Below are 107,917 nucleotides of genomic sequence, written 5' to 3' on the forward strand. Positions count from 1 at the left end.
CCGTTACAATACCACAATGAATATCTTTCCGTTGGTCTTGTAAGTTAATTCCTCTTCCTTTTTTTCATGTCTGATGGAAAAGTTCTTTTCCGTACCTCTTTGAACTATTTTATCAAACTTTATTGTTTACACTACGATTACTGAGCATAATGAATATGATGTTTACCTTACAAGTAGAAAGTTCATAGTTTTTTCGTAATCTTAGAATAGACATATTTGTCAAGATCTGAATTTTCAAATCAATGCTCATTTAACATTTTTCTTCTGTTTCAGCTATAAGGTAAATCAACCAAACTCCAGAAGGAAGAATTCTTTGGGTTTCATTTTCATGGTCAGCTCAATATTTCCTGAATATCATAGGAAATGTTAACTTTAAAAAAAGTTATCTTTACTAATAATATTCAGCAGATCCGTTTGTCTGTCCGTATGTCGCCGACTCTAGCGCCCTCTGTACTGAACCGTTTTTAATGAAACTTACACTGATCGTTTGGAAATTTTCCCCGGATGATGCCCGTCTATTTTTTTAGTTAAAATAGTTCTAAATTAGGTCACTATGTGAGAAAAGGTGGTTTTCAAGCCTTTCAGTGGCTGTCATTTCCAAAATAGGGAAATAGGAGTTCACGGGAAAAATAGTTATAGAACTTTTCCATTCTTCAAATGAATTCATTTCTTCACATTTTCGTATGGTTTTGGAAAGTTGTTCTACGAATCTTGGGTCAGATCTATTCTGCAAACTGTTTTTGAACAACCAGATGTGGACGAGACGAGTCAGATGTTGAAGTGTAGGTTAGATAATATTCAACTGATTTGTTAGCAAGGAATCTAACTTGCCGAAGGTGATTTTCATCCTTTCGAAATTCCGAGAAAATTCTAGAAACTTCTTGACACAGATGAAGTCTGTGAGGATCAGAAGTAAATAATTTCTGATTGGTTAGTAATATTAGAAGATGATAGTGGATTGGCTCTTGCATCTTGAACAGAGTTGACCGGAATTCCGACTTCCGCTTTCCGCCACTTTCTTCATTCCGTTCAACTCTGATCGTGAAGGACGAAATTCTAATTGATCTGTCTATCCGAGTTGAGCGGAATGCGGTTTTTGAAATGGCGGAAGGCAGAAGGCGGAAAGCGGAGTAAACATTTTTTGGGCGGAAAACGGCAAACAGAAGGCGGAATTTTTAAAAAATCGGCGGAAAGCGGAAAGCGAAAGGCGGAAGAAACTATTTTGGCGGAAGGCGGAAAGCGAAGTAAACATTTTTTGGGCGGAAAGCGGCAAGCGGAAGGCGGAATTTTAAAAAATTGGCGGAAAGCGGAAAGCGGAAGGCGGAAGAAACATTTTTGCCGGAAGGCGAAAGGCGAAAGCGGAATGAAAATTTTTTTATAAATTTTTCAAGCTGATATCCTCTAGGCGCAAGGCGGAAAAGCTCTTGAAATAGCGGAAGGCGGAAGGCGGAAGGCGGAAAGCGGAATAAAAACATTTCGACGGAAAGCGGAAAGCGGAATGAAAAAAGTGGCGGAAGGCGGAATTCCGCTCAACTCTGCTGTCTATGTTTCCTTAAGAATATTTGTGAAGAAAAAATCGCTTCATATTCCACAGGAAAGATAAGTCATTGGGAAAGTTTGTCGAAATCTTATCAGTAAAGCAGAGGTGCTTTAATTGGTTTCTATCATAACGGGCTGCTTAGCCTACAAAAACTAATAACAAGTGAAAAATTTATACGATCCAGGAGTAGGAAAAATTATAAAACCTCGATAGTCTGAACCATTTGAGAAGCGCCGCAGGCGCTGAAACACCCAGAAGGGTGGAGTAGAAAAGGAGGTTTAGCAGCCGTTAGGCTGCGTTAACCGACTGGTTTACTGCTGTTTCAAAGAGCAAAAAAAGAGCTAGAAAAATATAAGTTCTCTGAAACTGCTATTCATGAGCCATCTCCAAAAAAAGATCAAACTGAGCTGTTTCTGCAAGAGAATGTGTTCGGTTTCAAGTTTGGAATAAATTAAATTTTTTATTGTATAATTATAATGTCGCTTTTATTCCATTTCCCAATTTTCGAAAAGTAATATTTTCACCGGTTATACATATCAGTACCATCTTTCCTTCTCACGTTTATTTCTGCAGTATTTTATATTGAAAAATTAGAACTTCTATTGGCCTTCTAACTGCCTTCTAACTAAGTAAATAGTTGAACTTGTGAAACAACAAAATTTCTTCTCTGATTTATTTCTGGTTCTGATGCCCTGAATCCAAAACTTTATCAGATGACTAGCTTTTACAGTAGACACTTTTCTCTATCCAATGATCAAATTCTGTTTCATTGACACTATTTGTGCTGAATATGCAATCCTTTGTTTTTGATGTCATAAAATCCGCAACGAATCTTTTTTGTTATCTTCAAAAGGACTCTTGAGTTCTATACAGTATATCGATACACTGATAATCGATTCAGTTTTTTAGCCGTTTCCTTCACACTTCCTTTTCTCAAGTTTTGATAACACATCTGTTTCAATACGTTTTCCACATTTCGCTCTGAAAAAGATGAAAAAATTTCGCTCTGAAAAAGATGGAAACTGCCTTTCCTGATTCAACCCACTGAACTTTTTTTGAAAAATAAAAACTCAATGTTTCAAACTTGATAATTTTTGTTCTTCCCAGCTTTCCGATTTTCCATAATTTGTAAACTCCAATAATTGATTCCTATCTGATATTTTCCCCTTCCACCCAAAAAATTGTTGATAGGCCCAGTTGATCACAGCTTGATTATTTCTTCATTGTAGCCAAGGAAACTGGATTGGGATTCATCATAAAATGTACGAAATCTCTTTCTTGCAACAACGTCGTCATCAACTTCTTCCCCCATTTCCTTTTTTCATATCATTCAATTTCTTTTTCAAATACTTTCTTTCTAGTTTTATCTTGTGAATGTATCTACATAGACGTTCCCTTTTCTTGTTCTTTTGAAGAGAAAAGTTGAATAAGAAAGTGACGAAACAGATCTTATCGAGAACTTTACGATTTTTTCTTCTTCTTATTCAATTTTCACTTTGAGGGAAAATCTTTTGGTTTATAACATATTTTGATGACGTTGATATGGGTCCAACCTGACAGAATCTTTCCACTCTTTTTTGAATGCATCATATTGAGGGTTGAATTATACATAAATGTTATTCAGTAAATGGAATCACCAGCCCTGCAACAGTTTAAATCCAAAAGATTAAACAAAAGAAAACAAGTTGAAACAGAAAAAGAGATCAGATGCTACAAGGTCTTCTCATATTCTTCTATTAGTCATCTCAAAAACTTTTTAATGTTGAAATCTAATAAAGTTCCATTGAGAAGACCAAAAGTTCACAGCTAATGAACTGTTTGCGAAACTGTGATTAGATTTTGGGTTGTAATAGAATTACAGTTTCATAATGTTTTCAAGGTTATCGTTTTCCTACTTCATTTAATTCTTGTCTTTAAGGAGTTAAAACCATTTATAATATTGCTTTTGAGTTTCGAGAAAACATGGATGCTTCTAATCGGCCCCTCTTCTTATCTGTGAATAATGAAATGCTATTTTTAAACTGGAAACTGAAACTGCAAATTTTATAAACACAGTATCACACCCACATATCACACCCAGTTATAAGAGAACATAAGGATTTATGAAACGTTATTCAATGTGTATTTTTCATTTCAAAAACAAAATCAGAAACCATGTTTCACACAATAAATAATATATCAATACTAGAAGCCACATTACTCTATTATTGTCAATAGAAGTTTAATGAAATTTTACTAATATTTTCCCTCATTTCTTTTCGTTTCCACCTCCTGAAAAAACTTTTTTGAATAGCCCAATAAAACACTATCCTTGTTCTTCTTTTACGTTTTTAATTCAAAAAATATGTTTCAAGTATATCATTTTTGCCAGAACCTATAAAACCATCACTTCATTTTCCTTAGTTAGTCAATTCCTTATCAAGCTCCTATATGTATCTTTTGTCGATTCCTTCACTATCGCTCATCTCTGTAAATACTCAATACTTCAGCCTTCTTCTACAAATTAGGATGTCTTCTCCGACGTCAACCGTCGAGAAGGGTATCCGTAGGAGGTTACCACCGCCTCTCAATCGGATGGGACTATTCGAACCATATATTAAAGATGGAAAGAAGATTACGGAAATTGTGAGGTGAGTTGTAGAGGAATACAGTAAATACTGCTTCATAGTGTCCTGAAGTTAGTAATAACGATGGTCAAGGTAATCAAAACATACTGTGGGTCAAAAATTAACATTTCTAAAACACCATGAAACTTTGTTTAGAAAATTTACTTGAATTACATCTGGATAAATAGAAAACAAACTAATTTCAAGATAATTACTGTGTCATCATCTTCCACTCTCATAAATAAAATCCAATTCAGATTGAACCCAGTCGAAGTCTTCCTCGCCGGCTTCATCCCACCAATGTTTGGATCTGTTTCTGCAATTGCTATCGCCTTGATTTTCCATAATGATGAAATCAGTAATTATAATTGGCAGTGTGGGGTGAGCCTTTTTCTTAAATTTTAAATCGTTAGAAAAAGAACTGAAAACATGTTTGAAGTGAGAGAATATGTGGAGTTGTTGAAACTGAAAAATACTGTTCAAGTCACCCGGCAACAGAACTAGAGACGCATAGAAACCAAAAAAAAAAGAAAAAACGTGCATTGAAAAAAATTACGGAAAAGTTTCTCAGCATAAGCAGATCAATTTTTATGTTTGTAGTAATGACGTCATCTGAACTATGGTGTCAAACGTCGAATTAAAAATATAATTTCATCTGAACCAGACAAAAGGCAATTTGATACATAACATCTTACATGTGATTCCCAAATACTTATCTAGATAAAACTATTTCACTGAAGATCAGGCAATAATAATAGTTAAGAGAAAAATTAAAAAATTGGGATGAATTTTTATTGAAGCAATTACTTTCTAATTTTTTACGCTGAAACATGTTATACAGCTCCAATAATTCCATGTTATACATACTTTAAGAGACCAGATATGAAGTCTGAAGAATTGAAAAACACAATTTCAACAACTTATTTCAATTCACTGAAACATGAAAATCTTCCTTACCAAGTCCAATAAATTTGCAGCGTGCCCGTCTCCCATCCCTCTCCAGAATCATCAATCTCCCAGTGGAACGTACCTTCTGGCAACTGTTTCTTCTCTTCCATGTGCCTATTCGAGTGGTCGAACTTATTACTGGATGTTAGTTTTTTTTTCTTTTTAAAGAATTTTTCAGTTTCAATCAAAAATTAAAAGTGTTACTAAAATTTTTTGAACATTCCCAATTCTTCTTTTAAGCCCAATTTAAATTTCAGTCTCCCGATACAAACGAATGAGAAATGTGAACTACAAACGTGTCTGGTTGTATGAGCTGAGTCGATACTTGTATTTCGTAGTTGGTCTTCTGGAATTGATATTCTTATCTGGACTATCGATTATTGGAGAAAGAGAGAATATCCGTGAGTTTCACCAGAACTGCTTTTAAATTCCAATAAAATGAGATTTCAGAAGTGCACGTCATCTTCTTCTACGTCTTCGGAATATGTGGAATCGTTCATATGATCGCCAATATATTCTGTCATGCTCACTCGTTGTACTATCTGAATCCATATGTGAGTTTTGTTAGCTTACTTTATTTGGTTAAAATTGACGCAATAAAAAGGGAACTTAATAGATTTACGTTCTGAAACAGTAACTGAATTATTTGAAAAAGTGCATGCAGTTCCTGATGGATTGATAATATTACACCATTAAAAATAAACTAATAGGTTATACTTGATATTGTAAAACTTGTACTTTCACACTTATTGTAATGAGGAATGAAAGATATTCTTTTCCAGTTGGTTTATTGATTTTGACAATAATTTTTTTCCAGTTTTATAAACTATTCTTGTTCAAATCCCTTTTTTAAAATTTAATAATGAATATCCAATAATTTCAGGGTCGTCTATCCTACTATCTGAAGATTCTATTCACTTCACTCTACGTCCTCTCCACTCCAATTCTTGTCGCTTCATTCCTTCTCTACTGGAGGAAATGCATCACTTGGGGTGAGTGAAATTTTATGAAAAATACTGTATCAATGAAAACGTAAAACCGTCTCTGATTGTGAGAGGACACTGATAAGATCTCTTAATCTCAAAATACACAAAATTTCTGTTCTAACACGTTTTCATATTTTATAAACCATCTCGGGAAACTGTTTCTTTACTGTTTAATTTCAGCATACGATGTGTTCGCCCTGTGTGAGTACAGTGGAGTGTTCCTGAATATTTGTTTCCATGGATGTGCATTCTTTGATATTCGATACAAAGTCACTTTCAGGTCAGTTGAATCGTTGATAATATCACATTATCACTAATCAAGGCCAGTAAAGTATAATGAAAAATAAATTAAGACTTTGAAACTGAGAACTTTCGAAACATGAAACTCTGGCAAGTGCGCTCTACCGAGTCTCAAAAATGTATCTGATAAACAAAACAAATCAACGTGGAGCACGTTCAGCACTATGCCGAAAAAAGTTATTTCTGAACTTCGCATTTCGAAACAGTTTTAAAAAAAACTTTTGAAGGTCCACATGTTTATATGCTCTGGTTTGCTGGAGCTGAACTTCTATTTTAGAAAATTTAAATTCAGAAAAACCAAAATAGAGTTGATGAGAGTGGGATTTGAACCCACGCCCCCGGAGGGACTGGTGCCTAAAACCAGCGCCTTAGACCACTCGGCCATCTCACCGCATCCAACTTTCGACGATGATTTCACTTCGTTCCTAATCTTACTCTTATTCAAGTTCATATAAATCTGCTATTCCAGTGTCCGAAAAATCGAAGACGCCATTCAAAACGAGCCAACGAAACAGCAGCAAGTCGAGGCGATCCCGGAGAAACACTAATGATATCAAAACAAAAAAAAACCAATGCAGATGATTTTTATGTGAAGAAAATAAGTGCGAGTGCAATTCAATTCCAGTCTTTCCGATTCAATCAATATTTGTACATTATTGTGAGTAGCCATTGATTACTATTTATTTATTTATTTTAATGTTTCATCTTTGAATTTTTAAAAATTGAATAAAAATCTCAAATGTTTTTTTTTTCAATTTTTCTACTAACCGACATATTCGCGTTTACACCGTCTAGAAAGTTTCTAGGTTGTGGGGAACTGCGCTCTATTGATAACGAAAAAAGATTAATGGAGCGCGTTAATCACTTTTTATAAATGTTTCAACTAATTCCTAAAGCGAAACCCACATTGCCATGTTTTAATAACTCATTCAGTTTTGATAGCCAATGGAATTCTCAATAGGGCGCACTTGCATCATGAAGAATTTTGAAAAAAGTGACATTCACGCTAAAATTTTGAACTTTGAACGCTTCCACTTTTTTCAAAAAAAGTTTCGACCGACCCACGTGACCTCCCCTTTTTAAACTCAAATTTCCACACTTCCCTGTTCAAAAAATCTCCTTGAATCGATTATTTGTGACTTCCCAAAATGTCGGTGGTCTTTGCGTTCATTTTTCTTCTCGTCAACACCGTCGTCCTATCGACGATTCTGTTTCAATGCGCGACGGCGAAGAGATCAAATCAGCACAAGAACAAGTCGAAAAAGGTGAGTGGACATCTGGATGAACAGACACACCAACAGACGTTTTCAGTCCACTCGATCCCGTAAATCGAGTCGCAGTGGAAAGTCGAGCAGATCGAGGAAAAGTAGTCGAAGTGGAAGATCCACGGCGTCGTCAAAGTCTGGAAAATCGTCTAGATCTGGAAGATCCTCCAAGTCCGGAAAGTCTTCGAAATCCAAATCTGTCAAGTCGTACAAGTTGAAACCGAATCCAAAGGGACAGAGCAATGTAAGTGGGAGAGAAGAGAGAGAGAGTGCAGAGAAGTTAGATTGTCTCGTTTCTCTGTGCACTCTTTCTTTTTTCTTTTGAGTTTCATCTCGACATTCATCTTTGTTCAATATTTTTATAACGTTTCAATAGTTTCTGAAACATTAGACAATTTGAATTAAGTGTTACCATTCTGCTAATTTTCATTTCCAGAAAAAAGTGCAAGCGGCCATTCTAGCTGACCAAAAAGCAGCCAAAGATGCCATCAACCCATCTCTGAAAGAAGTTCACGACTTGTCGACTTCTGAAAAACAGATGAATCAATTGGTTACCAAAAAAGAAGGAAACTCCAAAGTGTCTTACACCAATATCCGTGTCATCCCCCATGAAATCAGCTTCCCACAAATCGGAGGACTCAAACATGTTCGGATCAAGAACTCGTCTGGAAAACGGATAGTTTATATGGTGAAATGTTCGGATAACATGATGTATAGTATCAATCCAGTCTATGGAATTATCGAGAATGACAAGGATGCTCAAATCAATATTTTGAGAGAAAATGGAGAGGCCAAGTACGATAAATTGGTTATTATTACTGCTGTGGTAAGTTTTCTTACGTTTTAGAGACATTCGGTTCTAACGATTGAGAAATAGGGAAGGCTCAAAACTTTTATGGAAGTTTTGAAACACGTTAGTATTATTTTCAGAGTGTTGTACTAGTTATCTATATCATATAGTTTTATGCATACTAGACGAAGTACAGTACCGTTCAAAAGGTTGTAAACTTTGGCCTTTTCAGTTGAAATTGTTCAACTTTGAGAGTGTGTTGTGGTATCACTGATTATCCCACTAACTAGGGAAGGTCACCGTGTCAGGGTGGAGATATGGGTCGTGACCTATATCATTGGAAAGCTGAGAAAACGCTGATTCCAAATAGAAGGCTTGTCGTTAAGGTAATGACTTATTAGGGCTCGAAACTTTGACCTCGTTTTTCTCGAATAACAGGCCTCGAGGGCAAAAACTGAATATATATTTGGAATCAGCGTTTTCTCAGCTTTCCAATGATATAAGTCACGACCCATATCTCCACACTGACTCGGTGACCTTCCCTAGTAAGTAATTTTTTATGGATGCTACAGATCAAGAGTAGAGCTCCATTTTTGTAATTGAAAACTTTTAGTACTGAAACTTCCTAGAGAATTACGTATCGACAAAGTAATTTCTCCCTCAAATTGGTCAATTTCAGTGCAAAATAGTGCGATTTTTGAGCTGTGCAAATGAAGATCTACTTTTGATCTGTATGATCCATTTAAAATCGATTTGATCGGACAATCAGTATTACCATGACACACTTTCAAAGTTGGACAATTTCAACTGAAAACGGCAAAAGTTTACAACCTTTTGATCAATACTGTAAATCATGTTGAATTCTTATTTATACCAAAATGCAACCACATGTACCTTCTGAAACATTAACCTCTAAAACTTGCAGCACACGGACAAGAACAAGACTGCCGAGCAGACATTCGCCAGTCTCAATGACAACAACTCTCATAACTACAATATCAATGTGGTTCCTCTTCTAATTCAGTAGAAATCTACTCGTCTGTCTAACTGACTGATAATGAATATTTTTGTGAAGTGTTCTGTAGTCTCTGAAGAAAGTGTCGTAATTGTCAAAATTTGTAAGATTTATTGAGAATGATAATAATCAGGGAAAGACATAATATGAGAGGAACTGAAAATAATATTAACATCTGAAATCCATGTTATTCATTGAGTCTCTCCATTGCATAAACTTGTTGAATGAGACTCTTTGCCCTCTCAATCAGTGGTTCCTTCTCTGTTTTATTCTTCACACTCATCACTTTTCCACACAATGAAACCATGGCGAACGGGACGAATAGCTCGTAACAACGTTGGATTATATCAACTGTGAATGGGCAGTCGCCATCGTAGTATCTGGAAAAGATTAGACATGAGTATGGGGGGAGGTTATATCAATGATCTCAAATTGCAAAAGAGAAAACTATCAGATTAATAGAACACTCTTGAATCATGTTTGGTTGGATCAAAGTTAATCATTGCTAGAAAAAAAGGAAGAAAAGGATAAGGAATTTGGCGGAGAAAGTTCAATTGTTTTTTACTAATCTGAATATCTACTAAAGACCGAAAGAATTGACCATCAATTGTGAAAGATGTGAAACAGTTTCTTTTGATTCAATGAACTAAACTAACGTGGCTTGAAGATATCCAAACGTCGGTTTCTCCAAAATATTTCTGTTTCAGAGCGATTTCAGACTAATTGTTTTTAAATTAAAGTATTTGTAATTTCCTCTAACTATCACTTTTTCTACGAAAACTAAAGTTTTACTGTTTCTTTTAGTGGATGCTCTATCCCCAATCAAAATAAATTCTAAGTCTCTGCCTCGCCCGATCAGAAGTTTCAGGTTGAGAGAATAAACGCATAAATTAAATATACGAATTCTGTTTCGTTTTTATTATTTAAATATTCTACTTTTTTTTAAAATTTAGTACTTGGACTATGTAGACGGCACATACTCACAAAACTGTAAAACTTTCACTGTTTCAAAACTATAATTTACAGTTTTAACTCTGATTGAAAACATTGACAAACCTTCGTCAAAAATTAGTATTTTTCCTTTCCGTCAGTGTTCATTATGTTACAAGAATTGAAAAACAACTACTATCATTGAATACTCAATGTTTCACTATTATCATAAGTTAGTCATTTTCATAGTTCCAGATTCCTGCCCTGATATCGGATTTATTTGTTTCTATACTAACCTTGCCAAATGAAAGTGATATCCTTCTAGTAGTGAAGCTGTATTATCCACTCGTTCCTTTGCATTCAAATTCCAACAAATGATTTTGGCAACATCTTCTGCGAAACAGCCAGAGTGTCCTTCTGAAATTCATCTACTGTTTCCAAATAGTGATAAGCGAACAGGGTGTTATTCTTTAACTTGATTTTTGAAGAAGGCTTCAGTGAAGTTGACGAACTCCGATGAGATCAAAATATTAGAAATGTTATTAGCTGGGCACAGTTCTCACAACTGCGCTCCACCGAAATCCTCTTGTCTCTTTTTCTCTCAGTCTCTCAATTTCGCCCAACAATTTTCTTCCTTTTCGGTAGAGCGCGGTTGTAAGACACGTGCCGTGCTAGTAACTTTAGAAAAATTATCACTGTTTCCACACACTTTTAAAATGCTCAACATTCAATCTCTGTGATTATATGAACAATTCAAACTATAGTTCTCATTTAAAAAATCAGGCCGGTTCAAAGGTTAGAAACGACCTTAACAATTCACACAAAATAATATCTGACCTGTCCAATCAATCAACGATAAAATCCGTTGCTCTTTTCCCTCCATTTTCGTGAAAACGTTACTCGCATACGGTTCTCCGTGTACTAATACTTTTGGAATCTCCAACAATTCCGTTGTTTCAGTGGCAGTTGAGTGGAGGTATTCATCAGAGAAGTACTTGCCGATGTGCTAAGAAACGGAATGAGATAAGAAGAATAAGTACACAATAAACTAATTCGGCGAAACAGTCGAAACTCACCACAAATCTCGAATGATCAACATCTGATCTTTCGAAGAAAGTCATGGTTTCATCGAAATTTCCGATTGTATGAGCATAATAAGAAGGCGGTAGATCAGCGACAAGAGTACTCCATGAGGTGTGTTTCAGAGAAACTGAATGGAGATAGGCGATTTGTTTGAGGAGATCACGGACCACTTCGAGCTGCAAATTTTAGAATCTACAGTGCTCCACATAATGATACGATCAGCACTCAAAAGTTCGAGAACATCAAATTTTTCGAAATTTTCAAAAATCGTGAAATGTACAAATACCATATCCAGTAAGTCCATAAAAGTAAGGGGTATCAAAATTTTGAGAAGTTGGAGCCATACGAGAAAAATCGAATTTTGTGAAAATCGCTGTTTTTCAATTCCACATAATGATACGATCAGCTGACAGAAGTTGACTGAAACCGTCCAAAATTATGTAAAAAAAATCTTTCAGTCGATTTTCAGATCAAACAAGCATTCTAAAACTCAAATTCTGTGAAAATTTCAAGCACGTCCATTTTTTAATGAGCAGGTGTCAAACTCGGATTTGTGATGCATTAAATGACAGAATTGACAGTTTTGAGCTCATGAAAATGATTTTTTTCCTAAAACACTTAGAAATTTAGATAGACAGTGAATTTTTACACATCTGACATCAAGTTTCTACTTCTCTCGCGTTTTTAAAGAAAGTGAGAACTGATTTCAGGATGACAAGTTAACACCAGTGAGGGGAAGAAGGTGACGTTTGGGTTCGTGTGGGCTTTTAACTTGAATTTTATGTTTGACCTCTCTATGAAACTGACCAAGAATGAAACTTTAATCATTTATTTACAAGTAATTCAATTCGGGAAGACTAGAGATTTCACCCAAACGATTAGGACAAATTTGAAATTTATCCGGGCACTACGAGATTTTGTTTCGAGTGATTATTGAAATTTCAAAAGAAAACTAGGCGTTTCTAAAAGTTTTTTGACTGTTAAAAGTTTGTTTAAAAAATGGAAAGTTGTCCTCTAACTGTCCTGCCTCATAAACAGTCAATCATCCAGGGATTCTTCGGACGTTATTTTAATTAAGTGTGTGAATGAATGAATGTTCAATTACCTGTTCCCCAAACATTCCACTCCCCTTTTATCCCTAAATAAATAATTAAAGTTTCATTATTGGTCAGTTTCATAGAGAGGTCAAACATAAAATTTAAGTTAAAAGCCCACACGAACCCAAACGTCACCTTCTTCCCCTCACTGGTGTTAACTTGTCATCCTGAAATCAGTTCTCACTTTCTTTAAAAACGCAAGAGAAGTAGAAACTTGATGTCAGATGTGTAAAAATTCACTGTCTATCTAAATTTCTAAGTGTTTTAGGAAAAAAATCATTTTCATGAGCTCAAAACTGTCAATTCTGTCATTTAATGCATCACAAATCCGAGTTTGACACCTGCTCATTAAAAAATGGACGTGCTTGAAATTTTCACAGAATTTGAGTTTTAGAATGCTTGTTTGATCTGAAAATCGACTGAAAGATTTTTTTTACATAAGTTTGGACGGTTTCAGTCAACTACTGTCAGCTGATCGTATCATTATGTGGAATTGAAAAACAGCGATTTTCACAAAATTCGATTTTTCTCGTATGGCTCCAACTTCTCAAAATTTTGATACCCCTTACTTTTATGGACTTACTGGATATGGTATTTGTACATTTCACGATTTTTGAAAATTTCGAAAAATTTGATGTTCTCGAACTTTTGAGTGCTGATCGTATCATTATGTGGAGCAGTGTATATGCTAAGTGCACTGAAGACTGCTTCAATAGTAAAATTATAAATGCACTCTGTGAAACATAAATTTCAGTAAGAAATAGGAAGAAGTTATTGAAATCCTTAAAAAATGATAAAGTCATATCTGAAAGTAGCTCAATACAAAAAACCTGTTTCAGAAGGTTGCCAAAAACTTTAAAACGTTTCTTACTGACAATTACCAGGTTTTATTTATCGCTACATAGAAAACAAGTGAGAGAAAAGCTTCGGATATGGGCTCTAATGAGCATTTACCGTACACTCCTATCCTCCTGAAAAGCTGAAGTTTCAATGAATAGAGCTTCTGATGATTTGATTAACTGGGATACGTAGCGTTCATTGAGACGCAATTTTTTACTGCTTCATGTTATGATTTTACAGAGATAACCAATTGGAAATTTTATTCCTTGTTTTTGAGAATTGAGTTCATATTCAATATTTCGATAGCTCCTCAAAGCTAGGTATCACTTAATATTCCGTCTATGACTTCTGGCCTGATACAATTCATGTTGAGATGTCAACACATCCTTCAAGAACTCATAGCTCCTACTCCAACTATTTTTGCCGTCTCCCACCTCAAAAGCACAACAAAATCTTTCTCTTCCAGCCTATTCTCATTCAAAAGTGATCACTGTTTCTTTACTTTCTTATCTTCCTTATTGTTTATTTCTAAATTGATTGGAATGAGCGAATTTCTCTTTTATTTCTTATTTCTATCATGAATGGCCCAGTTATACTTGAATTCAATAAACAATTAAGGTACATTCCTATCCTTCTGAAAATCAGAAATTTCAATGAATAGAGCTTCTAATAATTTGATTAATTGGAATACGTAGCGTTGCATGGGACACAATTTTCTACTGCTTTTTGTCATCATCTTACCGAAATTACCAACTGGAAATTTGATTCAATTTGATTTTGTCGATGAAAACGCTATTTATTATTCAATATTTCGATAGCTTCGTAAAGTTAGGTGACAATTAATATTCTGTCTATGACTTCTGGTCTGATACAATTCATGTTGAGATGTCAACACATCCTTTCCAGAATTCATTGCTTCTACTCCAACTATTTTTGCCGTCTCCCACCTCAAAGCACAACAAAATCTTTCTCTTCCAGCCTATTCCCATTCAAAAGTAATTATTGTTTCTTTACTTTCTTATCTTCCTTATTGATTATTTCTAAATTGATTTGAAAATAGATAAGACGCACTCTCCGAGTCGATCGAGCATTGATCAACTGACCATAGTCACACGAAAAAAGTCGACCACCTCCGATTTTGTCCATCCTTTTGATCAAAGATAGTATCAAGTGTCCTCAGGAAATTGGGGTACGTTTTGGCCGGGTCCGTCACCTGGGTCAAAAAGTACCCCAATTTGCTGTGAACACTTGATACTATCTTTGATCAAAAGGATGGACAATCGGAGGTGGTCGACTTTTTTCGTGTGACTATGGGTGATCGAACGAGTCAGAGAGTGCGTCATAATTGCTCCCCTTCATACTTGTCAAATCACGGGCCGGGCCGGGCCGGGCCGGGCCCTCTGAAAATTTCAGGGCCCGGGCCGGCCCGCGGGCCCGCAGCAAGCTTTTTTTTCAATATTTTGACGGGCCGGGCCGGGCCGGGCCGGGCCGGGCCAGCCCGGGCCGGGCCGGGCCGGGCCGGAAGATTTTTTAGCGGGCCCGGCCCGGCCCGGCCCGGCCCGTGACAAGTATGCTCCCCTTGAGTTGTCACGCATCTGTATCTCTTGTCTACATTAACTTATTTCTGCCATGAATTACCCAGTTAGTCCTGAATTCAACAAACAATTAACGTATTCATATCCTTCTGAAAATCTAAATAGCTGAAATATCAATAAGTAGCGTTGTCTCACCCAACTTTCTACTGCTTCATATCATCATTTAACCAAAATGACCAACTGGAAATTTGATTCATTGGACAATTGATTCATGGAAAAACTATTTTTTCTTCAATATTTCGATAGGTTCTCAAAGTTAGGTGTCAGTTAATATTCTGTCTATCACTTCTTAGAATTCATGATGAGATGCCAACAGAACCTTTGGAAAAGCTCTTCTACTCAAACTATTTTTGCCGTCTCCCACCTCAAAACACAACAAAAACCTTCTCTTCCAGCCTATTCTCATTCAAAAGTTCATCCCCCACCCATCAACTTCCTCATCCACATTTTCCTTCCTACTCACCGTCAACCCCTTCACTGGATCCTGTTCTTGCCCCTTCTCGGAAACATCTTCCATCACAACGACTCCACTTCCTTCTTTCGAATGCTTCTTGATGTGAATGATGTTCGGTGCCACGAGTTTCGGAAACTTTTGAGTCCATTCGTACACGTTGCATTCTCTGGAAATTCGATGGATTTGAATCAGAGATGATACATTTTGGAAAAATTGGGAAAATTTTCAACAAATGGGATGGATGGAACAGAATTTTTTAAACAATTGGTTTTGGAGGAGTGGTTGTAACCAGACTTGCAAGATTCCGGGCCGGGCCGAGAAAGCTCCGGCCCGGCCCGGCCCGGTGGGCCCGGATTTGAATTTTTGAACTTTTTTCACTACAATTTTTTGTCCAAAAATTTATTTTCTGAAAATTTTTCATATTTTTCCTGAAGTATATTTTTCAAAAACCTTCGAAACCTACAAAAAATTGTTTTTAAGAAATATTTTTCAAAAAAATCTGGAAATTTTCGAAAAAAAAAATTTGAATTTTTTTCAGTACTGAACTTCCGGGCCGACCGGGCCGGGCCGACCGGGCCGGGCCGGACCGGGCCGGGCCGGGCCGGGCCCTGGTAATTTTCATTCCGGCCCGGCCCGGCCCGGCCCGGCCCGTTGCAAGTCTGGTTGTAACAGCGTATTTGAGATACACAAATTAAAAATTTTATGTTGAGTAGCGTTTACCGGTGCCCATTATCAGTTTCAATGATATCATTAAAAAAGCAACAGATGAAACGGCACATTTCAAAGTTAGGATGTGTGCATTCCAATCCAAGGATGTAGGAAATTGGAAAAAATGCGAGTTTTGAAAATTCTAACTTTTCACATGATCAAGGTACAGAAATTCGTAAATTCAATTTATGCCGTTTCTCAAATCTATCATCAGTTAAATATTGATATAAAACATCGGTATGCAGAAGCCACTGAAATACAAATGAATAGAAAATGTAGGCAGACAACATTTACAAATCAATACAATAAGTATATATAACCTAAATTATCTATTGAGTTAGAAACGGAAGAATAGTATAAAATCGGAAAGATACCGTTTCCAATATACGACTTGTTTGATTCTCACAATTGTCAGTGGTTGGATTGTACTGCGTATTCGACAACCGTTCATTACTTTATTGCAAAAAAATTCTGAGTTGTCTCACAAAGTACAGAATTCATTCGATTAGCACACTGTTTCACTACATTTATTTATTTTCACACATTCTTTCAATGTACTGCGATCGTATATTGATGAGGCTCACCACTGAAACAGTCTCTCAAGTTCGGGACCCACTGTTTCACAAAGTTTTCTAATCGACACTATCTCAAAGGTTGACGATTATTCTTTCTTTTTCTCATTACCATGCTCACCTCTTAAACATGATATAATGATATTTTCCCTCTTCATCATCTCTTTGATCTTTGGCAACTGGAGTCTTCAATACAACACTTCTCGGTAGATCATCATCATCCCATCCAAATGTTACTCTCACCACTGATGACGTGGCGTAGTCCACTGAAAGAAATGATAGCTGTTTCAATGAAAACATTCAAATAATCTGCTTAACTATTTTTGTTTGAACTGTAGTTCTGGAATTAATATGAGTTATATCTGAGTAAGTGAAGGAAGGGTACATAACATAGTTGTCCGGAATCCCTGGTTTTTTTGAATTCCGGTTCCGGATTCCGAGTTCCGGAAATCGGTAATTTTTCATTCCGTACAACTATGGTATAAGTGAGTCAAAAACTAGCAGTTATCAGAATAAAAATTGGGAGTGTACATCTTTTATCATAAAACTCCAAAACAGAGAAAGCAAGACTTACGATCCCAACTAGGTCGATTCAATCTCTCGATGATCCATTGCGGATCTTCTGGAATTGGTTTCTTAAACTTGTCAGCTATCCGCTCGAGAAGCCATTGGAGTGTCACATCAGTAGCATACAGATAGTCCACATTCTCTTCTTGAGCATCCGATCGGTCACTGGAATGAACAAATGATTACTGTAACTGAATATTGTTTTATTGCTGGTATAAATATTGAGTCGTTCGTATGTTGTTCTTAACTTACCTCAACGCATCGGAACTAACATCATCTCCGAATTCGTTTGGGATCTGTAGACTGATTATGGAGGGTCTATAGCTTGTTGGAATCTTGGGATCAGATGGAACATCAGATGATGGGGATGGTTCGACGATTTCAGCTGGGGCGACTTCAGCAGCGGAGGAGGATCCGCAGCCCATGGTTGTAGGAGCTGGAAAAGATTAGGTGGGTTGAGAAGAAAAAATACTGTTACACCTTTGGGGTGTAAGTCAACATTTATGAACGTTTTTTTATTGTTACGCGAGTGATTTCAGAATAGGGAAAGTCACGGAGTCAGCCTGGGGATATGGAACGTGGCCATATCGTTGGAAAGCTGATAGTGAGAGAATGCTGATTGTTGGAAGTCGGTTATAAGCATACTTGCAACGGGCCGGGCCGGGCCGTGACGAAAATTTCCACGGCCCGGCTGAAAAATTTGAACTGAAATTTTGAAAGAAATTTTGATTTTTTTCCCAAAAATGTCGAATTTTTGACTTTACTTCGGAATTCAAGCAAAAGCTAATTATGCATCAAAAAATTGAAATTTTTAATTTCAAATTTCAAAAAATTCAAAAATTTGGTAAAAATAGGTACCTTTTTTTGAAGCCGGGCCTTCGGGCCTTGCTGGACCGGGCCGTAAATTTGCAAGTATGGTTATAAGTATCAGGACGGTTCTGACTGGAGGAAGCTCTAAAAAGCGGCTCTGGCTCAAAGGACTTTAACAATGTCCGTATTCTATCAGCATCACTCACTGACTAAACTGAATAGAAACATTATGGAAAGTGATGGCAAAGATAATTTCAATATATAAAATTCCGAAATATTGAAACTTCTTGAATTTGTTTCAACCTTGTAAACATCTTGAAACGGAAAACTTTTTCAATAAATGTCCGATACTGTTACACCTTCAGGATGTACATAAGTCAAAATTTATGAAAATTTGTGATCCGTTGTCTCAAATAAGAACTGACTCATATCGAACTTTCTGAGCTTTGTTTGGTCGGACATGAAAAACAAGCCGGTTCTAAGTATCAGGATGGTTCAGACGGGACGAAGATCGGAATGAAGGATTTTAGCAATGCCGATATTCTCTCAGCATCACTTACTAACTCATATGAATAGAAACATTATGGAAAGTGTTGGTAGGGATAATTTTTACATTCGAATTATGCCAGGTTTTTAAGAATTAGAATGATAAAGTACATATGTACATAGATAGAGACAAATATCAAAACTTCTTAAAATTGTTTCAACATTGTAAACATCTTGAAACGGAAAAATGTTTCAATAAATGCCCGATACAAAATCCTTTCATAAATCGAAATGTTTCGTGATCTCTATTTCTCCCAAGACTGAAGGACATCTACCTAATTGTTTCTCAGAAGACCACATCAACAAATGAAAACAATAACTTCCCCCTCTACACCCATCTATTTTCAGGTGACTCTCTTCTTTCCGCACGATTTCCGCGAAAATAAAAAAAGCAAAACTAGAGAAAAAACGACAAAAGAAGTCTTCTGGAAGCCATTAGAAACTGGTGTGCACAATAGGTTGAAGGGCACGTGAAAAGGCGAAAAAAGAAAGAAATGGAGAAAAACGAAAAGTCGAGTTCTCCACCTTTTCTTCAATTCTCAACTCTCCGAACTCCTGACAAAACAAAAAAAGGCATTGGAATGACGACAACTCCCCCCCCCCCTTTTACGTTTTTCTATAGAATAAAGAAAAAAGAAAAAAGGGGCGTGGCCTAGAGTGGTTGACCTGGAAAAAAGTGAGTTTTTGATTTATGTAAAAAGGGAGAAATCACGGGACAAGGTCACTTGAAAGGGGCGATCCAGTGGTCTGGAAAATTAGCAGGTGGCCACTTTTATAGGTTTTTGACGTTTCCGTTTTCAATAATAGCAGGGAGAGTGACTCGATGCACTTGAGTTGAAATTTACTACTTGTTTACCACAGGAATAAAATTTATTAAAAATAAGTCCGTCCCTGCTCGCTGAAAGTGTACTGAGTTCATTGCCACCACGAGGAAATCTTTATCGAGGGCGACGACAATGAGGAAGTGGTTCCCGAGACTCCCCAAGAGCTTCTCGACATCTTGATCCAGGAGATGTTACCAATGTTTTCGATCTACGTTGATAATTTTCCGTGTGCAACATCTACCTCGGTAAGGAATACGATCCGAATGACCTATCAGCATTTCAAAAGCAGAACTAGAGTTCTATTTTGTAGCAGTTATACATATTTTGTCTGTTCTGTATTGTCATAGTTTTATCTTGTCACAGTTCTATTCAACGAGTTCTAAAGTGAAATACCCGCGTCACAGAAGCGCAACCACAAAATGAAGGTAAACGTCCGTTAGTCAAAGAGGAGGACAGTCTCAAAAAAAGCTGAAAGCATGTATGAGAAGCACAAACGGTACCTTCCCAGCACTGGAGTCGTAGTCCATGAATATGGCGCCTGCGACAAAACAACTATTTTCGTTCATGAAATTACAGGAAACGTTGTCTGTAAGTTGGACAGTTGTTTTAATTACGATAAAATTGGTTATTTGCAGTCAAGGAGGCACCACTGTGGTGCAGTGTCAAAAATGGGTAACTGGGGAGAGCGAATCTGTGGTGTATACAGTTGATCCTTAGAAGAGGTAGAGTGCCTGAACACTGAGTTCTCACAACTGTGGTGTGGTGCACTACACTACAGTAGTGCATTACACCACAGCAGTGGATTCCACCACAGCAGTGGATTCCACCACAGCAGTGGATTTTGCTGTAGAGCACGATATTTCGGCACGAAAATGATGTCATTCGGAAACAGCTGAAACGAGTGCTACAGTAGTATTTTGTGGGAAACTTAAATAAATAAAACATTTCCCCTAATCTTCAAGCAGCTTTTTACAATTTTCAATGTTTTTTTCAGACTTGCAACGGGCCGGGCCGGAATTAAAATTTCTCCGGCCCGGCCCGGCCCGGAAGTTCAGTAAATGTCAAAGGCGCAATGCCCACTATGTCTGGAGCCGTATGTGGACAACAGAAACCTGGCTATTCTCCGACTTGCCTGCTCCCACCGAATGCACAAGAAGTGCCTCAAGGATTTCGTCCAAAGCGATGGGCCCACCAAGGACATCTGCCCAGAATGCAGGCAGCCGTATGCGATCATTCCGGATCCGGATGGACCATCAATCTCCCGACCAACTACAGGAAACGACGACGCGCCGGGTTAGTTGCTTCCATCGGTTCAAGAATCTCGGCGCCGGAGGACCTAATTTATTGTAATATCCCTTTTTATCATTTTCATTTCTCCCCCGCCCAGGCGTGTCTCGTGGGCAGACTTGTCACGGCACGGGCCGGCCCGATTTTTGACAAGTCTGCTCATGGGCGAAGATCTGGTAGGAGCTCGGGGAAAAATGAAAATGATAAAAAGGGATATTAAAATAAATTAGGTACTTATATTCTTCTCAATTTTCCAGCTCATCCTTTCTTTGATCATCTTTTTTTAAATTTTACTTATCCTTATTGTCAAAATAAAATTTGTTAAACTCAGTCGTATACTTAAGCCCAATGATGAAGACTTGAGTGATGGAGAGCGGGGAAGATTCGTTGAGAAGGTGCATTCTCAAAAAGAACAATTGATTGTGAATTATTTACACAGTATGACAACATATAATGATCATGCACACTATGCTTAAAAAAAAGAATGCGTTATACAAAATAAGATCAAATGATATCGAGAAAGAGATAAAACTGGGACGGAGTGAGATTCAAACGGGGCTATAAAATTTAGATTCAGAAAAAATACTTTCAAAATTATTACTCAAAAAAACAGGAATGAATCGATGAGATTGCAGTAAAGTTGGGTTTGAGAGATTCGATGAATGGTGAGATGTGATTATTGTTGCTTGAAGTGTTGCTCTTCGTCGGTTCACTTTGATTTTCTCGGTATTTTGTACGGCTTGACGAGGCCAAATGGAGCAGGTGGAGAGCTAATCGAAGCAGACGTGGACGCTCCCTGGTTTGGTACGTCATCGGCTGAAAAATCGAATTTAATTGGTTTTCTTCTCATCGTTTTGTCGTTTTCATAGCTGCTTTCACATCAGGCGATATTCTTAAATTTGGTTAAAAAACTTGAAAATTTCTACAAAATTTCTCATTCAAAATGTGTGAAATTGCGTCATTGAATGCATAGAAAAGAAACGGGTCATTGTTTGCTGATAAAAACTGAAAATTTCCAGTCGGGACTGTTTTAAAGGCGGAAATGTTTACTTTTACAAGACAATTGAATGAAAAAGTCCGAATATTCGTAACGTGAAGTCAAAAACATCACACTTGTCGAAAATCGGGCCGGCCTGGTTTCAAAAATGGGTATTCATTTTTAAACAATTTGAAATTTGTTAAATATTCAGAGTAAAAGTGTTGAAATTATCTTAAATATCCACCTTTTGAGTTTTATGTTTTTAGTCGAAAACTACACTTCTTTCAAAAATGTTCAAATTCAAATTTTGGTTCAAACACAGCCGGGCCGGGCCGAAAATAATTTCGATTTCTGCCCGAAGCGGCCCGTGACAAGTCTGCGGAAACAGTTATCTTTGGATTTTCCTAAATCACTAGTCAGATGATGAAATAGTGGAAAGAGAATACAGCTGACCGTTTTTTAAAAGAATTTTTTGTTGTTTTTTCTCTAAAATTCAGATATTTCTGCGCTTTTCTCTTTGAATTTCCAGCAATCCTCAAACCTGAAAAATACAATTACCTGGGCGCTTTCTGTCGTCCTTTTTCTCATCATTTTTCTTCTTCTCCACTTCAATCTTTTCCTCTTTTTCTTTTTTCTTCGCTTCTTTCTCTTTGAGCATACGATCGTTCTCATCCCACTGATTTCTATCCATAATTTGAGCGCAAGCCTTTCCAGAATATCGAGAACTCAACAAGAAGTTCATGATTTCTTCATCTGTCATATGAACTTCGACCTTTGGATTGATAAGGTTTTCAAGATTTCGATTCAATTTAAGATCTTCTTCAGTCAATCCCTCCTTCAGAGAATCCATTACAGATGCCATTGGATCATCGATTTCTTTGCTGCTGAGATTCTTCAGAAATCCCAGATTCTGCGCAATTATCGGATCACCTCCTGAACGATAAAAATGCATGTTATTAATGAGAAAATTATCGAAGAATACTTACGGAGCACCAAACCTCGGATGATTTCATCGGTGTCGATTTTCTCTGTTTGACGCTTCGAAGCTCTTCTCGGAGTTGGCATTTTGAGTGAGCTCTGAAAAAGTTTTTCATTATTTTTAAGTTTTCAATTTGAAGAAATGGAGGAAAAGCTTGAGAATTGAACTTGAATAAGTGAATTTGTAAAATAAAAAATTGGCGGCGGTACGCAACTTTCCATCGTCGGTGTTCACACCAGATACACCGTACCCCACGCGCAAAACTTTTGTGGAAATTTTGAGCATTTTCAGATTTATTTCGTCATTCAAACATGTTATTAAAGCTAATTTTCCATACTTTTATCGAACAAATATTTAAGATTGCTTTGAAAAATAATAGTACTGTTTCCGGTTAGCTGGAAATTTGAGAAATCAATTTAAAGTTAATCGTTCTTCAATTGTCTTAAAAGTACTGTTTCTCAGCATTCAAAAAATAGATTTTGGTTAGGAAAACTGTTGAAAATCGTCCAAAAATTTTGAATTCGCGAAGTAACTTCATTCGTTTCAACAAAACTTTCGTCCGTTTAAAATATTTCTTTTTCCTTTTTTCTAGTAATGTCTAGAAAACTTATTTCATCACTATGTGACTTGAATCATGAATAAATATATTCAATAGACAGCTGCGTTCTTAGAATTTGTCCATCCAAAAATTCTCCGAGACAGCTGTCGATTCCAAAACTAATTTTCAAATCTGTTCGATTCGATAGTCGGCACATTCTGCACAGGGGTGCGTGGCGCAAGGTTCACAACGAAAATATTCGAAATTTTTTCGCGTCGCGTCGCGTGCGCGGTGCAGTATATCATATTGAAAGAAACGACATTTTAACGTTAAAATTGAATTTGGCACCGTGCCAACAATTTTTTCTTCTGAAATTATGCTTGACTCATATAGTGAGAAGAGTTGAAAAGGGAAAAAGGAGAAAGTTGGTAATTTGTAACTAACAGATTACTTTCAAAGTCTCTAAAAGCTCCCCTAAAGACGACGTTTCTCTTTTTTGCATATGCACAAAGAGGACAATGCTCGGAGTAATGAGAAGCAAAAAGAGAAGAATAGGGAGAAAAAGGGAGATATTGAAAAACAAAATGGACATCGACGAGGGTCGAGAGAACAGAAATGAAAAATGGGTTGTCAGCCGGCAGAAGAACTGGAGAGAAATAGACGTGGAGAGGGTGACAAAAAAGTGAGAATAGCTGGCTTTGATAGGGAAACGTGGCAGGATAGAAGCAGAGTTTTCAAGGCAGATGGTGCAGGTATTGGGCACGAAGAATAGATTTGGAAAAGGAGAGAGAGAAGAGGCAGAAAAGAAATAGAGAAAGAGTGAAAGAGTCGATGTATGAATTGGGTAATTGAAAGAAATTGATGTTATTCAATTGGTGTCGGATGGAGCCTTGAATCAGTTTTGGTACAAGAAAATATCAAGATTCAGAAACAGTTGAAAAGTTCAAAGTAGATATAAGCAAAGACATACATTCGATTTCAAACTCTATACGACATGAGCAAAGTACATTTTGTGGACTTCAATAATATGTATTGTAGGGTAGAATTAAGGGAGAGAGACGGATGGTTCAAAGGCCACGAAATGAGACGTGCTGTGTATTCAGTTTCAAAAATAAAATGTTTCGATAGCAGTTCTTAGTCAAGATTAGCCACTGGCTCACTATTATGTGATTTTTAAAATATTTAATAATGAAAAAATGGAGTGAAGGATCAAGAGACATCCACAAAACAGCCATTCACGATAAAACTGGTTTCAGATCTTCTCGAAATCATTTTTTTTATAATTTGAGTGTTTGTTGGATCATTCACTTCGCAAATGAACTGTGTTGAATAGAGAACCGAGAGAAAAATCCGCTGTCCATCAGTAAAACAAATGAAAGTGCACTGACTAGCATACAGTTCACTTCAAATTAGGTTTGAAACAGGAAAAAATACGAAATTGGTGGGACTGATTCCAGATATCGATTTGGGTTTTCATAGAAAATTTACGGCCAGGTGCTTTACAATAGTATAGTGACACAATATGAATAGTTTTAAGTTTTACAGATTCATACTTACAGATACTTCAACAAAATGAAAATAGAAGTATTACTAATAGTAAGAAAGTTTGTTCCTATGAATCACATCTATGAAACATTACTTTTTTGCGATGTTCATCCAAAACTTTTAAACGAATTTTTTGTTTGATTTTTACATCTAACAGGATTTTCTTACAGGACAGTTCATTTTCCTTCTGTAGTAAAGATATAGTTTACAAGAATGGATAAATAAGATTAGATAATGTTTCGTGATTGCTTTACGCTTATACTTATTACCACTCATAGTAATGCTGAAACAAAGAAACAGTGCAAAAAACGTCTAAGCTTCAAAAACAAATAGACAAATCATTCACGATGAAACAGGTTCCAGGTTTTTTTCAGACTCAAATAGGATGTTCACTTAACACATGTATCCTAAAAAATACAAGATCGAAACGATCATCTCAAAATCGGGAAAGCTGAAAGTCATATCGTTTAGGTAATAGAATCTGGAGCTACTGTTATTGGAGAAAATACGGTCAGCTGATTTTACATTAACTGTGAAACATGACACAATTACACAATATATATATAGTACATCATTCTGGAAACATAATTGTTTTTCCTGTTCTGGACAACCTATATTCTATTTTCCTCGGAATCCATCAAACCCAAATGATCTCCAATTAACTTGATAACGTTGATCTTCTGAAGCATTCAGCCAAACATCCGTACATTTAAAAAAACTCATTTATCCACTTCATTTCTCTCTCTCTCTCTTTATTCCTTTAATTATCCCCCCGATTCCCGAGAAGAGAATCTTGTTCGTCTCCCTCCTCCTGATCAATTACGCAATTCTAATGTCCACTCGGTGAAATCCGTTATCCATTCCACTCCATCTTTCGACTTCGTATTCCTTTTCGAGAGAAGAACACGATGTACCTTTTTCTCTTCTTATTCTCTTTTCCATTCCTCGCGAATTATGTAAAATCTGATGACAATATCTTGATGCCATTCGAAAGATTTCAATATGATTTGGAGAGATTCTTGCCAGTTGTGGAGCAGGAGGTGGAGTTCGCTGAGTTGTCGAGTTTGACTGATGATGTAGGTGATAATATGGGGAGTGAGAAACACATTGATTGATGTTTTCAGCAAGCTTACGAGCAGATCAAAACTTTCTTCCCGACGCTGCAATTGAGGATTCAACAGTTGAGAAATGTAAGGGAAATTGGATTTGGAAAAAAACTAATCGATTTGGGAGAGGAGTCGAATAGTTGAGAAGAAACTGATACAGGACAATAATTGAGGAATTATAGCACTGTCGGCTTATAACTGACTCCTTGTGAGACTCGATCTGCTGACTTCAGTATAGACTACGCCATACTATTTAGGCGAGATCTCGCTATAACCGAGGCAAGCAGTATTAGCACGGCACGCTTCTTACAACCGCGCTCTATCGAAACCAAAGAAAACTGTGTGCGAAATCGAGAGACACAGAGAAAAGTACATTTTTCAAGGGCATTTCGGTGGAGCACGGTTGGAAGAACTGTGATCAATTAATAATATGAAAAGTTAAGCGTTCCAACGATACACATATTACTATTGACATGTTCAAAACTTTTCATGAGAACTTTCGGAATCAGTGGACGTTAGAAAGAAGAAAATGGTAGTTAAATCAGCTGCTGTGCATTTGTTAAAAATGAGGAAAATGTCGCACCAATCAACAATTTTCCATAAGTATTATTTTCACAATTACTCGAAACATGAAAAAAATCATTTAACAAATGTTTTTGTCATTGTTGAAATTGAAACGGTCCGAGTAAGAAATTCATGCACCTGCATTTATAGGTTAAATTTTAAAGCCCGGAATGTTTTCACTATTGGATTTCCTGTATTGCACACAAATCTTACCAGAAATAATTAAGTGATCTGTTCCACTTCATTTTTATGAGGATTGATCACTTCATTTAAATTTTCACCCGATCTAACATTACTCAGGTATTTTTGGGCAAGGGTGGGGCAACGAAACTTTCAATTGGGCCATGTGGCCCGTGAATAGGGCACAGTGCCTACAAAAAGGGCCACATGGCCCAGTGGGCCACAGGTTGGGCGCAGGTTGGGCCACAGGTTGAGAGTTAGGAAATACTTGGTGGATGTGGGCACAGGTTGGGCGCTTGGTGAGGATGAATGGGCGCAGCCTGGGCACGGAGTGGGCACAAGTTGAGAAATCACGCTCTACTGCGCACTCTGATTTTTCGCCACGATTTTTCTTATTTATTTCGTTTCTTTTTCAAGTTTATCGTCCTTTTATATAATTCTACTTATTTCGCACAGAAAATGAAACAAATCTAAACTCGACTTAACAGGTAAGACAGTATTTTTTATTTGTTTTTGTTTACTTTTGGTGAAATTTCAGCTGAACAAAAAATGATTTCAACAACACAAGAATCATCACCAACTACGCTCTCCAGCTGCTCATTTTCTTCTATCTTTAATTTTTTGCATTTACTCTGAATTTTTTGTTGTAATTTGTATATTTGTAGTTTTCACGAAAAATTATTTCTTTTTCCTGTATCCCTATGTTCCATATTCTAGTTTGACCAATTTCAGCTTATATTATCCTATTACTTTCCATAATTATTGAAATAATTGTTTTGTGTTTGAATTTGACAAATAAATAGTAGAAAAGTACAAAAATGTGTAATCTTGTTAATTATTGTGATTAATGGGAAAGAAAAAAGGGAGCTGAATGCTGCGCGTTGAACCGAATTTCGGCACTTTGCCCACGAAATGGGCCATGTGGCCCAGAATATGGGCATGATGGCCCGCGTAGGGCGGGCCATACTGCCCGTTTGGTGGGCCACATGGCCCATTTCGTGGGCAAAGTGGCCCAAAAATACCTGAGTAATCAGAAACAGTATTTTTTTTATTTGCAGACCGGAATAATTGCCGACACGAACCGAATCAAGCACAAAGAGGGTGCAACTCAAATGTGTGGTCAGGGACATAACTTCGCCTATCTTTTAGTAGATCACAAGTTAAGAAATATCAATATAGTGCTCAACAGAAAGAGAATCTCTGCAGAGGTATGTCCTTTTTCTCCTCTTTTTCACCTACTATTCTTTCTTTTCAGAACAACTTGAAAATGCTAAGAGAAATCCGAGATGCTTTGATCAAGTGGGGACAATCATCGAAGTTCCCATGCCAGAGAGCTCATGCTTACAAGAAGGGATAGAAACTAGCTCTTTGAAACAGTTGGATAATAATTATTTTGTATACTTTTCTCAAGACGGTAAATAAAATTGGGTGATTGGGGAAAAACCGAATTCATGAATAAAATGAAACATAAATCTTAACGTTGTGACATTTGGATACATAAAAACGGAGACGATATACGAGAACTATTTTTTGATAGTTCATGCCTTTAGTCCCTAACAGCAGGAAGAAAAAGGGAAAAACACTCTTGAGATTTTTAAATTACTCAGCAACCAGATACTTTTCCCTGCCGGAAAGAAATTTTCGATGTGGAAATATTCTTTAAAAAACATAAAATGCTTATGAGGTGATAGAGGAAGATTGAACGGCAATTCAAACAATGGTTAGCTTGAAATGTTTTCACTGTTACAGTATTTTCTTAGAATTTGTTTCTTTATAACTCAAGTGATGCGCTGCACAACTTCATTTCCGCACTGAGCACCTAAGAATTGGGTTCGTCTTAATTATGACGTGGTCCGTTACAAAATCCGCAAAATGACCACAGCTTAAACTAAGAATTCCATTTGCAGTTTTAAAAAAGTTATTTTTTAAACTTAAGGTGTTACAAAATGCACAAACTGTTGTTCTACACTTACAATTCATTTTTTTGAAGACCATGAAACATGCTTTCTTTCAAACTCACATTCCAAAAAGTTTCAGTTTCATCTTTGCCATTTGCCTTTAGCTATTCTTCATTTCGTTAGTATCTGTTGTTCGTAGCCCAGGTGTCCCACATTTTGATGCATAAAAACGGACACGATAATCGGGAACTATGCTTCTAACAGCAGGAAGAAAAGGGAAAACCACACTTGAGATCGTTTAATAACTCAGAAACAAGCTAATTTTCCATGAAACCATGGTAGTCGAAGTATTCTTGACTAAACATAAAATTCTAATGAGGTGAACATTGAACGGCAATTCGAACAATGAAACCCAATTGGTGGCTTGAAATATTTTCACTGTTACAGTATGTTTTCAACATTTGTTACTTTATAACTCAAGTGATGAAAGGCATAACTTCATTTCAGTACTGAGCAACAAATAGTTTTGTTCGTCTAAATTATGACGTGGTCAAAGCGGGTAAAAATGATCTTTATTTAAACTATGTATGCCATTGGTAGCTTAAAAAATTTATTGTGAATGTTAATTGACTGTTGTTCTACTCTTACAATTCATTTTTTGAAGAACATGAAACAGGATTTTTCTAAAACTGAAATTTCAAAAAAGTTCAGTTTCATCTTCGCCATTTGCTTCTAGCTATTCTTCTTTTCGTTAGTATTTCTTGTGAAGTGAAATAGCATGGCCTAGCCTAGTGAACGTCCACCTTGAGGTCACACGTTTTGAAGAGCATGGAACAGGCTTTCTTTCAAACTCAAATTTCAAAAAAGTTCAGTTTCATCTTTGTCTTTTCCCTCTAGCTATTCTTCATTTCGTTACTATTTCTTTCTTCATAAACCCAGGTGTTATCCCATAAACACTCTCGACTGATTACTTTTCTCCTTCTCTTCCTTTGTTTCACACTCCTCTTTCTCTTCTTCCTCCCCCTCATCTCGACCTGCTCATTACTAATTTTCCGTTTTCGATTGAGCAGCCGAGTACGGCAGCAGAAACGAGAGAGCACGGGGAGCCAAAGAGACGCAGAGTGCTCGTTTCCATGACAATGTCTCTCGTTTTCTCGTGATTCTTCTCTCACTCGTCCGCCCGTTTCATATTGCTTCTCCTCTTTTTCCAATATCTCATTTATTTCTTTTGATGACTATACCAATTGTTGTTGAGGAGTTTGGTTTAGAATGGCACATCATATTCTTAAAATTTTTCTGTTTCTCACTATCAATTTGAAAATTAAAAATTATTTTGAGAAAAATTTTTCAGAAATCCTAAAAAAAACATTCCAGAACTTCGAATTTCAGACTACATCAAAATTGGATTGTCCACTGCAATTGTCCATTTTAACAAAAACTACGAAACTGCAAATTTTTCTTTTTCTGATACTTACGATAACATTCTACTCCGGTTTCACTACCTAATCACCAATTCCCTATTCCAGCAAACATCTTCAAAAATGGCCACAATGGGTGAGGACGATGCTCCAGAACTGCCGAAGAAGTCGCCGGTTCCCGGACAAATAGACGATTCGGATGGGGAGGATGATATCGAGGATAAGGTTATCAAGGTTAGTAGTCGTATGGAAAGAAAACGGAGTGAGCTGAAATTTTCCTGTTTCCAAGTGCCCTTATGATACGTATCTATAGTTTTTGAATTATTGAATTCTGCCGAATCTTTGGTATCCTTACTGCTCCGAACATTCTCAATAAACAAAAAGTTTTGTTTCCAATGTTTTCTTGTTGATTAAAATTGAAATCACTCATCCGTCTTTTCCAAATTCTCCACTCTTCTAAACCACCGAAAAAACACCTGCACTATTAACGGATCAATTTACGCTTCGCTAATGACATGTTTCCCAAAAACCGCAGATGAAAACTGAAAACCTTGCAGAATACGTCGCGTGGATTTACGGCTTCTTCATGAGCTTTCAGTGACGGAGTACTGATAGAAGTCTTTTACGTTGAAATTGACGAGACGAAAGTGCGACTGTGATAACTTTATAGACTTATCGGATGCTTGAAACTTTAAATTTTTTGATTTTGACGAGTCGGACTGAGAAAAGTAACTTGAGCTGCCAAGTGGATAAGAAATGTTTTATCCTAAATTTTTAGTATGAAGCTGGAAATGAAATCAATGAAGTTCTAAAATCTTCATCACAAAAATTCTACTGTTACAGTATACTTCCAAGAACATTTGGGTAACCAAGTAACCTTACTATGCCTACGTTTAAGGGTTGTGAATAAATAATAAATCATAATAATAATTATACAAAATAATGCTCTTTTTCTTGAAATCAATTTCTGATTTAATTAAATGGAAGAAAAGTAGAGAAACAGGATGGCATTTAGATCATTGCAGTAATAAAGGGAATTAAAGATTCTGATTACTGGTTTCTGAGATATATCTAAAAATGCTGTTTCATTCAGGTATCATCTTTGAATAGCTGAGACTCAAGTAATGTATTTTTAAAACACGGTTCATTTGCACCTCAAATTTTTCATTGTACGAAAACTACAAAAACCACGTGTAATCTATTATCGGAGGCTTGCAACTTCTATTTTTTAATTTTTTTTATAATGAGACTTTTGATGCGTTTAAGAAAAGTAACTTGAGCTGCCAAATGAATTAGAAACGTTGTATCCCAATCATTAGTAAGAACCTAATCTCTAAAATCTTCATCACAAAAATTCTACTGTTACAGTATACTCTCAAGAACATTTGGGTAACCAAGTAACCCTACTATGCCTACGTTACAAGGTTGTGAATAAATAATAATTCATAACATTGCTCTCTTTATTTTTTGAAATATTTTAGAAAAGTAGAAACCGTTTCTAAGAAACGCAATCAAGTTATGAGAAGCAGTAGGGTAGATCACTGCAGTAATAAAGGCAAATTACTGAAACTCTAAAATGTTCATCACAAAAATTCTACTGTTACAGTATACTTTCAACAAGATTCGGTTCACCCTGCTACCAATCTTTTTGTTGAAATCTTTTTTCCAATACAAAAAATACTTATTCAATTAATTGGAAGAAAAGTAGAAACGCAAAAAAGTGGTAGATCATTTTAGTAATAGAGGAAATTAAAGATTCTGATAACTGATTTCGGGGATAAATCTGAAAATGCTGTTTCAACTCTCGCGTTTGAGTAGCTGAGACTCATTTTTATTGATCGAAATCTATAAAAATCAGGTGTTATCAATTTCCAGATCGTCGTCGTCGGTGATGGTGCTAGTGGAAAGACGTCAATCTGCCAGAGATTCGCCAAAGAATCATTCGATAAATCTTATCATCAGGTGAATATCATTAAATGTCACACAAACTAATTGTATAATGCTATAGACACTCGGTTTGGACTTTTTCTCTCGTCGAATCATGCTTCCACAAGAAATGCAGGTGTTAGTTCAGGTGAGAATTGAGCGTCACAAAAACGTGAAACTGAAAATTGAAAAATACTGTTTCTAATCAGGGATTTCTGAAACATGATAAGTGGGAAAATAGTTATTAAATATATTTTCACGCAGGTCTGGGACATCGGAGGTCAAAGTATTGCTGGAGAAATGATTGACAAGTACCTCACCGGAGCCAATATCGTATTCTTCGTCTATGACGTCACCAACTCGAAATCATTCGAAAACGTTGGCGACTGGCTTTCCGTGGTCAAGAAAAATCTGAAAGGAAGTGAAAATGTTTGTTCTTTTAATCACTAGATGACAAAAATAATGATAGAATATTTGCAGGACGTGAAACTGGTTCTAATGGGAAACAAAACGGATTTGGAGGAGAGACGAGTGGTTCCAGTCGACTCTCACAGAAACTTCTCGAATAGTAACAACATGATGCCAACCTACGTTTCAGCGAAAACTGGTGATACTGTCTACATGATATTCAGGTATTCTGAAACAACGAGAAACTGAAAACAACTTTTGTTTTAAGACAAGCAGTGGCGGACTGTCTGAAAATCGGATTGTCGAGGGCGGAAATCGAATCGGATATCGATATTGTGCAGGGATCGGTTATTGAGGCAACGAAGGTTGGTGGGAAGGTGGCAGTAGGAGATACTAGAAAAGTGCACTTTGTTGAGGATGTGGGTTTTATGTACATTTGAGCGCATTTGTTAAGATATTATTGCAAGGCAACATTCTCGCAGTTTATCAAAGAGTAGGCCAAAAATGAAGCTAAAATATTTAACTGAAACCGAAAAAATTAGAAAAAATTGTATGCTTCAGATATCTCATAAAAACAAGTGTCCCTGAGCACTTTACTGCTATGGATGTGAATACGGAATAAAAATTCAAAAGCTTCTACACTCTGTAGATGTACCGCTAAAAGTGCCTTTCATGAGGGCTCATTTTGAAAAAGATGGGTAAATCCAAGAGAAGAACTTCTCTATTAGCTCGACACAGTGCTTTGCACTGTGCTCCACCGAAATGTCCTTGAGAAATGTCTATTTTTCTCTGATTGTGAGCCTCTCTGTTTCTCACACAATTTTGATCGGTTTTGGATTAGCGCGGTTGCAAAAAGCTTACTGTGTTAATACAATGAGACAATTTTGAAGCATGCAGTTCACCCATGTTAAGCGTTTGATGTGTCTTGGCAACTTCTTATACAATTCTTTCAGCCTTTTTCTGAGCCCATTTTAAAATTAAACTATTTAACTGAAACAGAAGAAAAACGTATAATTTTACTCTTTATTTTCAGAAAGACACAACGCAAGTCCAACGATCGGATCAAAGTCGGAACACTTCCGTCTGCTCCATTTCTTAATTTCTCTTCTTTTTCCCCCCTACCATTCTCTCTGTCCTTATTCATATTTGTCCCCTTTCTCTGTTCTAAAATGCCAATTAAGACTTTCTTTCAAAAAGTTTTATGGTTTATTTTTTATTCTTCCGTGAAGTTTGTGTGATTAGCAGAAACCCGAGAAACATACAAAAGAGAGAAGAGAAAACATATAAATTCAAGAGAAAAGAGATCTGAGAATCTTTAGTTTGAAGCATCTGAATACAATCAGATCTTGTCAGCAAGTTGGGCTTGAGATGGATGGGCGACTGAATGTTTCTGACGGTCAGCCGTGGTTCGACGGGCGACAATCACGAATCCAGTGGTACCAATGAAGAGGAATACGGTGAGGACGCACAGCCAGATGTAGATTGTCATGTATGGAGTGAGGAGAAGGACGATCACAGATGAACCACTCTGAAAATAAATTATTAAGGATGGATGGGAGGGAATTTTACTTTTTGAGTAGATAAAGTTGTTTGAACAGGAATATGTTACAATTCTCTCTGCTAATATTCTGCTAATACTATCTCTGCTAATATTTTTTAGCAACGTCTGCTTGTTGAAACGGTAAATTTTCAAACTGTACTCATTATAGTTTCCCATGAACTTCACGGTTAACTAGCTTTGATGATTCTGAACTTTTATTCAGTATCAATTTCTTTCAATGACAGATTATTCCTGTTTCAAACAAAACTTAAAAATTTAACGATCTTCATGATATTGTTTTAATTTTGCCTCTATTCATTAAAATTGTACGGTTGGCACCGTGTGCTCTTCTAAAACATTTCTTTAAAGTCACTTGAGTTTCTAGACTCACTCCGTATGTCACTGTGTGCCGCGTTTGACCTCCGGGCGCGCGCGCATTTCTCGCAGCTATATTGTCAATTTCGCTTTCAAAATGGAGAATTTCGGCACTCTTGGGCGCTGGCGGAGGCACGTTAGGTGCTCCGTTATTCTCGTTAGTGATTTTACCTTATTTCTTGGGTTTTTAGACCATTTTTATAGTTTTCTTGTGATTTTAGTGCATTTTAGCCAGTTGGGCTCAAAAAGTTGCGTTTTGGGTGTTTCTTGCGCGTTTCAGATTGAATTTATATCAAAACTTGGTTTTGATATAAATTGTATTGAGTTCTCGCGTGAATCCGTCGTTTTCTCTTGCTTGTGTGTGTTTTCTCATAGTTTTAGCTAATAAGTTTTGCAAGTTCGCTCGTGAATTTGTATTTCTTATTTACTAAATCACCAACCTGATACAACTTTGACAATGAGAAGACCTGCATGCGACAGTCTGGAACAGCAACTTGACAAATGACGGCACGCGCCATTGTGACACAGAAATCAGAGAATCCGATGAGAAAACCGATGATGAATACGAGAAGGCGACTGAAAAACGTGAGAGGATTGGAGAGTTGTGGGGAGTTTGGTAAGAGAAAAAGAAGATTTCTGTTTCTGGATCTTGTTTTCTTGCTTTGAAATGTTTATGCCAATGCTAAGATAGTAAATGAGACATTCCAGAGCCAATTTAAGCTATTTTATGTAGATAAGTTCCAGAACTAACCACGCTCATATTGATCATCGCAAATATTTTTTTGACGAACTTTTCAAACTTATTTGAAAAAAGCATCATCATAACCAGAACTGAAAAGACAAATACCACCGTACTAAAAAACCCTGATGAAACCGAAAAAGGTTTCAATAAGTTACAGTTTCAAAAAGTTGAGAAAACAATAATTGATTTTTCGACTAGATGCTTTGGTCCATTATTTTTTGTGGTAACTTTCTTTTAAAATACAATGTTTCCTATTCAATATTTCTTAAAATTTTTCTTTGTTAAATACTAATGACAGAAAATCTTCTAACAACTACTCTGTTATCATATTAACCCAAAATCATCCCAAATTTTTCATCACCCCTTCATAGTACTACAGACTCCACCACAATTCCATAGTACAAGCATGTGATCTACACGATATCTTTGTCTTTTTTCCATCCTTTTTTCTTATCAAAACGACGCCAGAATACTGATAAAATATCGCCGTGAAATCACAATTCACGTCAGTTCAAATTACGATTATCCATGGTCATCAATCGAATTAGAACACGAAGAAACATACCTTGGAGTCAAAAAAAGTGGTGCAGAATTGGTTGGACCAAAGGTTGCAAGATTTGGAATTGAGAGAACAGCCAAGATGATAATGATGGAGTAGGAGAGGAAGTTGGTAGCAGCAATCACATAGAGACCATAGTCACCGGCACGTTTCAGAAGGGGGCGGAGGAATATTCCACCTGGAAAATTAGTAAATATATAATTGAACACTTAAATGAAAACTATCAATATCATCCATTTCTCTGGATTTTTTCATGAATTATTTGAAACTGAAATTTTTTTCGTGCTCCAACAGCTTTGACAAGGGTAAGCCTCTGTTTTGAATCAATTCAAACTATTTTTTATCATATCAAAACAAAAACTCACCTTAAATGTTTTGTTTGAAACTGTTCCAAACCATGATTAATGTGATAAGTCGACTAATCGAGATTGATAAGAGAAACATTCAATTTCAATTTCAAGAGTACCCGATGTCTTTCATCTTTTTTTCTTGCCGCACAGAACAAAAAACGAATTGAAAACATGTGGAATTCATGTGTATTCGGTTAAGAGTTCAAGGAAACACAAATAGGGGGTACGGTTTCAAATTTCAGTTCTGGAGATTTTTTTTTCTAAATCTGCGTAGTCCGCGAAAACTAGGAAACTTGGAAATTTCCCTGTTTCCAAAACTTAATTTTTGAACAGAAATCTGTTTCTTTTTAATCTTTCCATATGTTACACTCACCAATAGCCTCGGCGATTCCCATAGAAACTGAATAGATTCCAATAATATAAATATCAGTTTTGAATGCATATGTGAAAGAGAGTGTTGTTGGGTAAACAGTCATCAGAAATGATACTGCGAATCCTTGGAAGAAGAAGAATGGCATCAGAATCAACAGATTCTTCGATTGGAATGCTTTGAGAAATTGTTCTGAAAAAGGGAAATGGCTTTCAAAATAAACATGTTTCAAAAACTATAAAATTTAAAAAGTTTTCAAATTTAAAAAATATCTGTTTCTCCCAGCTTTCAACTGTGTTGCAAAGTTAGTCAAATGATAAAGGAGGCAGAATGTTTAGATTCCCGAAAACTTACTAATTTGATTGGCAAGTGATGGGACCACAGTTGAAGACTTCGAAGCGATTGAATCATACTGTTTTGTAGGGAGGAAAGCGAAGACTACGACAGAAAACACATTCAGAATGAACATTGTTCCGTAGATGAATCTGAAAATAGAGTATGTTTCAGACTCAACATTTCTATAGATTTGAACGAATTCGGTGTTTCTTCTTACAAAAGATTACAATTATGCCTGAACCAACCTGATTTGCAAATCCGAGTACTCGATACCATTTCCACCTTCAGTATGAAGAAGAAAACACAAAACGATGAGTGCAATTCCTCCGAAAAACATGCTCGCATGTCCGACAGCTGTCTCAATTCCAGTGTTCGATTCGATTGTTCGACGAGAAGAGTGCTCTGATAGATACTGTCCTTCACCGTTGTTGTAGACTGAAATGAGGAATTGGAAGCACAGATTTTAGTTTTGTCGTTCAATATGAACTGTTGAAACCGGAAAGTTTTTGACCTGGATACCCGACTCACAAACCTTAAAATCGAAAAACTAAAATCTTAAAAAACATGCTTCGTGTTTTTAGCGTATAGTTTAATCGCCATGCTCCTTATTATAGATGTTTCATATTTTAAAAAAAATTTCCCAGACTCACATGAATATCCGATACCCATGAGGGCTTGTGTCAGGTAGAAATAGTACTTGTTCAAATGGAAAAATCCAAGATAATAGACTGCAAAAAGTGCAGAAGCCAGTGTCAGGAACCATTTACTCGGAACGAAATGTTGAAGGGATGGGGTGACAAGGGTACAGAGGGCGAAGGCCGACAGGTGGAATGCCGCTCTGAAAATTAGAGAAATTGTATTGATCAACGGTCTCAAACAAAACATTAGTTCTTATACAAACCGATAGAAGCAGTTAATCAGTAATAGTATGTATTACCCGAATTTTAAATCCACTTACCCATAATAACCGGCGTACGCTGAGATAGTGTCTGGTGATTTCTCATGGATCGAGTGGATGACTGACTCTCCAATGAATTGTTGAAGGGAGTATCCAGTGTAGAGAAAGAGTGTTCCGATTCCGAGAAGGTATGTACAAAGTAGTTCATGACGTCTGGGGGTTAGTTCCATCCAAAACCTGTAAATATTGAATAATTCGAAGTGCGATAGTATACCTAACGATGAAAGCGATAGAGCTATATTTGAAATGTGGATACTGAAACAGAAAACTGATTTTTGAAAAAATCATGTAGGCTATATACGGTAAAAACAGCAACAAAGTTCTACCAAAGTTCCCGTTTCTCAAAAGTTACAGATATAACAGTGAGCTATTTTAAATGGTTCCTTTCGTAGAGTTTGTGGCCTACTTTTCTTGAGAATTCGCTTTTGGAATATGATTTTTAGACGTCTTTCTCGAAGATTGTAAGATTTTGAAAATATATGAAAATCACCGGAATTTGATCTAGTAATTTGATAGATTCTGACCAAAATCTCGTAGTATGGAAAGTTGTGTTCATCTACATACTGTAGTACTTAACAAAACAATCAGATACTTCACATCAACCTTTTGAAACTGTAAAATATACCCTACCAATCGAACTCAAGGAACAAACTGAAATCAGTAATCACTCCAATCGAAAACAGTAAAAAATACCTTTTCGGTTTGGCGGAATTCTCCTCAAGTACATAGGGAATATTCGATGATTCCATAGTAAACCCAGTCACTACTACACACACAATCTGACAATTCAGAATTCAGAATCAGATTGATAAAATAGGCGGTGGGAGGAGTGTACTTGACCCCAGAATACTCTCCGCCTTCCCCCTCGAAGGCCTTGAAACATTCGACGACAAAAAACAGAAAGATCGACGAAACGAGGGCTGCCGCTATGATATGAAAGATCGCACATCTCTGCAAGGGTTCATCTTTTTTTTCTTTTTGTGATTGATGATGATAAATTGTGTCTAGCAGTATACTGTAGAAGATTAGAACTAATTGGAAAGTTAGTGGTAAGGAAACCTCGAATATTATCAAAGTTAAACTTCGACCTCCATTCACCAATGAACATAACCAAGCAGGGGGTAAAAAGAACATGCTGGAACGGGGGTGACAAAAACGTCATTCCCGGTTTTTTCATAACTATTATCTTTGTCATTTTGTCCACTGATCTGTGGGTTCTCTAGACGGTACAAGGAGGAGTAAGTGATCAATAAAAATTGATCAGTGGAAAAAGATTCTGAATGAATATGGAATATAACAAACGCGGTTTCAGGGAGAATGTATGTTCTGAGATGGGGATGGCATTTCAATACCTATATTATCTCAATCGACTGAACTTCGCATCGACAATCAAAATGTTTTCTACTTTTCAGAGTTTGGATTTCTTATTATTGATGAATTTAGAATCTTTTTTAGAGTGATTAGCTCGGTACTGATCGACCTTATATATTCAAATGAAGATTGAGCTTTTAGAGTTTCTGTAATTCCGAATTCTTATCGAAGGCAAAAATAAAACAACATTTTCTGTTTCTACTCAGTTATAAGGGGGGGGATAGACTTCCATGCTTGGTTGGTTTTACAAAAATGACGGGTTTCTACGATAAGAATTTCAATTATACAATCATGTAGCGAGTAAGTTTTATGGTAAATTATTGTTTTAAGGTTTAGTTTTGTTTATAGAGAGAATCGGGTTACGGTAACAGTTCTAGAATATTTACGACTGTTGAGCTCCAAAAATCAAATACAACAATAGAAGGTGGACCTTAAAGGTCAGAAAAGTATAATATTACTCATAATAATCTATGAGCTTAACATAATTCTGAGAAATATATTTACAAGGTTATTTAAACTTGGAACTAACCCATACATACAATAAGTAATAATAAAACTCAATCTGAAATTTATATGTTCAGATTGTTTCAGTAAAATTTTGGTACTACTCTAGCTCGAAATATCGTTGAAAAGTCTTAGTCATCAAAAAATACAGCAGATCCATTGAAAAATCTTCAAACGTAACGGTATATCTAATTGAAATGAAACATGAGTCAATTGCATGCGTAATCTCAAGAAATCTCTCCTCTCTCTACCCCTCTTTCATCAGATTTCATTTCCGATGACATCAGATTATTAAACTTATTCTATTCGGTCAATCTATGAGAAAAAGGACAAAAGACAAAAAAGCGGTACACAATCTGCACTCTAAGATTGAATGTACCTAGAATGAGAGGGACCGTATGTGAGGGGGCGGAGTCACCTCTGTGTAGATGAGTGGTCCATTGTTTTGCTATTGGGGTCAATTATCTTATCGAGAAAGTTCTGCTATGACAAAGAACATATTCCTTGTTTTCCTGGACAAGTTGGGTACTTTCGGAGATAAGAGTTCATTTGGAATATTATATTCTCTGGGTGTTTGCTAATGAAGGACAATTGGGTGCATGGCTGATGGCAGGCGGTTGTCAGTTATTGTTGGTATGGATGCACAAGGACATATTTTTACTTTTTCAGTGCGATTTCAAGTTATTCGGAAACTTTTTATGGATAATTAGACAATCAGAAGGTATGCATATTATGCTTGAAGACAAAGACATCGACTTAAAATTATATAGAAATTTCAGAATCGTCCTCAATCCTTCGTACTGGAACGACTAGAACTTTAGAAACAATTCCCGTTTTTAATAATGCTCTTATTGAAACAACAGCCGCTTGATTATTGCCTCTTTTAACGTCATTTTCGAGACAGTCTATAACCTTTCTACGTTGATGAATATCTGCTTCAGATATTCATCACTGTTCTAATAATAATAACTACGCAGAACCCCTGTAAACAAACGCTCCATTTCGAAGATGCGACCTCAAGATTCTGAATTCTACGTATTACGTCTAGAGGAATCTAAAACTTTTCTGAATTATTAGACCAATTTTTGAATGGATCAAATATATTTTCTCCTATTTGCAGGTTCAAAGTTAATTGAAACAGGAATCCAAAGAAATGTTCTAGAAGTTTCATTGAATTCAGAATAGGTAAAGCTTTTTGTTCGGACTCAGTTTCAGATATTCCATGACTCCATAATCTTGGCCTAACAAAATAACTAGAATAGTGATGTTGCTAGCTACAAACATGGCTGAATGTTTTCTCAAAACACGATCTTCTTCGAAAGACTGAGAAATAGCTACACAACAATGGAGGTTTATAAGTATGTACATCCGATTCAAATCCTTCCATTTATGGAATAGTCGAAACAGTTGTAGATTGAAACACCAGAAAGGAAATGTTTAGAACATCTGCAACTGGAGAAATGGAACTTCTGAAACAGTTATCAACAAAACTTTAATGATTCTTGAATTCTGATATTAATTAGTTATGAATACGGTTTTAATAGTTTTGTAAAGTACTACATTTTTTGATGACGGATTCAACGATGACCGGATGATTATCAGATAACACAGCAAACAATAAAGAATAATTGCAAAAATACAAAATGTCTGAAACTGAAAATTTTTTCATCATAGTCCCGACAAAGTTCATAGAAATTAGTACGCAAGCAACAGTGAAAAATGAAGGAGGTCCGTAACTGGAAGCTTTGTCACGCTTCTATATAATAGGTGCCTTGAAACTGTTGATTTCCCTCTGAGCTCGTTATGATCAAAAACTAGAAAATTACAGTTTCAACTCATATTCAAAACTACAGTTCCAGATGTTGATGCTACTACTCCTCTACTAGATTCATTTCACACATCATTAATAATCGGTTCTCAATTTTAGACATACCTGTTAAAACTTGCCACCGTCATCTCGTCCTTCTAATGTCTTCCTTTACAAAAAAAAACGTCTGTATCCAACTGGGCAGGTCATTTTCCACTCTCTCCTCCCCTTTACTTTTCTTAATTTGACACCGTAATCCTAAACCATCCAATCAAGACACAAAAAGGAATCGGAACTTCATCAAAGAACAAGAAACAAAAAAACGTTCGTTGAGCCTTTAGAATTAGGTGTGGAAATAGGAACAAGTGATAATTAGTGTACTGTAATTATACACTTTTGCTTGGGTCACTCTATTGTTTTATTGTGTTTACAATGGGCAGACACTTTGCTGCTAGACACTTGTCTTATTGCAAATCGAACACTTTTTGCAATTCTCCTTCTCCGATGATCGTGCCGAATTTCGTCGGTGTCAGATCAACAGAAGTTGATAAAAACTGATAAAAAGTGATAAGGAATTCGCTGTCATCGTGAATTTGCATCAAACTGTCTGATTCTCTCAATTTGTAATGCTCTTTTGTCAAGGAGTGGAACGATCTCGATGGACACGAATCTTCTGACGATTCGAGAAGGTACCGAACAGACGATTCGAGTATTCTCTTGGAAAGGAGAGAACGTTCATGATATTGGATTGGATCATGTGCTTGGCAGGTGTCTTTCGGTTCTCTATGTGCCATTTTGTAGATTACTTGGGGAAATTGATTGGGAGGGGAACGTTTTGAAGTTAGCAAATGATCAAATTAGAAAAATGTTCAGTTTTGCAAGTTAGAATAGGGTTCCAACAGTCGAATGGTTTTTCAAATCAGAAAACTGGGAAAGTTGGTTCCCCGAAACAGAAAAACTGAATGAAAGACAGATCTGATCAGGAGCATATTTTTCTTTCATAGAAAGCTGCTGGAAATATATGGAAAGTAATTTATCACTATAATCCTGATTTAATTGTGAAGTTTTTCAGTTATGTTTGAAACTTGATTTCTGAAATCGATTTATATTTATTAATAGTCAATTAGCGCAACAGGGTAGTCACAACTGCTCTTCAACAAAATCATTCAGAAAAACTCACTCTTCTCTGTCTCTCTCCATTTTCCACGTTAAATTTTTCAGCTTCAGTAGGATACGGTTCTATAATACAATCCTTGTTTTTTTTAAATTGAATATCGATATTGGTTTTTTTAATATAAAAACGAATGCCAACAATATATCTCAGATTCTGAACTCTACTTATCTATAACGAACTTTCGAACTTTTAGTTAACTTGAGATTGTTTCGAAAGAACTTTTGTTTTATATAACTCTACTCCTCGTTAACTGAAATTTATTTTGAAAGCATAACTAATTAACAGCACGATTCAGACGAACTAACTCCACACAATTCACAACAATGCAGAGTACTAAAAGCAAATTAAGTTGATCTTTTGATATACCTTTCATTAAAAAATGGGATTTTTTCCGCCATTTTCAACTTGGTTTGTTTTATATTAGATGCGTAAGTCAATTGATAATCGATTTCACAGATATGAAAGTAAACTTGGAGAAACAGAAAAAAATTTTAAAAGGTGGGAATATTCTGGCACTACAATAATCGTGAATACCGAGTAAAGTGTTGTTATAGAAACCGAAGATTGAAAATTTGTTGTGGGAATATACATAGCAGTTTTCATTGTGTCATTAAGAAAAGAGAGTATGTCTATTGAGACGAAAAGTATAAAATGAAAATTGAATCTTTTATGCTTCTTAAGACCATTGCACACATTGCTTTTCAGTTTTATAATATTTAATTTGATTTTTTGAACTCCGAATATTAGACAAGATCTCCAATAAGCTTCAAACTATCAACTTTACCTGGTTTGAACTAGACACGGTTACATTAGTTATCATGATATCTAGTGATAAATAGAAATGGATTCATGGAAACAGGAATTGTTTGCTGAAAACATTTAGGATTTTCTATTGGATTCATTTTCCCCAGTAAGGAAACATATAATTTTATTTATTTATTTACTGAGTCCAATCACGCTGCTACGATCAATAATGTAACTGTGAACCTCGCAAAACGTTTCATCGAAACAGAAATTTTTTACCGCATCGGAAATCTGAAAACTGCGATTTGTTTAGGTTTCGAAGGAAGCGTAATGGAAGACATTATAGAAAGAATAACATAATTGATAGCATGATTCACAGAAAATATTATAGATGTAACAGCATTTAATCCCATACAAAAAACATTATTTTGTCATTGATTATCTGGATAGAGGCCCATTTTTCTCCGCCATTTTGTTGGATATCGAACCAGTCGGAGCAATCGATTGACTTCGATCGATAACTGGGTATTCTGGAAATTGATTATGGGTATGGTCACTTTCTGGCAAGTATAGATGTCTTCAATACAGACATTTTTACAAACTAACCTCGGATCAAACATGAAGTTTCTTGGTCTTCTTAATCCATCCCATGGAAATGCATTGCTTTCAAACAGCAACTCTCCAAAATCAAACTCTTGGAAGACGTTCCCGGGGATTCGTGTGACTACTGCATGCAACTTGTGGTACGCTGTCTTGTTCTTCCATTTTTCGATCAATGTTATCCAGGCAGAGGAGGTCAAGTTTGCATTGAAGAGGAGCAGACAACGGCCAGAGAAATTATCCATGTACTTGGAGGTCATGGAGCCAGATTCATGAATAGCCAATCCTGGGACTTTGAACAGTTTTGAGATTCTTTTCAGCGGACGACCAGTGAGATCCGAATGGATTTCAACACTCTTCTGGTTGGGACGAACGGTTAGGAAGTGCTTGATTTCAGCTGTCTCTAACTCATCGAGCGAGAAGATTGTGTCTGTCACGTTGTCAATGATTTCCGAGGATTGGAGTGAGTTGGTTGACTCGATTTTTAGTTGTGAAGGTGGCTGATTGGCAAACAAAGATTCAAGATGTGTTTGAAGGAACTCAAGAACATTGTCATCTTCTTTCTCGAGATATTCCAAAACGTGAGTCCATATCTGTGTTGGAGGTTTTTTGGTACATCTGCAAGCTGATTGATTGTAAATATCACTTTTTCTGATATTCCTGAGTACAGTATCGTGCAGTAAGGTATACAATTTGTCATTTTTCAGTTGAAATTGAACAACTTTGAGAGATTGTTACGGTATAACTGATTGTCACACAAAGCTAATTATATACATATAAACCATACAGAACAAAAGTAGAGCTTCATTTTTGTAGTTGACAACTTTTTTGTACAAGCACTCCCTAGCAAATTACGAATCAACAAAGTAATTTCTTCCTCAAATTGACTCATTTCTGTATAAAATAAAGTGATTTTTGAGCTGTCGTCTTAAAATGACCATAACTCTCTAGGGAGAGTCTGTACAAAAAATTTGCCAACTACAAAAATAAAGCTCTACCTTTTTATGGGTTTTTTAAAAAAATGTTTTTAATTAAATCTACTTTGTGGAGGCAATCAGTGGTACCGTAACACCTTCTCAAAGTTGGACATTTGAACTGAAAAAGACAAAATACTATATCTGACTGCACGGTACTGTAGCAATCACATCTGAAAATCTCACCTGCATTTGACATTTCGACAATGGGTGAGTCGGTCTTTTTCTCTGGAACATCTGAAAATACGAACAGAGTTATGAGCTATTGAATAAAACCAAAGAACTATCATTGTCTCGTTTGTTTGCCCGTTCCAACCTCACCTGCTTTGAATTTTCACACCTCCCAAATTCACTTGTTTTCTCTCTTTGACAGAAATCTGTGGGACATGTCTCATGTTTGCCATGTGGTGGAAATCCCTGTCGTCTCCTGTGAATCCAACCGACACTTGAATGCCATTGTCGCTGAGGGCATATTGTACTTTTTTCGGCTTCAGCTTGATGAATTGAATAAGATTTCTCATCTTTTCAGAAGTTAAACTCAGCAAGAAAATATCTTGAAATCCGAGTTGTCTCAATACTTCGATTTGAACCAACAATGGAAAACGGTTAAATGGGATAGTCATTCTGAAAATAAAGAAAAGATTCAAGAACTGATTGAGATAAATTACGGAAGATTACGGTATTGGTTGGCATAGTCAACATAGACAAAAATAAGAAAAAATGAGATAATTAGCAGACACCCAATGCTGCATATTGCTTTTATGAATCAAATGAGAAAGGGCGGAGTCTGTTCTTATTGTGGATACTGTTCTTATTGCGAAATAGTGAATATTTTATTGTATTTGTATTTATTCTATCGAAAATCATCAGTAAATGGGGCGAGAGGCTGAGAATGAGTCCCTCACGAGAATATTGCGAAATCGTTCGGGAGATTGGCAATGTGTACTCTCTGCGAGATCCGCCCCTCTTGTAATGAGGAAAAGGGATCACCAGTTGGTTTTGAGCGGTGATTTTCGGAGGTTTGGGTGAGTGACGTCACGGTTTTCTCCGTTCAAACTGTTAAGGGAAGTTGAAAAAACACGATAAGACAGTAGGTCAAAATATTCCATGGGGACTGATTATGGTAGGAAGTCAAGTGGTGGCAAGCATTCAATACGGGAATCGAATTAAATACATCAGAAATATACAGTAATCTCTAATGAAAACTTTGAAAATCGCCAGATTCGCCGAGCCACTCTCTCAAGGCGAAACAGTACAAAATAGTAAACAACTAAAAAGTAAATGTATATTTTTTAAAGGAGTCAATGCCAAAAAAGTAAATTATGTATAAAACATACAGAAAAAAGGTAGAGCTTCATTTTTGTAGTTCACAACTTTTTTTGTACGGGCACTCCCTAGCAAGTTACATCTCGACAAAGTAATTTCTTCCTCAAATTGACTCATTTCTGTATAAAATAAAGTGATTTTTGAGCTGTCCTCTTAAAATGACCATAACTCTCTAAGGAGTGTCTGTACAAAAAAGTTGTCAACTGCAAAAATGCAGCTCTACCTTTGTTCTGTATGGTTTATACATAATTTACTTTGTGGAACAATCAGTGATACCGTAACACCCTCTCAAAGTTGACCATTTTTAACTGAAAAAGGCCAAATTGTATATCTTACTGCACGGTACTGTACAGTACCGGACAAAAAGATATCAAGTTTTGGTTTTTCGACCATAACTTGTTTCAAATTGGTCGGATTGACTTGAAACTTTGGGAAAACATTTATTGTAGAGTTATTGTTATATTTAGTTAACATTCTCGGTGAAAAATCATTTTTTACAAGTTTTTTGTAAAATTTTCGAAAATCGTGAAAAATCAAAAATTGGATATTTTTATTTCCATGACCGGTGTATCAAAAATAGAGCGTATATTTAGTGTTTATAATTGTTTTCTAATACAAACAGTCCTGATGTTTATTTTTTGATCACTGGACCCCTACTTTTGACTTGTTACCCATATCTCCCGGGCTGTCAAAGATTGGTAGTACTAATATATGGAGTTGTACACTTCAAACATCTGTAAAACTTGTATTTTTGCAGGAAACAATGTAAAAGTGTACCAAACTATTAAGAAGAATGTGGAAAATCTGAGTGTGACATTTTTATCTTGATAGAACCCCTCAGCCAATTTTTAGAGACCTTCGATTATCAAATACTGCATATCTGATATCGATGTATGACCAGTTCCGGAGCGAAATTATACATTTATTCGGTATCTTTGGTTATTTGAACGTATGAAACCTGTTATTTGAACAATTTTGGATATTCTGAACCAAAATTTGATGAATGATTAGTTGTTGAGGTATTGTTACATTGAAAAGAAACTTCGTCGGGATCATATTTTGACAGCATCTTTTGGCTCTCTCATGAAAAGTTGAGAAAATGTGCGAGAGGACACTTCTAGCATTTTAAAACTCATCTAGGTTCTTTTCTGACGTGAATGATCAAATATGCCATCAATACACTATGAATTTTCAGTAAAAACAAAAACACATAGTTTTGATACTTTCAACCCAGTGAGAGTAACATTCCAGCGAGTGATTCAACATTATTAATACAAAATTGTGTACCGAAACTAGGCTCAGAATATTCACAATTGTTCAAATAACAGGTTTCATACGTTCAAATAACCAAAGATACCGAATAAATGTATAATTTCGCTCCGGAACTGGTCATACATCGATATCAGATATGCAGTATTTGATAATCGGAGGTCTCTAAAAATTGGTTGAGGGGTTCTATCAAGATAAAAATGTCACACTCAGGTTTTCCACATTCTTCTTAATAGTTTGGTACACTTTTACATTGTTTCCTGCAAAAATACAAGTTTTACAGATGTTTGAAGTGTACAACTCCATATATTAGTACTACCAATCTTTGACAGCCCGGGAGATATGGGTAACAAGTCAAAAGTAGGGGTCCAGTGATCAAAAAATAAACATCAGGACTGTTTGTATTAGAAAACAATTATAAACACTAAATATACGCTCTATTTTTGATACACCGGTCATGGAAATAAAAATATCCAATTTTTGATTTTTCACGATTTTCGAAAATTTTACAAAAAACTTGTAAAAAATGATTTTTCACCCAGAATGTTAACTAAAATTAACAATAACTCTACAATAAATGTTTTCCCAAAGTTTCAAGTCAATCCGACCAATTTGAAACAAGTTATGGTCGAAAAACCAAAACTTGATATCTTTTTGTCCGGTACTGTATGTATGTGAAACCGTAGGCGGTTCTAATTCATTCTGTATTGTATTCTGTATTGCGAAATTTCGATACTGCGAAATCGTTAGGTTGCATAGCTATGTGTGCTTGTTGCGATACCATCTATTCACTTGTAACTGCTCTCCAATTATAATAGTGGCAGATGCCAGCCATCCTATTGAGGGGTTTTGTATATGATGAGATTAGAGATATAACCGACCTGTCATCAGCTTTTGGTTTTTTCTGAATCGTTTAAAACAATTCATTGAAACAGTAGCAGTAGAAATGAATTTTTCATGGGTTTTTTTTAGTTCTTATTCAACTGATTGTGAACATTGAAGCTGAAACTATACGGTATTCATCTTCATTATTAGGACAAATCAATTATAAAAGAGCTTTATAAAACAGAAAAAGAAGTTGTAAACAAAGAGAGATACAAAGAGAGCATAGTTCTGAACAATTTTTAATCCCAGACCACAAAAGCAATTTGATTCTTAGCTGCTATGATAGATCCCCACGTCCCTCCATCTTCCTGCTGGATGTCGTACGCATCGGAGAAGTCAATCATACTCTTTGAGTTGTTGATTATTCTGAAAGAAGTACACTCTCTTCACCTTTAGGCTAATATCAATTAAGAAAAAAACTTACCTTGGGTCATAGTTAAACATCTTTGGACGTCTGATTCCATCCCAATCCAATACATTCAATTCATCTAACAACTCATCGATAAAATCATCGCTAGCAAATGTATGTATAACCACTGCATGCAAGTTGTGGAGTCCCTCTTTCTTCTGCCATTTTCGAATCATTTTAATCAGAGGTGAGTACATTATTTCCGCATTGTGAAGAATCAAACAACGACCAGAGAAATATTTCATAGCTCTAGAAGAGATCAAACGGGAACCTCGCAATGCTAATCCCTCGATCTCCCAAATCTTTGAGTATTGCTTCAAATCTCGTTTAGTAAGATCCGAGAAAAATTCAAGACTGTGATGATTGGGATAATTGGTCAGATGCTTTTCTATTCCAGATGCATCGAGATTTTCAAACATGAAACTGGTGTCTGAGATATCATCAAAGATGTTTGAAGTGGAGAGAGAGTCGGGAGAATGAAGTTTTAATTGGATAATTGGCTTTGAGTGGAACAAGGAATCAACATGGTTCTTGAGCAATTCTAGAACATTTTTATTCTCCGGCTCGAGATATTTCAAAGTATGACTGCTTCTTTCAAATCTGAAAAAAAAATTCAACTAAGAGTTGGGGAACGGAAGATAATTTTACCTGCACTTGATTGGCTCTCCTCCTAATTTTACTGAAATTGTCTTTTTTCTAGAAATAGACGTGACACATTTCATATTTGTTATAAATTCCAAGTCACGCTCATCGTCAGTGAATCCACCAAGGACCGAAATCTGATCGTCGTCAATACTGTATCTCAACTTTTTTGCTTTCAGTCTGATTCTCTGAACCAGTTTTTTTGTGTTTTCGGAGCACAAACTCAACATAAATATTGATTCCAATTCGAGATGTTTGAAAATTTCGACATGTATCAACAATGGGAATTGACACAACGGAAGAGACATTCTGGAAGAAGAAACAATTAATGTTAAAGCAAGAATTGAGTTTAAAATAATAATAAAGTTAAGAATAAAGTTAAATTAGACCTTATGAAACGGAGAAAATATATGTATGCGTTAAATTTTTCCACCGATTAAGAAACCGTGAGATAAAATTTTCATTTATTGATTGTCTATTGATCTACAGAAGACGTTTTCGTTGCGAGACCTTCTGGCTGTCAGGCCGTATGCACCTTTAAAATAACAAGGTAGCTGTCAATGTAGTTCCATTAGTTATGTGAAAGTTATGTGAAATTATGTGAAATATCGACTCGATATTAGGAGGAATCAAGTCTTTCGTTCAGGTCAACTTTTCGAAAATTGTTGTTTCCATTTAAAAAGTTGAAAGTATTCGAGTGTCTTCGTGAAGCTACAAACAGGGATAACACATTTTCGAAACAGTAAATACAGAATAAGTAAATACAGTTTTCGAGATTCTTTGCGCCAGAGAGTTATTGTTGCTCGTAGAAAATACAGTTGATGACCCGAACGAGCAACGAAAATGGGGGACCAAAAATAGGACCTTATGCTTTCGTACTAAAGAAAAACGAAAACTCAAAACCGTTGGAAGAGGACGCTTCTAGTGAAAATATGATTCAGGTTTTTTTTTAGGTAGTGTTATTAAAAAGTTACATTACTGTTTCTAGAAACTCAGTTTGAAGAAATGAAACAGTTGCAACAGAAAAAAACAAATATCTCAAACACAATTTTATTCAAAGAATGGTGGAAGAAGGGCAACCACAGTATGGCTTTCGGATCGATGACGTCGTTTTTCTAACTTCTAACCGTCAAGTTTGTATCCAGGCAGAGCCTTACGACAAAGGACAGTAACACTTGAAGCACATGCAGGTCCACGGGCAGCGATCTCCTTTCCTTGGTAACCGTATCCATACGATTCGTTACGGACGTCAACTTTGGCAAGGATCTGCTTTCCACCAGCCAAGTTGACAACTCCCACAGAGATATCTCCCTTGTGGTTGTTGACGTGGACTGGCTTCCAAGTTTTGCCCTCCTCGAAAGTGGCCGCTTCTGGGAATGGAATCCATCCGTATTCGTATCCAACGACATGTGGTCCGAGACGAACAAGAAGTTGGATGGATCCAACACCCTTGCAGTATTCATTGTTGAACCAAGAGAAGTTGGCAGCGACCTGAAATGTATTTTGTAAGAAATTCCAGCAGTCTATTAGCTACAAACCTTTCCTCCCTCGTTCCAGACACGACCCATGACAGGTTCTCCCTGCATGTACCACAATGCGACATATTGATCTGGGTTGACTCCAGGCAAAGTGTCCAAAGTCTTGTCCAACGCTTGAACCAACTTGCGAGTCGGGAACGGATCTCCCTCACGGATATCGATCCATTCGTCGTGCATGACACGTGGTGGTGGTGGGCCTGGTGGTGGAATTGGTGGTGGTGGCGGTGGCTTCGGACAGTTGTCACATTCACAGTGTGGTGGTCCTCCAATACAGTTACGAGTGATAATGTACATATCATTCAATTGGGGTCCAACTTGTTTGATAACTTTTCCGTTGAAAGAGAACCAAGCCTCCTCGGTCTTGTTGTCAACATATCCGAGAAGATTTCCTTCCTTTCTCTTCCAGAAGATTGGGAAAGAGTCTCCACAACGGAAGAGTTGATGCTTGTCATCGATCTTCTCGATACGGTCCTTGTACTTGATCCACTCGTACCAGAATCCTGGAAATTGGAAAGTTTTTTTCAGTTACTGAGATTCTAAATATACTAATCAAATCTACGTTCAGCGATGGTCAGATATTTGGATAATCCTATTGAAAAAATCAACAAGCGGCATAGTTCTAGCGGTCCGAGTGGCCCTAGAAATAGCCGATTCCAAATATAGAGTAGGCTTTCCATTTGGGCGGGAAAAAACCTGCCACTCTTTCCCAATTAAAAAAAAACAAAACAAAACAAGTTTGCAGCGAAAAGTTCGAACTCGGAAGGAGCAAATTGAAAAACAAGACTGTTAACCACTAGACCAAACCTTCGCACCACAAGTCTACGGAGAAAGGGGAGCAATGAAAGGAGGGTGTCACGCCGAGAATGGTAAGGCGCGTCGGGCGGGCATTTTGCAGCCTGGATGGAAAGCCTAATCCAGCGTACCTAAAACGATAACCCTGGCTCACCTTGATTGTTATGGTCTCCAACATATTGAAGCACCTGAATCTGTCCTTCCAATTGAGCCTTTGTCGTCAACTCCGCCTCCTTATACGGGAATGAACACTCGACGACTCCTCCGTTATTCCACGAGCGTCCATGGATCGGCTTTCCGTGTTTGTACCACAGAGCCACATACATATTCTGCTCTCCCATACATTTCACTGGACTCGGTGGGAACGGTGAACCGATGGGCTGGAACGCCCACGTGTCTTCTTTCGGTGGTGGATTGGGTTTCGGCGCCATCAGATGTTGATAACGTCGATCGTTGGGTTATAAAATTCCAAGATGAGGCTATTCTGCTGATTCGCCCAGCTTATATGCACAAAGATAACGATCTGACCGGGTTAATTGGGGAGAAAAAAAAGAGGGCTAGGTCACGTAAGCCGATTTTATCATTATTATTAAAAACTTCCAAACGTTTTACAAAAAACAAAATTTCAGATTGGGGAATGAAACGTGAGGGGTGTGTGTTGGATTATGCTATGCAAGATGTGGATAAAAAAGTAAAAAATGGAACAGAATAACAAAAATACTGGAAGACGAGTGGAGAATAAAAATGAGGTAAGAAAAATATTAGAATCGGTGTGAAACTACTTCTTTTCGACATCTTCGGCGACGGTTCTGTCGATGAGATCCTTCATTTCTTGCTCGTTTCTGCAAAAAAAATATGCATTTAAAATATACTTCTGAAAGCAGAAACTTACGCTTTCTCCACTGGTTTCGATGCGGCAGTTCCAGCCTTGTCAAGACTACAATTCTTGGTTTCTTGGAGGAAGAAGTAGGCGGCGATGACGTTAGTGAGACCCAAACTGATTGAGATCATATGGACTCCTGGCTCGTAGATCGTTTTGAGACCACTCTGGAATCAAGTTTTACTTTTGAATAAAATCGATTAAAACTCACAAGCATGGAAGCTCCAATATTGGCGAACCGTCCGACGATCGAACAGGAAGCTGTCGACGTGGCACGAACATCGGTCGGCATCAATTCAGAAGCACACAAATAACATGGTTCCCAACAGATTGAAGTGAAGACGAATGAAGCCAAGTAGACTGCAGTGTAGTACCATTGACCCTTATCTCCGGCATACAAGAAGGCAATGACGCATCCGAAGAAGAAGATTGCGAGAGATTGACACGAGAGGAGAACGAAACGGCGGCCCATCCATGGAAGGTATCCATCGGCGAAACCCATGATCTGGAAAATTGGTAAATGTCATAGTTGTCAAGACCCGGCCCGGCCTGGGAAGGCCGGATTCAAAAAATGACACTTTTTTCCAGATTTTTTTCAATTTTTCATCGAAAATGAGCCCAATTCTGATGATTTTTTAGAATTTCGAAAAAAAAATTGAAAATTTTAACTTTGGCGCCAATTAAACCGGGCATTCGGGCCGGGCCCTGATTTCGCTGGCAAGGCCCGGCTCGGCACTATGATAAATATTGCATTTTCAGCTTCAAAAAGTGCTAAAAACGAATTATTTCTGTTAATTTCGTTGCTGAAAAAGAAGTCCCACTTACAATTCTGACAACCGAGAGCAAGATTCCCGAAAGGAACTGTCCAATCCAGAAGTTCGCTGTCATGTCTCCTCCGCACAAATCAGTCAAATAGGCGGTCATTCCCGTCACGAACCACATAAGCCAAAGGATAAGAATGTTCTTGCGGAGTTGTGGATCGCCGAAGACAGTGAGAATGTTGACTGCCTTCTCTGGTTCAGCGTTCTCAACTTTCTCTGGTGGTGGCACTGAAAATCGATGTTTTATTCAAATAAAGTTTCCAAATTTCCAAAATAAACTCACTTGGAACAAACTCAATTCCAGCGAGAGCAGCGATTCTTTTCCGACTTTCTTCAGCTTCCTCATATCGTCCCTTCTTGCGAAGCCAAATGTGAGATTCCGGAAGAATGAAATAGACAATGGCAAGAGTAATGAGTGAGATACAGGCAGAGACATGAGACGAAAGACGCCATTCACCAGTGAGAAGAGCAACCAAAGTGAGCATAATACGAGCATTCGCCCAGTTACTGAAAGTTCTCAACTTGAATCTCTGATGAGGTGACACTAATTCCGAGAAGTACGCCCATCCGACAATCATAGTTCCAGCGATTCCGATTCCAGTGAGAGCACGGAAGAAATAGAATGCAGCGATGGAATTGAATGTAGCAGAGAGGGAAAGAGATGGGATTCCGATGAGCATTGACAGAATGAACGTCTTCTTTCTTCCCATTTGATCAGCTACATATCCCAAAATGATATTTCCGATGAGAACTCCAACGTATTGAACGAATGCCGGACGGAAATCTTTCCATCCTGGACGGCAGTAGATTTCGAATTCCATGGCAGCTGAGGAGTAATAGCTGTGAGATTTTGTAGTGTGGCATTCGGAAAGGGCAGTTCCAGTGAGATTGGCGCATACATTTGGGAAGTTATCGTACTGAAGACACTTGCTTTTCGGCACATCGTAGCATACTTTTCCTGAAAATTGGGAAATTTAATTTCAAATCGACAATAATTTCTCTCTTTCTCTTATCGCTCCGCCGGCATCGCCCCGATTTTATAACTACCACTCTGACCTGTCTCCAACACGTGGAGAGATGGCCGAGCGGTCCAAGGCGCTGGTTTAAGGCACCAGTCCCTTCGGGGGCGTGGGTTCGAATCCCACTCTCTTCAGTTCTTTTTTTTTCAATTCAACTAACCTTGTGCTGTCTCAACGCAAGCAGTTTTTGGTGTGTAGTTGAGGAAGATCGGGAATAACTGTTGAATGGAGAAGAAGTGACACATTTGATATGAGATCAGAATGAGCACATCGACCCGGTAGAGACCGGGTGGAATGATGTGCATTTTTGGTGGTTTATTGGGTTGAGTTGGACTGAAAGAAATCAGAAATTAGATAGATTTTTGAAGGTTGAAACGTTCTTATCAACAGAGACAAGGCGAAGAAAACAAAAATGACCACATTGTAACTGATATTCGTTTAGAAAGATGGAGACGAGAAGATGATGAAAAAAGAAAAAAATTGAAACGTCGGCAATAAATCATCAGTTTTATTGGATAAGAATCATTGGTTCACTCGTGCAGAAGATGAAACCGAAAGGTTACCGAAAAAAGGACTTTTGGTCTATTAGAAATCGGAATCGGAAGGTACGAACTGTGTTAATTGATACCACGTGGAACACGCCCAGAAATCGGCCAGAAAGCGATTTGGTATTTAGAAAGCCGATGAAAAAGAAGATTTTGCGAGTGGTTTTTTGAAAAATGGGATGAGTAAATTGCTGGTTTTTTATAGTATTCACAGCGGAGAACATCTAAAAAACCAAAATGAACAACGAAATGTGCGAAGATGTTTGAACTTTTAAATTCAAATTTTCGAATTTCGCGTTGAAAAAGAGTGAATTCAAGATTTTTCGGAAGGAAATGCTGATTTTCGTGATAAATTAATGACTGATTCATTCAAAACGGTTAGAATAATGATTGTTGCTAAAGAAACGGCTTTTGTCGTAAAAAATCTTGAAAATGCTCTTTGAAAATAAGCGAAAAACTTAAAAATCGGAACGGCTCATAAATTAAATAATTAGAGACTTCAAGACTGTAAATGATGTCAAAATTCAGGACATAACAACCGTTTTTGTCTCTAATTTTTCTCCATGATGCAAAATGTTGATGCAATAAAAAACCGTGGCAAAAAAAGAGTCACACGGTGCAGAAGCAGAAGCGACGGGGTGGCGGCGGCATCCTAAACCGAAAATCACAAAACAGTATGACGAACACTCGAGAGATAAGAGAAACGTGGTGATAGCTGGCAGAAGTGTGGGAGAGCAATGAAACGATGAAGAAAAAAGAGACCTACTCGAAGGTGAATTGCGTCATTTCTACAGCAGCATATGTTGGGGTCAAGCTCGTGTTACTTACACTTTTTTGGTGGATTTCGGAAGAAAAGAAGACAAGAAACGGAGAACAAAGAGAAAGAATTTTTGAGATCGAGAAGAGGAGGAAGCTGGGAAAATTTGGGATTCGAGTTAGAAGAGAGAGCGTCCAAACAAAAATTGTCCCATTTTTTCTCCGAAAAGAGAAAAAAAATGAGAGAAAGGTCAAATAGAGTAAAAGAGGAGTAGAAAACCGCACGTGGGCATCGAAAATGAACGGAAAAAAGGGGGAGAAGGAGGAGGAAAGGCTCTAGTAGTAACCATCATAAGTGTCTCCGTCTCTTCCGAGAAGTCGTTTCTCTCGAATCGAATGGCCTTCTCGACGTGTCCAGCACCCTCTCGATCCGACACACTCTCTCGTTTGCTCAGTTCGCGCAGTGGTTCGAAAAGCGAGCAGTAGCAGAACAACCAGAGGGATAGAGAGTGGGCGGGGCAGACAGAAAAAGAATGAATACGTGCCGAAAGGAGGGAAACAGGGCAGAGGATGAATCAAAAATCATTGGAAATATTAAAAAAGAAAGAGATAGGAAGAAGATAAGAGTGAAAAGTGTGGGATAGCCTTTGGACTTTCGAAAAAAAGTTTTTACTTTGTTTTGTGAAAAATTGTGAAAAAATTCAACTTTGCTGAAAGAAAATAACATTTTTGCAATGAACAAAAGCTTTTAAATTGAAAAAGCGGAGATTTCTCTTTTGCGAGCGACAGATTACAAGCAACATCTTCTTCATGAAAACTTAGGTAAAAGTTTATAAAAACTGAACAATTTATTTGAAAATATCTAAATCGATCGTTAAATTTATAAATTCTAATAAGAAAAATGCGGCAAAACTATTAAAAATCACAAATTTTAACAAAAAATCAGAAAATTCAAACGAAAGTTGAAAAAATGTTGAAAATGTTCTTCGCTGCGAGACCTCCAACGCAAAACAAGCCATGCGCCTTCGAGTTACTGTAGTTAGTCAGAAAGTTTTCTTTGAATTTGATGAATAAATTTACCGTTTCGCCTTCGTTGTTTATAAATTTCAGATATCTTATCAAAAATTGATGACTTTTTCCAATTCCGCTATGAACACAACAAAAACTTTCAAATCTCCATTAAAAAAAACGGAAAAACTGCTCACATAGAAAATAGTTTCATAGTTTGTGAAAAAATCTTTGGTCTGAACAAATAGTTGTCACTATACGTGGTTTACACACTATGACCGTCCTCATCAATATTCCATTTTTTCCCTGTTATAAAAACTGTAGTCTTTGGTCAAAAAGTATATACACCGCCCTTTACAATCTAATATTAGAAAAATAGTATAATCTTTTATCAGTATTAGAGCTGATCAACCACCTGATGCACTAATCTGGCTATGCTCTGTCATCTGGAAAACACATTGAATCTCGCACGTTTCTTCATCCAAAACTAGTAAACATAGCAAGAGAACTCACTGAGCACAACGAGAAAAAGTGAAAAACAAAAGAGAAACTGATGACGTCGGAATAGTTGTTAGAAGAGAGAGATGTCCCCTTTTTAGATGAGAGCGAGAATAAATAAAAACTTTTGACATGAAAGACGGACGCCAATTTTGAAAAAGACCTTGAACTTTTTCACATATTTTTTCGAGTGGAAGAGGAATAAGTGCAACTGTACATGACGGGGAAAGGACACAATTTGGTGGCAAAATTTTTGGGAAATTTTCGAGAAAGACAAGGGAAGAGTAGGAAAAGACTTATGAGAAGATTAAGGAATTCTTCCCTCGGTTTGAATGATGAGTCTCAAAACGTTTCCTTCAAAATATCAAACAAGAAATGTTTTATTTAATATATGTATAGACGCTTTCTATAAACTTCTTTACATTTGAAAAACTCAGATAGTCAAGAAACAATCAACTTCATTGCCGGAATCTCATCAAACGCTTCTAGTCTTTTTTAGTTTGCGAATCGAATTGAACACTCTTTATTCAAAAATCTATTAACTTGACCTCCCAATCCTGGAGATCCAAATTGTACAAGAAAAAAGAAATTAGAACTGGAATAAGAAGAGCAAGAGTGAAAAGTGCAAGATTCTGGAGAGTCCGCTTCGGTTCTGGAGCACTTTCGATGATTTCAGTCGCCTCTTCTTCATTTTTAGAAGCGACTTCTTCTTCTGATTCCTCAGTTTCTTCCGTGTCGTTGTCACTACATATCCTCCTCATTTTCAGTTTCATCATCTGAATTCGAGTGTTATACCCAACTATCTCATCTCTCACCAAATAGTGTAATGTGTCCATTTCCTGCAATTCTAAACATTCCCGGATTCTGTTTTTGTAAAAGTTTGAACAACAAATCCCGACAGTCATGACTCGGAATATCGGAACCACCTAGCAATACCGGAAAAGTAGCATCAAAAAATTCAGAGAATGCTTTAAGCATAATCGGTTGAATTTTATGTCTTCGAAAGTCTGAATAGATGACGTTCGATTTGAAATGAAACAGATTGACGTACCTTCTCAATCAGACGAGGACTCACAAGAATCAGTTCCGCGAATAGTTTAACTATCACAATTGGTGGTGCATTCGCTATTAATACCTTCAAATTCACATCTCTATTCAAAGTTGCCATCGGATATTTTTATAATTGAAATGAAAGAAGATAGAGTGAATGGGAGTATTTATACTCCCTTTCACTTTTATAATAGTAAAAGACACGAACAAATATTTAGGAATACTGTGTGCCAAGCATTAATGAATGGTTTCGTCACTTGTCATGTCTCAAAATATAGAAAAAATGGAAATGACGGAAAGTTGAGAAGTCTTCATCTAAATTCTTACTTAGAAGCCTAGTGGGGAGCTCCCAAATTTTGAAAAAGAGATAAAGTAAAACGTTGTCTTTAAATGGACATATAAAATATTTTGAAATTGCCCCTTAAAGTATTCACTAAGAAAACAGATAAAATAATAATTTGATAAATGAAACTAACTGAAGAACTTGTATTAGTTATCCCAATTTTTCATTATCCAGATATTATTACAAGAGCATAAGACCATCATGCTTTGAACAAATTTTCATTTTCATAAACACTATGAAACTGCCAGTTTTCGAAAAGAAACATTTATTCGACTTCTCAAGGTTGAATTTGATTCCCCAAAGCGACAGATCAAGAGGTATAAAGTAGGAAAAAATAGAAATGAGAATTGAAATGAGAACCGCCAAAGTAAAAATAATGAAGTTTTGAATAGATGACTTGGATTCTGAAGCACGCTTGATGATTTCAGTGGCATTTTCATTATTTTCTGAAGCAGATTCTTCTTTTGATTCTCAACTAACTTTCGTTTCGTTTCGTTTCAACGAGAAATAAAATAAAATCTATTTCAGTCGCAACTTTGCTTTGAAATATCGGAAGTTGTAAGCACTGGGAGAGCACCTTCAATACAAAAATTTCATGTTTCAGAAAATCATATTGAGTTTTAGTATTTACCAGATGAATGATCATCCTGATTTTTTCTGATTTTAGATAACACTACTTACAGTACTTCTTACAGCAACATTATTTCAAAGTGTATGTTTCCAAATCTAGGCCATTGTTTTTACTAACTTCGAACCCTCTTAAACATGATTCAATCCTAACCTATCAGGTTGTCATGGGCATGCACTTTCCGGAATGAATACTTAATATATTTTACCTGAAAAATAAGCTTGTTGTGAGACAGTAAAACTTTCAATTGGCCATTCTTGTTGCGTTTCAAAGTTTATAATAAATAATTGTTTGAGAGCAGACTCAAAATTGATATCTCGTTTTTTTTCAAATAAAATTAACTCTTTACGTAATGCATATCAAATTTACACACAAAATAAATAAACATTCTGAAACTGAAATACATTTTTCCCAGTCAAAAGTTAGAATGTCTTGTACCATCCATTCCGATATTCTCCTCTCTCAAACCACGCAATATATCCACAAGAAGCCTTTCCACGCAGATTCCACATTCGAAGTTCATCACAGTTTTCGCCTTCTGCAGATAAAATGAAAACAGTTTCAGCTAGATAATATAATGGGATACGATTCTTAGTGATGCTTCTTGACTGTTCTTTTTTTCAAATCAAATCTCGACTGGTTTCAGTAGTTCGTTTTTGTTGTCAAAAGATGGAATATTTTATAATTCTCAAAGGATTGTGACAACTCTTGATATGGCTTTCGCGAATAGAGTCATACTATTTTGAACTGAAATTTGAGGGTGCTCCAGGTATTTTTTGTTCAATTTTTTATCAAAACGTACAGGTGTCCTCATAATGCTTCCTGTTTCAATATCTCAATATTAGGAATAAATAAACTACTTTCCTAATTCATCGAATACACTCCTTACCAATAAACGATGAATTATGTGCTTTGAACAGCGGATGATTCACAGAGCACTCCAATTTTCCACATTTTCCCTGATCCGGATCGAAACGACAGTAGAAATTGAAGGCGTCCTCCGATCCCATCCATCGTCCAGACCATGAACAGTCCACTGGGTCACTTCTGGAAATTGGATTCTAAAATTCGGAAATGGGGATTAAAGATTTGCATCAATACAGTATAACATGGAGGAGCAGTGAGAAATAAATATTCTAATTCGAAATTTTTAAATTCAGATGAACCAAACTTTTCAACTGTTTCAATCTACTCATAACACTCCGTTCATGTGGATAATCTTATTCAAGATGAAATTTGAATCCGCCTCTGTTTCCTGACTCACTTGCAACAAAACTTCTTCGTCATCTGATACGAAAAGAGTTTAATACACGGTTCCCCGAAACTGGAATCAGGAATACACGCAGTTCCATCAGCACATCTTCCAGAGTGTTGTCGGATGAAATCATAGTCAGATGGACATGTCTGATAGCAGAATGGAGCAGTTCCAAACCAATGGCATCCCGATTTTTGGGAAGATGAAGATGGGTCGGGAGTGGAGATTCTGGAAGTGAGCATTATGAAAGTCGTGTTTCAAGTTATCAATTTTAGTGTTGGTACCAAAGGGTAATGATTGTTCGTTTGTCCTCGAGCTAATTTTTTCTGACATCAGTTTTCTACAACTTTTTGATCCCGTTTCACATAAAAGTTATCAAAACTGAGATATTCATAAATCTTGGTAATCCTGAAAAACAACTAAAATGATCTACAACTGGGACGATATGGAATTGTATTTGTAGCTATTCCATTCAGTAAAATGATTCATTGACACAGTAAAATTGGGAGGTTTGAAAGATGAATGAAAAAAAGGAACTATCAAAAACTTCACGCCTCATCTGATAAAGTAGGAAGAGTGAAACTGAACATGTTTAGTCATTTGATCATAACTTTAATGTAAGTCATCTATACTCGGAAAATTAATTATATTTTGTTTAGGAAATTTGTCGGCTATATCATTTTCCGGGTTTTTTTTTTCTTAAAGTCTATACTTGAACCATCCATCCAGAAAGTTGCCATGAATAGATCAAGAAATACTTTTCTTCGAGAATTTTTTGTTTACTTCTCTACAGAAAAAGCCATTTAAACAATTTCTTTCTCCTGTTTTAAGAGAGACTCATAACAGTTTTCTATTTCGGTGACTTCAGTTCAGTCTCATTCTCTTTTAAATTTCTAGAAATTTTGAAGCTACGTGTAGAAAATATACTATTAATAGACACCAGCATCAATGAATTAGTGTTTAAAACCTGTGCATACTTTTTCTGTTTCATGAATCACTAGTCATAACTCATTTTTTCGATAAGCCCATTACGCTCCAAGGACAAAGATTCTGAACCTGAGATGGAATATTTATTCTGAAAGTCGATTATCATATTGATTCGATTAGACTAACTAGCTAGTAAGCTCAGACATAACCTCAGATTATTTTTAGGTCAAAAAGTTCAGAGATCGTTTTCAAAAGTTTCGAATTTGTTTAGTTGAATAGATCCTCATGATAGATCAAATTATTTCAGAAGCAGTACATACTACTACAGTACAAAACGAAGTGTTGATAGCAAAAAAGTACACACAAGCTGAACACAAAACAAGATTCAAAGTCCAGGAAAAATTTCCGGTTGAAAATGTCAAAAACTCACTGGAATTTATTTGAAAAGAGAGATAACCGCTTCAATCAATTGGACCTCAAGAAGTTTCTGTTTCAAAATTTAAGTATGATAAACTATTATCCTCTCAAAAGTAATAGGTTTTCATGGCCACACTTGTTGTAAAAATAAATCTGGCACACCAATTATCTTTAGATTTGAATTTTGAATACTGAATCTAGATGAGATTTCCACAAAATAAGTATCATCGGAACATTGAATATACTCCTTAGAAGATCATACATCCGATCACCTGCGCCGTTACAATCTCGTTTAATCTGATATAAAAGACACCAACATAAAGTTCATGTGAGACCTGATAATTCCATTTTTATAGCAAATAATTTTTTTTACTTTTCCGTTTCATCAAATAGTCCAATACCATTTGGAGTATGGCAATGGTGCGCTAGATACATTCTCAAAGTTTTTTTTCAGTTTCAGAACGAAGTCATAAAAACTTCTCCTTCCGAAAATTCATTAAGCCTAGTGTCAACTGTTCGGAATACCAAAAGCTCATGTTCTGAAGAACAACTTCGATTTACTCAATCCAACAAGAAATACCATCTAACTCGGAATAAACTCAAAAGTTCGGTGATCTCAATTGTCTTTTTACAAGTACTTTCCTGCTGTTTCACAACTAACATATCATAAGTAGTACTCTTCGGATTTCAATGCATTAAGAATACAAGAAAATTGCTAAATTCTTTCATCAAAATTTTTCAAGAAATCAATAGTTGCGATACTTTGATCAAACTTAAACTATCAAATTGTAAACTATGAACAATCCCTTGTTAATGTCTGATACATTTGTTCCTAATTATTTACCGCATGACTCAAACTTCAGTCTTCAAAAGACTTAGATGATTCTGTTTCATGAATCAGATATGATAACTGGTAACCAACACAATTCAATACAATTTTTCTAAATCTCTGTCATTTGTAATTTCTCATCGAAAACACTTTTCCGTAACCAACTATTTAAAAAGCCGTATATCAGGACAGCACAATAAAAACTGTTTCATGAATAAAGTTTGAGTTATTTTTATCTCTGAAATTGATATGTCTATTAAACGAGGAGCACAACTAATTCGAAACCGCTTTTCTCCCATTTTTCTTATCCATAGCTTCAATTGCTAAAATCATATTTCCATACCCATTTCTATTTGGGTCATAATAAATGCTGTCATTTTTCCATTAAATTTTCAAATTTCTAGAATTGTTCAACTCTTGAGCTAATCAAAACTATGTTTTCCTAGTAATCCAAAAGCCATCTTATGTAGATCAAACTTCAACTATCAATTTGCAAACTATGAATAATTTTTTTGTAAATGGCAAACACATTCGTTCTTAACTAAAACCTCAATCTTCAAAAAATTTCTTCTACATGATTATTTTTCATGAATCAGATATGATAACTGGTAACCAGCACATCTCAATTCAATGATATTATTTGCAATCTCTGTCATTTCCAATTTCTCATCGAAAACACTTTCCCCGTAACCATCTAGATAGTCGAAAATCACTGTTTCAAAAATAAAGTTTTTGAGTTATTTTTGCCTCTTAAATAGTGCAATTTTCGAGCGGTCGTCTTAAAATGACCATAACTCTAGGGACATAACTCTGTACGTACAAAAAAGTGGTCAACTACAAAAATGAAGCTCTACCTTTGATCTGTATGATTCATTAAAAAACTACTTGAACATAAAATCAGTATTACCATGACACACTCTCAATATTGGACAATTTTAACTGAAAACGGCCAAAGTTTACAACCTTTAGACCGGTACTGTACATACAAATTGCTCAACTCTTTTATCACAACTATGTTTTTGCAAAAAAAAACCAAATAGCCATCTAAGTTGGGATGTAATCAACTTGCATTTGTTCTCAGTCTCCATAAGATTTCTCCTAGCTAGTTCTGTTTCATGAATCAGATACCATAATTGGTAACCATCACATCTCAATTGGTTGATACTCAGGCTTGGTCGGAGTCGAAGAATCAGATACTACGATTTTCCGATTCTCCGACTTTTTTTCGGAGAAATTCTTCGAAATTCTCCGATTCTCCGAGAAAAAAAGTCGGAGAAAAAGTCGGATATCATATTCTCCGACTTTTGTTTTCGGAGAAAATTTCGATTCTCCGATTCCCGAAAATTTTTCTCCGACCAAGCCTGTTGATACTTTTCCGAATTCTATCATTTGTAATTTTCCATCGAAATCACTTTTTCCGTAACCATCTTTAAAGCCGAAGATAAGGAAAGCACAATAATCACAGTTTCAAGAATAAAGTTTGAGTTATCCTTGTCTATGAAAGTGATCAATTCATTGAACGAGGAAGACAACTAATTTGAAACCCCTTTTCTCACATTTTTATTATCTATAACTTCAATTCCTGAAATAATATGTATTTCAAGACCAATTTCTATTTGAGCCATAATAAACGTTGTCATTTTTAAATGAAGTTTTATAATTTCTAAAATTTTTCCGTTTTACAACTAACATATCAGAAGTAATATTCTTCGGATGTCAATGCAGCAGTTCAAATCAACTCTTTAGCTAATCAAAACTATGTTTTCCTAGAAATCCAAAAGCCATCTTATGTAGTTGCGCTTTGATCAAACTTCAACTATCAATTTGCAAACCATGAACAATTTCTTGTTAATGGCTAATACTTTTGTTCTTAACTAAAATCTCAGTCTCCAAAAGATTTCTTCTAGATGATTCTGTTTCATGAATCCGATATCATAACTGATAACCAGCACATCTCAATTCAATGATATTATTTGCAATCTCTGTCATTTCCAATTTCTCATCGAAAACACTTTTCAGTAACCATCTGGAAAGTCGAAAACCACTGTTTCAAGACTAAAGTTTTAGTTACCGTAAAAACTGTATTAGAGCGACATGTCGCTCTATTTTTCAACCGCCTCTCAGAAAAATGTGTGGTTTCAGAAACTCATTAAAGTTAAACGGAAAAAACTTTTTTGAAATTTCTATTTGTTGATCTAGAGGTTACTATTCACGCTGCTTCTAATCAGAACCAAGAAAATACACTGGGATAATCATATTCATGAATCCTGAGTATAGATGGGTGTCGTTCTATTAGAGGTGTCGTTCTATTAAAGGTGTCGCTCTAATACAGTTTTTACGGTATTTTTATCTCTGAAACTGATAAACCATTAGACGTGGAGTTAAACTAATTTGAAACCCCGTTTCTCACATTTTTCTTATCTATAACTTCAATTGCAGAATTAATATTTCCATACCCATTTTTATATGAATCATAATAAATGTTGTTATTTTTCCATAAAATGCTCAAATTTCTAAAATTGTTCAACTCTCTAGCTCATCAAAACTATATTTTCAAAAAACCAATAGCCATCTCAGTTGCGATACTTTGATCAAACTTCAACTATCAACTTGAAAACTATGAACACATTCTTTTAATGGTTAGCATATTTGTTCTTAACTAATCCAACCTCAATCTTCAAAAGATTTCTTCTAGATTATTCTGTTTCATGACTCAGATATGATAACTGGCAACGATCAATGATACTATTCCATACTCTGTCATTTGTAATTTCTCATCGAAAACACTTTTCAGCAGACTTGTCAGAAATCGGGCAGGACCAAACTTTGTCTCGGCCTGGATTCAAAAATGGGCACCTATTTTTTAACAAATTTTTTGGAAAATTAAGAGTAAAAGGGTTCAAATTATCATACACGTAAACCGTTTCATTGAATTTCAAGTTTTTAATCGAAAAATTGGTTTTTTTTCTCAAAAAATTAAAATATTGCTTCAAAAGGGGCCTGGCCGAAAATAATTTCTGGAAAGCTGAAAATCAGAAAAGCATAATAAACACTGTTTCAAGAATGAAGTTTGAGTTATTTTTGTCTTTGAAACTGATGAATCCACATTAAACATGGAGGACAGCTATAATGAAACCCAATTTTTTCTATAACTTCAACTTCTGAAATCATATTACCAGAACCATTTCTTTATGGGCTATAATAAATGCGGACATTTTTCAATGAAATTTTTCAAATTTCTAAACTTTTTCCGTTTCATAAATAACATATCAAAACCATCGAACAGCATAGTATAATACTGCTCTTCCTAGCGCAAAAACTCACTTTTTGATTTGTTTTCTCTGAAAATTCTCATCGAAACCGTAATTTTGTGATAGTACAGATAAAATGAATAAATAGAAAATGTTGATAGTAAATGGGTTCATTCTCTTCCAATATGTCAAATATCAAATCTCTCCGATATCTCGTCAAATTGACTCTCTTTCGGAGGTCAGATATTCTTTCGAAAAGTGTCAATAAACGAGATTTCTTTCGATTGCTCCTCTCGTGTTAAAACACTCGAAATGTTGTGTTGTTTTGGATCCAAAAAACTATTATAAAAAGGTAAAATCAGGTATCTTTATTTCATCTCAATCTCACGATTTTCGATTTTATAAAAAGAAAAAAAGGTGTTGTTGTGGTACAGAGAGAAAGAAAATAAAATAAGGAAAAGAAAACTCGTAAGAAGAAGAAAACGAAGGACTGATGGATGGGGACGGAAATCTTTGGAATTTCCAATACAGAAGAAGAGCCAGTTACAGTTGAAAACAATCATTATAAAAAGAGAGATGGGATGAGCGAGAGAAATAGAAATTAATTAAACTTCGATATATTTTTGTAGGAAAACGAGAAGGAAAGATGGTGGTGTGGAGAGAATTTCCAGAGGTTACACGAAACTTTGAAAGAAACCCGTCAGAATACAAATCGACATAAATTACACGCTAGTTGTTGTTCTTTTTCTTTTTTTCTGAAAAAAAATATGGGAAGATTTTCATGAAGGGGACATGGGGGACGGCGGGGCCGAGACTTGTATAATAAAATGAGAGAAGGAGAAATTATAATTATTAAATCAAAGAAAGGGGGAGAGAGAAAAGACTCTCATCATGCATTATCTATTAGGCCTGTGGAGGAATCTGTGGAGGAATCTGAGGAGGAAGAGGAGCTGCCGGATGATGTTGTGTTGGCTGGTGAGAGTTCGCCGTGTGATGGTTGTGGTTGTTGTTGGTGATGACTGGGTGGTGTGGAATTGAGTGCGCAGCAGTAGCTGATGAACCGTGGTGGTGGTGGTGGTTTTGGTGATTGTTGTGTCGAGGAGGAGGAGCCGATTGATTGTCCCGGTGACGGCAGGAAGCCGAGCCGCCGTTTGATCTGTTCGACGATTGAGACAGTGTCATGCGGTGTGCCGACGCGTCCGATGATGTTGTTGTCACTCCGTTCTGGAGTATTTTCGTCGTTGTCTGGAATCTGATGGGTCATTAGTAAGGTTCTAGGGATAAGTTTCTGACGATTTCTCAAGTTCAGCGCCGTGCAAAATATACGAACTTTGGCCGTTTTCAGTTGAAATTGTCCAACTTTGAGAGGGTGATATATCACTCATTGTCCCACCAATTGAATTTTTGATGGATCATACATATCAAAAGTAGAACTCCAGTTTTGTAGTTGACAACTTGTTTGTACGGGCACTCCCTAGCAAGTTATATTTCGAAAAAGTATTTTCGCCCTCAAATCGACCAATTTCAGACTGAAATTTTCAGTGCAAAATAGTGCGATTTTTGAGTTGTCGTCTTAAAATGACCATAACTCTTTAGGGAGTGCCCGTACAAAAAAGTTGTAAACTACAAAAATGAAGCTCTACATTTGTTCTGTATAAATAATTAAAAATCTACTTGATGGGACCATCAGTATTACTATGACACACTCACAAAGTTGGCAAATTTCAACTGAAAACGGCCAAAGTTTACAACCTTTTGACCGGTACTGTATGTACGTTTTAGAGGATTTCTCAAATATCAGCTATTGCTCTAAATTGGAGAGAATTTTTCTTGCACTATGAGAATTTCATTTCTGAAGTCACAACAGTTTTAACTTTAAAAATCGCTACAATTTTTACACTTACCTCAATATTCGGTGGCGGACTCGCTGGCAATGATATCGACGCATTTGTCAATGATTGCTGAAGTGACTGCAATGTGGTATCCGCATCGTCGTCAATCATTTCCGGATTGACAGAAGTGGCACGTGGCGGCACACGGACTTTCGAACGGAGACGTTCAATCTCCAGACGTTGCTTTTCGAGAAGTTTATGTTGTTCCATGCGATGTCTGAAATCGATTCGATAAATGGGTTGGAATAAACTAGTCCGACACTAATTGAAACTCACCGAACAATCATTTGAATCACTTCCGGATCTTCGCCTTCCATATCCATTTGACCCTGAAAATCATCAAGATTGATTTTCGAAAACTTCAGAAACTCGAAGCAAAAGTAAAACTTTCTCCATGACCTCATTTTGTTCAACATGTGCAGAAACGAACAGATGTGAAAAGAATGGCAGCGTCAATGTGTAAAAAGTGATTAAATATTATTGTAAAGTCAACGGCCGTATGTATAAACCCATCTTTCAAAAACCATGAGATTCTAGAGGAAGAAGAGAAGAACAACTCAAAAAAAGATTTCGGAAAAATTTTGGCTGAAAAAAAGGAACTGTATACCTACATTCCAACCAAAAATATGTTCACATCTCTTCATTTTCTCATGGCGAGTGGGCGTTTTGTAAAGCTTCTGTACAGTTTTAGACGGATTTAGCGCCTCCATTATTGAAATTAGATTTCTGTTGCATCCGAATAAAAACAGTCAGACGAAAATAGAGGAGCAGGAGGACGTCGGTGAGTTTTTTTTTGATATTTGAGATTCAAATTCTTGTAAACTTTAGTGTGTAAAAACCAACAAAAAAAACTAAAATCAACTATAAAATCAAGCAAGCGTGTTTCGGCCAGATGTTCCTATTGCAAGCAAAATCATAACGATTTTTAATGAATTAAAGGAACTAAATCAAAAATAAAATAATTAAAATTTACCTTCAGATCATAATCACACTCGGACACCGGGAACGGACTATGACTGGGCGGTGTTCCGATGCTAAAGGCACCTCCACCTCCACCATTTCGTTCATTCGTGAAACTTGGCGTCATCGGAGCCGTCGTCTCATCGCGAGAAGACGGTGCATTCGGTTGTCGAATGTGTGTTCCGAGTGTCGACGATAACGCCGTTTCGAGATTCTCAAAAGTAGCGAGTTTTGTGCCGGTCGTGTTACGAGTCATTGAAGACGTCATCGATTGAGCACATTCTTGATCTGTACTCATCGTCATTGCTGCTGGAATCGCTTCTGTCGTGGCTGGAGCCGACGCCGTCGTCTGAGGTACTGATGAGGTGAGTGTCACGTCAGCCATGTCTTCTAACATTGTGGAAGATAGAGATCCATCAGCAGGTGCTGACATTGTAGAGAGGAGATCCGGGTTAGGTGGTGAGACGAGCTGTTGCTGAACAAAATGGAATGGCGATTAGAAAATCAGAAGTTAGGTTAGGAAGAGAGAGAGATTGAACCAAAAAATGAAATAATCGAATCAGTCGTGCTATAAGCAGAAGCAACTAAACACTGTTTTCTAATTTATTTTTCGTTTTTTCATATTTTCGTTTTCAAAAGAATCTTACCGTTGAAGCATCCGTCAAATCAGGATGATCCGGTGGCATTGGTGTCGTTTCTCTTCCATCCGTATGAATTACTTTACCCAACGCTTCAGCCAATCCTTTCAACGTATCAATTGGAATCTCGTCTTTTCCATCTATCGCCGCTTGCTCATCACCCTCTTCTCGTCGATCTTGTTCCAGTTTGAGTGCTTCCAACTTCTCGTGTAATCCAGCAAGGCCAGATTCAGCATCTAGACGAGATGGTGATTGAGGCACACTTGCATTCGGAATGAGAGCGGCGGCGTGTGCAGCTGCGATGACAGCTGGAGCCTGACCGATGGAAGCTGGAACCGTTTGACAAGCAAGAGGAATCGTTTGAGGTGTCATCGACGTATGAGACTCCACCACAGTTGATGGAGACGCCGAATGAGACACACCGCTGACCTGTAACAACTTTTATTCGTGAGGTAATCAGTTCGAGAATTCAATTTCTTACCTTTCTCAGCTCACTTTCCAATTGTGTCAACACATCTGGTTGACTATTGACAACGAGTGGTTCTTGAACTGGAGCAGGTACAGAGATTGGGATTGTTTGAATGACAGCTGGAGCTTCAGATACTAACGTGGCAGTTGAAGCTGTTGACGATGAAGGCACAGTCTCCACAACGAATTGTTTCGTCGTCGGTTGTCCAAAAGCCTCCAGATTGAGAGAAGCAGTTGCGACAACTGGAGGAACACTAGGAACTGGTGGTGGTCCTGTCGGAATGATTGCTCCAGCTGCTTCTGGATGTGGTGTGGAAATCGATGAAGAAATCCCAGATTCGGCTTGTGATACAGGTTGAACAGTGAATCTTCTACCAGGCACACTAGTTGTTGATTGAATTGATGAAGTATTCGAATGAGTTGTAGCACTAGGCGAAGAGTTCGAGGAGAGTGAGTGAGCCACTGGGGACGGTGTTGCGAGATGAGTGATAACATGAGAAGTGATCGGTTGAACAATGACTGGCTCGGCTGTTGGAGGCGTTGGAGCAATCACCGGAGTGATTGTTGTTGTAGATACCACAGTTGTCGGCGTGGCAGCTATTGGATCAGCAGACTTTGTCACTTGGAATCGAGATGGTTTTGCGGCGGCGACCGGTGGTGCAGTTGTGCCAGGATCCGAATGATTCGTTGGTGATGTTACGGCAGGGCGGGGTATCGATTGGACACTCTCCGCATTCGATTCCTGGGAGACTTTCCGCACGTTCTGTAACTCAATTAGGAATGATTATGAGGTTTCAATTAAAATGAACTTACAGTTACTTGAACATTATTCGGTTCCTGAGAAGATTCTCTCGTCGGCGGTGTCTTCTCAATCTCGATTCTTGGCCTCGTAGCCGCTGCCACCGCCACTGAATCCTTCGGCATAACCGCAGTGATTGTTGGTGGTTCAGTGCTGTTCGGATCAAGAACCGTCGCCAATTTCGTTCCAACTCCTTTCTTCGAATCCGTATTGACCAGTTGAATGACTTCACTCAATTGTGCTTCCACAATATGAACATGAATTTTCAACAGACAATCCTCAGCGAGCAGTTTCGTAGCAATCGTGTTCGGTTTATCCGTTCCTGGAGCGAATTGAAATGTAACTGATTTGTGTGAAGTATCGAGACGACACGACACAAGAGCAAAGTTTCTCGACTCGTCACATCCCAGAATCTCCATCATCACTTTTCGTTTATTGCTCTTTTTCTTTTCTTCTTTCGCTTCAGCAGCTGGTCCATCGGTAGTCGTCGTGGGTGTTGGTGCTGGAGTTACCGGTGCTGTTGTAGTGGATACTGATCCAACCGTATCATTATTTGAAAGAACACTTGGAGCAGGTGAGGCTATTGAAGCGGGAGTATTGACTTGAAGAGCAGATGAATCAGTAGATATCGTACGGGGAACTGTGTTTTGAGCCAATGTTGGCGTTTGGAGATCTTCTTGTTTAACCGGGGCAGGTGATGGTGGAACCTGAAAAAATTTTCAGTTAAAATGCATTGAATTGACTTTGAAACTCAAATTTGGTTAGAATAAAACTTACCGTATTGCTTTGAACCGTTGGAGCTGGTACAGTCTGAACTGGAATCTCAATCGGCTTCGGCACATGAATCATCGTAGCTGGAACCGTCGGTGGCGCAGCAGTCGTTGGTGACAGAACTGGTGGTGCTTGCGGTTGAGTTGGTGACATAACCGGGATGTTGGCAACCATGGTGACCGGGACAGACTGTTGCGGAACTGCGGATTGTTGAGTCAATTCAGTGGATGTTTGGGTTGAGAGTGGTGGTGGAATTGGTTGTTGAGCCGAAGAGTGTGGAGTCGCTGGCGTCGGTGGAATAGGTGGTGGGTTTGCTGCGGCGACTGCTGCAGCTGCTGCTTCCTTCTCCAGCCGCTCCTTTTCCAGTCGTTCTCTTTCTTTCGCTTCAGCTCTCAACTTCAATTCTTCCTTGATTTCAGCCTCCTCTCGTATCCTTTCTTCCTCCTCTTTCGCTCTTTTGATCTCCAACAAACGATGATCTCGATCTCTTCTGAATGCATCAACTTTATCTTTTATCAGCTTGGTAATCATTCTCGTGTCCTCATCCGGAATATGTTGTTGTTCAATCATCTGTTGTACCACTTCATCAGCACTATCATTCTCGATATCGAAAGCGAATTGAAGTCCCTCATTCTCCTTGAATCTATACTGTTTCCGCTTCTTCTCATCGTAAACTCTCAACTGCATCTGAATCTCTACATTCAGATCGTTGAGGTCAGCATCACGATTCTTGATCTCTACACGGATTCCGATGAGGTCTTCTGGTGTGAAGAAGTCGTCAACAAGCAGTTGCTTCACAGTGCTTCTCTCCTCTCTTCTCACACGAATACATCGATCGATTATCTCTCGAATCTCCGGATATTGAGCCGGTATTCTTGAGAAGCACTCTGGTTTCACACCGGATATCACTTTTCGGTAAATGGTTGCTGGATTCATACACTCTGAATACGGATATTCTCCAGTGACCATTTCCAAAAGACACATCCCGAATGCGTACACATCGACACTCTCGTCATACATCTCTTCGTACATTTCTGGTGCCATAAATTCCGGAGTTCCAATGACCGATTTGGCGAATGATTTGTTTTTCAGTGTCGCCAAACCGAGATCTCCAATTTTGACACTTCCAGTTGTTCCAGTAATGAAGATGTTATCACACTTGAGATCGCGATGAATGACTGGTGGATTACGAGTGTGAAGAAACGAGAGTCCTTTGAGAATCTGTCGACACCACGATTTCAGCACTTTGATGTTTATTCGTTTGAATCGTTTCAAGTACATTTTGAGTGTTCCAGAAGTCATCAACTCGGTGACAAGTACAATATACTTTCGTTTTCCACACAGATCTGCACTCTCCCAGTAATCGTAGAAACGCACAATGTTCGGATGTTGAAGGTCTTTGAGCATTTCAGCTTCTTCACGGAATCGTTGTCGTTCCGTTTTGTTCAACTTGCTCTCCTGGAGTTCACACCAAGCGACAGCGACTCCAGTTTCTGTATCCAATCCACGGAATACCGTTTTGAAAGATCCACGTCCGAGTTCTTCATCGAATTTCAAGAATCGCCCGTCTGAAATAATTCAGTCATATTCCTCTTACTCAAACTGTGGTGAAAACTCACTTTTACTCTTATCAATCGGCTTCTCCTGCGCATCGAAATCGTCTTCCACATCAATTTTTCTCGCCGCTTTCTCCTCTTCCTCTCGTTTCTCCGCTTCTTTTCGTGCTCGCTCCTCTTCACTAATCTTCTCCTCGTCTCCTGTCAGAGTACGTGGCCCTTCGTTGACGAGAGCGTCTGTCAGCGTTCGAACTTGAGACAGAATACCGAGACGTTGTTGTGGTTTGTCTTTGTCACCGGCATCATTTGAAACTGATGTGCTTGGTGGAATTTTACTCGTTAACCTATAAAAAAGGAAAACTAGAAAATTGCTTAATTCCTTCTCTTCATTCTGTACCTAGATCTGTCAAATATACTATGTTGGGGACTAGATACTGCATTCTGTAACACCGTCGCTGCCACATTAATCGGACTTCCCGTTGATGGTGACATCGGCCCTCCTTTACCAGAGACCAACGGCGTTGCAGCCGATGTCGGTGATATTAACAGAGGAGGCAGTGTCCCATTCGTTCCGATGGCTTGAGGGATACGAGATGCTTGGTGATTATGAGTAGTTGGATGTGATGATATCGTTGATGAAGCTGTCGATGTGGTTGCTGTCATTGGAATCGATGAATTGATAAATGACGTTGTATTGGATCCAGATGGAACATCAGAAGCAATACTCGTCGACGCGGTTGCTGATGTCTCGTCCGGCCTCCGAGGTTTTGTTCCCCACTGAAACTAAATTTGATGCTTATTTTCGATGATAGAAAATGGAAAAAAAAACGCACTTTCATAGGCCTTGTCCGTCGCCAATCTTGCTGAACAGCTTCCAGTCTCGATCGTTCCTCTCCAGACAGCCAGTGCGACCCCATTCTGCAAAAATTGAACATTAAAAGGGGCTCTTCCCTTCAATTTGTGACCTCTTTCTCTCATTTCTAGTCTGTAATTGTCTACTAGCCAGCAATAAATCATTAGAAATCGGGAACTCCATTTCAATAGTGGAGAATAAAAATACAGGAAAAAATTGATCGTGAGTGGGGAAAACTTCACGAATTCTTTCCAGGAGTGCGGGGGAATGTATGATAGGAGAGACGGGGAAAATTTGAAATTCAAATCGAATCAAATATTCCGTATTCGCTATGTGAGTAAAGGCCAAAGAGACTGTCCACATACAATTTTCCGCCCGTCCCGACACAGTTTTGCATACGGTTTTCAGAAGAGAAAGAGAATGCTCACATGACCCATCAGAATTGTCACGAAATGAAAGAGAATAGGTGTTTTTGTTCAATGAAACCCAATTTCTATATTGAATATGCTATATTTAGAATGTGTTCTTTTCAGACTCATCGGAAGAATTTCAGATGGGGAACCGCCCCTCCAGGGACCATATTTTGAGTTTTCTCAAAATATACCAGAAAACATACGTGGGATTTTCCTGTGCTGGATGCAGCTCATCGACCTTTTTGATCCGATTCACTAATCGACGACGAGTACCTGGAAAAGCTTCAGAAGCGGTAAGTGATAAGTCTCTCTAACTACACTTTTCAAAAACCAAACTTTTTCTCGCTCTCTATCAGTTCAAAAAATCGCTTTAAAATTCGTCAACCTAATCCTCTTGACGTAGGTGACCAAAAAGAATAGGGGGAATAGACTCTAACCTTTTTCTGTGATAGTCGACTTTCGAGGGAAATTCCCCAAAGAGAGAAAATACTTACCAAAATTACTAGTAGACGATGTCGTTCCCGTACTCGTTGAGCTCGGCGGAGCAGGTGGACGTCCACCGTTTGTTATTGACTGAAAAAGAAACATAAATAGGAGGTCATCGTACCTTCGGGAATTTTCTCGGGAGGTTGGTGGGGATGTTGAAACATTCTATTTTTGTCTCTACTACATAGAGAATCATCATTAATTCAAAAACATCGGCTACCAGTTAGTTGTTCCCTTTCCAACCTATCAAAACATTGATCACCACGTGATTGTAATATTAGGGTAAACGGTGGTTGTGGTGGTTTTTTGGGAGTGGAAAACGAACGAACATGTTCAGAACATGGAATGTTCTCGTTTTGTGTTAGAGGTGAACAGAACCTGGTCAGTTGTAAATTTTTAAAGTTTGTTTGATTTTTCCATTTTGATGTTTGCAATAAAACTTCAGACACTTTATAGTGGGTCAGACTAATTGTTGCTAATAGCAGCTCTAGATTGGACAATCATGTTCAAAACTGCTAGAACTAGAACTAGAACTACTTTGAAGATTAAGTAAAGCTGTCGATGCTATTTGAAAAAAAAATCAACTTCTAGCTTTCACATGCTCAGCTCAAAAACCAAGCTAAAAACTATGGTAGGAAATGTTTTCGTTGCGAGACCACTAAAGCAAATTAAAGGCGCTTTTGAACGAAAAATAAGAGTTTCTGATCAGCGAGAACCATTTTGAATTGATCCACAAGAGAAAACCATTCAAAAAATCATACTTTACCGATGAGAACGTCGTAGAATGTGTTGAAATAGGAATCGAATGAGAATGATGATGGTGTGAAAAGCAAGACTGAAACAAGTCGAACGATAGACACATCGTCGTCTTCTTCAGAAGACAAAACCCACTCGCGGGGAGGTAGAAAACGTTACACACTCTGCGTCTAATTTCCCAATTCCACGTGCTTCATCTATTTTCTCTATACTCTATATGTATATATCACTGTCGATTCGAAAATCAAACAAGACACTGAGAAATTTTTGAAGAAAAAGAAGAAGACGTTGGGAGAAGGAGATGGGCGATGTTTATGGGTGGCGAAACGAAGAAAAAAAGGCGGGAAAGAACAACAAAAAACAACAAGAAGAGAGTGAGACAGTAACTGCTATCAATTTCTTTGCAACCCGATGGAGGCCATTACAAGAAAGTTGATACTACTGGAATACGGTAGATCACTGACCAAAGTCTAGAGCACTCACCCAGCAATAATATCTCCGATACTTCCGATAATTTACTGCTATCATATTTCTTCTTCCAGAAGCTTATCTTCTTTCTAATTTCAGGCTCATTTTATAGGGGGCGCCCACGGGTATGTGATCGTAAATCAACTTTCATACGTCTCTCATTTTCCCTCACTATTTCTTCAAGCTTCATTAAAATTTCAATTTTCGTGTGTTATAGTTTTTGTCTTTTTTCAAATTCTCTTTGCTTTTTTTTTCTTTTTTTCGACAGTACGCTCACAAGAAAACCGTCTCCTGACGAAGAAAGACTGAAAGCCGAAAGCCGGCGAGATCAAATGGAAGAAGAAAAACGATCAATTTGTCTCGATTTCGGCAACAATTAAATAGCCATCAAATTGGGAAAAAGAAGAAAAAATAACAGAAAAAAAGCTATGGGAATCTATTCCATTGGACTTTGTCCAGAGTAGTTTCGAACGGAAACACGTGATGGAATCCAGAAGAAAAATCTAGAGAAAAAGATAAAAATCTCCGAGAATCTGCAGATAATGAATGCCATTTTGCAAGAGGGAAATGGTCATTACATTACTGAAAATCGAATAAATTCCGAATTGTCAGTCGACTATTGAACGAAATTCTCAGTCCGATTTCAGACCAAAATCCAAACTGTTCAAATCCAAAACACAGTAAATTCTGTACCCATCGACGATTAGTTGCAAAACGGTTGAGTGACCGTCGGGGAAAGGGATTGTCAAATTGAACAGAGGAACTAAACACAGAGAATACTCATCGATGGAAGATTGAAGAGGATCAGCCGAATCAACCGGTCTACACACCTACACAATTCATAAAGTACTTTTACTTTTTTTTCGATTCAAGCAGGTTACGACTCGCAACATTTTTTCGTTTTTGAAATTTTGAAATTTAAAAAAAACTCACATCAGGCATCTTTCCGTTCGACAGCTGCTGCTTCTGATAACTGATTTTCTTGATTTATGTCCTCAATCGATTCGACTCCAAAAGAAGTGTGAATTCGAGAACAAAAGTGTATTTGATTGATAGAGTTGAAGTTGGGTAGAGATAGAGCTCCTGTTTATGTATGTGCTTGAATGAGGAGAAAAAAGGAAGGAAGTGTCGACTAAAAACTCGATGATATCTGCATTTCACTGCTCCGGATATCAAGCAAAGAGCCCGCACGGTATCGGTCTGAAAATAATTAATTAAGAATGGGTAGGTTTTGAAATGAGAACGATAAAGAGCGAAAATGAAACGTGAAAAAGTTTGAGAAGATTCGTCGAGGAAAAAAATTTGAGAGTGGAAATCGGGAATTCATAGTTGTCAAGGCCCGGGTAAATTGGCGCCAAAGTTCAAATTAAAATGTTTTTTTTTTGTATTTTTTCCGCGAAAAAAACAAATGTTTGACTATCGTTAAGAATTAGAAGAAATTATGAAAGTTCATCCAAAACGGTTAAATTTTCGATGAAAAATTGAAAAACATTTCAAAAAAAATTGGAAAAAACGGTCATTTTTTGCCGGGTCGAGCCTTCAAACCTTTCCGGGTCTTGACAAGTATGCGGGAATCGTTTAACAGAGTAGATACAAAAGGTTAAATAATGAAGAAAACATCAAAATTCATATCAGATATAAAGTGCAACGCAGCAAAATTTATTATGAAATTAGGTTGCTTCTAGAATTATAAAAATGACTCATTTCGTTAAAATTCTGCTGAAACTCGTCGGAAAACTCAGAAAAACGTCTCCAAGCTTTCCAAAAAATGAAAAGTTCGAAAGAACAATGACTCCTCCAAAACCACAGAAAAGAAAGAAAAAAAACCATCAAGGAAATTGAGAAAACTGGGCAATTCCTCTTCTTCACAAGAAAAGAAAATTAACGGGTGCCAGGCGGAGAGAATTCCGAAATTTCGAAAAGAAAAAGCCAAGAGCGCGAGAAATTTTTCAAATTTCCAAGGATTTGCATCGGAAATGAATGGAAGAAGAGAAGCGAGATAGAGAGACTCCCGAGATGACAAAGACGTTTTGATGAATGGCACACACTGTCCTTGACCAGTCCATGTGTGTCCATCTCTTGTGTCCACTTACTATCTCTTCTGATATCGTAATCAATCTCTCTTCTATTTTCTGCAACAACACTTAACAGAAATAGATATCAAGAAGACGTGACGAGGCGGAGATATTTGTGAGATTTGTCTAGAAGGATGACAATACGGTGGTGCCACGTCATAACACCTTCTTCTATTCATATGAAAATAGGCCGTTTCAACTCAAAGAAACAAGGTCACAGAAGAAAGAGAGAGAAAAGGAATACTACGAAGAGTCTGCCATTTTGCAGAGACGAAAAAAAGCTCGTTAATAGTGAGAACAAAACGGTGATAACGTTTGCAGAGACGCATACGAAACATAAAAGTTCCGATTCGCTGTCTCTGGAAAAACTACGCTGAATTGCTTATTCTAGAACTAGGAAGATAAGGAAGAAAAGAGACTTGAACTAACAGAAAAATGTGAGAACACAACAAATCCAAAAATGGAACACGCCTGACATCACTTCCAAAAACTTCCAACAGAGAGAAAAAAACGCCCACCTCTTCACAGTGAGCACCACCCCTCCGGCCATTCTGGAGCCAATTGAGCACTTAGGTAGCTGCCACTCAATAATAGTCCCATGTTTCTTTTGACTCATCAACCTGAGTTTTGATTGGCAATCACTTGAGAGGAAAGAAGACAGAGACAAGCTAAATGAATGGATCGAAGTTCAAAATGTGACATTTCAAGAATGTCTTCCAAAATAGAACTGTATCATTTCGTTGTCAAGTAATTCAATGACCCGGAAAACTAAAGGTGTTTCTAGTCATAACCGACCAGCTGATTCTGCAGGAAACATTGAAGCAATGCGACAAGAAGAGTCTACAGTATGACAGGAATTTCAAGTCTTCCCACTTCAATCAGAGCGATTGACAAAAAGTGGAGAACGAACAACTAAACTTCAGTTATAGACTATAAAACAAGCATGTGGTTTGGTTTTTTCAGTGCTGCTCCTCTTTCTCAAAGCACCTCGAGGAATAACGAACTCGTGAAAGAAGGGGATGACTGTGTTGAAGACCTCCTGCATCTCTCGATGACACTTACTCGTTCTCCTTATTCTGATTCTCACTCCTCCTCCTACACACATACTGTTATCAAATTCCCCCCTTCTTATCATTGGATCATAACTATCATCGTCTTCTTCTTCTTCTTCTTCGTTTTCTTCTTATGACTGGGGGTCTTCACGTGATTCGACCTTCTAGAGAAATAGAGAGAGTGAGGATAAGAGACACTGTTTACTTATATTTTTCTTTTCTTCTACGGGGAGGGCTTATTCAAACTCTCTTTACAATCGTTCAATGGTCACTTTGGTTCTGGTTGACCGGAATATATATTTTGTGTCTCTTTTTCTTTCTCTCTCGCTCGGAAACGAAAAAAAGAAAGAGAGAGAGAAAAAACTGCTGAACTAGATGGACAAGACTGAAGAAAAGCAAGCATACATGCGGAAGAATGAATCATACAAAAACGATTAGTAACGTTATATGAAATTGAAGAAGACGAAAGAAATAGGTCGGCTAGGTCAAAAGATCGATTTTTAAAAGTGCAAAAAGTGATTCGATGGTGAAAGGGTAAAAGTTTTCGAAAAAGTCTGCAAATACTCCCACTTTTATGGGGGAGACGGTGACGATTAGATTGAGGTGTCGACCTTTTCAAAAAGTTGCCGCACACTGTGCTTGTAGACCAGAATTTCAGTCAGATTTGCTATTGTGAAAAGAAGATTCTGGAGATTCTGGACGTCTTCTCACGTTTCGCTGAATACCAAAATGAATTCTAGCTTCAGTTTCGTTTGTGAGTTTTCAGACAAAACTCTTGTAACTCGAATCAATTTTGTTATCAGAAAAATAGAAAAAAAATATTCAGAATCCCCACGCCGGCAGTTTTCCAGTTATATTCACCGAAAAACATAAATAGAAAGAATTTCAAGAAAAAACGTAGGAATTTAAAAACACGAAATCTACAACTTCCAAGCTTCAAAAAAGAGAGAGAAAACGTGCGCCTCGAAATCGTACCGAGAAGGTCACATCTGGGGTCGAAGTGAGAATTAATCAAGGGAGAAGTGTGGGTGGAATAACAAAAATTTGAATTTTTCACATAGAATACGCACAAAGTTTTTGAAGAATGCCACCAAAAAAGGGATTGTTGTGTTTTGCAGAAAAAAAGAAAAGAACCGAAAAAGCTGCAAAAGCGACAAACATGACGAAGCGAGTGGGGCGCGAATGGGGGTTCGGATTTCACGGATTTCATGGAAAACGAGGGAAAAAGTTGCGAAATCTGTATACATCGAGTATCCAGTTTAATGAGACAAAGTGGGGATGAAGCTAGAAGTTTCGAAATGAAAAAAGAAAAATGTGATTTTTTGTTCTTTTTGCTTTTTCGAAAAGTACTTGAAATGAAAACAGCGAAGAATGAAGAAGCTTTGACGATATTTGCAAAAAAAGGTTGAGTTTACCCTAACTTTTTCACACAATCATCTCCTCCTCTCTATCTCTAAAGTCCTTGAGAATTTGAGTTGAGTACCAAAACGAACATTTTTGTAATGTAAGAAAGGGAGAAGCTGAGAGAAAGGTATAGGTAGTTGGGGAGGGGTTGCTTTTTTGTTTAACAGAAAAATGAATAGAAGAATGCGAAGAAGTGAGAAGAAGAAGCAGTTGGAGTGGGTGGTTTTGGATAGGTAATGTCTTCTCCCCGTTCGTGAACTGTCTGCGTCTCCGAGCCTCTCGTCGCGCAGCCAGCAGCAGCACCACTCGATTTCCCACGGGTCAAATGGCGGGAAAAGCGGATAAAGACAGTTTAAACCATATGATAAAAGTCAAACTACTTGGTAAACGGAAGTAAAGAAAACGAAACGAGAGAGAGATAGAGAGACAAATTGAAAGGGCACATTGAAAAACACGGGATTTTTTGGAGGTGGAGGCCCTCCCAACTGCTCAAGGACTCCCGGAGCCGCTGCTGTGCTGCTGCTCTTCATCGCTTCGTTTCGTTCGTTCTCTCTCGCGAAGAGTGAGGAGGGGGAGCGAGAGAGAAGAGACGACAGACATGTTAGACAGTTTCTTTCGACTCTCTCACTCTCTCGCCTCGTTTCTCTCTTTTTCTTTCGAGTCGAGAAAAAGCGAGAGAGTGAGAGGAAGAGAAGAAATGAGGACTGCTGCTACGACTACCCCACTCTTTTCGTATCAATCGCTGCGTCTCTATTAACACACCCTATCACTAATCGACTGAAAAATAGTGTAACTTTGACGGAGAGTGGTGCAGAGACAGGCGAGTCCAATCCTCGTCGGCTAAAGAGCGTTGGTTCGAGTGGGAGCGCCATCTCTGTCGTCTGTGTCGGTTTTTTGCGTGTGCTTGTGCGCTTTTGCAACATGTGAATTGAGTATTTAGTTTGTCAAAGCGTTTTTCGTTTTTTTTCTTCTTTTTCTTTCCTCTCCTTCTCGCTATACTTCTCGGGAGCACAGTGGTCGAAGAGAACGTGCAAGGCTATGGATTTTGTGTAATTTTCAAGTTATTAGCGACAATTAGAGAGCCACGACACTTCAAAAATGGAAAGAATTGAGCGAGAAAATTACGGAAAAGTGAAAGAGCAGCAAGAAGTAGTTTTCTAAAGGAAAATGCTATAAAAACAAATGAAATGAGACGGAAAACTATCAAAGGTAACCTAATAGCGCTCGGAAAACCGGAAAATGTGCTGAAAAATAAAAATTACAGCCGAAAATCGAATGAAAAGGTGAAATTAATTAATTTAGTGTCGTAGGGTACGGTGTATTGACTGCGAACACCGCCACGTCAGAATGCAGACACAGCGAAAAGTTGGAAACAAATTTCGCGCGGTTTCTAAAAAAGTTTTCAATAATTTTCAGGTTTTCGCGGTTAAAAAGAATAGAAAATTTTAGAAATTCATACAAAAAATTAGAAATTGGGTCAACTTTCTCAAATAAAACAGTGAATTTCGATTTTTTGGAGTTAAATTTTTCGTATTTATTTCAGAAATTTTTTAAATAGAATTTCTCGTATATTCACTCAATTTTAAATTAAAAACCAGCAAAATTATTCAATTTATTACTGAACAGCAATAACTTTTACAGTTTCGAAGTGGAATATCTGAAAAAATGACCGGTTCTTCACTTTTTCAATTTTAATTCGAAAATTTTGCTTTTCTTTAAAAAAATCAAAAGTCCAAAAAGTACAACCTTTTGCAAAAGTTTTCTCTTAGAAAACCCATTTATCGGTGCAAAAGACTCGTTTTGTTTTCTCTCTGTCGGACAGATGCGAGATGGACTCTCATCGATAAGTAATAGATTTCTCGGGAAAAAGACAAAAGAGCACAGAAAGCACAGAGACCCCAAGCCAATACCCATTTTTTATTATCCCCCATTTCTCTTCGGACACTGGAGACTGAAGACTGGACTTTTGACGGGGGAAGAAAAGGAGAAGAGTGAAAATGAGAAGTCTCACGACGACGATGAATTGAAAAGAAAATGTGTTTTTTTCTATTGAAACAAACGAAGGGAAAAGAAACAAGTTTCCGATTTTTAAAATTCAAAACTAAACTCAAAAGTGTGCCTTTCCTTTCCAGATTATGCTAATAACCGACAACGTGACCATGATCATTCGTCAGAGACTCACGGGATACCGGAATACAAAAATCAAACATAAAAACTTCCTGAAAATGAGTGACGAATACCAACTTTTGTATTTTCTTTTGAATACTCTGTTTTCAGTTTCTCCCATTGTACCTCACCAAAGGTGAACGATCAAAGTTACGAATGATGTCACTCCTTGACAGTCTCGGTGTAATCGGAACCTGTATTTTTATTTTTACTCACTCGGTTCGTTTTTTGATGAAGACGCCTTCGGATTCTCAGGATTAACAGGAATTGGGGGCAATGAGGGGAAATCGGAATACCGAATATTCGTTGGGAAATCGAAGATTCTGGAAGTTTGTCGAGGCTACCCCCTTCTCAAGTTATGTTTACCGAAAACACATATTTTATAATCTGAAAATCCTTAACTGATCCTGGATAAGCATTGAGTGAAATAAAATATGTACGATCACTTTACAACTCTGCATTATTGGGCCAGGTTACTGTAGGAGTAGCGCAGCTACAAAATTCAAGAAAAACTTGGGCTACAGTAATCCTCAAGCTCTGAAATATTCTTGCCTCGATTCAGATGATACTTCTGATTGTTTGATGTCTGTGTTTCATATGCCATGTGTGTACTCTTTGAAGGAATTTTAAATTTACATAATCTGGAAATACCAGTTTTCGGAATAGAAACAAACAATGACCAATCGCAACTATTGAAAAAGATGTTTGGGAAAAAAGCTTCGCATAAAAGTTTAGCAACTGTCTTTATCATCACTGCAATTCGGGGGTTGTTTCTCAATTCTAAACCATTACCAATTCCTGATAGATAAATGAAATCGCAATAATCAAGAAACTGTTCGAATGAGTTTTTCATTCACATCTATAACCTCGGAGAAACTGAAAAAATATGGAACCTTTGACAATGAGACCGTGAGAGTTATCTTACTTTTTGCAATTTGAATACTCAAGCCAGTTAGTCAACGGAAAATTCATTAAAATTCAAGAATATAAATTCACTGTTGCAGAGTCATCATATTTCCAAATATTTCCTCCTTAAAGCTGATGTTTTTGATAGAAGCCTTTTGACGTAATACAGGTCTTTCAATTATCCGGAATACCCAACTTCATCCCTATAATTTTTCAAATAAGAAAAAATTCAAGTTTCAGAACTTCTAGAACTCTCGTGAATCCGCATTTACTTATTCAATGAATCAAATATTTAAGAATTGAGAATTTCTTGTATGACGTCCGGCTATGTTGTCAAGTCCAGCTGTTTTCTTCAAGGTGGAACCTTGTAAAAAAAATCATACTGTCGGATTTATTCAGCATGCGAAGAAGATAACATTGAGAAACTGCAAAAAATCATAAAGAGAAACTGATAACTCTGATACTTATCCCACTTCCTTATATTCATTGTTTCAGAATGATCAGAATGAAAACAAAAAATGGACTTTACAGTAAAATGATTACTACTCCCATTTTGCTTATGATTTATTCCTACGGTATTGTTTGATCAATTTGACTTAAAAACAAGATTCAAGAAATCGCAAAAATAAATAAGCATCTTCTGGTAGAACTATAAAAAACATATTTCAGTTTCAACTTCTCCATTTTTTCAGGAAATTTTCATCTGGAACTGATAACTTCACCAACGACAAGAAATGTTTCCTTCTATGTAACTCTGCTAGATACATTTGACATCATTTGTATATATTTTGTCACGAGCAACTGTATTTTTCAACAAAAATGGTTCTGATAGATGATTCATAGAATTATGCCTCCTTAAAAATTACTCAGTGACAAAAACAAGAACATTGAGAAATCGAAAAAATTTAATTCAGAGTTTTTTTTCTGTTTCTGAATACCTAGACAATGAGTAAAAATCTCAATAGTTCTGTAATGCATCATTCAACCGATAAGTTTGGTCAAGACAACTGTGCCAGTCCGGAAGAAACCCCGAGCTCTAACATTTCCCGAAAATTTGAAGAGTTTTAGATTCTCTGAACTCCAGACATTTCTTTTAATCAAACGAAAGTTGCGGTACTACATATGGACTAATAACTTTGGAGAAACAGTGAAAAACTTCATCAATAAAATCTGAAAATTATCTCAGATTAAAAAAAAATTTATTCACAGCGTCTGTAAAGTGAAGCAGACATCAACAGCGTGTGGTTCAATGTGCGAATTGTTTTTTGCAGCGAAATTTTAGTTTATATAATCTAGAAACATTCACATAGGAGTCACGCCCTACTTTCTGAGTTGACACAAAAATGCAGTTTCAACCATTCTATATTCCTCAGAGACGGTATTGACATTTTGATTTGACGTACTCCGTACAGCTATTATTAGATTATTTGAAACGTTTCAGCATTAACAAGATTATTTTGTTAAGATTTTCAGACTGCTCGAGAAAAGAGACGGAGACAAACTAGAGTTTAGAGTTTCATCAACACCAGATCTATAAAAAAAACTTCACTCACATGTTCTTGGGTCCATGTTTTGTTCTTTTAGATTTCCAACATTTTATCCTCTATTACCTTTCACAACACAACTTGTTTTGCAAGGTAATCCATGAAAATTAGAATTGTTAATGATTCGCTTTGAAGAAAATTAAAATTTCACTGTTACCGGAGCTTTTGAACAGAAAGAAAGATTTAGACAGTTTTGATATGGCACTTATAATTGACTTGAATCCGTTTTTATCAGAGCTGAAATCAAAAGATTAGAAAGTATGGATATGTCACATGTTGTTTTTAAACAATTTCCTGTTTCAATGATCTATCATTTCCTCAAGTAATCCCATTCACCCACTTCTGGCGCTCGCTATGCTATAGTACTTTGAGATTTGAGAAATTCATGTTTACCTATATAAGTTCTTCCGTAACATTACATCACTTGCATACCGTTGGGTAGAGCTGTTTCTATCTCAACAAAAATGTTTTGTTGTTGGGTGATTCATGGCAATGTTTTTGTAGAATTCTTTCTAACAATTGGAACAATTCAATATAAAATAAATAAAAGTTTTGAAATTGTGAAAAGAAATTATCCAAAAAAAGTAATGTTGAAAATTCTAACATTCCTCACATTACTTGTGACATCTACTGTTTCGAGGTCAACTGATGATATTCCTGATCTATTTCTATTTTTGATTAGCAATACACCAGCAGAATGCAAAGATCAAACCTACGAGCTGGCAACGAAATTGATGAAGACCAAGGTATGAACTCTGGCTAGAAATGTTGTTCCAGGCGGTCTTATACCGTCAGAAGTAGAAATTTAAGTTTATTCTACCCGCTACAAACTGTCCACTCTCTGTTGCCTGTAATTTAAAAAAAGTCTGAATCATATCGGTCTATTTCAAAAATCAACTGTTTCTGAATCCCTTATAGTTAGTAGGTTATTTAAAATTCAGCTGTTTTAATCGTATCGAATAGCCTCTTTTCAGAATGATCTCGAACTAAAGTACGGAAACATCGAGATGCTTTACAACAAAGAACTCATGAATTCTCTCGTCCAAAAATTCAAAACAATATCTGATTCTATCAACTCACCCAACTGCTCTACGATCAACTTTGTCAAGTATTTTCTCGATGGAACAGTATTTATTGGTAATGAAATTTATGGAGAAGCATTTGCTTGTTTATCTGAAGTACGTGACATCAAGTCAATCTGATATTCAAACGAAACTTTTTCAGGAAGATCTTGAGACTAAATTCACTGATTGTAACACTGGAATGGTTCCGAAGGACTCGGATGTTTTAGAGTACCTGAAACCGGTTTCCTATTGTGTTACTCATAAACTGGAATGCTCACCAGAAGATCGAAAGCATTTTATTTCCGCAGTTTACGCTGGTGCGGATCTATTCGAGACGTTCAATAATGGTAGAGAAGTACTGAAAAAGATGGAGAGCAACAAGTTGACACTGAAGTTTTTGCCAGAAAAGTATGAACATATTTTGAAGTGATTAATATGAATTACCTGTTTTTCAATAAATAGTAAAGATGAAACACAAATCGAATGAATTTAGCTGCTCTCGTACCAGTGATCTTCAGTTGTATAATGCCGGAATGTCAGTAAAAACAGCAAGAGAAATAACTTCTGTTTCAGAACAGAGAGAAGCTGGCCTCCCGTTTCAGCGAGAGTAATCACATCTCATCTACAACTCAAAATTGAAGTTCATTAGAAATTATCGTAGAACTCCGGGATCCGATATACCGAAAAGACTAGAATGGAAAATATCGGAACGGTCTATCCAAGTTCTTCTTCCAGATTCCATATAAGCACATGAAAAACTCAAAGGCTTAGAATTAAGGTATCATTACACAAAACAAGGTATCATTACACAAAACAAATTCAGATAACAATTAGCAATTATCCAGAAACAGTGAAAATTTGAAGTTTCCTTATTTCCCGCTAATTACCGTATACGTATAAGATTTTAAAGAACATTTCATAGCACATGGTTGCTAAACTTATGGTCCCGTATGTGCCATTATCTAGATGAAAATGATTACTCGGTAGTGGGAATTCAGAAATAGAATCTTCCAAACGAAAGTCTGAAATCGAAGATTTGCGCGAATTTGGATCCTTCAATCCTGGACCAATAGGAAAACTAAGGATCACACGATTTTCATAATTTCGCATTATTTTTGCTGAATGCCACTGTGCCCATTCTGCCCATTGTTTGATGTATTGTACATTGAACTAAATGAATAACGAGAAACAGTGAATTTTCAAAAAATTGCCAACGTCTCTTTTTACATCTCTCTTCTTGTTAGAAATCATTAGATGTTCATTACCTCGAATTCATATCCGATTAGGTGGTCTGAAACTAATATTTTTGGAAAAAAATTCACAATCATACACAGATTCCTTCCATCAAAAATCATTATCGCAACCTAAAAGACTCTTCCTCTTCCCCTCGCCCGCAAGTACACAAGGTTCATAGCTGCCTTCTCTGTTGTCTCTGTTCTTGACACTGGTGGCCTTGTGGTTAGTGCGCTCGTCCAGCGTGCCGCCCACCACCCGCCGGTTCGATTCCCTGTGTATGACGACACGATGTTAGGGACATCTGCATCAACCGTGAAGATTTAACTGATAGTAGTACTGACACAGTTTTTTCGTTTTTCTTCTCTTGATAATCCATTAGCTATCGATGGACCAACATTTTTCGAAAAATCAATCAAAGGACGGAGAAGATCGTCATTCTGCCAATTTATGGAATAATGTAACCACAAAAAAGTTTTAGCGAACTCTTAACTGTAGTGATAAAGAAAATAATACAGAATCAAGTTTTGAAGAAGAATACAAAATACGGCCTAATATTTACTGTTATCATAATAATTGAATGCCATTTTTATCATTAGTCATGGATCGGTGAGTAGCCAATCCTTGTAAAAGTTAAAATGCGTTTACTTTACTTTCAGTTTCAGACCCTCAGTTTAAGGAGTACGTTCATCCTGCTCACAGTGCTTTAGATGTATCTATTATATCAAAGTTGATCACAGAGCAGTTTCAAAAAATCGAAATGCTCTAAAAAAATTTATGGTGAAGGATTGAATCAATTTTACGACTCGCTCTTTTTCGGTTTCACTGTATTCACATATTTCTTTACTATTGTTAATTATTAGTTCAAATATTATTGTTTATTGTGGAGTGTTTTTTTTCTCATTGGTGACCGCGCTCCACTGGAATCTGTAACGGAAACGCGACGCTTACTGTAATGAAAACGCGACGCAGCATCCTTCATCTTCACATCTCACATCTGTCATTCCCGCCATTTACTATTTTCGAAAATATAGATTTACTCTTCCTGTCTCTAGTTATCCTGCTTGTCTTCTTCCTTTTCACTTACGAATTAGAAAATGAATCAGTCGATTCTTTCTACTTCAAATACGAAATTATCTAACTCAATCCTTGAGAAAATTTATGAATTCTGGCAACGTAAGTGATTATTTACCTAATCGTAATTAAAATTTATTCATTTTTTAGAACCTGAAAACTACAAACATGTTCCCGTGGAAATCGCTCTTGAATTGTTTAATTCAAACAAAATTAAAATAAGAGAACTCGCGTGGTATTTGGAGACAAGTCCAAATATTCCTCAGAATTTTGAGGAAATTTGCAAAGGACTCGTTGAGAAGCATTTTCCTCAATTTATTCATGAGAAAGAGGGAATGGTGTATTACAATTGGTATGGATTTTTTCAATATTGTGTTTATGTCCAAGATGATGAGGATTACAATCAACAAGAAGAGATGCATCAGAGGAAATTGAAGGAATATGAATCTCAGTTGACAGCAATGGAAATGATTTCGGCAGGAACCGAAATGGTTCAAAAGATTATTGAGAATAAGAGAGAATTGATGATGACGAATCCAAAGAAGGCACTGAAAATAGTGGAACCAGCTCAGTGGATTATGTATAAGAGATTCAATGATATCGATCGATCCAAGTATCAAAAGGAATATATTCGACTATTGAGTTCGAATGAAGCTCCGCGCGAAGCTCATTTTTCGGCTTTTGAAGAAGTTATGAAAGAAGTTTTGAAAAAACAACAGCAAGATTTTATTGAGAAGGAAAATAATAAATGTTCGAAGGCGATTCCTAAAAAACGTAAGTGTCTCATTTTTACCATGAAAAACTCAACCGATAAACTTTATTTTCAGCAAATACAAAAACTACAAAGAAATCAGAAACTGCAGTGGACTTGAGTTTCCTGAAACCGTATCTTTCAAATGATGCGATCAAGAGAGTTGAGGAGAACGCTGGAAAGAATTCGAACAAAAAAGGAAAAGTTAAGAAACAGGAGCAAAAGAATGAAGTGAACGAAGAAGTAAAAGAAGAAGAGAAGGTTTTGACTGTTCGAGATTTTCTGAAAATGAAAAAAGAATCAAGAAAGTCGTCAATGGATATTCTGAAGAAACACAGAGTGCAACCATCTGAAGAGTTTGGTTGGAAAGTTAATGTTGATTGTAACAATCGAAAAGAAAATATCGAAAACAAGAACTCTAATTCTAAGAAAGAATGGACATCAAAAAGAAATTTACAATTCCATCCTGGAAATAATGTTCTGCCTAATTGCTGAAAATGCTGACTGCTATCAAATTCTTCTGAAAATTTTCAAATTCGCCACCGATACTCCAGTGAACTTTTAAATTACCATTGAATTTACAGTTGTTGGATAATCTTGTTTTCTGTTTTCTGCATTCTTTTTCAATATTATCATGTCTGTCTGTGTGCCATAAACCAATAAATAATAAATTAGAAATCTTCATTTTGTCATGTTAGAAATTAAAGGGGGTCTCTCTTCTCTTTTCCACGTCAACACCGATTCAACTCGGCACATCACAATGCATCGACCACTTGTTGATTCACAAACTTTGCCAGTTCTGGAATCTTTTATCAACCATTTGATAGCATTGATCAGAAGTTATTCCCTTCGGGAAATAAGGTTATGTCTGTCTGGAAAGATATTGATTTTAAGTTTTGAAAAAGTCATCAAACTCTAAATAACTTACTTTCGAAGTGACTGCATAATTCTTCGCATTCTCCAACATTCGTGCACAGAATGCACTTGTCAGACGTTTCTCGTCCTGAAAAGTTTCTTGCAAAGATAGAATTTTATGATTGGATTCACTCACAACTTCTTCTTTTTCTGGAACTTTTTCTCTCGAAGTTTCGACAATTGTGTTACGAGAAACATATTTTGCTCGGAGAGGTGCTGGAATGAGAATCTAAAATGGAGAAACAGAATCGATATTTATTCAATAAAACTGTCATTGTGATGCAGTTCATCTTTTCTAGCAATGGTATAATCTGTTCAACTATAGTTTGGAAAAAATTATTCTTTTTTAAAAATCCACATTTGAAACGTACAACGTTCAAGTTGATTTTTGAAACAGAGAAATTTTACATATGTTTTTTGTATCTACAGAATTGTCTACAGACCGAAAAAGTATCTCAAACTGACCTTCAAAACATTTTTGTGTCCAATTCTACCCGTATGCTCTTCTCTTCTTTCTGGAATAACTGGAGGTGGAGGTGGTGGTCTTGTAATTGTCGTGATTGTTGCACGAGCCGTAGCCGTCGGGGGTACTGTAGTTGTTGTATTACGTCTTCTTGTTGTCGTCGTTGGCAGTTCGATTCCTTCGATTTCTTCTTCTGGGTACTGTGCGGATGCTAAAATAAATCATAAACCCTGAAAGTCAGATTGAGTTTTTTCTCCGATCAGACTCCAAGCCTGCATCGTCTTTCAGAGTCCTGGGATTTGAGTGATTCTTGATTTCTTTTTCTGTTTCAAAATACAAATAATTATGCTGATGTAAATAAATAAATGTTTCTACCAGTGGCAGTCCTAATCTCGTTTGTGTTTCTAACAATTAGACCAAAAAAAACATTTTCCTCAATGTTGTTTTACTGATTTGATTGGTTTTCACTTTTTTGATAAGCTGAGCGAGGATGCTTTCAAATAACGTATCGGACAACTGAAGTACTCATGAAACAGTTAAATTTGCATTGCGTATCAGATGAATCCTTTAATAATTCGACTGAAAGATTCCGCTAGTCGCCCTGTATACTTTTCTCTCTGTTTCAAGATGTTAATGATGTGCGTACGATGTAAACTAAACCAGGAAACAAAGGGAATATCTCTTAAATTTTTTTTCAGTTTGACTATTTTCTAATGCTCATATGAACTGTTATTGAAGTCTAGGAAATTGCGATATAGGTTGCTAGAAAATCTAATAGTTTTCAATACAGAATTCTATGAAAGTCATTTCGTCAACCATTCAAATATATCACATGTTGCATGACATCTATACTCGATCATGGTCCAAAAAGCGGATCCTTCAGAAAAATGTGTTCTGTGGCGGGATTACGATGCGAGAAATGTAGAATCTAGATGTAAAATTCTGAACTTCAGAAGCTCACTTGTCCAGCAGTTCACTTCGCAGTGCAAGTTGGCCAAAAAGTTGCTCCAAGACTTGTTGAAATTCTGTCGATGGCTCCGATGGCACTTTTTTTTACGAACTGAAACATTTTGTTTCCGTTTTGACGACACATCATATTGTTTCCAGAAAATCTTAGCTTTAGTTGTGTTAAGATGGAAAATTGCTCGTCCCCAAAATATTCCCTGAATTTCCACAACTACAAAACAATCTGACATGCATCGCACCGACAACTCAAATTTCATCGTCTCATTTGCAGAACGATGCTTATACTTTAGTAGATCTCTTTTCGAAGATTTGCTTGTTCAGACATTTCAAAAATCCTTCTTAGAAGGCATCTGTCTTCAGAATAACGATTTTCTTGCAGCCATAAGTGCAATCTTTATCACTTTCAGTAAATTGTTTACTTTTTTCTCATTTAATCTTTGTCTTCTTGTGCTTGATTTTCAGATTTTCAGATATTCATAAAACTTTTTTGATATCCAAAACCTTATTTACACAAAATATACAACGTAACTGAGACACTGGAACTGAAATTTGAGGAAGAGAAACTGAACTGAAAATGCAAAAAAGAGATTCTTGATTAGCTTCATGAACTTTTTTTCGAAAAATTCCGACCAATTTTGAAATACATGAGTGAAATGGGGGGAGAAAGTAATACTGTTTGCACACTGGGAAGAACACGAACGGTTTTGGAAAATGGGAGACAAATATAACAAACAAAAAAATAATAAAAATAAAGAAAAAAATTCTCGAACGACGTCGGTTTTCTTCTTGAAAAAGGGCACCCTCTTGTTTTTTGTATGACGGAGATTTGAGTTGATTTTTGATGTGATGGAGATCTGTTGAAGTTGATGAGATGAATTTTCTGAAAATAAGAAGACATTTAGAATCAGAAGACGTGACTCTGTTAAAGAACACTTACCTATGATAATACTCTAGTATGAGCCCGATGAGCACGTGCTTCTTGCTCTCGCACTTTTGCAATACCCATTAAAAGTTGCTCGCAAATTGGCTTGGATTTCCTCACTTGCTCGTGTGTCATCTTTTTGACAAGCTGAAATCAAAAAGGTTAGGAATCTGGATTGGGGAGACCGGGAGGCTTACCAATTGTGGAAATTTGACAACCAAATTGCAAAATTCGAATATCACTTTCCTATCTTCTATTCTCATTTCTTTCAGCATATTTACATCTTTATATTCAATTTTTGCGGTTGCTGAAATAATGAAAAATAAGTTTACAGTCGATAGATCAAAGAGAGCAAGGAGGGGTGAGAGACACAGACAGCTAGACAGTCTAACCACTCTGCGTCTCTCCCTCTCCTCCTTGAAGATTCAACTCACTTCCTTGATAAAGAACAAACGACGTGGAGGAGGGAGTGAGGAAACAAAGAAAGATAATGATATAGGCGACGATCCTCTGCCTCGAGTCACTGAACAAATATCGACTCTGCAAAAAAAAACGAAATGAGTTGAAACGTCAAACGACACAAAATATGGGTACACCTGCCCCATTGTATCAAATTTCGAAGCGCCTCAAAAAGGTCGACGACGTCATCTGACCGGAAAACCAAATAGGTCATTCTCAAGTTCTCACCGTTTTCGTCGCAAGCTGGTAGTATGCGCGGGCTATCCGTGCCAAAGGCATTGTAGTATTTTCATCTGTTTGCATTACACAGTATACCTGAAAATTCATATGAATGAGATTCAGATCCTTCAGAGAGTTTTGACCTACCTATAGAAGAAATTCTGAATTTGTTTTGATTACTGTCACAGTAGTATATTCGTCTCTTCTTTTTCGATATAACCGCCAGAAAAACGTGGAAAATTGGTGAGCTCAGCGTTCGGTCCGTTTTGTAGTGCTGAAATAGGGAGGGTTAGATGACGTGGGATTAAGGAGAAAGGACGACAAAAAGGACGAGACGCAAAAATAATAATAATCGAGTGGGAGGTTTGTTTTTTTTGGGTGAGCATTTGTGCAAATTAAAGAATTTGAAATTTGAGAAATAGAATTTCAGACGAGAAGAGGAAGAATTCAATTCATTTCTAAATCAGTCAAAGTGACCAACAGAAGAATTTTTGAGGAGGTGGATAGAAGTAAAAGATAATTGATAGTTTCGGCAGTTTTAACATCTCAAAAATCAGTGAAATGATGAAAACTGTGGTCTCTTAGGCACCGGGTACCCCATAATTTGGACGTCGAGAAGAGAGGAGACCGGGTACTCGAGATATCAACAACAAATAAGCGGTGAGTTGTTTGGTGATTAGTTTCGAAGAGAATGAATCAAACAGATTTTTTAAGAATGGGATTCCTGGAAAATCTTCAACACGTTTAAATAGGGAGGAGGACCCGCACGGACCGAATGTTCGGACGACGACGTCAAAAAACGAGACGTCGGGGTGGGATGTATGGATAGGAAACCTTACGATTTGGAGGAGGAGGAAGATGTGCAAGAAGAGAATTACTATTTTTGAAAAATACGACACACACTCACACACATTCGCAAATTTTCATCACTAATTCCACTAGGAGTCATTGAGAGATTTCTGATTTTCAACCCACACTCTGACTGGATGCAATTTCAGATCAGTAGATCAAAACAAGAGGAATGACAAATGACAAATGACTGGGGTGAGAGAAAAAAATCTATAAAAGTGAAATCTTACAAAATATTACAGTATCCACATACCGCGGCGCTTTGAGACCTGACTAATGACTGATTTTTGAACGGGAAAAAGTATAGAATTGTTTTGATTTCTTTCTCTATGATTCAAAACTGAAGAGTTTTTTATTAAAACCGACAAGATATCACATATCGTTCGTCGTCGTCGCACATCGAAAAACACACGACGAGTCTAAAACTACGACAAATCCTGCTACTTCTGTCTTCAAAACTCGCGATTTCACGCTGGAATCCTGGAATCCGGCATGATTAAAAAATCGTACCAAATGGTGATGAGTGTACAAAAAAACACACTTCTTTCCGGGTGCTCTCGTGCTCCTTCACACCCAAAAAAAAACCGGGTGAAAGATGAAAAGTTTCTCAAATTTCTGGGATGTGTAGAGTGAATAGTGAGCGGCGGCCCAGTAGAGGGGACGACGACGACATCTCTAACGCATCAAAGAATACGTTAAAGGGCCGGGAAGGACCAGCACAGAAACTGATCATTATGGGAATATATAGAAAGTTCTGGTGGAGAATTGAATGGACATCAGAAGGTAATGTGCTCTATTTTTAAGTTTCAGACGAGAAATCGAATAAGTTCAAAAACAATTTTGACATTTACTTATGATCAAACAACAATTTGTAGAAGAAGTTCTCTGAAAACAACAGGAAATGATGATGGCCTAGAGAACCGGAAGCTAGGCGACGCAGGTGTGGATAGTTACTGTACTCGGTTAGAGTTTTAGGGTGCCTTGCCGGTATTTTTGTTGGGAAAGCTAGTGGGTCTTCTGTCCAACCAACACTTTGCACTTGACACAATCTACAAGTTTCTAGACACAAAATTCTCTCTAACAACGAATAACAATGCTAATCCTATCATCACAAACTTTATCAAAATTTAAGACGCTTCTGATTTCGTGTAAAAATGTTTGTAAAAAATTTGAAATTGATAAGAGGAAGAACTCTGATTATCAAGGCTGTAGGGTGGGAGTCATTACGCCCTTTAGACAATCCTAATTGTTTCTTTTTCTTATTGTGGAGGACCACACCAAGGGCTTCTTCTTCTTCTTTCATTTCGATCAGCGATCATCAAATGTCATGTAAAATGTGTTGTGTACTGCACCACAACAGACCGAAATAAGAATGAGAAATGACAAAAATATATATGTGAAAGCATATAATTAAGATACTGCTTCCTTGGGGGACACCACGTACTACAGATTGCGTGGGTGTCGGTTTGAAATTGAATTCAGAATACGTGAAATTTCAGAATAGTATAGTATGCAAGAGATCTTCACAACCTTTAAAAATATATAGAAGACGTTAGCATTCAAAAAAAAGGGGTTGGACCTCAAGGAGGGAGGGTTTTGCAGAGATTTTGGAAGATTTCGAAGGTTTTTTTGTTGTTCGTACACTTTGATACCTCGGCACGACTCTTATCAAACATCGCCTTTTCCAGGATTTACCGTAGTGGATTATGACGATGCGTTGGGCAGAGGAGAGGAGAGATGAACAAACACAAATTAGAACTTTCTGATTGGGTAGTGGAACACAAGAGTTCTTGTTGTTAATTTTCGAAGAAAAATAGAATGAAATTTTGGAAAAATATACAGATCAGTAGTGGTTTAATGAGTTATGACATACATGATGAGGAGGTGATGAATGATTACGGATGAATAGATAGTAAACACGTCATTATGGAGTACGGTGGAAGTGATGGTGAAGAATTCAAGTTATTAGAAAGCTGAATACATGAGAACACATAATAGTGTCCTGGAACAGCAAAGTTTTATTGGACCATTTAGAATTTCAATCAAAAGAAGAAAACCTGCGCGGAGTTGTATGCTCATTACGAAACTGAGAAACGCAGTACCGAGACAAAAAACAAGGCAAATGTAAGTCAAACAGGAAAATAAAAATCCATCAGAACGGCTGGCTCAAAAACTCCTGGATTTGATACTTTTTGACTTGTAGATGCCCTATGTCAGTCTTGAACACTGAAACGATATTTCCGTTTTTTAAGATTCAGTTAGAAGCTTACAGACTAGTGGCGAAAACCTTGCTCCTGCTTATGAAATGATATCAAAGCAGCAAAATTTTGGAACCTCAAACTAATCAGATTGGAGGACTGAAGTGTCCGCCTGCTAGGACATCACTGCAGACGATCAGCTGATTAGCGTAATACGCTGCGTCGTCACAGAAATTCAGAAACATAATACAGGAAATGATGAAACTTGGAAGGAGGAGAAAAATATTGTTGAAAAAATAGTTGGGTGCAAGATGGGTTCGAGCATTTGAATTAGGAAAATGAAAAAGTTGAAAAACTAAATTCGAATAAAAATCATAAAATAAAAAACTGGTGAAACCGAAGATTGACAAAAAAACCAGAAAAGAGAGCCACCCTCTCCGCTACTCAAAAAATCTGATGCAGTGATCTACCCACCCAAAAAAGAGAAAAAAACGTAGGTGTAGTTGAAACCTATATCAGTACACGTTCACTATGTCTTCAATCATTTATTTATCAGCTCCTCATCTCATCTCCACAGACGACACTTCAGTTGATCAGAAAACACAAAACACTGCTGCTCCTAAATCGGTGCTGTGTCCCGAGGAGGAAGCGCTGTTTTCCGTCGAAATTTAATCAGTGTATTAGTAGTTAGAGATATGGAAAAAATGCAAAGAGAAAACTGAGCTCAATGACCGATTTCTGATGATCATCTCCTTATCTAAGGCTCCTTAATGAGGCTGGACGTTCTCGATAAATGGGAATCGTCTAGAGATGAACACCTAAAAAAAACTACGATAAGCAACGAAAAACTGAGAAATTCGCATTTAAAATCTCAAAAATCATCGTCAGACTCCTGTTTCCAGAGGAGTTGGAGGGCTTCTTCATGGTCATCAATTGTTTTTTCTTGATTGGGAAGTGGTAGAAGAAGAGGTGATCAAACTTCAATACGTAGTAGCTTCTCTACACGTTTTTTTAATCTGCCCAAAATAAATAAGGTCTCAATTTCTCTCTCAAATTATAGGAGGGGGAGGTGGATCGGCTACTATGTATAGTTAGGAGTAAATTAACTGGTGATGACGTAAATACGTGTCAGATTCTGATCTTATTTGGTCTCTTTTGCTGCAGAGACAGAAAAATAATCAGAAAAAAGATTAATGATTCTCTTGGAGTGTTCTCTTATTAGTGGTACACCCGATAGATTCTTTAAAGATTGGTTAATGACAAGTGTTTTTTAGGAATTCGGAAGGTTTTTAGATGATCAGATGGGTTACGGTTATTCGAGAGGTAAATAGAGATCTAGGAGCAAAATAAAGTATTTGGCTTATAGATAAGCAGGGTGAGAGATTTTTGAGATTTGGAAGGAATTTTGGAATCGAAGAAGAAACAATGTCTAAGAGAGATCTGCCGGATTCTGTAAAGAAATTATATTCGAATTATAAAAATAACAAAAAGGGCCGAAAAACTATGAAATATTGGGTGGCTCAGAGCAAGCTTTTGGGGAATGAATACTATCGTAAAACATCTAAAAGAGGGGCTCCCAACAAAGTCTATTTAACATGGTATTTCTTTTTTCTCAAAGGAGATATGAAAATGTTGTCAACAGACAAAATATAGCTGAATACTTATAAAACATTTCTTAAGTTGGAAAAACTTTGATAGCTATCAAGGCAGTTGAGATATTGGGCACCAAACTCTTGCTACTGGGGTCACCTCTATTAGAGGTCTTACGGTATATCAGCACCGACAACACGACAGTCTGATTTTCCTGTGCTCTACTCTCCCATCACAAACCATACTTCCTTATAATCCAAACCTAGTCCAAAAACCTTCTTTGACATTATCCAGCACCTCTACCGTTATTACGTAAAAGCTTTTCCCAGGGATCACATCCTGATGATTGAAAAATGAGATACGTAACTTTTTCTGTTTACCATTTACTGCATCACTTTTAAAAATATACATCGAACGAAACACACGTTTCGAACTCTCAAAGTTTTCATCCCGATCAGTAGCAAAAAGGTAAATAAGAAAATAGAAAATAGAAGAGGTTTTGGACTGGATAATCCACGGGTCAACGGAGATTTCGGAGAGGGATTTGTTTCCAGAGAATTGGAATTCAAATCAGAATGATCAAAGGGGGGATATGGGGAATAACGGTATATTTCTAGAATAGAGAATTCCAGAAATGAGTATAAGACCGCGAAACCGATGAAAACCCAGGAATCTCTATAAAATTACTCTCAAATTTGAGTACTGTTTGACTGAGGGACGTTCTGAAATTAGCTCTTCGAAAAACGAATCAAAGGAAGAAAATTTATTACGTGCTGTTCAGAATTTCTTGGTTTCCAAATGTCTAGTTTTCAGAATATTTCAGACAAATGAACTCCAGCTATTAGGGTTAAACTACGAGGCTTCCATAAAAACTTTACTATTGATAAGACACAAGGAACATATTTTTGGAAGCAAGCTAACTCAAGTCACTATAGTGAAACGGCAAAATAATTTCTCAATGATCAAAAACTTCGGGAATTCCCCGGTACAACCTCACCACCTACACTTCGTCATGACTTAGATTAGCCACTAGCCAATCGACCAAATTTCAGTTTCACATGGTCATAAGGGTTCACAAATGACTGTCTAGGAGAAGAAGACGTAAACACACAAGAGGCCTGTACTGATCCTCCGATAAGCTTCAGGTCAGCAGGTGAAGGTGGATTTGATTTGATTTCTTCTCTTCATCCGAGATTTCCGCTTAAGAGTTTGAGAGGGAGAGAGAACATTTGGAATCAGAGTGGTCAAGGGCTCGGGATAGATGTAGTGGAGGAGGGGATCGGAAATGCCAAATGAAAAAAAGGAAAAGAAGAAGATATTCAACTTTGCAAAGTACAAATGACGAAGATTTCTTTCATTTTTTGGTCCTAAAATAAAAGAAAAACGTATGCAAAAAGAGAGATTCTTCCTTGCCCCCAATGAGACATGAATGTTCTTGACACTATCCGGAAATAAAAATAAGTTAGAAGAGTATGAAACATGGCGGCGGCGTCAGAAAACTGGAGGTGTTGTCGCGGAAGAATCGGAAGCAGACGACGTCAATCGAGGTTGAAATTAGAATTCCAGAAGAAGATATGAGAGAGACAGATTGAAGAACAAGCACGTTTGCGCGTAAATGAGCATAAAACGAATTAACAGAGTTCAGAAAATTGATGTATTTAGAGAAAAACGAGGAAGAGAAGAGAAGAGGAAAAGGAATTGAGAAGTGTAGGTGGAATAAGATTGGAGTTGTTGCAGAAAATAGTTTTTTTTGGTGTTTGGAAGACAGGTGGTTATGGAGAAGGCTAGATGGGGATTGAGAAGTGAAATGAACTTTGATATCGGAGGAATCGCTAGAGAAGAGTTTTTCAGCATTGAGACTGGAAATTCAGATCTAATAGGAAGTTTTAGATCGTATAGGCTTTGAAAACGTACTGGGCTAGTAGATTAAATAACGATAACTAAGTTGTTAAGTTTCAAACGTTTGACTAATTGCTATTAGCGTTGAACTATTTGATAAGATCTTTTCGAAATTCTTACCAAAGCAATTTTCTAACTGTCACGTTTCCGTTTTCAGAGAGTCCATGAATTGTATTAGCTCAGCTCAGTTCCTACAACCGAAATTCTCTTGAAAAATTAAACTTTTCCTCTGAGTCTCTCATTTTCGCACACAATTTTTTTCGATTTTGGTAGAGCGCGGTTGTAAGAATCGTTGCTAATACACAAGCTATGCTTGTCCGGTTTTAGTGAAACCTATCAATTCTGGTACAGTTTCATGTTGTATATTTAGACAGAAGACTAACGAAACAACTAATTCGGTGAAAGCTACGTACTTCATTTTCAGAATACGATTTACCTTTCGACCTAAATATTTGTTTTGTATGAATCCGAAGATGTGTGGCACTATGGAAGGATTCCACCTTAAAAAAATCCCTGTCCCATATCTACAGTAAATATACGACTGTTACTCTCCCACATTCCTCCGTTTTTTTCCTTCTTCTGATTCTTTCTGATTTCCGGACACACATCTTCCAATCCCATCAACATAATCTCTTTTGCTCCTAGACCACCACTTAGTCATTCATTTGTACCCAAAACTTCTCCTCCGCCAACTAATTTGATTTTTGAGGTCATATCCGGATGTGTTATTTATATCAGCTCTCATTCTGTCTTGTTATTGAGAAAGAGAATGTTTCGAATTAGCTCTCGTAGGATAATGATCTCGTGATTTCCTTATCCTCTTCAGTTTTTCGGCCTCGTAGAGTATTAGATGTGTACAAACGAGAGAAAGACTTAGAAGATGTCACGAAAAGAGCACACGATGCTTCTTTGAGATATGAACTTTGTGCTTTGTGAGGTGCAGAGAGAGCAGGAGAGACGCAGTGATGGAAAGGGATTTGGAACTCTTTTCACTTGTTTTTGGAGAGGAAATGAATTGAAAATTTGGAAGGGAAAAGGGCAAGTGGAGGGGTAAATATCAATTAGATGATGGGAGAAACATGGGGGGAAATCAGAAGGAATTATAGATACAAAATAGTAAAAATCAGAAGCAGAGGAGTAGTTCTGGAAGGGTTTTCTGGAGATTACTGAATTGAAAAAGTTTCCGTAGCTCCTACCAGAACCCACTGAATAAATACTTTTGAAGTAAAGTTCATGAAACAGAAAAAAACTTGAAAACGAAGAGGAGATTGCACTATTCGTATACAGTGTCAATTCTTCTCAAGAAGAGAATAACTTGATCAAAAATGCATTAAGAATACAGTATAAAAGTATTAGACATAACAATATCCAGAATGGCATAACAATATCCAGAAAACAACTGTATTCAAACCACAAATAAGAAACAGGAAAATTTAGAAAACGTCACAGAACGTTTAGCAGATTTTCTATTTTTAATTGTCAGGTATTACTGTATCTTAACGAAAACTTAACAAAGAGGTATAAATTTCACCAATGGGACACTAAACCTTAATTGAAATTGAAAGTTGCTGAGTTTCTTTTTGATGAAAAAGGACAACGCAATAATGAAAAAAAAATTCGCCAGAATAGTAACGATGATTGTGAAACAGAACAGTTTTACTGTATCGAAAGTTTAAGAAAATTTCAGAAAACATTTCTCAAGAGTACAGTATACCACTGCCACCGGATAAAAGAAGATTAGAACGAAAACGACATTTGTGAATATAAAGTGCTAACCAGAATCTCAAAACTAACCGAACAGATTTAGAAACTTGGGAGTTTAAAAAAAGTATTAAAGTTGAATTGAAAATAGAGAGCAAGAAAATAAATATGAAACAAGATGTTACAGATTTCACTGATGATTTCAGTTATACCAACAAAAAAATTGTATTTGATAAACAGATCTGAACGAGTATCTAAAAATTCATAAGACTGATAATACAAAAACTTAAAACATTGAAAAACAATAAAAATTCTTAAAATTTACATCAAAAAATGCTCACGTACAAGGGAGGAGAACTAATAGCAATGCATTGTTAGATACCTTATTTTTAGCAAAATTCTACAAAGGAAAACGAAAATTCCTCTCTAATTCTGATTGAGAAAAGAAAAGTTTAGAAAATCATTGGAAACGAAAATTAAAATTTAATAAATACTGTATCAATGCTCCTACAAGTTTCAATTTTGTGAACTTACAATAATCACGAATTTCTAAAAAATCCCAAAAACTCACCTAGAAATTTTCAAAAAATGCAGTAAATGGAAGATTCGTCTCTGTCGTCCAATCGAATAGTCTTGAATGATTTTCCAAATGAAAGACGCCCTTTCTAAGTGAACAAATAGTGGTTACTGAAATGTTTTCATCGTATTTTCCCTTCTGATTACAAAAATCTGTCCCCCATAATACTACGCCACCTTCACAAAACAAAAGAAGAGATCCTTCTCATCCGGACAATTCTAGAAGAAACAAAAGTTCTTTCTCGGAAAGAAAAATAAAACAAAGTCAGTGAGACATTGTTTCTTTTCTGATCAATTCAATTCCAATTTCAGTCCTGGAGTGATATAGTCAGATGACGACAACAACTATGACACTCGTTCATATTTCAAAGACCTAGACAACAAGTGGTCACAGGTTGAGAGGGGCGAATTTAAAAGAGAGGATTCACTTAACACGAAGAAGAAGAAGAGAAGAAACCAGAAACCAACAAGTCCAAAATTAGAAAGGAAACCTTTTTTCGGTCTGACACCATGCCTTCCAACTACTACAAAATAGGTTCAGTGATCAGCTCATCCACGTCATAGGTCTCTCTCCTCGTTTGCATACTCAATTTGTCTCTCACTAAATACTTCTCTTTTTCTGATGAACGTATCCTTGTTGCAAATTTTTAAAAAGTGTCTACTTCTATTTCTGTTCTTCTCTTCTTTTTCTCAATTTCTTCTATTCCAGCCGAACCGATGATCACTAGCGGCTTGGAAGCTTTGATTATCTGGAGGAATCGGGGATTAAGGAGCTAGAAAATTGGAGAAATCAGATAAAAGAGGATTGAATTTCCGACGTTTCGAAAGTTACAGTAAGATTAGGGCTATAGGATTGGAGGGTGGGAAAATATAAAAGTGTTGATATGGGCGGTACATAATGTTACATAAAAAGAACGGTCCTTGAGATTTCAGAAAATACATTTATGAAGACCCATTTCAGGTTATCTGTACCGTTTCAGTATCAAAGTTTAATATTTATAGTTTCTCACGACTTTATTCAATTTAATTTTATTGAAAGTTTCGATATTCAGAAAAAGTGACCGAAAGCCAGGTAAGGTCCCTCATTGATTTATAGTAGGCCTGATCATGACATATTCAAATTTCTGCAACTGTTACCTAACCTCAACTTTTGTAGGTTTTCTTTTCAAGTTTTGAATTGCTCAGGTTGTGTCATACAGAGACGATGTACGTAAAAAGTTGGAAGATGTCAAAAAGTAGTAGCGGTAAGAGTTGTACCAGTTTTTATCGTATCAGTGGAAAAGTGAAATTTTAAAACTCCATCGCGGTATCCAAGCCCCATTGAAACCAAGGGAATTTTACTGAGGTTATCTGTTACTCGAGAAACAGCAGAAAATTTGGAAAAAAAAACCTTGAAACTACCAATACATGAGAAGGAAAATATCATACTTGCAAACCGGGGCGAAACGGGCTTCCAAAGTATAGTTGAACAGCTTTATACCAGTGCTAAAAAAGATGAACTGCATCACAATGACAGTTTTATTGAATTAACATTTATTCCATTTCTTCATTTTCATACTTGTCAACGGGCCGACACGGGACGGAGCGTAACTCGCTTCAAACTCAATATTATGAGCTCAAAAATATACCAAAATGTAGATCTCGACGAGTTCTATGTCCGTGACCCACTGCGGGCCGGATGGCTATTAGGTAATGTGCCGCGGGCCGGGCTAGAATGGCTTTTTTGGCCATTTTCGCGTTTTTGGGCACTTTTTCCCGGCCCGCGGCACAATAACAAATAGCCATCCGGCCCGTAGTGGGTCACGGACATAGAACTCGCTGAGATCTACATTTTGGTATATTTTTGAGCTCATAATATTGAGTTTGAAGCGAGTTACGCTCCGTCCCGTGTCGGCCCGTTTCGGCCCGGTTTGCAAGTATGGAAAATATCGCTACTCATCGCGAAGCAGGAATGCGTTTACTCGGTTAATTTCTAATTTGCCATCGAAATGAAACTGTGCTTTTTGGAAATGCATTCCGTTTCATAACTTTGATTAAAGATTCTGGATACTCGGAAGAAGTCACTTAATCTATGTATGCTACCTTTTGATCAGATTATATTTGTTAATGGAAAATCAGTAAGCCTAAATACTCAAACCTCACAGGTCAATTTCTAAGAATAGCAGGGACCTCTCCCCACCTGACCAACTTTTGCAAAGGTTAGCCTCTCCGTCCCTTTCTTCCCAAAATTAGAACCCTTCCCCCCACGGAAAAAAACAAAAGATCCCGGAAAAAAAGGCGACGCGTCAGCAGTGGAGTAACAATTAGAAATGCAAGAGGATCCCTACTGCCAATCAAAGTTCTTCAGATGATATCAGATGGTTGTGTTTTGTATTCTGGAGAATTGACAATACAAAAAACAAAATGAAAAGAAGTGGAGAAATGAACGAACAAAATTTTTAGATTTTTGAATTTTCTGCGGAAAGAAGAGGGTGTTCGTGTTTTATTCAGAAGCATTCGAGAAGGAAGAGGGAGGGAACAAATTGCAGAAGAACAAGGGGAGAGAAACGTCACGAAACGGAAACAATTTAAAAAAGGAAGACTGATTTGACAGTGTGTGAAATCTCAAACGGAGAGCAATATATTCCTTTAGTCAGTGACGTGACACACTTTTTAATTGATGCGGGGGGATTTTTGGGACAGGGTGGTCGGGTGATGATGTCATCAGTCTTCTGGTGTTAATAGGGCGACGCTCACAATTCAATTTCTAATTTTGGAGGAGACAGCAATGAGCAGTTGGGATATTGGGAGGAAGTGCAAGTAAGGGAAGTGTTTCAGATATGGGTTATTGACTTTATTTTTTGAAACGTTGCAATGTCCATATTGGTTGAATAGAGTTCAAAGCTCATAGTCAATTAGATGTACGAAATTATTATTCTCGAATCACCAACTTCATTACATTTGAAACCACTAAGTAACGTTAAAGAAACAGCCATTTTTTGATTCTAAATATTAGAAACAGTTCTCATTCTGGTAATTCTTTGGCTATGCTTCGGCCTCCTTAGGCTACTGGTTCCAGAAGATACAGATCAGCTGTCGGCTTTTCCCATCCAGTACTATCAAAATGAAGCAAACATTCTACTGGAGTAGGGTAGGAAATTTTGAAGCCATGAGTTCTCGAAAATTAGTATTAGTAAATTTTTATTCATTTGATCGGTTCCTTCAGTTTGAGAAACGTAATATGTCACAAAAGAAACGGTAAATAAGTTGTCGGTAGGCACAAAAACATCCAAAAGTCTCGTATTTTATATATTTTTCAAGTTGAATAGAAGCATCGAAACAATGTTCTTTTTATATGAACTCCATATTTAGAGAAGTTACAAAACTTTTTCTCCAGTTTTGATGCTCCGACTAAACTTGGTTATCTTACATCACCTATTCTTATACTAATTGTGTCTATGAACTGATCTAATTTATTCACACCTTGGAACAGCTAATTAAACTTTTCAATAGTTACTTGAGACACCGCGACAAAGCTGTACAGGAACATCAGGAGCATGCCAGCGGAGCACGGGACGACCGTCAGACAAATTTGGGAATAGAGGTCAAAGTTAGAAAATAGCCAAATAATTTTTCAAAGTAAGCAATAAATCGAAGTTGAAAGGGGATTAAAATCTAAAGGTTCAAAGTAAAACAGAAAAAAAGAAACATTGGAAGCTGCCATAAAGCGGCTTACAGAAGCGGTAGAATGTTTTGATAACTATTTTGAAACGTAACAGTTCAAGTTACCTATGCATACATAAGCAAAGTACTAGTCATAAAGTAAAGGGTGTTGTTTAGTTTGATACCAGGTAGTTTCTAGAATTAGAAAAATAGTTCAACGTTTTTACCATGTAAAAAACAAGAGATACATACTTGACCACTACTGTAGCCTAATTGAAACCGGAAGTATTCTGGAATGATCTGAAAACAAAAAAACAAGGTCTGATCTGAAATGCGAAGATCTCTATCCTATCATATTCTCAGCATCTCATCATAAAACAAAGGAAATAAATTATGACGAGAGCATTGAACCCAAAAAAAGAAAAGAAGAACCATATGAGTATCGGAAAAGGTCGTCGATGAAGATTCTGGAGGAAAACTGAGTAGAGAGATGTAAATACGCATGAAGACGTGCGTCTGTGTGGTTATTAATCGCATTGTGTGCTGCTAAGATAGCAGCTCAACTAATACAATTAACATTTTCTCGACGCGGGTTGGAGAGAAAAAAGGAGAAAATGATGTGGGTTTTTGGGAGCACAAACCGTCTGATCGACGATGAGGAAGAAGAAGAGAAAGTGATGAAGAGGAGAAGAAGAAGAAAGGTTTTTGGTTGTCTTTTTCTTCTTTCTCTTTTTGTTGTGATGACGTCGAATGGATGGGAACGGGTACATGGATCGGGAGGTCTTCTCTCGTGGAGACCAAGAAGGGAAAAATTTAAGTAATCGTGGGAAATTATGCTTCATTTATGTTGTCTTTTCGTTTTGCACCCAGTTAAGAAGACCGAAAGGTTCAGAGATTACTGTAGACGATGTGTCTTGGAAGATATCGAGGAATGATCTTGTTGATTACTAGATATCAATGATCATCTGTGCTTGGGATCACTGAATTATATGGAAGAATTATTTTAGTAGAATAAACATAGAATTATAGTAAGGAATCACGCATAAAACTGTTCAGAGTGTTTTTCTAAGGGGGTGCTCCGTGAAATTTGCAAAAATTGGAAAAATAAATAGGAACGTCATGTTTGTGAAGTTCGGAGAGGAGCAGTGTTCGTAGAATGAATTTGGGGGACTGGATACTGGAAGATTGTGAAAAAATCATAGGAAATAGAAGACAGATCCATTGCCCTGTAGGCAAACTTCAAGATAACTAACCATAACGAAACGGAACATTTTTAAGACACAGGTATTCAAAAAATTGAGATTATTTTATATGGATCGACTCAGAATTTTATAGAAAAGAGTAAAGTCACTTGGAGCCAGGTCCGAAAATCAGTCCTAAACGAGTTATCAGGCCTCAAAGTGTCAAAAAAAGGGCCTCTCGCCGTGAAGATTTGTCTTATATTTCAATGTGAAATTTTTTATCTCCGAGCACGTGAAAATGTTGAAATATAAGACAAATCTTCACGGCGAGAGACCTTTTTTGACACTTTGAGGCCTGATAACTCGTTTAAGACTAATTTTCGGACCTGTCTCCGAGAGACTTTTCTCTTTTCTATAAAATTCTGAGTCGATCCATATAAAATAATCTCAATTTTTGGAATACCGGTGTCCCCCTTTAAAGTGGTCAAATATCGTTTCGAATAGCTTCTTCAACTAAAAATTGTTCTGTTTCCAAAACTTATTATTTGAAAATAATAAATAAGCCCAGTTACTCTGTTTTTGCTTGCCTAGTTATTAAGTACCTAAATTTGATTAAAATTTGTAATAATTTAAACTACTGTTATTGAGAAAGCATTTGATTTTTGAATTAACATGATTTCTCTGATATTTTTTGCCTAAATGTTAGGGACAGTGAACATTAAGCATTGACACGGTCAGTACGTATAATTTATAGGCAAATTAAGCCCTATCTCCAAAAGTACTGTAGTTTTCTATGACCGTAGAAAACAACATGATGATTCTTTGAGTTATCTCAGTTAACAGCCAGGAATCTATCCTGAAAATCTAAAACTCAAAAAAAATTAGCACACTCCCAAATCTTGACAACCTACATACCACTTATTACTGTACCAGAACATTTAAAAGATTGTAACCGTTTTTTACAATTAATTTCACGCTCAAGAGTAACCGGTATAAATGAATTCTAGCTAACTTGAGAGACATAACGGCAAAAAACTTAGAACTCAGTATCATATTTGACTTATAAAATCAAAATATTTCTGCACACCACTTTTCGCTCTTCTCATTCTCCCTCACCCTCCTCTGTCTAAACAAGGTCGTTTAAATGTACCCAATTAGCCAATTAGCATCCAAAATATCTCAATTAGATTGCAACGCCACTGATGACGTAGT

The 107,917-nt window shown here is 36.9% G+C and overlaps 20 protein-coding genes across 20 annotated transcripts; 9 read left to right on the forward strand and 11 right to left on the reverse strand.

The window, feature by feature from the left end:
- Positions 1 to 4,048: 4,048 nt before the first annotated feature.
- On the forward strand, positions 4,049 to 6,928 carry GCK72_013297 (uncharacterized protein; the record flags this gene model as incomplete). The annotated part of the gene is made up of 8 exons (XM_053729780.1): positions 4,049 to 4,170; positions 4,404 to 4,527; positions 5,124 to 5,238; positions 5,352 to 5,495; positions 5,545 to 5,648; positions 5,978 to 6,086; positions 6,261 to 6,360; positions 6,850 to 6,928. 8 exons carry the CDS (start codon positions 4,049 to 4,051, stop codon positions 6,926 to 6,928), a joined length of 897 nt encoding a protein of 298 aa, XP_053584552.1.
- Positions 6,929 to 7,528: 600 nt separating this feature from the next.
- GCK72_013298 (uncharacterized protein) lies at positions 7,529 to 9,462 on the forward strand (the record flags this gene model as incomplete). Its single annotated transcript, XM_003101206.2, has 4 exons — positions 7,529 to 7,645; positions 7,692 to 7,889; positions 8,082 to 8,471; positions 9,361 to 9,462. 4 exons carry the CDS (start codon positions 7,529 to 7,531, stop codon positions 9,460 to 9,462), a joined length of 807 nt encoding a protein of 268 aa, XP_003101254.2.
- A 175-nt stretch (positions 9,463 to 9,637) lies between these two features.
- On the reverse strand, positions 9,638 to 17,721 carry GCK72_013299 (uncharacterized protein; the record flags this gene model as incomplete). The annotated part of the gene is made up of 8 exons (XM_053729781.1): positions 9,638 to 9,830; positions 10,677 to 10,797; positions 11,218 to 11,386; positions 11,457 to 11,639; positions 15,459 to 15,615; positions 16,851 to 16,995; positions 17,304 to 17,461; positions 17,549 to 17,721. 8 exons carry the CDS (start codon positions 17,719 to 17,721, stop codon positions 9,638 to 9,640), a joined length of 1,299 nt encoding a protein of 432 aa, XP_053584553.1.
- A 2,813-nt stretch (positions 17,722 to 20,534) lies between these two features.
- Positions 20,535 to 20,774, forward strand: GCK72_013300 (uncharacterized protein; the record flags this gene model as incomplete). The annotated part of the gene is made up of 1 exon (XM_053729782.1): positions 20,535 to 20,774. One exon carries the CDS (start codon positions 20,535 to 20,537, stop codon positions 20,772 to 20,774), a length of 240 nt encoding a protein of 79 aa, XP_053584554.1.
- A 698-nt stretch (positions 20,775 to 21,472) lies between these two features.
- GCK72_013301 (uncharacterized protein) lies at positions 21,473 to 22,807 on the reverse strand (the record flags this gene model as incomplete). The annotated part of the gene is made up of 3 exons (XM_053729783.1): positions 21,473 to 21,579; positions 22,301 to 22,675; positions 22,729 to 22,807. The coding sequence occupies 3 exons, from the start codon at positions 22,805 to 22,807 to the stop codon at positions 21,473 to 21,475; spliced, it is 561 nt and encodes a 186-aa protein (XP_053584555.1).
- A 2,977-nt stretch (positions 22,808 to 25,784) lies between these two features.
- GCK72_013302 (uncharacterized protein) lies at positions 25,785 to 28,011 on the forward strand (the record flags this gene model as incomplete). The annotated part of the gene is made up of 4 exons (XM_003101239.2): positions 25,785 to 25,880; positions 25,929 to 25,994; positions 27,713 to 27,862; positions 27,910 to 28,011. 4 exons carry the CDS (start codon positions 25,785 to 25,787, stop codon positions 28,009 to 28,011), a joined length of 414 nt encoding a protein of 137 aa, XP_003101287.2.
- A 2,082-nt stretch (positions 28,012 to 30,093) lies between these two features.
- Positions 30,094 to 32,744, forward strand: GCK72_013303 (uncharacterized protein; the record flags this gene model as incomplete). Its single annotated transcript, XM_053729784.1, has 6 exons — positions 30,094 to 30,204; positions 31,846 to 31,932; positions 31,979 to 32,044; positions 32,161 to 32,325; positions 32,377 to 32,528; positions 32,573 to 32,744. 6 exons carry the CDS (start codon positions 30,094 to 30,096, stop codon positions 32,742 to 32,744), a joined length of 753 nt encoding a protein of 250 aa, XP_053584556.1.
- Positions 32,745 to 33,643: 899 nt separating this feature from the next.
- On the reverse strand, positions 33,644 to 37,704 carry GCK72_013304 (uncharacterized protein; the record flags this gene model as incomplete). Its single annotated transcript, XM_003101214.2, has 8 exons — positions 33,644 to 33,832; positions 34,660 to 34,795; positions 35,527 to 35,698; positions 36,244 to 36,432; positions 36,595 to 36,725; positions 36,822 to 37,011; positions 37,227 to 37,414; positions 37,535 to 37,704. 8 exons carry the CDS (start codon positions 37,702 to 37,704, stop codon positions 33,644 to 33,646), a joined length of 1,365 nt encoding a protein of 454 aa, XP_003101262.2.
- A 5,833-nt stretch (positions 37,705 to 43,537) lies between these two features.
- GCK72_013305 (uncharacterized protein) lies at positions 43,538 to 45,331 on the reverse strand (the record flags this gene model as incomplete). The annotated part of the gene is made up of 4 exons (XM_053729785.1): positions 43,538 to 43,664; positions 43,741 to 44,352; positions 44,895 to 44,945; positions 45,030 to 45,331. The coding sequence occupies 4 exons, from the start codon at positions 45,329 to 45,331 to the stop codon at positions 43,538 to 43,540; spliced, it is 1,092 nt and encodes a 363-aa protein (XP_053584557.1).
- A 3,096-nt stretch (positions 45,332 to 48,427) lies between these two features.
- Positions 48,428 to 49,547, reverse strand: GCK72_013306 (uncharacterized protein; the record flags this gene model as incomplete). Its single annotated transcript, XM_053729786.1, has 3 exons — positions 48,428 to 48,554; positions 48,613 to 49,197; positions 49,246 to 49,547. The coding sequence occupies 3 exons, from the start codon at positions 49,545 to 49,547 to the stop codon at positions 48,428 to 48,430; spliced, it is 1,014 nt and encodes a 337-aa protein (XP_053584558.1).
- On the forward strand, positions 48,729 to 51,440 carry GCK72_013307 (uncharacterized protein; the record flags this gene model as incomplete). Its single annotated transcript, XM_053729787.1, has 4 exons — positions 48,729 to 48,784; positions 50,430 to 50,737; positions 50,797 to 51,291; positions 51,343 to 51,440. 4 exons carry the CDS (start codon positions 48,729 to 48,731, stop codon positions 51,438 to 51,440), a joined length of 957 nt encoding a protein of 318 aa, XP_053584559.1.
- On the reverse strand, positions 50,362 to 52,000 carry GCK72_013308 (uncharacterized protein; the record flags this gene model as incomplete). Its single annotated transcript, XM_003101158.2, has 3 exons — positions 50,362 to 50,730; positions 50,778 to 51,277; positions 51,724 to 52,000. 3 exons carry the CDS (start codon positions 51,998 to 52,000, stop codon positions 50,362 to 50,364), a joined length of 1,146 nt encoding a protein of 381 aa, XP_003101206.2.
- GCK72_013309 (uncharacterized protein) lies at positions 51,814 to 52,281 on the forward strand (the record flags this gene model as incomplete). Its single annotated transcript, XM_053729788.1, has 2 exons — positions 51,814 to 52,135; positions 52,199 to 52,281. 2 exons carry the CDS (start codon positions 51,814 to 51,816, stop codon positions 52,279 to 52,281), a joined length of 405 nt encoding a protein of 134 aa, XP_053584560.1.
- A 66-nt stretch (positions 52,282 to 52,347) lies between these two features.
- GCK72_013310 (uncharacterized protein) lies at positions 52,348 to 54,594 on the reverse strand (the record flags this gene model as incomplete). The annotated part of the gene is made up of 6 exons (XM_053729789.1): positions 52,348 to 52,411; positions 52,462 to 52,616; positions 52,661 to 52,954; positions 53,275 to 53,498; positions 53,554 to 54,228; positions 54,450 to 54,594. 6 exons carry the CDS (start codon positions 54,592 to 54,594, stop codon positions 52,348 to 52,350), a joined length of 1,557 nt encoding a protein of 518 aa, XP_053584561.1.
- A 4,945-nt stretch (positions 54,595 to 59,539) lies between these two features.
- Positions 59,540 to 60,614, reverse strand: GCK72_013311 (uncharacterized protein; the record flags this gene model as incomplete). The annotated part of the gene is made up of 3 exons (XM_053729790.1): positions 59,540 to 59,682; positions 60,007 to 60,164; positions 60,382 to 60,614. 3 exons carry the CDS (start codon positions 60,612 to 60,614, stop codon positions 59,540 to 59,542), a joined length of 534 nt encoding a protein of 177 aa, XP_053584562.1.
- Positions 60,615 to 66,699: 6,085 nt separating this feature from the next.
- GCK72_013312 (uncharacterized protein) lies at positions 66,700 to 76,798 on the reverse strand (the record flags this gene model as incomplete). The annotated part of the gene is made up of 14 exons (XM_053729791.1): positions 66,700 to 67,041; positions 67,701 to 67,905; positions 67,965 to 68,017; positions 68,662 to 69,123; positions 69,296 to 69,715; positions 69,768 to 70,517; positions 70,568 to 71,260; positions 71,331 to 72,892; positions 72,944 to 73,224; positions 73,278 to 73,657; positions 73,714 to 73,798; positions 74,350 to 74,419; positions 74,641 to 74,719; positions 76,790 to 76,798. The coding sequence occupies 14 exons, from the start codon at positions 76,796 to 76,798 to the stop codon at positions 66,700 to 66,702; spliced, it is 5,391 nt and encodes a 1,796-aa protein (XP_053584563.1).
- Positions 76,799 to 85,590: 8,792 nt separating this feature from the next.
- On the forward strand, positions 85,591 to 86,497 carry GCK72_013313 (uncharacterized protein; the record flags this gene model as incomplete). Its single annotated transcript, XM_003101181.2, has 3 exons — positions 85,591 to 85,749; positions 85,978 to 86,181; positions 86,228 to 86,497. 3 exons carry the CDS (start codon positions 85,591 to 85,593, stop codon positions 86,495 to 86,497), a joined length of 633 nt encoding a protein of 210 aa, XP_003101229.2.
- Positions 86,498 to 88,397: 1,900 nt separating this feature from the next.
- GCK72_013314 (uncharacterized protein) lies at positions 88,398 to 89,620 on the forward strand (the record flags this gene model as incomplete). The annotated part of the gene is made up of 3 exons (XM_003101194.2): positions 88,398 to 88,476; positions 88,525 to 89,148; positions 89,202 to 89,620. The coding sequence occupies 3 exons, from the start codon at positions 88,398 to 88,400 to the stop codon at positions 89,618 to 89,620; spliced, it is 1,122 nt and encodes a 373-aa protein (XP_003101242.2).
- A 338-nt stretch (positions 89,621 to 89,958) lies between these two features.
- Positions 89,959 to 91,726, reverse strand: GCK72_013315 (uncharacterized protein; the record flags this gene model as incomplete). Its single annotated transcript, XM_053729792.1, has 5 exons — positions 89,959 to 89,997; positions 90,054 to 90,128; positions 90,177 to 90,269; positions 90,506 to 90,714; positions 91,465 to 91,726. The coding sequence occupies 5 exons, from the start codon at positions 91,724 to 91,726 to the stop codon at positions 89,959 to 89,961; spliced, it is 678 nt and encodes a 225-aa protein (XP_053584564.1).
- A 680-nt stretch (positions 91,727 to 92,406) lies between these two features.
- GCK72_013316 (uncharacterized protein) lies at positions 92,407 to 93,153 on the reverse strand (the record flags this gene model as incomplete). Its single annotated transcript, XM_003101246.2, has 4 exons — positions 92,407 to 92,538; positions 92,589 to 92,698; positions 92,826 to 92,931; positions 93,079 to 93,153. 4 exons carry the CDS (start codon positions 93,151 to 93,153, stop codon positions 92,407 to 92,409), a joined length of 423 nt encoding a protein of 140 aa, XP_003101294.1.
- Between the last annotated feature and the right edge of the window lie 14,764 nt (positions 93,154 to 107,917).

Source organism: Caenorhabditis remanei, chromosome IV (genome assembly GCF_010183535.1).
Source record: "Caenorhabditis remanei strain PX506 chromosome IV, whole genome shotgun sequence".
NCBI classification, from domain to species: Eukaryota; Metazoa; Nematoda; class Chromadorea; order Rhabditida; family Rhabditidae; genus Caenorhabditis; species Caenorhabditis remanei.